This window comes from Anabrus simplex, chromosome 5 (genome assembly GCF_040414725.1).
Source record: "Anabrus simplex isolate iqAnaSimp1 chromosome 5, ASM4041472v1, whole genome shotgun sequence".
NCBI classification, from domain to species: Eukaryota; Metazoa; Arthropoda; class Insecta; order Orthoptera; family Tettigoniidae; genus Anabrus; species Anabrus simplex.
Genome location: NC_090269.1, coordinates 350,607,493 through 350,727,722, shown reverse-complemented (window position 1 = coordinate 350,727,722; position 120,230 = coordinate 350,607,493). Strand labels below are relative to the sequence as shown.

At 41.1% G+C, this 120,230-nt stretch overlaps 1 protein-coding gene and 1 long non-coding RNA gene across 10 annotated transcripts; one reads left to right on the top strand and one right to left on the bottom strand.

Moving 5' to 3' along the window:
* Positions 1-14,943: 14,943 nt before the first annotated feature.
* LOC136874101 (uncharacterized) lies at positions 14,944-96,634 on the bottom strand. 9 transcript variants are annotated; one of them, XR_011018279.1, is made up of 6 exons: positions 94,225-94,500; positions 76,387-76,698; positions 71,958-72,229; positions 43,443-43,682; positions 28,581-28,794; positions 14,944-15,432 (listed from the first exon to the last, which is right to left on the bottom strand). XR_011018279.1 is itself a non-coding variant. In XM_068227658.1 (3 exons), the coding sequence occupies exons 1-3, from the start codon at positions 71,964-71,966 to the stop codon at positions 15,209-15,211; spliced, it is 447 nt and encodes a 148-aa protein (XP_068083759.1). In that variant the 5' UTR covers positions 71,967-71,981; the 3' UTR covers positions 14,944-15,208. The 9 variants fall into 9 exon arrangements, 1 of the variants encoding a protein (XP_068083759.1); XR_011018281.1 differs by lacking the exon at positions 71,958-72,229; XR_011018280.1 differs by lacking the exons at positions 71,958-72,229; positions 76,387-76,698; positions 94,225-94,500 and adding an exon at positions 96,566-96,634.
* A 5,247-nt stretch (positions 96,635-101,881) lies between these two features.
* On the top strand, positions 101,882-119,802 carry LOC136874100 (uncharacterized). Its single transcript, XR_010860222.2, has 3 exons — positions 101,882-102,038; positions 112,008-112,227; positions 118,930-119,802. It is a non-coding gene; the product is annotated as an uncharacterized lncRNA (long non-coding RNA).
* Positions 119,803-120,230: the final 428 nt, after the last annotated feature.

Genomic DNA, 120,230 nt, shown 5'->3' with positions numbered 1-120,230 from the left:
ATTATTATTCCGCTTGTGTGCTGTAGTGGTTAGTGTGATTATCTGCCATCCCCGGAGGCTCGGGTTAGATTCCCGCCCTGCCACGAAATTTGAAATGTGGTAAGATGTCTGGAACGCGGTTCACTTAGCCTCGGGAGGTCAACTGAGGAAAGGCGGTTCCATTCCCACCTCAGTTAGCCATCCCTGAAGTTGTTTTCCGGGGAGTTACCATTTCTTCTCCAGGCAAATGCCGGGATGGTAACCAACTTCAGGCGACGGCCGCTTCCTTCCCTCATCCTTACCTGTCCCTTCCATTCTTCCCATTCTCCACAAGGCATCTATGGGGATGTACGGGTCCTTCTTCCCAGTTGTACATTCATGCATACATTATCATTATAGACTGTTATGCCTTTCAGCGTTCAGTCTGCAAACCTCTGTGAATTTACTAAACGTCGCCACAATCCTCGATTTGCAACTAGTGTTGTGGCCTCATTTAGTTCTATACCTCTTATCCTTAAATCGTTAGAAACTGAGTCTAACCATCGTCGTCTCGGTCTACCTCTAATTCTCTTACCCTCCATAAAAGAGTCCATTATTCTCCTAGGTAACCTATCCTCCTCCATTCGCCTCTCACGACCCCAACACCGAAGCCGGTTTATGCGTACAGCTTCATCCTTCGAGTTCATTCCTAAATTAGCTTTCATTTCCTCATTCCGAGTACCGCTGCCATTGTTCCCACCTCCTTGTACCAGCAATCATTCTTGCCACTTTCATGTCTGTTAATTCTAACTTATGAATAAGGTATCCTGAGTCCACCCAGCATTCGCTCCCGTAAAGCAAAGTCGGTCTGAAAACAGACCTATGTAAAGTTAGTTTCGTCTGGGAGCTAATTTCCTTCCTACAGAATACTGTTGATCACAACTGCGAGCTCACTGCATTAGCTTTACTACACCTTGATTCAATCTTACCTACTATATTACCAGCCTGGGAGAACACACAACCTAAACACTTGAAATTATCGACCTGTTCTAGCTTTGCATCACCAATATGACATTCAATTCTGTTGAATTTCTTACCTACTGACATCAATTTAGTCTTCGAGGGGCTAATTTTCATACCATGCTCATTGCACCTATTTTCTAGTTCCCAGATATTAGACTGCCGGCTTTCGGCACAATCTGCCATTAAGACCAAGTCGTCAGTATAGGCCAGACTGCTTACTACATTTCCACCTAACTGAATCCCTCCCTGCCATTTTATACCTTTCAGCAGATGATCCATGTAAACTACGAACAGGAAAGATGAAAGATTACAGCCTTGTCTAACCCCTGTAAGTAATCTGTACCAAGAACTCATTCTACCATCAATTCTTACTGAAGCCCAATTGTCAACATAAATGCCTTTGATTGATTTTAATAATCTACCTTTAATTCCATTGCCCCCCCCCCTCCCCCAATATAGCGAACATCTTTTCCCTCGGTACCCTGTCAGCTTTCTCTAGATCTACGAAACATAAACACAACTGCCTATTCCTCTCGAAGTATTTTTCAATTACCTGGCGCATACTGAAAATCTGACCCTGACAGCCTCTCTGCGGTCTGAAACCACACTGGTTTTCATCCAACTTCCTCTCAACGACTGATCGCACCCTCCTTTCCAAGATGCCAGTGAATACTTTGCCTGGTATACTAATCAATGAGATACCTCGATAGTTGTTGCAATCCTTCCTATTCCCTTGCTTATAGATAGGTGCAATTACTGCTTTTATCCAGTCTGAAGGTACCTTACCAACACTCCATGCTGATCTTACTACTCTATGAAGCCATTTCATTCCTGCCTTCCCACTATACACCGTTTCAGGTCTAATTTCACCTATTCCCGCTACTTTATAACAATGGAGTTTATTTACCATCCTTTCCACTTCCTCAAGCGTAATTTCACCAACATCAGTTTCCTCCTCCCCATGAGCTTGGCTGTTCGCAACACCACCAGGATGATTTCCTTTTACATTGAGAAGATGTTAAAAATATTCCCTCCACCTCTCCAGTGATTCACTGGGATCTATTATGAGTTCACCTGAATTACTCAAAACAATGTTCATTTCCTTTTACCCTCCATTCCTAAGATTCTTTATTACTGTCCAGAAAGGTTTCCCTGCTGCTTGACCTAGCCTTTCCAGGTTATTACCAAAATCTTCCCACCACTTCTTTTTGGATTCAACAACTATTTGTTTCGCACTGTTTCTTTCATCTACCGAGATCGATAGCTGTAGTCGCTTAAGTGAGGCCAGTATCCAGTATTCGGGAGATAGGAGGTTCGAACCCCACTGTCGGCAGCCCTGAAAATGGTTTTCCGTGGTTTCCCATTTTCACACCAGGCAAATGCTGGGGCTGTACCTTAATTAAGGCGACGGCCGCTTCCTTCCCACTACTAGCCCTACCCTGTCCCATCGTCGCCATAAGACCTATCTGTGTCGGTGCGACGTAAAGCAACTAGCAAAAAATTTCTTTCATCTACGTACAAATACCTGTTTGCCTCGGCCCTTGTTTTGGGACCATTTCTGATAAGCCTTCTTTTTACGTTTACAAGCTGCTATCACTTCATCATTCCACCAAGATGTTCGCCTTTTCCTATCTTTACACACAGTTGTTCCTAGGCATTCCCTTGCTGTTTCTACTACAGCATCCCTGTATGCCACCCATTCACTTTCTATATCCTGAACCTGCTTACTGTCTACTGTTCGAAACTTCTCACTAATCATATCCATGTACTTCTGTCTAATTTCCTCGTCCTGGAGATTTTCTACCCTTATTCTTTTGTAGACAGATTTCACTTTCTCTACCCTAGGCCTAGAGATACTTAGTTCACTAAAGATCAGATAGTGGTCTGTATCATCGAAAAATCCGCGAAAAACTCGTACATTCCTAACAAATTTCCTGAATACAGAGTCGGTTATATGTAGTAAACCCTTTTGGTCCACTATGAAGGATACCTACCTTCCTTACCTATCAGCAAAATTTCACGAGATCTGTCTCTTGGGTCGTATCGGGTTCTTCTTAACTTGCTGAGGTAAAGGTAGGGTTCAGTAATTCTAATCTATCTACTCAAATGAAAGGTATGTTTAAAAACATTCATATTTATTCAAGTAATCTCTGAAGAGTTAATCATTTATCATCGGTATCATTGGGATCAAATCGTGTCCACTGGACACCACAATAATTTTACACAGAAGGTCAGAACACTGGTGTGAGCCTTTGACATAACTGCCTGATGGGCATCCTTACTAGAAACCATTGTCTCAATTATTAATTAAAGAACGGAAGATCTGGAAGTCCTTAAATTCAGCTTCCATGTGAGACTCCGTGTACCATCATAGTGATTCTTTATGGTCCAGTCCTCGTAAAACGAACTCTGGACTCTGGGTATAATTAAGGCAGTCCAATCGGTGTGTGCCACACAGTGGTTGTACGGCATGGACCCTTAATTGAATCGATGTGACCTGTGACTATGTCATGGACCGACATCTAAACTTCTAAGTTACTTTAAAGTCATTGTGGTTGTTGACCGCAAGGAAAATGATGCTACGGTGGCATATGGCCCTACTCTAAGTCACTGAGGTTGATGACCCCATGACCATCCAAGTTTCTAAGCTGAAGGCTAAAAACAATTAAGTTACATCGGTTGATGACCAAAGTTTCCACTTTACTAACCCCAGCACATTTACTGCTCCATCAATCAAAGTCAAATAATGCAACAACAACAACAATGCTCACAATACTTTGTGGCAGTAAAATCCATTACCTTCGGATATGTCCCCTTAATCGTTACGTTAACATTTACTTATTCCCCTGAAAAATAAACTAAGATTTCCAGAATGCTCTTCAAGCCATTCGCTTGATTTAAAGTTATTTCAAAATACGTTTCCACTGAATTTTATAATTAAATAAATTTAAATGATTTAGTGAAATCTTAAGGAACAACACATTCTATCTCCGCGGACGAATGGTTTCTTTCACAAGCCCCTGCGCAAGTCTTGACGTAATTCATTTTTTGATCATGTTGGATGTATATCGTCGGTAGCTGGAAAAAATCTACATCACTTATTTCCAGTATTTATCCTGTTTCGTGACATCACACTTTAATTTAATCTAATAATAACCATTATTACTACTTGGGTAACCCTGATAATTAAGTACAAAACCATAAGTAACTCGCCGTACAATGTAAACCGATTACGATGTCATATCTTGTCATAACATTTCCGTGAAGCTTTGTGCGCCCCTCACAAACAAAACAATCATCATTACCATCGCTCTATATTTTGGACAACCCTGAAATTGGCTAACCATACTCATTATACTCTACGTTCGTGGTCTCAAATGTACATTACAATCTCATATAAACAAATTTACAGTATCTAATAACATACACGTTATTCCCGGATGAAAATTTCAACTAGATCCAACAGTTAACGTTATCCCCTGCCAAGAAATGCAATCTCGTCTCAATGCGTAACACACTCTGCACGTTCCGTTATTCGAGCTGCGAACTCCTATCAGCTGACGGCATTGAGACACGACCCTCACTCTGCTGTGATATGAAACATCCGTTTCGTCTTGCTTGACTGGCCTCTCAGAATGAAACCTTTAACTTCGCCGACATTATTAAAGAAATACGAACTTTCTGACCAGCAAAATGCACATAGATTATACTTCAAAATGCCTTACAATAATTGTTACACGTCGCAAATTAATACCGGCATGGATTCTTTAGTTCAGCACATAAGGTACGGCCGCCCCTGCCTACTAATAGTGAAATTGATTCAGTAAATGCAGATCAGTTCCAACAAAACAAGTTCAGCCTGCGTGCAAACCGTTTTGTAGAAGGAAATGTTCAGAAAACATTACTTCGGAAGACATGCAGTCTATGGAAAGAGGAAAATAACAATCATTACACGTAATTGCTAAAAGAAGTGAGGTAAAAGGTAGTACAAGAGAGGGAGTTTAAGCGTAACGTGACACTTCAGTACTTCTTTGAAGTTCGTGGCTAAATACGTAGTGTTTCAGTGGGATGTCCCACTTTTTAAATTAGCTAGAACTCCGCGTCCTTACATGACTTTTAAATTGTACGTACATTACAATGATGCACGAAGTCAGGAGTTTGAGTGCATGCTGGCAGATGGAAGATTGCATTCCATATATCGATATCGATACATATCGCGACGTCGTTGCGGCCGTGGAGGAATATCGATATATCCTGTTGTCACATAAATCTTTAAAATGGAGAACACAATTTAATAGTGTGTATTTATTGTGAAGAATTATTGGCTCACCGATTCCGTTACCACCACACAAGGGGCTTGCCGACATGGGTACCACGCTCGTGATGTTCCTGATCGAAAGACAGAAGATTAATGGAGAAGCTGGAACGAACCGATTCATTAGTCAATGAAAAAGGGAAGCATAATCCGCCGACGGTAGTGCCACCGCGCTCTGTAGATGTTCATGAGCGATTGCTTCGCTCACCACAAAAGCCTTTACGCTATCTGTCACAAGAGACCGGATAATAGGTAACGATGTGCCAAAGAGCAGCGAAACATGCAAATCTCTGGCCATACAAAGAGACAGCAATACAGGAGCAGAAAGAACCCGACAAAATGAAGCGTGTGCGATGCTGCAGTTCGTTCCTCAACTTTGTGGAAAGAAACCAAGATATATTGAAAACGACAGGGTTTACTAATGAAGCATGGTTTCATCTCTCAGGATACGTCGATGCTCAAAACACAAAGATATAGCAGCAGAAAATCCTCATGTGTTCCACGAGACATCACTTCACCCGGAAAAAGTTGGAGTGTGATGTGAAATATTCGGTCACAGGGTCATTTGACCAATTTTCTTTGACGGATCTGTTAATACGGATGTGTATAAGATCATTTTCACGAAATTCGTGGAGCAGCTAGGTGACATCGAACTTACGCAGAGATATTTCCAACAGGATGGCACCACATGACACACTTTCAATGAATCCATAGCACACATCAACAGCTTCTTCGAGAACTGTGTTACCTCTCAAGATTTGTGGCCTCCAATATCACCAGACTTGACGTCAGCAGGTTATTTTCTGTGGGGCCATCATAAGGAAATAATTTACAAAAACAAACTACGACCATCTCCGGAGAAATATCACAACCGAAATAATGAATATCAATGTCTACATGCTGAGACATGTATCTGAAAACATGGTGAAGCGGGCAAGAATGTGTCTCCGGGAGGAATGGGAGCGCCACTTCCAACACGTCTTGTAAGCGTCATTATTTCCTCCAGAGATGACCTCTCATTTCACTTTGGGTTGTTTATGTTCTCTTATTCAGACAAAGAATCCCACTGAAACACCCTGTACTTCAAGTGTGCAAAACATTTTGCTTGAGCACATTGAGTATTTCTGAAATATTCGTCCAGACGGCCTTCACCAAGAAAACTACTGGTGGAATTGCTGAACCAGATAAGAGAAGAAAGAAGGTGCCACCAAATAATGTGGGTGAAGAAATAAGGGTAAGCTCATAAAACACATGAGAATATTATCCAAAAATGAGTGTCACTACAGCCGAGAGAAATCAGGTAGGCTGTATTCCTGAAAGCCGTTTCAATATATCAAAAATGAATTCTTTGTACTTAGAGCACTGCAAGAAAAACCATGTGGAGCGAGAGTTAATAGCAAAGCAGTGGTTTTACCGTGACATTTCTAATACTGGGTTTAATTTGGTTTCAAGGAATCTGCTGATACCTGTGATGAAACTAAATAATAATAATAATAATAATAATAATAATAATAATAATAATAATAATAATAATAATAATAATAATATAACAGACGAAGAAAGAATCATAATTAAATGAGACTACGAAGCCCACTTGGCAGATATGAGATATAAAAACAAGACCTTTGATAAAAACCACAGTTCTAGCCGTTCACGCAAGGAACTCAATGTTGAAAACATCCTAGGAATATGAGCTACGAATTTTGGGTAAATAAAATATAATAAAGTATGAGAATATATTCTTTATTTAATCCTAAAAATTACAATCCTTCTCTAAATCATCGTTATTTGGTCGATTAGATTAGCAGTTTGCCTTTTTTCTACCACTACGAACGCGAATGTGAGTGAATGCACTGCTTCACTTAAAGACCACTATGAGCGCTAATGTGAGTCAATGCAGAGTTTCACTTAAGCCCTTACAATTACATTCGGTGCGGACTTTTTTTTTCGTCCGCCTCTGTGGTGTAGTGGTTAGTGTGATTAGCTGCCGTTCCCCGGAGACCCAAGTTCGATTCCCGGCTCTGCCCCAGAAATTTGAAAATTGGTACGAGGGCTCGAACGGGGTTCACTCAGCTCGCGAGGTCAACTGAGTAGACGTGGGTTCGATTCCCACCTCAGCCATTTTGGAAGTGGTTTTTCCGTGTTTTCTCACTTCACCACCAGGCAAATGCCGGATGGTACCTAACTTAAAGCCAGGGCCGCTTCCTTCCCTCTTCCTTGTCTATTCCTTCCAATCTTCTCATCTATCCCGCAAGGCCCCTGTTCAGCATAGCAGGTGAGGCCGCCTGGGCGAGGTACTGGTCATCCTCCCCAGTTGTATCCCCAGACCCAGAGTCTGAAACTCCAGGTCACTGCCCTTGAGGCGTTAGAGGTGGGATCCCTCGCCGAGTCCGAGGGAAAAATCGACCCTGGAGGTAAACATATAAAGAAGAAGTGGCGTGCGGTCAGGAGCGCGCGGTTGTGAGGTTGCATCCGGGAGATAGTGGATTCGAATCCCACTTTCGGCAGCCCTGAAGATGGTTTTCCGTGGTTTCCATTTTCACACTAGGCAAATGCTGGGCTGTACCTTAATTAAGGCCAAGGCCGCTTCCTTCCTACTCCTAGGCCTTTCCTATCCCACCGTCGCCATAAGACGTATCTGTGTCGGTGCGACGTAAAGCAACTAGCAAAAAAAGAAGAAGTGGACATTTTTTCTAAACATCAGAAAACGCCTAATAGTATTGTTCCAAGGAACACATTAGTGAAAAAATTATGTAAATATGTTAATTGGCTAGGGTTTGAATAAATAAAGAAAACAAGTAGAGAAACAAGCAATTTTAGGCTGTTTTTCTGGAACTATATATGGGCCGGATGTGATTTCAAATTATTTTTTATTATAGTTTGATGGTGCCATCCAAGACTCACAATTTGAAACCTTTCCGGCACTTTTAGTATTTCACCTTTTGGCACAATTGAGAAAATTACTTAATTTTACGTTTTTCGTAGTATTGTCTGTGAAGAAATGTTTCCAACATTAAAGGTCAAAAGAACCTGGATTGAAAATCCATCGACGTCGGTAAAGAAGATTGTCCTGGGCGCGGAAACTCCATAATATGGCAACTCTGAAGCACGAAACACAAAATAGGAAAACCTTATTCCATGGTGGTCACCAACCTTCTGTGAGGAGACGGCATCAGAATACGAAGAAGGAGAAGAAGAAGAAGAAGAAGAAGAAGAAGGGAATTTTCATAATCTGACGTGCAAATATTGCATTTAGGATAAAGTGAGTGAGCTTAATTGTTGTTAGAGTCATATGTTTGATTTTGGAGGTTTAACGTTATAACTTGTCATTGCTTTCACCTCTGATAAGGCTGTGGCTTTACTTCCCGTGGTTTACCACAATCAGATGTCCTTCCTGTTTTTCCTTCTACTGATTACATTGCATTTCTTCGCTGCACTCTGAAGAGATGCACATTATAGTGAACGCTGGACTAAGATAATTATGGGTCTGAATTCCTCGTCTGAATCGAAGTACGTGGGAAAATATAATCATACAACGAGGACAGTAAAATCCTTACTTCTAATACATGACGTAGGCCCTATATACTCAAGGAATAGCAAAAATACCACCCCATGAAATGAAATGTCGTATGGCTTTTACTGCCGGGATATCCCAGGACGGTTTCGGCTCGCCAGTTGCAGGTCTTTCTATTTGACTCCCGTAGGCGACCTGCGCGTCGTGATGCGAATGAAATGATGATGAAGACAACACATACACTCAGCCCCCGTGCCGTAGGAATTAACCAATTAAGGTTAAAATCCCCGACCCGGCCGGGAATCGAACTCGGTACCCTCTGAACCGAAGGCCAGTACGCTGACCGTTCAACGAGTCGGACTACCACCCGATAATAATGGATCATGATAAAGAGAAGTAGGCTAGGAACCAACTATCTAATTAGCAGTTTCATGCCGATTCATTTTGCAGCAAATAACGTAGTACTTCCATGGCTCAGGGAGCAGCGCACCGGCCTCTCACCGCTGAGTTCCGTGGTTCATGTTCCGGTCACTCCATGCGGGATTTGTGCTGGATAAAGCGGAGGCGGGACAGGTTTTCCTCCGAATACTCCGGTTTTCTCTGTCATCTTTCATTCCAGCGACACTCTCCACTGTCATTTTATTTCATCTGTCAGTCATTAATCATTGTCCCAGAGGACTGCGACAGGTTTCGGCAGCCGGCACATTTCCTATACTCGCCGCTAGATAGGGCTTCATTCCATTCTTGACCCGGTTGAAACTGGAAACCGGCTGTGGATTTTCATTTTCAACTTAATGCCATTTTAGTCGAGTACTAAGGTCTACAGTAAATGTCTCGAAGGAAATACCCACAACATGTTTTGAACCTCACTTCTTCGTCGTTTACTCAAATGATGAAAAAGAATGATTAGGAGAGGTGTTCCGCAAGGCAGTAATATAGGACCTTCATATTTTCTTATATACCGGTATTTATATGAGTAAGTAACTGGAATAAGAAATAAGACTTTTCTGATTATAATAGTAATAATGTAATAAAAATAACAATAAAGCTATTGGCTTCACGTTCCACTAACTACTTTTTCGATTTTCGGAGACGCTGAGGTGCCGGAATTTTGTCCCTCAGGATTTCTTCTACCGACACGAGCCTGACGTATTTGAGCACCTTCAAATACCACCAGACTGAGCCAAAATCGAACCTGCCAAGTAGGAGTCAGAAGGTTTTTCTGATGATGCTGTATTTTATAGGATGAGTAATAAGTTATAGAGGATTGTGAGTAACTGCAAAAAAGACCTCAAACGTTGTGAGATGAAATGAAATGTCGTATGGCTTTTAGTGCCGGGATATCCCAGGACGGGTTCGGCTCGCCAGGTGCAGGTCTTTCTATTTGACGCTCGTAGGTGACCTGCGTGTCGTGATGAAGATGAAATGATGATGAAGACAACACATACACCCAGCCACCGTGCCATTGGAATTAACTAATTAAGGTTAAAATCCCGGCCTGGCCGGGAATCGAACCCGAGACCCTCTGAACCGAAGGCCAGTACGCTGACCGTTCAGCCAACGAGTCGGACAACGTTGTGAGATGAACAGCAGACAGTGGTATGATAATGTATGGGGTGAAAAGTCAAGTTGTAATTTTCACCAAGAGACCCCCACAATATTTACAGGTTTCATTCAGTGCGTAAATGATATTAATTAGAAACAAAAGTGGAATGAAGTATGGTCCACCAAGGCACCTCAACAGTGGCACGCCATCAAAAATCTGAACGCTAGAGACCTGAAAAGGATGAGAACCGTTCATGGACGTTGTGTTGCGTCGGCTATGAAGTGGGGCTTAAAACGGGCAGCTACCTGTGACTGTGAAAATGGCAACCAGGCCATCAGCCATATCACATTTCACTATCTTATGCAAGCAAAGGAGAAGGCTTCACTGAAGTCACCATTAAGGTAGTTGAATGGCTGAAGAATCTTCATAATCGGCTGTGAGGGCTACTACACCACAACTCATTGAATTCTCTCCTTTTCATTTGTTAAACATCTTTATCTTTCTCTATATGCTTTGCATATCGTACACTAAATTAAAAAAGCAACAAGAATAGTTCTTTCAGTTTTAATTACTATGTTGACGGAGTGAAAATACCTCATGTGGATCACTGTAACTACCTAAAAGTAAATAAAAGGAAAGATCTTCATTGGTTTTATCAAACTGAAAATCCACAGCCTGTTTCCAGTCATTCGAGCAGGTCAAGAATGGAATAAATGAAGCCCCAATCCAGCGGCGAGGATAGGAAATGTGCCGGCTGCCGAAGCCTGTCGCACTCCTCTGGGACAATGATAAATGACTGACAGATGAAATAAAATTATATTGGAGAGTCTTGCTGGAATGAGATATGACAGGGAAAACCGGAGTACCCGGAGAAAAACCTCTCCCTCCTCCGATTTGTCTAGCACAAATCTCACATGGAGTGACCGGGATTTGAACCAGCGGTGAGAGGCCGGCGCGCTGCCGCCTGAGCCATGGAGGCTCTCGCTTAATCAAATTACGAGGTTGTAAATAAAGAACTATTAAACAATTTGCTCAACGATAAATGTAAACTTAAAATAAATAATAAAACAATGAAATGTACCACAGTAGTATAATGGGAGAGTTCTGCGGCACCTCCGCCGCCGCCTCCGCCTCCGCCGCCGCCGCCCGCGGGAAATTTGAATTTTGGCGGGAAATTTGAATTTTGGCGCGAGATTTGAATTTGTAAACAAAGCCACGTGCTTTTTGACAGCTGTCATCGACAACAACGCATCGCTAACCTCACTGCTGCCATCTTGACGGGCCTAAACCTCACTAGTACCAACTTAACCTAACTAGCGTGAGGTAAACAAAGCCACGTGTTTTTTGACAGCCACGTGCTTTTTGACAGACAACAACGCATCGCTAACCTCAGTACTGCCATCTTGACGGGCCTAAACCTCAGTAGTGCCAACTTAACCTAACTAGCGCGAGGTAAACAAAGCCACGTGCTTTTTGACAGCCACGTGCTTTTTGACAGATTTGTAAACAAAGCCACGTGCTTTTTGACAGACAACAACGCATCGCTAACCTCAGTACTGCCATCTTGACGGGCCTAAACCTTAGTGGTACCAACTTAACCTAACTAGCGCGTGGTAAACAAAGCCACGTGTTTTTTGACAGCCACGTGCTTTTTTGACAGCTGTCATCCGCCATTTTTGAGCACTGTGCTGCCCTCTATATCGCAGTAGCTGCAAAATTCGTCACCTGTCATCGGCAGTGCTGCCATCTTGACGGGTATAAACCTTAGTGCTACCAACTTAACCTAACTAGCGCGAGGTAAACAAAGCCACGTGCAGCTGTCATCCGCCATCTTTAATCTATAGAGCACAGTGCTGCCCTCTTTGTGGTGGCGGATAATTTGAAAAATGCTTTTTTGACAGCAGCCATCTTACATCGCAAACCTCAGTGCTGCCCTCTTTAGCTAGATACCTGTGGTGGCAGACAATTCCACGTGACAGCAGCCATCTTTAATCAAGAGAGCACCGTGCTGCCCTCTATGTGGTGGCGGCAAATTTCACGTGCTCTTGTTTGGAAACAAACTCACGTGCTTTTTTGACAGCTACTACCCACCATCTTTAATCAACAGAGTATAGTGCTGCCCTCTATGTGGTGGCGGTAAATTCCACGTGCTCTTGTTTGGTAGACAAAGCCACGTGCTTTTTTGACAGCTGTCATCCGCCATCTTTGAGCACCGTGCTGCGGGCAATTTCATCACCTATCACCCGCCTTTTTGACAGCCGTCATCCACCATCTTTAATCAACAGAGCACAGTGCTGCACTCTATGTGGTGGCGGCAATTTGAAAAAATCTATGTGCTCTTGTTGGGAAACAAAGCCACGTGCTTTTTTGACAGCTGTCATTCGCCATCTTTGAGCACTGTGCTGCGGGCAATTTCGTCAGCTGTCATCCGCCATCTTTGAGAACAGTGCTGCTCTCTATGTGGTGGAGGTAAATTCCACGTGCTTTACAAACCTATGCGCTTTTCTGACAGCTGTCATCCGCCATCTTTGAGAACAGTGCTGCCCTCTATGTAGCGGTGGCAAATTCCACGTGCAACATTCTGATGGCCTAAATGTTTTCGACCAACGGGACACGAGCCGGCTAACCTCGGTGTCAGACCATATCGAGTTAACATTTTAACGATCATGGCCACCAGGTGGGCACCAATAACTGAGGAACGTGTTCACAAATGTGTTTCTTGGCATCCCACGAGGGCGTTCTGCATGTATTTTGCCATCAAGTATTTCAGTGATTATACCGCCATGCCACAATATGTGCCCCAGCCATGTTGATCTTCCGATGATGTTATTGAATAGCTGTCGTTTCTCGTTAACTCGCTCGGGTACATCCATATTGGTTATCTTCTCCACCCAGCTTATTTCTCCAAACGTCGCCAGCACCAAATCTCAAAGGTTTCTAGTCTTTTTATGTCACCTTTTTCCCAATGTCTAAGTTTCATCTACAGTATATTGCAACTGGACACACGTAGGTCATTACAAACTTTTCCTTTAACTGAGGGACATGTTGCGTCGACATTCAGAGCCTGTTTTTCACAAAATGTCCATTTAATAATAATAATAATAATAATAATAATAATAATAATAGAGGTCCCATGCTGCTCCGCACCATTCGTTATAAATAGGTCGGATAACTCGTCCTGATATGCCTGTCGTAGTCATGTTGTTTTGCCTACCCTCTTCATTGTTTCCATGAATATTTAATAACTAGCGCATTATGGTACGCCGCAGCTCGTACTCAAAATTAATCCATTCTGACGTCATTATGCCGTCTGCTTGTTAAACATCTATCCATATATTCGCTTTGTTATCCTGCAGTTCTTGATGTAATGCAGGGCCTCTCAAACGCCCAAAATCTCACGCGTGCAAATCGAGGTGCAAGAGCTCCGTGCACTGTGCATCGGTGCCGCTCGGCTTGGTTCAGACCAACGCTTCGTCTCTGGGCTACTCGGCTAAGCTCGGCTCTACTCGGTGCAATTCAGCTCGGATTTGGAGCGCTACGAAGCAAGTGCGGAAGAGGAAGACAGGGGGAGCGAGCGAGACAGGCGTGAGGAAAGAGAGAGTAAGCGCTATTGCTCCAAATAGAGGAGTGGGGGGTCTGCACTCTGGTCAACCAAGCGACGTCGTCTTTTGCACCGTGTACAGTGCATGCACCCTGAGAGGCCCTGATGTAAAGCTTGAGATTGTGTCGTAGAAGACAATCGCAATTCTTATATACAGTATAGAACGGTTGTCTTGCGAGCTCATAGCTTAGTATCGAAGGATTGTTGTTTCTTTCTCAGGCAGAAAACATTTTTAGGATACATGGCCTTAACTCTTTCTAGTGTAGCTAGGTTATCTTTCGATAGGTGTTCCCAGATAATGTCTTAAGGCGTATTTCATGATGGGGTCTGCTTGTATGTAGATGCTTTGTCTGTAAGTTATTGGAAATGCTCTGCCATCTGTTGAATATATTTGGAAGCTGGGAAAGGTTAGAGAATCAAAGAGTACCTAGCAGGGAATAGCATTCTTCCGTTATCTGAGGAAGTATATACTCTCTGGCTTGACAAGTACTAATCAAACATGGTTGCATGCAATGACATTACTAAGGATGATAATCAATACATCAGAATATTAATGAAAGTGTTAGTCGCTTAGCAACCTGCTAAATGCAGAGTGTATCAGCTGCAATATTGGAGTGATCCTTTAATGATTTCATTTTATGATTAATCGAAGTTGGCTGAACTTAGAGACCTATCACTCTCTCATGATTCATTGCCAGGTTATTCAGGAGGGAATACAACTAAAATGAATAAATCGTTCCAGCAGAACGGACGGACGGATTTGCCAAAGCTGTTTTAGCAAACTGTTTTAATATATAGATTTTTGTCAACCAATGAGTACTAATTTCTCCCAAGAACCTTTCAAGCAAAATGCCAAAATTCCTACAGAAGGAAATAAATAAATAAATAAATAAAATAAGGAAGGAAGGAAGGAAGGAAGGAAGGAAGGAAGGAAGGAAGGAAGGAAGGAAGGAAGGAAGGAAGGAAGGAAGGAAGGAAGGAGTCAATATTAAAATTAATGCATATTATTATTTCATTGAGAAAGGTTTGCTTATTTACATGGTGTATTTGTTATATTTTGAAATAATATTACCCGTAGGTCTACAACTATTAATTGTCTCTTGCTCTAACAGTTAGTATTTTACTGTAGCATCGTAGGCGATGGAGCTCTGAGGAACTCTTCTGTGAAAGGAAGAGGGCGGAGAACATTTCTCCAGATCGTGAAGCTGTTGCAACATTGTTCAGTAGTTTAGGACACTAACGTGCAATTTGTCACGAGGGAACTCCAGTCTTGGTTTTCAGAGGTGGATGCTGGCGGTAGATGGTTTTTGGGTGGTGGTGCTTATAATACAGGGAACCATGATGGGCGTTGTATGTTCGATGTCGCCTGGGATAGTACTCACAACTTGCGACACAGATGTTACGAGTGCTGCATCGATATGGATATTTACATTTCGGGACTGGAAATCCTCCATTGTCGCAAGATTCTCCTAAACCTGAAAAAAGAGACCAAAAATAAAGATATTTTAAAACAGCCTTCTTTGGAAAAATGCAGGGTGTATCTGGCAAATGAATCTATTTGAGTTAAGGAACCATACTCCGGAAACGATCGAGTCAAAAATTAAGCAAAATTCTACTCATTTAAGTCCGTTTACCTGCGCAAGTTTCACAAGTCGTTCCATTTAAAACAAATCTTCGAAATGGCGGCCCCCTGCGTCAATGCAGGCATGGCATCGCCACACAAAGTTATGTCGTACCCGTTCGAGTATCCCCGGTGTCGTTTGAACAGCGTCGCAGGCAGCGAGAATTCTTGCCAAAAGATCCTCTTCAGTCTCGACAGATGTCTCATACACAAGGCTTTTCACATGGTCTCACAAGAAGAAATCAAGTGGAGTGAGATCAGGTGAACGAAATTCCGACACCCCGGCGTCTGTTAAGAACGGACAGACGTTAAACAACTTGGATTATTAATAACTTTTGACTCGAGCGTTTCTGAACTACGGTTCCGTATCCCAAATATATCCATTTGCCATCCTCCTTAATTCCTGATACACGCAGTATAATTAAATGTTACACCGTAGTTCTTATACATACTACCTTCAATTATTCGGGTTATCACATCAAACTCATCTCGTTTTTTTTTTTTTTTTGTTTGAAAATATTGCTTAACAGTTAACAAAACACTGTCTCAAGGGCGGAATCCCATTCGTATGATATTTGTGCTGTGGTTCAGTACTTTTCCGACAACATCGTCATCTAGCCGTTTTTGCAGACTCAGCGACCACATATTATGCAGTATGGAGCGAGTTGGCTGTGCGTTTAAGGGCGCGCAGCTGTGAGCTTGCATTCGGGAGATAGTGGGTTGCAACCACACTGTCGGCAGCCCTGAAGACGGTTATCCGTGGTTTCCAATTTTCACATAAGGCAAGTGCTGGGGCTGTATCTTAATTAAGGTCACAGCTGCTTCTTTCCAACTCCTAGCCCTTTCCTGTCCCATCGTCGCCATGGTCGGTGCAACGTAAAGCCAATTTAAAAAAATGTATATTATGCATTCACCACGGTAACGAGTTAACAGGTAGTAGTGGGTGTTGTTTTGAGTGTTTTTATAACGTACAAAATTGCGTCGTCATCAGCGAGATCTACGCAAATGGTATTAACTTACATCTTTTTTCTGGTTTAACGGTCGCACTAACCCACCGAAAGCTTTCAGCGACGCAAGGATGAGAAATGGCTAAGATTGGGAAATTAGGAGGCTTGGCCTTAAAATTAAGGTACATCCCAGTATCTACCTGGTCTGAAAATGGAAAACCACGGAAAATCATCTTCAGGTTGCCGACGATGGGACTCGAACCCACCATCTCCAGAATGTAAGATCACGGCTACATGACCCTAACCGCACACACGTAATCGGTTTCTCATGCTAATCCTATTGTAGGTTATTCAGTAACACCTCAGCCACAGGTAATCCAGCTAGCAGTATATTCTGCGGATATCCGCGAAGTTAATGTCTTGACGGATGTAAACTGTGTGGCAGTGCGGATAATTTTGCAGATGATATTTAATGATGCATATTAATTTTCACTAACGTGTACTCCAGAAATCTCCACAAGCAAGTCTTTCACGTATTTCAAGCAGTTAATTTTGCTTGTGGTGAGGCGACCCTTGACATTGGTATGGAAGAATGTTGGTCTTCGCCCTTTTAGCATTCTATATATAGCCTCACAAGACAGAAATATATTAAATTCTCGGGCACTGGTCGTTCAAACGTAACTGGTGTAATGCCCTAAAGGTGAAGTACCTCTTCTGGCCAAGTGTTCAATGGAACATTGATTTTGAAGTGTTCTTGACTTCCTATGTGTCAGATGAAGACAATGTAGTGAGCATTGTTTCATTACCCGTATTTCTTGGCAGAGACATCACCGATGGAGGAAATGCTTCCATTATTCATTTGAACCATAGACTGAGTAGACCAAGAGCTAATCGTTCCTCTTGAGTTCACAAATATTTTTTTAAAATATATGAAGACTTTCTTTGCAAGCCTCGATGTATGTTAAAGGCGCCCGCATTAATAAAATATATCTCAGAATGTTGTTCTTAAGTTCTGTAACAATGTTTAACGTTATAATACCATGGTTTGTTTAGGTTTTGAACTACTTTGTTCGTTGCTAGCCTATTGTATTGTGTTAACAGATCTATCCGTTTCAGTACCTTGGCTGTAATATAGTTAAATAGTTGCAATATACGCGGATAACTATTCGCGGATGCAGATACGGATGAAGGAAGTACTGAACCCATGACCTTTGTGCCCTACGAATTTTAAGTAGAAATATTGCAGGAGGTCCATGTCAATTGTAATAGGAAGCTCGAATGTTTATGTATCTCAGAGGCGACACGTGGCAAAGAGGGGTGGCTACCTTCAGTCCCACGCTATGATATGTGCCGTTATCCGCACGTGTCGACAGTGGAGGGATACAGAAGAAAGTTTAGGTTAAATAAATATATTTAAATAAAAGAATTAGTGGTGAACGCAGTATAATGAGGGTCCTGTATTTATCTATAAGACACTTGGTCTTTAGTAAGACGGATTTGAGACTGCCAAGCCGGTTCTGTGGATTATTTCAGAGGGACGCGCGTGCCTAGCTTACCCACGCTAAGTCGACAGAAAAGAGCGCCTATCAAATGAGGTCATTTATCCGGTTAATTTAATTAGAATAATTAACACTACCGCTAGCAATGTAGCAAGTATGTGGTTACATCAAAAACTCTTTTAATTACAGTTCATTGAAGTCGAAAAAGTTACGCAAATTTTCTTGGCGGCAAGGGGAAAATTCCTGGAGAGAGGGGGTAGTGTCTATAAATAAGAAGGGACGCCACATTGAAACCCCGACATTTGTATCGTTGAAGCGTAAGAGAGAGGGTTGAACTGTGCAAGTAAATCGTTCGTCAAAAGAAGACTAAGTACTATAAACCTAGATTCTGCCGATGTGGCTAGGGCTTGACTCCATGTGGAGATAGTTGTTTGAGCTTAAGTAATTTGATAAAAAGGAGGTCAAGATACCGAAGTAGTTTTGGTAAAATTTGTAACATTGTGAATAAAAGTGATTCGTGTGCGGGTAATAAATACAATTAGTCAAGTGCGATCAACGAAGACGCCGAGTGAAGGGCATTTTCTTTTCTTATGCTTTATTTCCAGGAAACATGAAGGAAATTCTATGTACAGCCAGAAATGTAAAAATGGCTAAATAAATGACATAGGGTCAGAGGTGAGCTCAAAGATGGAAGCTGACGTAAAATAAGGTAGGTGACATGCCATCTTACCGCCTACTATATCTTCTTTATGATGTCAAACTTATATGTATTTGAAATGGGTATTTATGACGCAGTTGGTCACCATATGATTTGGCGAATGTCAGAAATATGACGAAACGTCATTTGTTTTAGTTTCTGTTTGGATAAATTTTTAAAGTATTGCGAGTGCCGTGTAATGTTGTAAAAAGTTATTAATGAGGGTTTCGAAGTGATATCACGTCCAGAGTAGATCGTCATTTCCGTGAATTTATTGCCTATATTTTGTGATGTCAAATTAAGATGTTTATTCGACGTAAAAATTATTCTATTGGAATTGGTGCAAAAAGATCCGTGGTTACCCATTTTCAATCGCGTGGAAGAGTTGTATGTAGTGTTGAATAATGTAGATCGATGAACTTTGTCACGAAGTGTAACGTTATTTATGTCCGTTAAACTGGGTCTATATGGCAATAAATAACAGTAAAATTTGTCAGTCATTTTTGTGAAATTCCAAGTTTTAAAATACGAGATCATTTTTTGCGAAGTTGTTCATTATTAAATTATTGTGCATTATAAGGCGCCGTGGATTCTAGTAAGGATTTTTATTCCAGTTCTTTTGTCAGTGAGAGTCGTCGAGTTGAAGGCAAGTGTTAGATTTGCCGTATGAGTTGAGATATGATTTGTGAATCCGGTGACTGGAAGCCTGTAGTGAACCCGGGACTTTGGTGTGAGCCCGAGGAAGATTTTATAATGTTTGGGATGGAAAGTAGAGTGCGGGAATCCACGCCGGTATTAGACTAATTTGCGACGTGTACAATTATTGTAGGACATTTAAAAGTAAGTCTGTGTGCATATTTGTTTGGTCAGAATATCGTATTTTGTTCTATTTTGTGAAGTCAAAGGGGTTCCTTCTTAGGAGCCAGTCAAGCGTGGCATAGACATGTGTTTCATATTAAAACTGACAGGGAGAGCGAGGGTTGTTTGTGTCCAATGCCGCCAGCTGATCGGAGTTCGCCGCGCGAAGGTAACGGGGATGTGCGCTTGCTACGTGTTAAAAGTGAAACGGCATTCTTGGCAACGGAGATCATTATTTGCGAGAACTAGTTGAAAATAGATCCGGAAATAACGTGTAGGTTATTAGATACTGTGAATTTGTTTAAATGAGATCGTAATGTATATCTGAAACCCTAAAGTTAGAGTACAATAAGCGAGGTCAGCCAAGTTCAGGGTTGTCCAAAATATAGAGTGGTGGTGGTAGTGATGATTGTGTGTGAGGGGTGTGCAAAGCTTTATGGAATGTTCTGACAAGATACGACATCGTAATCGGCTTACATTATACGGTGAATTATTTATGGTTTTGTACTTAATTATTAGGGTTATCCAAGTATTAATAATGGTTAGTATTAGATTAGATTAAAGTGTGATGTCATGAAACAAGATATAATACTGGAATAAATGATGTACATTTTTCCAGCTGCGCGATAACAATAGACGATAAACATACAGCAAATTAAAATTAATTTCGTCTAACGTTGAGTAGGGACTTGTGAAAGAAACCATTCGTCCGTAAAGATATTATTTGTTGTTCATTAAGATTTCATTAAATCATTTAAATTTGTTTAATTATTAAATTCAGTAGAAACCGTATTTATGAAATAACTTCAAACTAAGCGAATAACTTGAAGACGCATTCTGGAAATCTTAGTTTATTTTTCAGGGAATATTTAAATGTTAACGTAACGATTAAGGGGACAGATCCGAAGGTAATGGATTTTACTGCCACAAAATATTGTGAGCGTTGATGTTGTTGCATGATTTGACTTTGATTGATTGAGCAGTAAATGTGCTGGGGTTAGTAAAGTGGAAACTTTGGTCATCGACCGATATAACTTAATTGTTTTTATTCTTCAGCTTAGAAACTTGGATGGTCATGGGGTCATCAAACTCATGGACTTAGATTAGGGCCATATGCCACTGTAGCATCATTTTCCTTGCGATCATCATCCACAATGACCTTAAAGTAACTTAGAAGTTTAGAGGTCGGCCCGTAACATAATCGCAGGTCACATCGATTCAATTAAGGGTCCATGCTGTACAACCACTGTGTGGCACACACCGATTGGACTGCTTTAATTATACCCAGAGTCCAGAGTTCGTGTTACGAGGTCTGTACCATCAAGAATCATTATGATGGTACGTGTAGCCTCACATGGAAGCCGAATTTAAGGATTTCCAGACTTTCCTTTCTTTATTTAATAATTTAGTCAATGGTTTCTAGTAAGGATGCCCATCAGCCAGTTAAGTCAAAGGCTCAAACCAGCGTTCGGCCCCTCTGTGTAAAAATGATTGTGGTGTTAAGTGGGAAAGATAGAGTCCGAATTATACATGGATTACAAATTATTAGTTTCTTCCGTAAATTTTTTCAAAATAAAATACACATATTTTATCAATAGTCCTTTCATTTGAGTAGATAGATTAGGATTACTGAACCCTACCCTACGAAGAACCCGAAACGACCCAAGAGACAGATCTCATGAAAATTGCTGATAGGTAAGGAAGGTAGGTATAATTCATAGTGAACCAAATGGTTAAGTACGGATGCGGAACGTATGCGGATACTATTTTATGTATCCATAGGCACAATTACGAGGGTTGGAACTTAAATAATGGCAACACTGCTGTGGAGACGCTATGAAACGGAATCTAATATTGTCGCTGATAGCACATGTTGGTTACATACCTACCTTACCTCAGAGCAGATGGACTCGCCCTTCCCACATCACCTGCGTGCGCACAAGCGAGAGAAACACAGTCACGTGTGAGCTAGCGGTCTAACGTAACGTTATCACTATGTTTTCCAAACAGGAACAACGGAGTTGGATCAATACTGAATGTGCTAGAGGTCGTACAGCACGACAGTGTCATCAAGGTCTTCAAGAGGTTTGCGAGGAATCTGCATTGCCTTACAGAACAGTGGCACGTTGGGTAAAAGCCTCAAGGATGGTCGGCAAACTGTGGCGGACATTAATCGGGCAGGTCGTCCTACGAGTGAAGAAGAAATGCATGTTCTTGTCGCGTTACTGGACAGTGATCAAAACCAGACGATTCGTGAGCATTCGCTTCAGAACTGTTGCAGAGTTTCGACAGTCAGTAGACCGCTCCATTAGCACCATCAAGATAACAGGCTCTGCTAAAGGTATACTAAAACTTCCACATCACTGGCAACTGGTTATATACAACGCTGGTGACTACATTGAAGGACAGTAATGGTTGCTAACATGTAACTCTTTTGTATCTGTTGTAAATAAATAGTTGCCACTATTTAAGTTCCAACCTTCGTATAACATAGCCTGTCCGAAAAAAAACAAAAAAGCCAGAAGGAAGAACAATAGTTAAGCACTTGAAATAACTACAGAATACGGTACACCGTACAAGTAATATTTAAAATTACTCAGTACTCGAGTACCGTACTCAGAATATGACAACTTTTAAACTCACCTATTATAAATTGTCTTACATTGCAAACTAGTCGATCAAATCTTCATAGTTTTCAATCAGGCGTTTGGCTTCATTGGCGCAAATTTTTATTATTGATGAGTTTATTTTCATTTCATAATGACCAACATATGATATCGATCATTATCATGCAATATTTTTATTACCCATAGGCTTATTCAATAACATTATTCATATGACTGTAGAAGTAATTTTTAACATTTATATTATACATAGATATTGTATAGGTATTGAGAGTGATGTGCTGTAGTAAGGAGATTGTAAGCGTGTGTAAGATAGCTTCACTTCGTAAAACTGTTGTTGTACTGTGCTAGGTTTGGGTTGCATTTGCTAGTACGGAGTGCTAGTGGGTCGTGATATCGTCAAAAGGGTGTTAGCGGGTCATCCTTCTCCAAGTGACTTGCGGTCTTGTGTTCACCAGTCTCAGTAAGTCGTCATCCTCTCAAGGTTCGTCTTCTGGTGTGGCGACATACTTCAGAACCGCTTGTTGCATTTTGTTTAAAGGGGCATAACATCTAGGTCATCGGCCCCACTTCAGAACCAAATAGCAACATCAGCTGCTGGGAAGTGACCTACTGTACTTTCTCATTATTTGGGAAAACCTGAGTAAGTTATTCAGCAAAGGACACGTTCGAGTTGGGCCCACGGTCAAAATATCTCCCTGCGGAATACAGTCGATCCTCAAAGGGTCGAGGACTAGATGCGCTCCTGTTCATTGGGGTAGGTTTCTACATTTGTTAATGTTCGGCCGCTCGTTTGTATTTGAATGACCTTAACATTAAAACGTATCAAGGCTACATTTTAATATCAATTAAAGACAGTTATTGAAATTATTACATCCCCATTTAATGATTACGATTACCATAATAACGTTTTAATTAGAACGAACAAACATAAAATAAAGTTAAACATTTAATTTATGATTAAATCATTACCTACTTAATCACTAAACCTAACCTAACCTAGTTTTGAGTACGGTACGGTATCTACACCGACTTTAAAACTTAATTTAGCTGTGTTTCAGGGGATACCACTTTCATGTGCTGACTTTAATGATTTACAAACCTTATTTTAACTGTATATTGTAACCATACACAAGTATGATCCCCGATTGTAAGTTATGAAATGTTTGTAAATGATGATCTCCCTATTTTAGGTTAGGCCTTTTTCGTAAAATAATTTGTTATATAAAGTAGTGAATATCATGTGATTGTGTTAAGTTAAGCTGTAAGAACATAATCTTACAAGAAGAATTTGTAGTTAGGGAATATTGAACATGTATATGCTTATATTTGTATAACTTTTAATGTGGGTAAGTATCTCTACATATGACCTGGCAGCCAAGATTGTGCAACATGGAAAACAGTGATACATCGGTAAAGACGGTTGAATTCGGTTGAAAGTGTTGCAACAAGTGGCTTGGAAACCCGGGATACAGCTGAGAAGTATAGGTTGAAGTTCGTTATTCGGCAATATGGTTGAACACGAGTGTTCACTCATTTGTGTATGGGCCTTTCAGTAACCAATCTGAAAGCTCCCAGTTTGAACGAGCTTGCGTTGACCAAGTGACGTTTGAAGATGTTTCAGTGGTAGCGTTACTACCAGAAGATTTTGGCAGACGCTACGCCACGTGGAGCAATCCTATGTACAGTATACATGTGCGCGCGTACGACGAGTTGGCTATTATCTATGGAGTGATTACTGTACGTATCCATTACGGAGTTAGTAGTGTTGAAGGACCTTGATTGTGGAGCCATTACTGTACCTATACAGAGCAGACTACGAAGGCATTACGGAGTCATTACGAGTGTTTTACGAGGTTATGATAAGTCATTCCCGGTTTGTGTTCTGCGGAAGACGCTACATAGTGTTCATTTGTAAGTCAAAATCTGGTTTATTACTCTCCGAGATAATGCACAGTGCATGAGCTGGTTTACATGGGTAATATGAATGTTGTTGTGCAAAAAAACTTATTATGGCTAGATGAAACCGCAGACCAAGTGTTTATGACGTGTTCATTCTTTGACCAATACGGCATGGTTGTAGTTATTTATTAATTCCACTGTAGCCATTTTACATTGTGAAGGTGTATGGCTTAATTAACAGCGTTTAGTAAGGTGACTGATATTCTATTCTGTACACTTATAACACGTGGTGAATGGATTCCACGGTGCTGATGCTATTGTGTTCATGTAAATGAGGTTAAGAATGGACAGTCGTCTTATGCGTATGATATCTTCAATCTGAAGCATGCTTGTGGATGTTTATTTTTGTAAGCAGCAAATCGAGTTGGTATTATCGCGTGATGATTATTGTCGGTGTTCGTTTCGTTTTATTTTGTTCTGTTTTGTTTTGTTTCGGGAGTAAATTCACGTGGTGAAACTTATGTTAAATATTTTATTGGTGGAGTAAGAAAAAACCTGGCATGCTCCTAAAACTTTTTTTTTCAGAGTTAAGTAGTAGCAGGTAAGGTAACGAAGCAAGTTGGTGCCTCGTCAGCCTGATGACCGTCGCCTTGCGAGTAGGAGCTCTAGAGAGTCAATTATTCCTGTCAATCTTTTGCAGGTGGCGCCCAATTTCGTTATTTATATTTAGTTCCTCATTTATATTTTATTCTAGTTACCATTTACCCATGTCGTGTTTCAATTTCGCCAGGAAGTTACAATATTTTGACTGATTTCCAAAAATTGAGACTACTTGGGGCAGTTCTATGGGGGCAATTCGACCCTCACTCCGAACTAACCATGGACACAACTCACCGTCGTTTTTATCGACATCACTGACCGTGGGCACAATTCAATATTCTCCTCAACAAGATCTTTAAAGGTCAGAATAACAAGTGGCTAGTATTGCACGAGGAAATAATTATAAAAAAGTGGTTGTTGAAAATTACAAAGGCGCTTAGTTTCAAAGTAATATGTGTGCTGCTAATTGCATGTTGAACCTTCAATTCGTCATTACGAATAACGAGATCCAAGTTGAGGAACGGCAATTATAGCGACCAGTGAGTAATGATCCTCAATGGTAACTTTATTATAATTATTTTGTGTTGGTAGGTTATATGATTGTATTTTGTTGTGTTTTTATAGTGGCAGATTTCACATTTCAATCTCTTGAGTCGCATAGTTATCATACTCACGTTTCTAGGTGTGGTTGATATAAATTCTGCCATCGTAATTCGACTCCCGAAACATCGCGCACAACCTTCGAACTCATAACCTCATTATTTGTGATTGACTGATTTTATTTGTATCTACTTGTACTTGACAATCTAACTTTCTGGCGCCCAACGTATATTATTTTTATCTTATATTTTGAACGTTCAAAATGTTTAAAAGCGGTCGTATTCTACGTAATACCTTGGCTTTATGTACGTTTAAATACATTGTACGACGTGCCATATACTGCAGTTATTTTAAGTTTTTGACCTTTGCTCTTTCTTTCATGGCACCTAAGCGCAAATGTGTTACAACACAACACCGCATAGTTACCACCATTATACGTGGATCTGTAAACATCCTGAGATCCCACTTGTTCGAACCTCTTTATTTTGAGAACCATACTACCGCTATATTTCTGTACGGTAAAAAAAATCTTCTGATACTCCATACTTTGCCAAATGTGGCAGTACGTAATTGCGGGAAGTCGTTGATTCGTTCTATATATGCATACCCATACCTCTAACGACAAGCAGTGGAAGATTAACCAAATTAATTCTAAATGAAACTATTGAAAAAAGGTCAGGCGACTACAGAATTATCAATATAAAAATCAAATAGGGGAAATGCAGGAATTGGTTTAATAATGAAAAAGAAAATAGGGCAGTGGGTAAGCTACTAGAACCAGCATAGTGAAAGGAATATTGTTACCAAGATAGACACCAAGCCAATGCCCACCACAATAGTGCAGGTCTATATTCCTACTACTTCAGCGAAACGTAGCCTATCACTAGCCATAATTTGACTCCCTCTAATGCTGCGCCCTTAAGCACATGCCTAATGGGCCCTATATCATAAATCCGACTCTGTCTTTATTCAGCGTTTATAGCACGACAAACTGAAGTAAGAACCTGGAAGCCAAACGATATAACGCTAGTTCCGTCAACTGGTGTGGCAGAGAGAGCAGGGCGAGTATGAGAGAGTAGACAGTGACGCGTTGTTGCTATCTCTCTCCCTTCTCTATCAACAACTTTGTTTTTTAGGCTTTGTCATAACTTAACATGCGGAAATAATATAATCTGATATGATAAAAATATCATATTGCAACAAAGACGACAACGGAAATCTCAGTCTCAGTACAGTGCAACGTTCAGCGTACGAAAGCAAGCAACACTGGCTATTTAGGTCTCGGTGTTGCCAAGCCGTGTGCAGAGACAGACAATGAATGGAGCTGTGTCATTATTCGGCAACAATGGGCTATATCACTTCGATTAGCTCGTGACGGGACACTCCCCTGTACAGATTAGAAAGCTGTTGAGCTTGCGTGACTAGGGACAGAAGGGCAGGAGGGAGTTATTTGAAGTTCGCATCACTTCCGGTGTTTTACTTAGAGTTTCTGAGCTCGTCTCTGTTTCTGTTATAAACTGTGTTTGTTCGACTGGATTGCCTTTCCATATTCTCACTCTGAGCAGGTCTACGCTGAAAGGCATGACTTTTAACCAGTCAACTCCTAGTGCTCTGGAAACGAAGTGAAGACCAAACTTTAATCATCTCGGGTGTGATTTAGGGTAGTGTGATAGGTCCGCTTCTATACAGCATTTTTACGCTGGATCTATCGGGTCGTGTATCGTCTACTATGGCACAGTACGCTAATGTCATAATCGTTTCCAGAGATATTCGCCACGAGAACGACGTAAATAGGTTACAGTTAGTTCTTGATTATGTGACTGTGTGGTGCAAAATAAACAGTGCCTATAAATGTGCAATGTGTAAATATATCCGCTTAACTAGAACAAGATCACCGTGGTAAAAACTTGGTGCCTTTTGCCTCAATAAAGTTGCTTGGCATTCATGTTTGCAGTAATTTAAAACGCAACAAGCATCTTGAGAAAATAAAGTGCAAAGCATACAGAGTCTCGGAATTTATCCGCAGAACTCTGCTGAGAGCTAGAAAAAAAAAGCAGTTCAAATGGCCTATTTGACATTAGTACGACCAATACTGTTGTATGGGCTTCCTTCCTGGCACCCCTCTACAGTAGAGAACATGACGAAACTAGAGGGAGCTCAACGCCGAACAGAACGACTAGTTCTACTACTACTAAAACGCTTTCCCCTTCAGGGACGGCGGGTCTCCTACACGGTAACGCCGCCTCTCAGGCCAAAGAGATGTGATACGGTGAAGGAAATGTTCGGAGAAGCTGACGGGTAGTGGCCATGGCCTATACTAGGAACTGTCCGACATTCGCCTTAGTGCAGGAGAATGGAAAACCATGGAAACCCATTCTCAGGACAGCCGACGTGGGGACTAGCCCCTCACCGTCTCCCGAATACAGAGGCGTAGGGACACGGTTGAGCCGAGACTCACTCTGCATCCACCGACCCGACTAATTGTTCAACACGGTCATTTAAATACAGCCAGGACACTGCCACCATCCCCCCCCCCTCCCATAAAAGTTCTCTGTAAACAAACTGATATTGCTTTACTGAGAAAATCCCTCACAAGTATCATTCACATCTACCCTCTCAACCGCTTACAGTTGAACTACTGTTCCGCTCAAAGAGGTCGAGGTGTGTCCCTTTTCCCTCTGCTTGCAAGAACATCACATGCAAGTGTCTTCCTTATTCGTTCTGCTCGGCTATGGAATGAACTCTGACCACAGACAAAAGAATTAACTACTGAAAACTTTTGTACAGAGGTAAAAAATAATGTATATATATCGAAACCTTCTGAACATAACATACCTACTGTGTGAATGTTCAGTATGCATGGGAGGAGGGATGAAAGTTTATATGATCCCGAGTAAGCGAGACTGTATGTGGGTCTGAATGAACCGGCCAAACTGAAGTATATGTTGAGGAGATTCAAGTGTGTGTGTGTGTGAGTAGAATTACTTGTATGTTGACAGGTCCTGTGAATATTTTGTAATTAATACACCTATGTAAATACGGTAATTGTATATAAGCACATTATGTAGTCTAATAATCGTAATTATTTAATTTTGTAAATTTTAGTGGGAATGGAAGCACCTTCGTGTATGTGTGGTTGTGCCCTTTTTCCGTTCCCAATCCCTTAATTGTATCTACAATTTGTGGAAAATAAATGAATAAATAAATAAATAAATAAATAAATAAATAAATAAATAAATAAATAAATAAATAAATAAATAAATAATAAGACGTACCGACAAGTTTGACACAAATATCACACTGACGACAGGTGCCTCCTCGATGAAGGAACAGACCATGCGCTGCTTTACACTGTTCCTTGGTCACTGAATCACACTTCATTCTGATAAGCGAACATTGACATCGTGACAATGGCCGAGGACAATAATGGGCCTGGGACACTGCAATGACTACAACTATGAGACAATATAGCTGGAAGGTGGACGCCATCTGAAACAAAGCAAGATCGTACATGCGTGGCAGAAGTTGACTGGTTTCATTCAATAATTCTTTATTGTTGAATTTTTCGAAATACATAGTGCCCTTCTTTCAAGAATTTACGCCTTAATTAGAGTAGGCCTGGCTAGAGAGCTGGCGGGAAGCGCGTGCAAAGTTGCCCATAAACAAATAGCACCATTCCGTCCCAAGGACAGTTGAGGTGGTGGTGGTGATTATTTATTTAAGAAAAAATACAACTAGGAACTGGACACTATATAACACTAATTAGACAGAAAAAAAATGGGAGGGATCCTACATTTCGAAAAATGAAAGTATCGGCCAAAGAAAGATAAGGGCCACGAAGGGCGTGAAAATAAAAGACTCCCTAGCCCTCGGAAACCTAATAGCGTCGGGGTCGGAAAAGAACAAGAGCTGACCAAGGGAGGTCGGATAGGATAGATGAAAGTGAGGAGCCTGGCACAAGTAAGGGGTAGCATTGTCAGGACTCAACTGAGGTCCCCCCCCGTTTTCGTCAACCCACGCTCCACAAGTTAAGAGATCCTGAGGCCCGTTTTAGTCGCCTCTTACGACAGACACGGAATACCGTGGGTGTTATTCTACCGCCCCCACCCGCAGGGGGACGACAGTTGTAGTAAAGTAAACTCGTATCCTTATCTCGAGGTGGTGCAGCTCTCTTCAGGCACATCCCCTATGGAGGTGAGCTGCGTGTACACTTTTAACCATATACCAGCCCTCCTGCCATTCTTAAATTCCTGGAACTACCGGGAACTACCTGGAACTCCGAGGACGGCAGCTACGCTTCGGAGGCGGACGGCGTGTTGTGGTGGCAAGTCGAAACTCAAATTATTGGAAGAAGAACGAGAAAACAGTTCTTTAAAAGAACCTCCTTTATCCGTATTCCGATAAGCTTGACATTGCTTAACCCATACACATGAAAAAAACATGAGAAAAACGAATTCTCTTACAAAACACAGAATACAAAATTTTAACACGTCAGTACACGCGTCCTTTTTTATACGTCGTTACACGCCTGACGGCAATTAGCTCACCTGCAAAGGTTTATGATATTTTTTTCTTTTATTCACATATTCTTTAAAACCTTCTAGCGCCAGCACTCCCACCTCCCTTACTAAAACTCGATTTTCAATACCACATTCATTATTTGGTAATTATTCAATAATTATTAATTTACTATTATTTAAAATAATGCTATTTTACATATATCATTTTACGTCCCAATCACCACTTTTAAGGTTTTCGGAGACGCCGATGTACCGGAATTTAGTCCCACAGAAGTTCTTTTACGTGCCAGTAGAACTACCGTCACGAGGCTGACGTATTTGAGCACCTTCATATACCGCCGGACTGAGTCAGGATCGAACCTGCCAAGTTGCGGTCAGAAGGCCAGCCACTCAGTCCGGCGATGATAATAATAATAATAATAATAATAATAATAATAATAATAATAATAATAATAATAATGGCTGTCTGCTCGTCAATTTTTTATCTGAAGAATACTCGGTTTTGGACGTCTGCTGGTGTAATTCCTGCCTGTTTCAGATCATTTTTGATTTCGTCAATCCATTTCATTGTGTCCGTTTTTGCGTTACTCCTATTTTAGTAGAATTCGACTATTTGTTTTGTAAGTCTGTCTGTGTTCATATAATCTTAACCTGCGTTTGCTGATGTAAATTTCAAACTTGCAATTTTCATTTCTGTTTGTGCTTAGTAGTGACATACGGTACCGGTATTGTAATTAGAGTGCGTCTGAACGTAGTTTAAAATTATTGTAGTGTACTGTACAGTAGTATACGAGTAATATCCTATTATAATTTAGTGTGCTTAATTTATTATTGTAAAATATGTCTGTAGGGGCTGCCTGGCCGAGGCGGTAAAGGCATGCTCGTTTCACCCGGAAGGACGTGGGTTCGAATCCCCGTCAGGAAGTCGTAAAATTTAAGAAACGAGATATCCACTTCCGGAGGTGCACATGGCCCTGACGTTCACTCAGCCTACACCAAAAATGAGTACCAGATTAATTCCTGGGGGCAAAGGCGGTCGGACGTAGAGCTAACCACTCTACCCCATCATGTGCCGCGGTTAACAATGGTGGAAGCCTTTACCTTCCACTCCTCCAAGGGCCTTCATGGCCTGTACGGAGGTGTCTTTGTCTTTGTAAAATAGTTGTGTAGTACTGGTGTAGTAGAGGTATCAGTAGAAACTCTTACTAAAATTCTGTTGTTGTAATTAGGATCGGCTTAATTGCAGTTTGGAATTGTGTAGTTCTTGTGTATTCCTTTCGATATTCACTAATTAACAGCAGTTTTTATCCTGTTAGGGGTTGTAGGATAAAAATAGAGTACGACTAAGTAGTATTGTAGTGTAGTCGTTTATTAATTATCTTATTGTCGTGTGATCTTTGAGTACTATCCCAGACAACATATTCCTCCGTGATTTTTTTTTGCACGTAAGTTATTTTATTTTTCCTTTTATTTTCATTTTTTCCGTAAAGAATGGCTAAGGAGTGCAAGTGTACAAACTGTGGGTGTGGCGAGGCATTGAGGGGTATGAGGGAGGAGTTGGAGAGTTTGAGGAAGTTAATTAGGATTCTCACAGAAGACAGGACTCCCTTAAACAATGTACATGTTACAGTAGGTGTACAAGAGGGACGGGAAGGAAAGGGGGGAGTTGTAGAAGATAGGTGGTCTAATGTTCTAAGTGGAAGGAGATTGCAGGCTAAGGGCTCTATTCGGGATCAGGATTCAGGACAGCTGTCCGTGCGAAATCGGTAAGAGTCACTCCAGGTAGAACAACAGAGGGAAGATGAAGGACAGGGAACTGTTGCTGAGATGTGTGGAAGTAGGAGGAAGGGAAATGGTAGGAAAGGGAAATGTAGAGTAGATGATAGGAAAAGACAGGTGGTACAGGGTCATGGGAAGGAGAAAAGGGAGGAGAAAGTAGCTTCTGCAGCTATCAGGAAAGATAGGGCTGACCAGGAGGGGGAGGGGATCAAACGAGGTGGGTAGGGTTGAGTCTCTGGTCATGGGGGATTCCATCGTTAGACACGTGGGTAAAGTGTGTGGAGGAAAGCGAACCAGGGTAGAGTGTTATCCAGGAATTAGGTTGAGGCAGATGTTGAGGAAAGTAGAAGAGAGGGAGGAGGGGAAGGAGAAGGTGGTAGTGTTTCACGTTGGTACCAACAACGTAAGGCAAGCTGATATAAGTACCAACATAGTTGGAGATGTGTGGGATCTGGTAAATGCAGCAAGGTTGAAGTTTAAGAAAGCGGAGATTGTTATCAGTGGAATACTGTGTAGGAGGGATACTGACTGGAGGGTTATTGGGGATTTAAATGAGACTATGGAGTGGGTATGTGGATAAGTGGGAGTGAAATTTCTAGATCTTAATGGGTGGGTAGGAGATATGGATCTGCGCTCAGATGGCCTTCACTTAAACCGCAGTGGTACGTATAAGTTAGGAAATTTGTGTGGCAGGGTAATAAGGAGGTACATCCAGGGAAACGGGGTGGCCTAGAGAGCGGTGATAAGGGAAGAGGGAACTGGAAATAAAGTAGGGATGACATAAAAATGTTAGTGTTGAACTGTAGAAATACTGTAAAGAAAGGAATAGAATTGAATATACATATATTTACCAGATATTGTAATAGGAGTTGAACCATGGCTGAGAAATGATATAATGGATGCAGAAAGTTTCTCATGGAACTGGAGTGTGCATCGTAGAGATAGGATAGGAATGGTGGGAGGGGGAGTATTCATTCTGGTGAAAGACGAATTTGTAAGCTACGAAAAAGTTAAAGATGAGAAACATGAAATTCTAAGTGTAAGGCTCATTTCTAAAGATAATAGGCAACTTGATATATTTGGAGTGTACAGACCGGAAAAGGGTAGCGCTGACACGGATTCAGAATTATTTGATAAGATAATCAGCTATGTGGGAAACGAGTTGGAAAGGAATGTAATTGTAGCGGGGGATCTGAATTTACCAGATGTCAATTGGGAAGGAAATGCGAACGACAGGAAGCATTACCAACAAATGGCAAATAAATTAATATGGGAAGGACAGCTGATTCAGAAAGTGATGGAACCAACGAGATGGAAAAATATCCTGGATGTAGTGCAGGTAAAACCAGATGAGCTCTATAGAGAAATCGAAGTAATAGATGGTATCAGTGATCACGAAGCGGTTTTTGTCGTAGTTAAAAATAAATGTGATAGAAAGGAAGGTCTTAAAAGTGGAACTATTAGGCAGTACCATATTGGTGATAAAAGCAGGCATGAGGCATGCCTGAAAAGTAACTATGATAGATGGAAAACGGTAAATAAAAATGTAAACAGACTCTGGGATGGGTTTAAAGCAATTGTTGAGGAATGTGAAAACAGGCTTTTACCTTTAAGGATGGTAAGGAATAGTAAAGACCCACCTTATTATAATAGAGAAATAAAGAGACTAAGAAGGAGGTGCAGACTAGAAAGAAATTGAGTTAGAAATGGCTGTGAAAGTAAGGAGAAATTGAAGGAACTTACTGGAAAATTGAATCTAGCAAAGAAGGCAGCTAAGGATAACATGATGGCAAGCATAATTGGCCGTCATACAAATCTTAGTGAAAAATGGAAGGGTATGTATAGGTATTTTAAGGCAGAAACAGGTTCCAAGAAGGATATTCCAGGAATAATAAATGAACAAGGGGAGTGTGTATGCGAGGATCTTCAAAAGGCAGAAGTATTCAGTCAGCAGTATGTAAAGATTGTTGGTTACAAGGATAATGTCGAGATAGAGAAGGAGACTAATGCTAAAGAGGTATTGAAATTCACATATGATAACAATGACATTTACAATAAGATACAAAAGTTGAAACCTAGAAAAGCAGCTGGAAATGATAAGAATTCTGGGGATATACTAAAGACAATGGGTTGGGATATAGTACCATATCTGAAGTACTTATTTGAATATTGTTTGGTCGAAGGAGCTATACCAGATGAAGGAGAGTTGCTATAATAGCCCCTGTGTATAAAGAAAAGGGTGATAGACATAAAGCTGAAAATTACAAGGCCAGTAAGTTTAACGTGCATTGTATGTAAGCTTTGGGAAGGCATTCTTTCTGATTATATTAGACGTGTTTGCGAAATTATTAACTGGTTCGATAGAAGGCAATTCGGTATTAGGAAAGGTTATTCCACTGAAGCTCAACTTGTAGGATTCCAGCAAGATATCTTGGATTCAGGAGGTCAAATGGACTGTATCGCGATTGACCTGTCTAAAGCATTTGATAGGGCGGATCATGGGAGACTACTGGCAAAAATGTGTGTAATTGGACTAGACAAAAGAGTGACTGAATGAGTTGCTATATTTCTAGAAAATAGATCTCAGAGAATTAGACTAGGCGAAGTTTTATCTGACCCTGTAATAATTAAGAGGGGAATTCCTCAAGGCAGTATTTTTGGACCTTTATATTTTCTTATATATATGAATGATATGAGTAAAGGAGTGGAATCAGAGGTAAGGCTTTTTGCGGATGATGTTATTCTCTACACACTAGAGTAATAAATAAGTTACAAGATTGTGAGCAACTGCAACGTGACCTCGAAAATGTTGTGAAATGGACAGCAGGCAATGGTATGTTGATAAACGGGGTTAAAAGTCAGGTTGTGAGTTTCACAATTAGGAAAAGTCCCCTGAGTTTTAATTACTGCGTTGATGGGGTGAAAGTTCCTTTTGGGGATCATTGTAAGTATCTAGGTGTTAATATAAGGAAAAGTCTTCATTGGGGTAGTCACATAAATGGGATTGTAAATAAAGGGTGCAGATCTCTGCACAGGGTTATGAGGGTGTTTAGGGATTGTAGTAAGGATGTAAAGGAGTGGGCATATTAGTCTCTGGTAAGACCCTAACTAGAGTATGGTTCCAGTGTATGGGACCCTCACCAGGATTACCTGATTCAAGAACTGGAAAAAATCCAAAGAAAAGCAGCCCGGTTTGTTCTGTGTGGTTTCCGACAAAAGAGTAGCGTTACAAAAATGTTGCAAAGTTTGGGCTGGGAAGAATTGGCAGAAAGAAGACGAGCTACTCGACTAAGTGTTATGTTCCGAGCTGTCATCGGAGAGATGACGTGGAATGATATTAACAGACGAATAATTTTGAGTGGCGTTTATAAAAGTAGGAAAGATCACAATATGAAGATAAATTTGGAATTCAAGTGGTCAAACTGGGGCAAATATTCATTAATAAGAAGGGGAGTTAGGGATTGGAATAACTTACCAAGGGAGATGTTCAAAAAATTTCCAATTTCTTTGAAATAATTTAGGAAAATTCTAGGAAAACAACAGGTAGGGAATCTGCCACCTGGGCGACTGCCCTAAATGCGGATCAGTATTGATTGATTGATTGATTGATTGATTGATTGATTGATCGATTGATTGATTGATTGATTGATTGATTGATTGATTGATTGATTGATTGATTGATTGATTGATTGATTGATTGATTGATTGATTGATTGATTGATTGATTGATTGATTGATTGATTGATTGATTGATTGAATATTTGTGTATTGCTTGATTTCCAGTTTGCCTCTGAGTTGGTACTGTCCGTCTGCGAGTTTTAGCCTGCGTTCTCATTTCGGTATATTTCCAAAGTCTGCCTTTCTATTCAAAATTTGTGTTTCTGATCCATAAAAACATTCTGGTTTAATCACTGTATTGTAATTTTTTAGTTTTGTGTACTTGGAGTTACATTTTTTTGGGTTCTAGATGTTTTGGGTATTAGTAAGTAGTTTCCATCTTTTAGCATTTAATTTCCTTGGATTGTGTTTCGAATCCATTTCCCTTAATTGATATTTAAACTGTAATACTCGTTTATTATTATTATTATTAATAAAATGACATTTGTTGCACAAGTCAATAGAAATCACAGCCTTATAATATGCCAAGTTTAATTTTGAAAACACTCAGGTTACATTACATGCACGTTTTTTAAATGCTATTTATTCGGGGCATCGACATAAGGAGATCTTTTGCCGCTACTTTGCACCATAAGTTTTGAGCCTGCGTTTATTCGGAAATGTCGGAAGTGTAAAGTGTTGAATGTGAGGAAAGGAACAATAAGTACGACACAAACACCAGTCCCCAGACCAGCGATATTAATCATTTAGAAGTAAATCCCCTTACGCTGCCAGGAATCGAACCCGGGGCCGCCGGGTGACAAGGGGACGCTTTGCCCCTACACCGCGGGGCCGGACAACCTCAAAGTACGTTAAAATGTATTTTGCTTGTTGTTTTAAGGGGCCTACCATCGAAGGAAGTTATTTTGAATTTGTAAATGTGAAAAGGTCCGCCTCTGTGGTGTAGTGGTTAGCGTGATTAGCTGCCACTCCCGGAGGTCCGGGTTCGATTCCCGGCTCTGCCACGAAAATTTGAAAAGTGGTACGAGGGCTGGAACGGGGTCCACTCAGCCTCGGAAGGTCAAGTGAGTAGAGGTGGGTTCGATTCCCACCTCAGCCATCCTGGAAGTGGTTTTCCGTGGTTTCCCAATTCTCCTCCAGGCAAATGCCGGGATGGTACCTAACTTAAGGCCACGGCCGCTTCCTTCCCTCTTCCTTACCTATCCCATCCAATCTTCCCATCCCCCCACAAGGCCCCTGTTTAGCATAGCAGGTGAGGGCCCCTGGGCGAGGTACTTGTCATTCTCCCCAGTTGTATCCCCCGACCCAAAGTCTGAAGCTCCAGGACACCGTCCTTGAGGCGGTAGAGGTGGGATCCCTCGCTGAGTCCGAGGGGAAAACCGTCCCTCTAGGGTAAACAGATTAAGAAGAAGAACAAAACGTGAAAAGGGTAATCACACTTCATGAACGAGTTTCACAACAAATAGTCTAATACACGACTTTTGCTTCTCGATTAGGGCCATTACAGAGCACGTCAAATAACTATAAGGCATTTCTGGAAGCCTTTTAATATCCCCAAAACGTTGCATTCTTTCTCTGGCCGACTGTATTCTCTCTTCTGTTCACCCGCTGTTCTGCTTTTGCTTCTCGTGGAAGCCCTTAAAGCTGATCTGTATTTTGATCGGTTAGAGACGTCCTCCTGCTGCAGTCCAATGCTATTGAGGTCCTTCGTTACTTCCTTGTTCGGCTCCATGGCTAAATGGTTAGCGTGCTGGCCTTTGGACACAGGGGTCCCGGATTCGATTCCCGGCAAGGTTTGGAATTTTAACCATCATTGGTTAATTTCCCTGGCACGGAGGCTGGGTATATGTGTTGTCTTCATCATCATTTCATCCTCATCGTGACGCGCAGGTCGCCTACGCGAATCAAATCAAAAGACCTGCACCTGGTGAGCCGAACCCGTCCTGGGATCTCCCGGCACAAAAAGCCATACGCCATTTCATTTCATTACTTCCTTGAGCCATTTATCCAAGACGTTAGCTCTGTTGTCCAACACATTAAAAATCTGCTTCATTAGTCGGATCCTGAACAGATGTCCGTAGAACTTCAGGCGTCATTTCCTTATGGACTCATTATCCCCGTATAACTCTTCTCTTCCTCGGAGTCTATACTGTCCACCTGTTATCTTACCCCTCCCCCCCGCCTCCCACGGCACTTAACGCCCTTGAAAGGGCTTTGGCCTGCCCAGCGACCGCTCCTCAGCCCGAAGGCCTGCAGATTACGAGGGGCCGTGTGGTCAGCACGACGCATCCTCTCGGCCGTTATTCTGGGCTTTCGAGACCAGGGCCGCCATCTCACCGTCAGATAGCTTCCCAGTTCTAATCACGTAGGCTGAGTGGACCTCGAACCAGCCCTCAGGTCGAGAGAAAAGTCCCTGACCTGGCCGGGAATCGAACCGGGGCCTTCGGGTGAGAGGCAACCTGTTACCTTAGGTCCCATTATTTTGCGAAGGATGTTGCGTTCTCACTTCTCTGCTTCTCTCAATCCAGCCTGATTCTGAGATATTCTCTTGCGTACAGACACTCAGGTTTGATCACTGTGTTTTATAGTGCCTAAGCTAGCTTTTCTTGAGTTTGCCTTTTTCTTGTATAGGGCATGCGTCCTACGAAACACTGCGTCCATCTTCTCTCGCTTGATATTTTAATGAGGGAATTCTTAAATTATTTTGTGAAATGCCGACCCCCTGGTGTGGGTGTAGCGTGCCTGCCTCTTACCTGGAGGCCCCGCGTTCGATTCCCGGCCAGGTCAGGGATTTTTACCTGGACCTGAGGGCTGGTTCGAGGTCCACTCAGGCTACGTGATTAGAATTTGAGGAGCTATCTGACAGTGAGATAGCGGCCCCGGTCTAGAAAGCCAAGAATAACGACCGAGAGGATTCGTCGTGCTGACCACATAGCACCTCGTAATCTGCAGGCCTTCGGGCTGAGCAGCGGTCGCTTGGTAGGCCAAGGCCCTTCAAGGGCTGTAGTGCCATGGGATTTGGTTTGGTTTGGCTTATTTTGTGAAATGGAAATCTATTAATTGTCATTATACAGTATTTGACCTTCCGTGCTCTAATTATCTTTAATAAAGGCATAACTAATGTTAACGTCTGTAAGTAATGCTATGTTTAGGTACATACATGATGAGTTTGCACTGACAGAAATGTGCTAACATTGTTTGTCTTGAGCTCAGTTGTATATCAAGGCTAAAAGTTGACGTAAACTCTGCTGTTACCTGTACATTATCGTGGTTCAATGCACAATGTCTCCATCTCAACCTACTTGTTCTACTGATACATTTGCTTAATGCGGAAAACATTTATTAGCAGACAAAGTGCGGGTCCCCATAGGCCTACGGCGAAAAAACGCAAAATTAAGCAATTTCCTCAACTGTGCCGAAAGTTGAAGGGCTCAAAGTTCCGAAAAGGTTTAAAATTATGAGTTTCGGATAGCTATATGAAACTAAAAAGCAAATATCGAAAAGTCTAAATGCAGTTCCAAAAAATAGCCTAAAAACGCTTGTTCTTTACTTGTTTTTTTTTTATTAAAATCCTAGCCAAATTAACTTATTTACATAATTTTTTCTTGATTTTCGGTTCAATATCCTCAAGAGATTTTTGAGTTATTGAAAAAATGTCCACACCGACTATAGTTATAAGGAAACTCTAAATAGACTCACATTAGCGCTCGTAGTGGTAGAAAAAAGGCAAACTGCTAATCTAATCGCCCGGGTAGCTACGACCAAGGAAAGGATTGTAAATTTAGGAATAAATAAAGAATATATTCTGATAATTTATTATATTTCATTTACCTACATTTCGTAGCTCATATCCCTACGATGCTTTCTACATTGAGTTGCTTGCCTGAAGAGCTAGAACTGTGGGTTTTTATCTAGCTGTTTCATGTAGCCCTTGGACATTCAGGTTATCGACTATGATGCGACAAGAAAAGGCTAGAATTTGGAAAGTAATCGGCCGGGGCCTTAAATAAGGTAGAACCCCTGCATTTTCGTGGCGTGAAAATGGAAGATAACGGTAAACCATGTTCAGGGATGCCAACTTACCATCCCCCAAATACAAGTTTACAGCTTCATGCCTCGTACCGTGCAGCTAGCTCGCTCGATTCGAATTCCTTAAGGACGATAAAAATCCTTCTCAGTCGACAGGCAAAGTTTGTTTACTTTGTTGGATTATTTTAATCTATCTAAATAAAGTTGTAGGAGGTACGCTGTCTGTAATTTCGTTTGTATTTTTCCAATTTTTCAAATATTCATCCGATTTGGTTCAACTCAAGACCGTATCAGTGGTTTTTAGCTTTCGTGTCTGTTTGTACATCTGTTCCACCACCACGGCGAAATGGCTGGATAGATCTCGACCAATATTCATACAGTATATAGAGTACACGCATCTAGGGGAAGGTTTAGAAACATTCGACCGGGTTAGGAATGGAATGAATGAAGCCTCCATCTAGTGGCGAGGATAGAATTGTGCTGGCTGCCGAAGTCTGTCGCACTCCTCTGCGGCAATGATTAATGACTGACAGATGAAATGAAAAATGATATTGGAGAGTGTTGCTCGAATGAAAGATGACAGGTAAAACGTGAGTAATCGGAGAAAAACCTGTCGGGCCTCCGCTTTGTCCAGCACAAATCTCATATGGAGTGACCGGGATTTGAACCACGGAACCCAGCGGTGAAAGGACGGCTCATTATCATTACTTACAAAAATTAATTATTTTATGTCTACCCCCCCCCCGCCCCCCCCCTTAGAAGCCCCTGTGCCCCAGGCGGCTTTTCCTATCATCATTCATTACAGCAGCACTCTCCAAAAATATTTCATTTCACCTGTCAGTCATTAATCATCGCTTCAGAGGAGTGCGACAGGCATCGGCAGCCGGCACAGTTCCTAACCTTGCCGTTCTATTCTTGACCCGGTCGAATGAATGGAAAGTGGCTGTGATTCTTTTTTCATGTCTATCACTTAGTCCTGTTTCCTCATACCGGATCGGGGAAGAGGCGACGTGAAATGTTTTTAATGCTGGCTGCCCTTCGTGTCACCAGTCGCAGTTGAGGAGAGGGGCTAATGAAGACGGAATGAATGATAGTGAAAGAAATTGGGAAAGGAGGCGGAAGGAATCGACTGTAGGCTATGGATAGGAACTGTCCCAGTATTTGCCTGGAAGTGAAAATGGAAAACCTTAGAAAACCATTCTCAGGACAGCCGACGGTGGGGTTCGAACCCACACGTCTCCCAAATGCTGCAGAAAGAGAAAAAAACCATAGCCGCAGCGCATTAACACATTCAAGACCAAACCCGTATGTATACATTTATATGCAGTGTATACTTCACCGATCTCATATGTGAACGGGATATAGTGTCTTCTTCTTCTTCTTCTTCTCCTTTATCTGTTTACCCTCCAGGGTTGGTTTTCCCCTCGGACTCAGCGAGAGATCCCAACTCTACCGCCTCAAGGGCAGTGTCCTGGAGCTTCATACTCTGGGTCGCGGGATACAACTGGGGAGGATGACCAGTACCTTACCCTGGCGGCTTCACCTGGAGCCTCGTTTGGGGATGGGAAGATTGGAAGGGATGGACAAGAAAGAGGGAAGGAAGTGGCCGTGGCCTTAAATTAGGTACCATCTCGGCATTTGCTTGGAGGAGAATTGGGAAACCGGGGAAAACCACTTCCAGGATGGCTGAGGTGGGAATCGAACCCACCTATGTTCAGTTGACCTCCCGAGGATGAGTGAACCCCGTTCCAGCTCTCGTACCACTTTTCAAATTTCGTGGCAGAGACGGGAATCGAACCTGGATCTCCTGGGGTGGCAGCTAATCACACTAACCACTACACCACAGAGGCGGACGGATATAGTGTCATGCTCTGAAATTCCCTGGAAATGCTCAAAGAAGTTCTGTACGGCAGATATACCACTCCATTTAGCTTGTTTTGGAAGCTATCTGATGTTATTTCAGCTTCGCTGGAGTGGAACATCTTCGACGCTAACGTGTGGCGATTGTGGTGTCTTGAAGTATACATTCAACTCTTGTTGACGAAGAAATTGAATGTTTGCTCATAAATAGTGATACTGGAGAGCTGTATTTTGATAATGAAGATGGAGTAGATACAGGGGCGATATTGAACTGTTAGAAATTGTGAGACAAATTAGTAATGATAAATCTCATGCAGATTTGTCAACCCCTTCTGAGTATTCTAAATTATTTTCCCCCAAACGTCAATGATTTTGATAACAACAGTTCATGGATCTACAATTTTATATTATATTTCAGTAATAATATCACTGAGCGGAGTGGTCATGCATGTTAGCATTCTACGGCTATGGAGCCAAGCTCTGTACTTGGCAGGCAAGTGGGTTCGAACCCCACCATCAGCTGTGTTGAGATTTATTCGTTGTTTCCCTTTTTGCACTCCCAAGCAAATGCTGGGACAGTACCTATTCATAGGGCACAGCCGATTCCTTTCACTTCCTTATGCAGTTCATTCACCCTCATTCATTTCATATTCATTTCTCAACTGAAGTTGGCACCAAAAGGGCATCCAGCCTTAAAAAAGCATGCAGCAAGATATAATCTCACTTCATCCCTGGCCCCGTATTGGGCCATTAATAGTGTCAGTAAAAATTGATCTCTAAAGTGATTCTTCCTTAAAAAAAGAAAACGGCCCAGAGAGTTCGTCTGTTTATCAAAACTCGGCAGTGAAAAGGTTAATACGCGCGTCTATTTCGCTCGGTTCAAAAAGAAGAATGTATTTGTCGAAATTAAACCTTTTGTTACACACACGAATGTCTCACTGGACTCTACTGAGTTATGAAATGCAAACAGACGTTACAAACACTGAACGTTCTTACCTTCACGTGAAGTACGATGCTAACAAACAATAGAGCGATTGTCATCCTTGTATTTATGGAAAGCATTAATCTTACACGTACCTATGATTAAGCAAGTTGGTGATACCTCACGAATATTATATGACGCAACTGTGTGTCCTTTGTTGTTTGATAACTATGCAGTGGACATTTCATATCTTCTGTGAATGGTCCAGAATGTATACACCAGTGTTGCCAATTTAGCCATTTTATAGCTAGTTCTGGCTATTTTGAGAAGTCATTTGCTACAAAATTTTGACTTTAGCTATAAATTTTAGTTACGTGAGGCAGTTTGTCTATCTCCCTTTTTAATGCTTGTCTTTAGTAATGAATGGAATTTTGTAAATATTCATGGCGAATGACACAGGAGTCGTACTGCATGTTTCACTTATAGGCTACCTTTGACGAAATGGCGCAACGGTTATTAATTACATCACTCATTACACTCTAGTTTCGGGACTACATTGCATCATTACAGGCTATCCACCAGTGCATCACTCGGTAAATCCCTGACTTCCATCGGTTAGAATCCTGGTTGGCTGAGAGTCTCATATTCAGATTGAGACAACGTTTATACCAGCGCAGCTGTTAAATTAGTGAAATATACGACTGAAAGCGATAGTGTAACATGACACAGTCATATTGTATAGTATACATATAGTTACGGTTAACATCAGTGAGTAGTGTAATTTTAATACGCAGTGAAAATGCCTCCTAAGTACACCCAACAGTATAGAAAATGTGGGAATCTTTGGTGGAATTTAAAGGGTGGCTGCAACCTGTTTCTAATGATAAAACTAAAACATGTTCCAGATACTGTAAATATGAAATAAAATATAAGTTTTTGATTTAAGATCACCTGCACAACGCGATAAACGTAACAGAGAGGCCGATCGCTTCACCTGTCAGCGCCAGTGAGCGATAGACTTCGACACTACAAGCTCATTAGGCATGCATGATGCAGAGGGTAAAATACCATTGTTTGTGTCTGAACATTGTACTCGACTTGCTAGTGACCACTTGTCGGTTATCGGTGAGTTTATTTAGCCATTTTTAAAGCTATGTTAATCGGTAATTTTAGCCATTTTTAGCCACACCCTAATACAGTTTAGCTAAATTTTGTGTTCATGAGTTGGCAACACTGGATAAGACAGTCAACGGAAGTGTTATTCCTGCCTTACTGTTCATTCCTGAATAATGACGTTCTCCAACTCTACGAAACACAGATAAAAGACATTGCTTCATGACCAGTAGGGTCTAAGCCGGGTCAACTCCCGTCTCTGACTGGTTTGATATTCTGCAATGGGATTTACTTACCGTTTGGAAACACAATGCAATCGGCCATTTGTAAAACCATATTCGTCAACATTTCCAGTCAAAACAGCATGAGTCCGATCATTACTAAACATTCTCTAAAATCCTCCATATTTAATTCCTTTCAAAACCATATCAGTAGCGGACTCATGCAATTCTTATCCTGGCTGTCATGATGCGCCCGTGATCCTTTGGATTAGAGACATTTATTTAATCGCTGAAAGGCAATCAAGATATCAGCACCTGGAAAAAAAGAAAAAAACATTTTCACTGATGCCCATTCCTTTCAGGAAATGGGGGGTGGGTATAAGGAAGATCCCACATCGACATGCTGATGTTGTAACAAGTTATTACCGTGGCCACTCAATCAATCAATCAATCAATCAAGCAAGCAAGCAAGCAAGCAAGCAAGCAAGCAAGCAAGCAAGCAATACTGATCCACATTTAGGGCTGTCTCCCAAGTGGCAGATTTCCTCTCAGTGATGTACCTTGTCTTTTTCTTAAATGACTTCAAAGAGGTTGGAAATTTATCAATATTGTTAAATTATTCGTCCGCCTCTGTGGTGTAGTGGTTAGTGTGATTAGCTGGCCACCCCCGGAGGCCTCCAGTCAAATGCCGGGATGGTACCTAACTTAAGGCCACGGCCACTTCCTTCCCTCTTCCTTGTCTATCCCTTTCAATCTTCCCATACTTCCGCAAGGTCTCTGTTCAGCTTAGCAGGTGAGGCCGCCTGGGTGAGGTACTGGTCATCCTCCCCAGTTGTATCCCCAACTCAGCGTCTGAAGCGACAAGACACTGCCTTTGAGGCGGTAGAGGTGGGATCCCACGCTGAGTCTGAGGGAAAACCCGACCCTGGAGGGTAAACAGATAAAGGAGAAGAAGAAGAAGAAGAAGAAGTAAAATTATTCCAACTCCTCATTCCTCTTCCTATAACGATTATTTTCCCCAATTTGTCCCCTTGAATTCCTACATGATCATCATATTTGATTTTTTCCACTTTTGAAAACTTTCCTCAAGCTCATTCGTCTACTAATGATATTCCAAGCTATCTATCTCTCCACTTACAGCTTGAAACATTCTACTTTGTCGAGCTGTTCGTCTTTTTACTCCCAAGTCTTCCCATCCCAAAGTTTGCAATGTTATTGTAACATTAGTCTTTTATCAGAAATCAGCCAGAATAAATCGTGCTGCCTTCCTTTGAATCTTTTCCAGTTATCGAATCAAGTCATCTCATGCACTGGAACCGTACTCTAATTGGGCTCTGAACAGTGACTTATATGCCATCAGTACAACCACTAATATTAATTATATTCTGTATATGTTATGTATTTTTTTGTAAGAAATCATGCGACAAATTGGTTTGTAAATAAATACTGTAAAATAATTGTTTTTAAGTCGGCTGTGATATTTTGACAATAACTTGTGAATGACATGAACCATTTGAATATGATATAAAAGTAACAATGCAAATAATTAGAAAACGGTTTCAAACTGCAACAAACAATACATTACATAGATCTATTGTATTAGCATACTACAGTTGTTATCTTGGTTACTTGTTCAAATAACAATAGTCCAAGAACTAAAATAATATGATATGAAATGAGATAGTTAAGATGAAATGCTTTTGAATTAAAATATACTAATTTATGTCCCTCGGTAAAAAAATCACTGAGCTAATATAAAATTAATTAACTAGAGTTTTTCTTCTCAGAATTTATTTTCTGTGACTCGTATGGTCTTACAAATGTTCGATTCAGTAGTGAAGGGAAGTGGTCATCTCAGCAGTGGTCTGTGGTGTCCTATTTACTACTTCAACTTCAGGCGGATGATTGGATGGTTACTACAGGCAGAGCTGGGAATTTAATATGACAATTCGAGCAGGAAGTTCCTATGCTAACCTCTTACCACAACGGTGAACTAAAATCTCGTATGTATGTGTGTGTATGTATGTATTGAACCCATGACCTTTTTGTCCCAAGAATTTTGAGTCTTAAAGTTACCACATAAGGCCCCATGTCAATCGTAATGAGAAGCTTGAATATATATTTATATCCCAGAGGCGACACGAGGCAGGAAGATGGCCGTTTTCTTTCCCACGCTATGAGATCTGATGTCATCCGCACGTGTCAAAGGTGGATGGATACAGAAGAAAGTTATTTCCGGATGAAAATTTAAACTAGTTCACGCACATTTAATGATCTATTCTAAATAATAATTGCATTTCAATACGTAACAAGCAGCAAACTCCCATTATCTTCGAGCGACGAACTCCTGATCAGCTGGCGGTATCAGACCCTACACAACCCTCGCTTGACAGCTCTTTGAAACGAAACATCTGTCCTATGTCAAAGCTCAACTGGTATAATGAGGTCCTATAATTATTTGTAAGACAATTGGTCTTTAGTAAGACTGATTTGAGACTGATAAGACATTTCTGTGGATTTTTCAGGAAGGACGCGCGTGTCTATTTTACCCACGCTGAGTCGTCAGAATATAGTACCTATCTAATGATGTCAATTAGCCAGTTAATTTGGTATGAGATAATTTTAAATGTTCGTGAACTCTGTCGCTAGCAAGTTAGCAAGTACTTGGTTATAGCAAAAACTCTTTTAAATACAGTTCCACTAAGTCGGAAAAATTACGCAAATTTTCTTGGCGACAAGGAAAAATGCCTGAAGAGATGGGATAGAATCTATAAAATAAGAGGGAACGCCATCTCGAAACCCCTGCATTTGTATCATTGAAGGTCGAGAGAGAGGGTTGAACTGTTCAGTAAATCGATCGTCAAGAAGTAGACTAAGTCCAGCATACATAGATTTTGGCCGATGTGGCCGGGGTCTTGACTCCAAGAGGAGATAGTTGTTCACTGCAGAAGTAATCTGATAAAAGACGGTCAAGATACCGAAGTACTATTTTGTGAAGTTGTGAATATTGTGTTGTAAAGAAATTCGTGTGCGAGTAACAAATACAATCAGTCGAGTGCGATCAGCGAAGACACCGAGTGATGGGCATTTCTTTTTTATGCTTTATATTTCAGGAAAACATGAATAAAACCAAGTGTGAAGCCAGAAGTATTAAAATGGCTAAATAAAAATCTGAGGGTTGCTAGTGAGCCCAAAAATGGAAGCTGACGTGCAGTTAATGTAGGTGGGATGCCATCTCAACGCCTTTTTGTATCTGTTTTATGATATCACACTTATATGTATCTGTAATGGGTATTTATGACTCAGTTGGTCACCCATATGTTTCGTGAAGGTCAGAAATATGACGAAAGGTTATTTGTTATGAAGGCATCTGCATAAGTTAAGTCGACTACGTCTTATCTATATCTGTTCTATGTAGCTCTTTATTTCTACTCTTATCTTTCCTTTCCTTTTTTTTCTAAATATCCAGTAAATTTATTTCACTACTTTCACTGTTTGTTTTTCTAGAGGTAAGATAGGACATGCTGCTTACTTTTCATACTTGCTTGATTTATGACCACGTGTTAACGAGCTTGACGACGATGGTTCAGTTAAAATGATCCATGTGTTATCGAAACCATCCTTTCTTATTGTACGAATTTCATTATGCTAGTGAGCTAATATGTGTTTGACGAATTTATTGAGGTGATATTTTGCTGATATTTTTCACATTTTCATGGAATTAGGACTTTTACTTGTACCTTACATTTATGATAGCGTGTCATCAGGATAGTAATTCCGAATCGTGTGGAAGAATTCATTTAGAGTACGTGCATAATTGTATGCGATAATTGATGGATTAGTTAATCATCGGGACGAATTTCAGGAGGATATTACGTATTTTTAGGACGATGATAGGTCCTTATGATTTTCATGGCAACACGTGAGTGATAATGGATTACGACGAGTTAGGGTCGTCGTTATGATACACTGTGCGTGTAATTTATGAGGATTTTGTACGTACGATATGAATCTTCGTGAAACTGAGTTTTTCACATGTTAATGTTGTAATATTGTTATGCCTGATGTTGATCAGGATATGAGAAAAATATGGAATCTTCGAGACGTTATGGGGTTTAGTTAAGATTATAGTGTTTTCTGATGATAAAGACAAGTCCATGTTAATCGATGTACTCCATAATTCGAGATAATATCCTAATAGTGTTCGTGAAAGTCAATAATTCCGAGTTAAGGTACGTGGAAATTTATTGGAAGACCTTAGGTCTTGTGAACAGATCCTCAGTTAAATATTCTAATAATATTCAGTTCGAAACCAGGCATGCTCATTCTTCAAGGTATTATTTCGTACTCACGTGGTGACTTTATCTTCTGAACACAATGGAACGTGTTATAGGAGAGTGGCAAGTTTGATTGACACTTTATGATGTGTAAATATTGTAGATATTTTCTTCTTTGATACTTTCAGTAGCTAGTAGTAGATGTAGAGATTTCCTAGTTGTAAGACACTTATTTTCTATGTACTTATTGTGTGCTGATATGCGACACTTTGATAGTGTTAATTGGTCCACGTCGAGGATATTTTCTCCATTTGTCGATTTTCGTAGGTCATGATGTTAATTATTTTTGTACAGTTAATGACCAAGTGATGATAAGTTTATTATTAGTTCTCACGAGGAGATATGTGGGAAGACGCGAACAGATATATCCGACGTCTCGAGTTAACTTGTAGAAAATAAAGGCAAATTCAACTCTTCATTTTTTATGTCAACAAAATTTTTGATAGACAGAATTTCATTCTTATTGTCATGGTGTAAAATTAATTAATCTTGAATATTTCTTTATCATACACTTTATTAAAATCAATTCAATTTTTCAGATTGTTCGTGGAATGATCGTGAAGACCTCATTTTTTATTTTCATTAAAAAAATTAATTCTATTTTAAATTACTAAATTAATAATTTTAAAACGAAGAAATACAATGTTGTGTAAAACACTCTGTTAGAATGGTAAGCAAGATAAGTTACGTGTACCATCCCATTTGTTTGTATTTTCTTTGTTACATCAAGAGCCACAGTAATTACGTAAAGTAGCGATCATTTCCATTATCGTAGCTGTCAGGATGGCTAATAATTCATTTTTATCAATAAATGTGAAATATTTGTTCTACATTTTGAACATGATTATTTCTGAACCCTACATAATCGTGCCACTTTTCATATATTTTTTGAGCCTAGGGCCATTGAACTGAGCACCCTTGGGGTGTCTCTAGATCGCTGGCAGACCTAGTCGGGGGCAGTATGTATGTATGTATGTATGTATGTATGTATGTATGTATGTATGTATGTATGTATGTATGTATGTATGTTTGTATGTATGTATGTATGTATGTATGTATGTATGTATGTATGTATGTATGTATGTATGCATGTATGTATGTATGTATGTATGTGTGTATGTATGCATGTATGTATGTATGTATGTATGTATGTATGTATGTATGCATTTTTAAATCTTTTAACAGCATGCTCCATTGCAGAAAGTCATACTACATGCTTGTATATACGTAATGACACTACTAATTAACACCGTACATATAATTATTTACATATGACTTGTGTCAATATTACACATAACTGCTGTTTCGTTGTAAGAAGTCAAGATGTATTTTATTTACACATTTATAAAAATCCCTTAGGTGTTTGTCTATGAGTTCGTATTTCTCCACTGGCCAGTGGCCCACGGACTTTATAACACTCCTACAAAGTTCATCTCTCTCAGATATGAGTAATTTACACTCCAAAGGATATGGTCAACTGTCTGATGTTTTGTTTCACCACACATACATGTAGGGTCATTTGTTATTTTGAATCTACAGAAGTATTCACCAAATGTATGTATGTATGTATGTATGTATGTATGTATGTATGTATGTATGTATGCATGTATGTATGTATGTATGTATGTATGTATGTATGTATGTATGTATCGGAATCTTTCTGGCCGGGGGTTCAATGCCGCCTCGTCTGGAAGCCACACGGAAACTTTCCTATGGGGGTGGCAAATGACCCACTGGGAGTGCAAGATTCGAACGCACGCATCTCCAATCCACGATATAGTCTTCCGGCATCCCGGGTCGCATTCATTTTGGGTCTAAGAAAAAATAAATCTTACAGGCTTACAAGAGTGAAGGATATTTAGAGATGCTCAATTCTTCTGCAAATGAAAGTCTACAAACCTGCTAAAAATAAATTTAATAATCTACTTAAAAATACCAAAAAATATTACATGAATCTGTACATTTGATCAATGGACATTACTGTACTGCTGCGGCGAATCTCCGAACAAATATTAGTAAAGCCTTTCGTCGAGAAGATTTTTTATTGATTAAGACGCGTACACCTTGTATTTTTGTGAATTAAATTGAATATAGCAATCATGAATGCGGCGAGTAATTATCAAGTCTCCCTGCGACATTGGAGAAATAATACACAAGAAAAAATGAAGCTAACTTTGAGTGGTTATACCTAATTTAACGTTTAACCTACCAAGGATAATAACAATGCAAAATCAACCAAACAAAAATTGGGTCGGGAATCAAACCCATGACACATAAACAAATATAGCAAGACAGAACCTGCGCTAAAACACGGCGAAAGGGATTTAAAAGAAAGCACAGACACATAAAACGTTGGTTGAAAAGAAAAACATAGGTGTTCCGCAGGAAAACTTAGTGTAACAATGTCCTGGATTGCCTTGGACTCGAACAGACAGCCTTCTGCAAATAACAAACGAGTTTGTGTACCTTGTGGTGCGAAGTGATGGCATTGATAAGAGTGTGTCAGTTTTTGATCGTGTTCCAAAACCGTGATTGGTTGACAGGTTATAATATTTGCCATTATACTAGCCCCTTGAAAGCGCAGTTGTCCGTGATGTGTTGTGAGTGTAATAGTGCGAGGGATTGAGAGTGCATCAGAGAAAAGTATCGGTTAACTTTGTTTGTACACTTTTTCTTCTTTATCCGTTTTACCCTCAGGCAGGTGTAACATGGTCATAATAACGTGGTCACGTAATTATTTAGTTGTAGTTTGTCGTTAAGAGAAGTAGTCAGGTCGTTGTACACAACGTCACAGTTAGAGAAATGAGGCAATACCAGAGTGCAAACGCGGCGTTACTCTAATACTCGAGAAAATATCTTGCGGATTTTTTTTGTTAGTGGCTTTACGTCGCACCGGCACAGATAGGTCTTATGGCGACGATGGGATAGGAAAGGCCTAGGAGTTGGAAGGAATCGGCCATGGCCTTAATTAAGGTACAGCCCCAGCATTTGCCTGGTGTGAGAATGGGAAACCACGGAAAACCATCCTCAGGGCCGCCGACGGTGGGATTCCAACCCACTGATATCCCGGATGCAAGCTCGCAGCCGCGCGCCCCTAACCGCATGGTCAACTCGCCCGGTGCGGAATTTTCTAGTGAGTTAATATCGTAAATACTTTTCTGGAAAACGCTGCTAATCTGCTGCTTCCATGAAAGATGAAGGGTTCTGTTAAAGAGAAGTTGCTTTTGATTTTTGAACGAAGTCTTGGGTGAGAATTTATTATAGCTTGAGATTTTACGGTATCTAATCTAAGTCCATGCGTGTCAGTCCACATACACATTTGTTGTAAGTCTCTATTTAAATTATTTTCATGAGTTAATTTTTCCGGTTCACAGAGCAAGTACCTAAATACTTCTCTCTCCATTTCCTGTTTTATCCATATTCTCCCACCTTTCAAGTGCCGCGTGCTGTCCAAGATCTTCTTCTCCATTATGGTTGAAACAAGCCTCACTCTCACTGGAAACTATATCGGCTCCTCTGCTGCTTATCTTCAGACTTCCATTTATTAGATCTAGTACTTTATCTACTAGATTTTCTTTGGCATCTTCCAGTAACCCGTCTATAAAGATGTTTTTCATACGGGTTTCCTGCTGGAGCTTTTTCTCATGCCATCTCAATTATTTTATCTCTTCTTCACCTTGTCCTTCGTCCGACTCATTGGCTGAATGGTCAGCGTACTGGCCTTCGGTTCAGAAGGTCCCGGGTTCGATTCCCGGTCGGGTCGGGGATTTTAACCTCCATTGGTTAATTCCAATGGCCCAGGGGCTGGGTGTTTGTGCTGTCCCCAACATCCCTGCAACTCACATACCACACATAACACTACCTACACATGTCAGGCTCCATGGCTAAGTGGTTAGCGTGCTGGCCGTTGGTCACAGGAGTCCCGGGTTCGATTCCCGGCAGGGTCGGAAATTTTAACCTTCATTGGTTAATTTCGCTGGCACGGGGACTGGGTGTATGTGTCGTCATCATCATCATTTCATCCTCATCACGACGCGCAGGTCACGCCATTTCATACCTACACATGGCAGATGCCGCCCACCCTTATCTGAGGGTCTGCCTTACAAGGGCTGCACTCGGCTGGAAACAGCCACACGGAATTTATTTACCTTGTCCTTTAAACTTGCTATTTCCACCAGTTTTGTTACTTTTTTTTTTAGCTTCTCTTTCATACAGTCCTTTATTACTCTCAGTTCACTGGCTTGTTCCCTCTTGTTTGTTCCGCTTGGCTCTTGGCAATCTCTCTTATCTTCTCCATCTCTTCCCGTACAACCTTACCAGCAGGACCGGGTACAGGGTTCATCTCCACCCCTCCAATGGTCATCACTGAAGCTGCCTTCAGAATTGAAATAAGTCCCATATTGCATATTACACCTCGCTGGCCTGCCTCTACCGTGCCAACGACCTATCGCCGCCCGGTACTGTTCAGTCGAAATCCCCATGTCAGCAGTCACTCAGGGCACAGCCTTCCTCTTCGCTTAAACGATTACAACTGCAGAGCAAGTATAACTGTATATCGACAGCGATCTAGATAGTCACTGCTTGCCTAGCACAGAGGCGGGGCAGAAACTATGAAATCGTTTATTACGAGGGTTGGGGCATAACTCATGACAACTATATTTTTCCTCACATTTGCGCGGTGCTGGGAAGCATGACACTCATATTACATGGACACAGCACGAGTTGGTGGTGTGTTGGACAGGTATCATCCACTAGGCGATGAGACTGCAGTAGTGAGTCAGGCTCCGTGCAGAATGGATGTTACGAGCCAAGGACAGCGTGCGCACATCAAACTGGCCGTTCTCCGGGGTCGTAATGTCGGAGAATGTCACAGAGAGCTTGCAGAAGCTGTGGGGGTTATTGCCCTTTCGTATAGATCCGTTGCGAGATGGGCAGCAGCGTTTTTGCATGGACGTGAAACAAGCAGCTATGTGCGTCATAAATAGACGTAACGAATGACCGGACTGTCCTCTTGTTTATGGCGAAGCCATATGATTTCATGTTAATTTCGTATTGGAATGAATCACGTGAAGGATACCATAATAATCCTAACATCCTGATGCGTTCAGATTTCTCAATCTTACAGGGAAGATGTCACGTGCAGTAATTAACAAGTGCATGGGCGTGGACATAAGTTGGACGCTACTTGAGATACAAGCCGAAACAGCCATTGAGAAACCATCCACAGAATTTTACTCTAGGATCTTCATGTGCGCAAAATTGCATCATGGTGGATGCCACGTGCACTCACTGACGTGCAAAAGTGGGCACTGTATGCCATATGCACTGACCACTTTGTTCGCTACCGCCAGGAACGTGAGAAAATGCTGGAGATAATGCTGACGATCTTTACTCAATAGTCCATATATTCAGAACGCATGCTTATGCCAAGACCGCTGACATCTCACATATAGACTGACTGACAGAGCAAATGCAACACCAAGAAGGAGTGGTCAGAACTTTATGCCAATTGCAGCGTACACTGACGTCACTGAGGTATGCTCATGATGTGAAATGCGCCGCTGTGCTGCGCACGTAGCGAACGATAAATGGGACACGGCGTTGGCGAATGGCCCACTTCGTACCGTGATTTCTCAGCCGACAGTCATTGTAGAACGTGTTGTCGTGTGCCACAGGACACGTGTATAGCTAAGAATGCCAGGCCGCCGTCAACGGAGGCATTTCCAGCAGACAGACGACTTTACGAGGGGTATGGTGATCGGGCTGAGAAGGGCAGGTTGGTCGCTTCGTCAAATCGCAGCCGATACCCATAGGGATGTGTCCACGGTGCAGCGCCTGTGGCGAAGATGTTTGGCGCAGGGACATGTGGCACGTGCGAGGGGTCCAGGCGCAGCCCGAGTGACGTCAGCACGCGAGGATCGGCGCATCCGCCGCCAAGCGGCGGCAGCCCCGCACGCCACGTCAACCGCCATTCTTCAGCATGTGCAAGACACCCTGGCTGTTCCAATATCAATATCGACCAGAACAATTTCCCGTCGATTGGTTGAAGGAGGCCTGCACTCCCGGCGTCCGCTCAGAAGACTACCATTGACTCCACAGCATAGACGTGCACGCCTGGCATGGTGCCGGGCTAGAGCGACTTGGATGAATGAATGGCGGAACGTCGTGTTCTCCGATGAGTCACGCTTCTGTTCTGTCAGTGATAGTCACCGCAGACGAGTGTGGCGTCGGCGTGGAGAAAGGTCAAATCCGGCAGTAACTGTGGAGTGCCCTACCGCTAGACAACGTGGCATCATGGTTTGGGGCGCTATTGCGTATGATTCCACGTCACCTCTAGTGCGTATTTTTTTTCCAGGCACGTTAAATGCCCACCGCTACGTGCAGCATGTGCTGCGGCCGGTGGCACTCCCGTACCTTCAGGGGCTGCCCAATGCTCTGTTTCAGCAGGATAATGCCCGCCCACACACTGCTCGCATCTCCCAACAAGCTCTACGAGGTGTACAGATGCTTCCGTGGCCAGCGTACTCTCCGGATCTCTCACCAATGGAACACGTGTGGGATCTCATTGGACGCCGTTTGCAAACTCTGCCCCAGCCTCGTACGGACGACCAACTGTGGCAAATGGTTGACAGAGAATGGAGAACCATCCCTCAGGACACCATCCGCACTCTTATTGACTCTGTACCTCGACGCGTTTCTGCGTGCATCGCCGCTCGCGGTGGTCCTGCATCCTACTGAGTCGATGCCGTGCTCATTGTGTAACCTGCATATCGGTTTGAAATAAACATCAATTATTCGTCCGTGCCGTCTCTGTTTTTTCCCCAACTTTCATCCCTTTCGAACCACTCCTTCTTGGTGTTGCATTTGCTCTGTCAGTCAGTGTATAACAGGTCCGTCATGATAACCCAGCATTCGACAAAAAGTACCCCAACCCAAGGATGTTTCTCGTAGAAATAGATATTTATGACGTACAACGTATTCTTTGGCCTGCCTTAACCGACGAGTCCTTACGTTTCTAACAGTTAACCACGATATCATGTGGAGTTACCCCAGTACCCTTCCTGGCCCTGTAAGTTTTTCAGCGACTTCACTGCACTCTTCTTTCACTATTTTGTATTCTTATTGCTATGCGAGTCGTCCAATGGGTAATAAATTCCCGCATGAAATGCTTCCGACTCAATGCTGTCGCTTTACGTCAACAAATGGGACAGCTCCCAAATTCCGGGCTACGTCGCTCTCCTCACCTTTATTAACTGTGGTGTTGATTATACTGTCTCATGCAAAATTAATTCAGAAAATGTTCGAAAGAAAGTTAATTAAATTACCACCACCATTGTTCTAACAAATCTTCAAACTGTACCTCTGTCATTCTTAATAGATTTTTGAAATCTTCGTGATAATGTTTGATCTCTCCTTCAGTAAATGTGGTAGCCCCATAAGCCTGGCGTTGCAATGTCCACTGCCTTACTCACCATCTCATTCTTCTGTTTTTTTCTTCGTTGCAAGATACGAACGACTTCATTCACTAAAATTGAATACATAATCACATATCCTTCAGCAAGTAATTCGTCCATGGCCACGGTTCGACTTGCCAAGCGTGTGAATGGATCAGGTTTCCTGGCAAGGACGAACAGGTGTTGACCAAATACGAAAGTGTAATCGACTCAAGCGTGTCACGGTAGAGACAATACGCGACACTCAGCGAGATATCGAGGGACAGCTATTAGAGCTCTCTTGCGGATTGACCTGAAAACTACTGATTCTGTCGAACAAGTGTACTTGTGTGTGAAGTTTTTGGTGTTATTTATGTGTTTTCAGTGAGTTGACATAATTAAGTAGTAGCGTGTGTCATTCCTTGATATCTCCTCTCAACATTAGTCGAAAGGTATGAACTGTGTTTGGCTGTAGTAACTATGAAGTAGAGAAGAATGCGCGGTCTTTCTTCCGTTTCCCTCTTGACAAGAAAATGTAAGTAAATACTGTGTTTGCATATATATTCTTCCAGTTACAAATATATTTGTATAGTACTTCATAATCTTCTGGTCTGCTCGACCCATATTTTAACTGGCTTAAAATATAATACGCATATTTTATTGTACGTATAGTGCAGCAGTTAACCTTCAATACCGATGTCTTGTTGTAGGTGTGATCTGTGGGTTTGATTTAATTCAGGAAAATACATATGCATATGAGTGTGGCTGGTTGTGTTCCAAGTTACCCCATTTGGAATGCAGTAATGCGTTGTCAAGCACTGAAGAAAATATGGGTGATTTAAGAAATGTACATATTTTGTTGAAACAATATGATGATGCAAATTTGCTTTACCCTAATGTAATGGCATTATGGCAAGTATTTCTTATAGGGAAAGTTTGAATGTTTTGGGAGCTAGATTTTCTTTCTGTTAGTAGGCTTCAAGTTAAAAGGAAAATTGTCCAGCTCTTAAATGTAAATTCATTCAATCATGTGTGTAAGAAATGTTCCGATATTTTTGTTGACAAGTGTTTTAATATGATGGTACAATGCTTTTAAATTTTTAAAAAAGGAAAAATCTAGTCGTGAACGTTCAGGAAGGAATTCTAAAGCTAAAAATGTAATGCATAAATGAAAGATCAAGCCCATTCACGGAAGTACATTTCACATCTTGATTATATGTCTAATTTCAGTCTTTAAATAATAACCTGTTAATTAATCCTTCATTCATTTATCCAGAATTGCTTTAGCAACTTTGAAGTTAATATCTTAGCAACACTTTCTTTCTAGACGTAATTTATTTTTCCATTTCCGTATATACATTTCCACTGATATTTGAATTTAGCGCGAATTTTCAGGTCAAGCCACTAGGAGTGCCACTTGCGACTCGTCTCCCATTTTAACAAGGCTAAATCCGGAAGTGTCGCGTATTGTCTCCACTGTATTTGCTTGGCCACAAAGCCTATCCACATCAAACTTGTCGGTGACATGACCACACATGCCTTTTTATCTTGCCTCTGTAGATTCGTTTCTAGACGGTAGCAAACATGTATAGCGACAACGGAACTAAATCCAACGGTGCTAATAATACACCCACTTCCCTTAAAAATGGTTAAATGATAAAGATTCTCAAAACCTGTAGACAATTTTCTCTACTTCTTGTGACTCGTCTCACTTTGGTGGATTGTGGGAGGGTGGCGTGAAATCAATAAAATTTCATCTTTGACGTCTCGTGGGAGTTCGATGGTTAACTTTTGTAGAAATGAATGCCATATTGCTGCAAATGGAAGCCTGCCTACACTCTCGCCCGCCATGCCAGTTATCTTCTTACCCTGATGAGACTCGAGTCCTTACTCCCAGCCATTTCCTTGTTTGCGGTCCGCTTGTACCCTTACTTGACTTTGATTAAAATGGTGTTCCCAATAATATACTGTTAAGGTGATAACTAGCCCATAAACAGGTCCAGCAAGTTTGGAAAAAATGTTCCATGTATTATTTTCGTCACGTTCAGGAGCGTTGCAAGTGATCTTTAGAGATCTACCATATCCAGGCAGGAGTTGTAGTGGTAGTGAAAAACGACCACACCAACCACTACAGTATTCCCTGGTGAAAACGTATGAGCCATCTATCTCCGGAGGGATAGATGGTAAGTGAGATACTGATACCGGTGCGCTTTAGCGCTCCTCTGTCGGTCATTATATGAGGTAATTAATTTTGTGGGTTTAATATAATAGTGGTGAGTTGATTAATAGATTAAGAATAGTTTGCGGTGAATGCGTTTGAGGAGTGTTTTATTATAATCAGTTGATGTGTGTGAGGCGGTCACCCATCCAGTGGGTGACCACGCCCGATGTTGCTTAACTATGTGAGTTAATTTTGCGAGTTTAATATAATAATTTTGTGAGTTTAATATAATAAGAGTGAGTTGATTTGTGTTAATTGTTACTTTTGCGGTGTAAAAACGTTATTTTATGAATAATTTCCAGTGAAATATACTTTATTCTCCCGGGTTTGGTGACACAGGTATTTTATTGTGATACGTCATATGGCTAGATTTAGCCGTGCCCGGTTTGCTTTCGGAATTGCAAAGGCTATGCCGTGTATGTTTCGCTAATTTATCCGAGATAAATTTAGTAGCAGATGTTAAGTAATTTGGCGAAAGCATCGTTATTGGCAGCATATGTATGTGCACCGCCTCGTCTCCTGCGACCAGTGATTCATCTTGTGCTAAGAAGTTTTGTGATGTTATTGCCAGTATTGGCGCAAAAGGAAGTGAGGACTTGGTGGTTCTTGGAGGGTAGGAGTTGTATCTTGGTGGAGTGGTGATTGATACTTGGATGGGGGGTTACAGGGACCTCAGCTACTCAATCCACCGAGGGAGCCCTGTAGTGGGTTAACTTGGCTATTGAGGAGGGCAATGAGTAGGTGTAATAGGGTGTTTTGAGCTTGGTTATTTAGGGGTGGGGTAGGTGCGTGAGATCTTGGCTGGGGATTAGAGTTGGGACTCTTTCTGAGCAAGTTATTCTGTTGTGCCTTGGTTTTTGCTATAACTGCCTTTTTAAAGTATGGGCATCCAGGGAACGAGGCCGCGTGTCCGCCCTGGCAGTTGGCGCACTTCGCCTGGTGCTTTGGTACCTTGCATTCGGTGTGGCGGTGGGGGCCGCCGCACCTATTACAGCGGGTAGAATTACAACTTGCAGCGTAGTGGTTTAATTTAAGGCAGTTATAGCAGAGGATTGTTAGGGAAAGGTGTGGGGCTGGTTGATTTCTTCTTGACGTAGCTCGTTGAGAATTGTTGGGAGTTGTAGTTTCCTGCTTTTCTGGCGGAGTTTCTTCTTGTGGCACCAACAACTACAGTAGAAACTGCAGTCGGAGGTATCCACACGGGGACCGCCGTCTTAGTTCGGGTGGTGAATATTAAAATACCTGTTGGAAAATTTCATTGTGCAGTGCACAATCTATACACTCTTCCTATTACTGTTTAACTTTGTGTTCCATCGTGCTTGCTAGTTTCATGTGCTCTCTTTTTTTTAAGTAAAAAACCAATAAGAAATAAGGTCTAATTGATTGAGTGACTCTACCTTTACAACACAATGTATTTATTTCTTATTGAGGCCGACAATGCGGATTGACTATGAAATTTATTTCTTGCGGTAGTACAAAACCACCTGTAGTCAGGGGTACCTACATGGGAGCCGATGACTTAGCAGGGGTCGTGGATGGCGGGATGTCAAGATATCTGCTACCGGGCGAGTTGGCCGTGCGCGTAGAGGTGCGCGGCTGTGAGCTTGCATCCGGGAGATAGTAGGTTCGAATCCCACTATCGGCAGCCCTGAAAATGGTTTTCCGTGTTTTCCCATTTTCACACCAGGCAAATGCTGGGGCTGTACCTTAATTAAGGACACAGCCGCTTCCTTCCAACTCCTAGGCCTTTCCTATCCCATCGTCGCCATAAGACCTATCTGTGTCGGCGCGACGTAAAGCCCCTAGCAAACAAAAAAGATATCTGCTTGAAGATTTCGTTGAAAAGTGCAACATCTTTGCCCTTTTCCTATTACTGTTTACCTTTGTGTTCCCCAGTGTTTGTTTTTCTTGTGTTCTCCTTTTCAGGTACATTGTAATGAATGTTGTTCGAGTTTTTTTACTGTTATCCACATTGACTGGTTTAATGACTTTCAGTGTTGTGTGTTCATATCGTAGCTTAGATGATTTTTAATTTGTTCACTGTTTTAAATCTAACTGATATAAGCTGGGTGGTATGATCATTACTTATTCCTCTGGTGTTCATAGGTTGGCACTCAAATGTTCCCAACTGCGCCAGCGTGCGCTAACTCGTCATGTTCTGCCCGCGCGATATGCTATCTTTCTGAACGTGCACATGCCTCATGTGTAATCACGATTCATCCAACACGGAATGTGTACATTTATCGTACCTGTTTTTGTAAATACTGTTTATACTGTTCTATGATAACAGGTGCACCTTTCGATGCCGTTGCTTTTCCGATACAGAGACTTCCTTCCATTGCTTGATCATCGCACTCGAGAAGAAGGGTCTCAACTTTGGAGAATGACACAAAGACATAAAGAACACTTTTACACTTCGCATCAATCAGACCTGTCAACAATACCTTGATTCTCCAAATGCAACGCTAACAGAAGCTGTGGCGTATGCCAGAATGAAGACGTGGGCTACCACTAGACTTAGGTTACCCCTTTTTGATAGTGGGTTTAGTGAACGCTAAACCTTAAGCGCTTTGAGCTGCAGTCAGTAGCCTGCTGTGTTGTCAAGGCTCTTTCACAAGCTACTACCCTGGCCTCTGCTACTGTCAATAACCAGCACCTGATCAGTGAAGATGGTAGCCTAAGGTTTAGCAAATTAAAGTCCGGCTTTTTGACTAAATGGTCCCCGTTCGATTCTCAGAATCAAACTCCTCGTATTTTCAATTCCCTTGACTTGGGGACTGGTTGTTTATGACGTCTTCGCCATTCATTTCATTCTCATTAGGTCACCACCAAGTCTATACTGATTTCATGTACTATTATTATAATTAATCAATTGAAATTTTACCGGGCGAGTTGGCTGTGCGCGTAGAGGCGCGCGGCTGTGAGCTTGCATCCGGGAGATAGTAGGTTCGAATCCCACTATCGGCAGCCCTGAAAATGGTTTTCCGTGCTTTCCCATTTTCACACCAGGAAAATGCTGGGGCTGTACCTTAATTAAGGCCACGGCCGCTTCCTTCCAACTCCTAGGCCTTTCCTATCCCATCGTCGCCATAAGACCTATCTGTGTCGGTGCGACGTAAAGCCCCTAGCAAAAAAAAAAAAAAATTGAAATTTTGAACTGTACCTCATCAGCGGTTGTACCCATCGTTCACTGGTTTATTGTCCGACTCGTTGGCGGAATGGTCAGCGTACTGGCCTTCGGTTCAGAGCGTCCCGGGTTCGATTCCCGGCCGGGTCGGGGATTTTAACCTTAATTGGTTAATTCCAATGGCTCGGGGGCTGGGTGTTTGTGCTGTCCCCAACAACCCTGCAACTCACACACCACACATAACACTCCTCCACCACAATGACACGCAGTTACCTACACATGGCAGATGCCGTCCACCCTCATCGGAGGGTCTGCCTTACAAGGGCTGCACTCGACTAGAAATAGCCACAAGAAATGAATTATTTAACTGGTTTATTAGCTTCCTCAAGAGATCAGTGGTCGTTTCCGACCTATGATCACGGGTTCTATTCCAATCAACAAAAGAGAACACTAAACCCGAAAGATTGGATTTCATTTTAGCAGATCTACCTATAAGGAGAAAAACGTATTACTCCTAAAACAGCAGCCTTGCAGTGTCTTCCTTAGGATGTAGTAGTAAACGGTAGTGAAATGCCAGCACTCTATTATCTCTATAATTAACTCAGAAGTATGAGGTGAGGAAGTATATACGAGGAGTAATGCATGGTTGTTATTATCCGCACACTTTATGTTGGTGCATTTACACGCTAGTGCTGAATCGGTCGACCTCGGCGATCTTCGAGATTCGTACTGGCAACCTTTGAAACACAAACTATGAATCGCGTAAGCATCGTTGTGCGACATCTGGCGTACACTTTACGTACTAGTACTGTTGTTGTTTACACAAAAAAAGCCAAAGTATAGAATTCATGCTAGGAACAATATTCACATCGAGAAATGTTTTATAATGTTATATAATGTGTATGTGACATAGTTGTTGGCTTAAGATGATAACGGTTTAGAAACTTCGTATCGATCGATCATATTCTCGATTCAATTCAGATTTCATTTCCCTTCGGTTGGCAGCACTATCGATACCGGGACACCTCCCTCCTTACTCCTCACCACCGAACACAAATGCACCAACATAAAGTGTGCGGACTATAGTTTACGGTGGCGATCAGACGGAGCGGAGCCTAGCACACCTATCTATCCGGTGTGCATACAGCAGCATGCCACGCGAGGTTATAAGGCAGTACCAAATGGCTGATACAACAGGCATGAAGGAGTTTTTAAAAATTAACTATGATTTGTGGAGAACGGTAAATAAAAATGTAAACTGACTCTGGCATGGGTTTAAAGCAATTATCGAGGAATGGGAAAATAGGCTTGTACCTTTGAAGGTGGTAAGGAATGGTAAGGATCCACTATATTACAACAGAGAAGTAAAGAAACTAAGAAGGAGATGCAGGATGGAAAGAAATGGAGTTAGAAATGGCTGTTGAAGTAAGGAGAAATTGAAGGAACTTACTAGAAACTTGAATCTAGCAAAGAATTCACCTAAGGATAACATGATGGCAAGCACAATGGGCGGTAATACAAATGTTAGTGAAAAATGGAAGAGTATGTATAGGTAGTTTAAGGCAGAAACAGGTTCCAAGGAAGACATTCGAGGAATCATCAATGAACAAGGGGAATTTGTATGCGAGGATCTTCAAAAGGCAGAAGTATTCAGTCAGCATTATCTAAAGATTATTGGCTGCAAGGATAATGTCCAGATAGAGGAGGTGATTAATACTAAAGAAGTATTAAAATTTATCTATGATAACAGTGACATGTAAGGCAAGATACAAAAGTTGAAAACTAGAAAATCAGCTGGAATTGATAAGATTTCTGGGGATATACTAAAGACAATGGGTTGTGATATAATACCATATCTGAAGTACTTATTTGATTATTGTTTACATGAAGGAACTTTACCAAATTAATGGAGAGTTGCTATAGTAACCCCTGTGTATAAAGGATTTATTTATTTATCGTATGGCATATACATGAACAATATATATAAAGGAAAGGGTAATAGACATAATGATGAAAATTACAGGCCAGTCAGTTTGACATGCATTGCATGTAACCCTTTGGAAAGCATTCTTTCTGGTTATGTTAGACATGTTTGCGAAATTAATAACTAGTTTGATAGAAGACAGTTAGGAGAGCTTATTCGACTGTAGCTCAACTTATAGGATTCCAGCAAGATATAGCAGACATCCTAGATTCAGGAGGTCAAATGGACTGTATCGCGATTGACTTATCTAAAGCATTTGACAGGGTAGATCATGGGAGACTACTGGCAAAAATGAGTGCAATTAGACCAGACAAAAGAGTGACTGAATGGATGGCTGTATTTCTAGAAAATAGAAATCAGGAAATTAGAGCAGGTGAAGCATTATCTGTCCCTGTAATATATGAATGATATGAGTAAAGGAGTGGAAACAGAGGTAAGGCTTTTTGCGGATGATGTCATTCTGTATAGAGTTATAAATAAGTTACAAGATTGTGAGCAACTGCAACGTGACCTCGATAATGTTGTGAGATGGACAGCAGGCAATGGTATGATGATAAACGGGGTTAGAAGTCAGGCTGTGAGTTTCACAAATAGGAAAAGTCCTCTCAGTTTCAATTACTACGTTGATGGGGTTAAAATTCCTTTCGGGGATCATTATAATTACCTAGGTGTTAATATAAGGAAAAATTGCATTGGGATAATCACATAAATATGATTGTAAATAATGGGTACAGATCTCTGCACATGGTTATGAGGGTGTTTAGGGGTTGTAGTAAGGATGTAAAGGAGAGGGTATATAAGTCTCTGGTAAAACCCCAACTAGAGTATGGTTCCAGCGTATGGGACCATTACCAGGGTTACTTGATTCAAGAACTGGAAAAAATTCAAAGAAAATGAGCTCGATTTGTTCTGGGAGATTTCCGACAAAAGAGTAGCGTTAAAAAATGTTGCAAAGTTTGTGCTGGGAAGGCTTGGGATAAAGGAGAAGAGCTGCTCGACTAACTGGTCTGTTCCGAGCTGTCAGTGGCGAGATGGCGTGGAATGATATCAGTAGACGAATAAATTTGATTGGAGTCTTTAAAAGTAGGAAAGATCACAATATGAAGGTAAATCTGGAATTCAAGAGGAAAAATTGGGGCAAATATTCGTTTATAAGAAGGGGAGTAAGGGATTGGAATAACCTACCAAGGGAAATGTTCAATAAATTTCCTATTTCTTTGCAATCATTTAAGAAAAAGATAGGAAAACAGAAAGGGGACCTGCTACATGGGCGACTGCCCTAAATGCAGATTAGTATTGATTGATTGATTGATTGATTGATTGATTGATTGATTGATTGATTGATTGATTGATTGATTGATTGATTGATTGATTGATTGATTGATTGATTGATTGATTGATTGATTGATTGATTGATTGATTGATTGATTGATTGATTGATTGATTGATTGATTGATTGATTGATTGATTGAGCTTTGACAAGGGGAGGGAGACGCAGCGCTTGGACTGCAATACCAGTCTCCGATGCCTTGCTCTCAGAAATACGTACAATATTCTTACTCATTGCTTTCACGTTTTGTAAATGGAACAATGTGCGAGATGCTTACATTATAATGTGCTTTAGATATCCATGGTTTTCATTTGAAGTTTAGGTTTCACCAATAGCCTTGGTAGCCCTCAGGATACGCCACTCCACAGAAGATACATAGCATCTATCGTACATATTCGACTCAAACATGGAAGCATTGGAAGCCACTTATGCGCGTTAGAGTTATCGACTCATCCTACTGTTCATGCAAAAATCGATCAATTAGGGACTTAAATCGCATTTTCCTTGCGTGCGACCTCCATCGAGAACAACGGAGATCGTTTTTTAATAGTTTGGGTGTGCTGGGATTCCATTTCCCAGTTGACATTCAGTGTTTTACTTTCCTCAAACCGAGCTCGATAGCTGCAGTCGCTTAAGTGCGGCCAGTGTCCAGTATTCGGGAGATAGTAGGTTCGAACCCCACTGTCGGCAGCCCTGAAAATGGTTTTCCGTGGTTTCCCATTTTGACACCAGGCAAATGCTGGGGCTGTACCTTAATTAAGGCCACGGCCGCTTCCTTCCCAGTCCTCGCCCTTCCCTGTCCCATCGTCGCCATAAGACCTATCTGTGTCGGTGCGACGTAAAACAACTAGCAAAAAAAAAAAACTTTCCTCAAACAACCTTCAAGTTCGTAATAGCATTGCTGTAAAATAAATTTTGTTCAGTATTGTTATGTCTACCATAGTGTATAATTATATACGATTGTACTCTACTCCACAGTTGTAAATCAACTCTGTGCGAAATTTTTATTTACACTGACTGACAGAGCAAATGCAACACCAAGAAGGAGTGGTCAGAACTTTATGCCAATTGCAGGGTAGACTGACGTCACTGAGGTATGCTCATGATGTGAAATGCGCCGCTGTGCTGCGCACGTAGCGAACGGAAATGGGACACGGCGTTGGCGAATGGCCCACTTCGTACCGTGATTTCTCAGCCGACAGTCATTGTAGAACGTGTTGTCGTGTGCCACAGGACACGTGTATAGCTAAGAATGCCAGGCCGCCGTCAACGGAGGCATTTCCAGCAGACAGACGACTTTACGAGGGGTATGGTGATCGGGCTGAGAAGGGCAGGTTGGTCGCTTCGTCAAATCGCAGCCGATACCCATAGGGATGTGTCCACGGTGCAGCGCCTGTGGCGAAGATAGTTGGCGCAGGGACATGTGGCACGTGCGAGGGGTACAGGCGCAGCCCGAGTGACGTGAGCACGCGAGGATCGGCGCATCCGCCGCCAAGCGGTGGCAGCCCCGCACGATACGTCAACCGTCATTCTTCAGCATGTGCAAGACACCCTGGCTGTTCCAATATCGACCAGAACAATTTCCCGTCGATTGGTTGAAGGAGGCCTGCACTCCCGGCGTCCGCTCAGAAGACTACCATTGACTCCACAGCATAGACGTGCACGCCTGGCATGGTGCCGGGCTAGAGCGACTTGGATGAGGGAATGGCGGAACGTCGTGTTCTCCGATGAGTCACGCTTCTGTTCTGTCAGTGATAGTCACCTCAGACGAGTGTGGCGTCGGCGTGGAGAAAGTCCAAATCCGGCAGTAACTGTGGAGCGCCCTACCGCTAGACAACGCGGCATCATGGTTTGGGGCGCTATTGCGTATGATTCCACGTTACCTCTAGTGCGTATTCAAGGCACGTTAAATGCCCACCGCTACGTGCAGCATGTGCCGCGGCCGGTGGCACTCCCTACCTTCAGGTGCTGCCCAATGCTCTGTTTCAGCAGGATAATGCCCGCCCACACACTGCTCGCATCTCCCAACGGGCTCTACGAGGTGTACAGATGCTTCCGTGGCCAGCGTACTCTCCGGATCTCTCACCAATCGAACACGTGTGGGATCTCATTGGACGCCGTTTGCAAACTCTGCCCCAGCCTCGTACGGACGACCAACTGTGGCAAATGGTTGACAGAGAATGGAGAACCATCCCTCAGGACACCATCCGCACTCTTATTGACTCTGTACCTCGACGTGTTTCTGCGTGCATCGCCGCTCGCGGTGGTCCTACATCCTACTGAGTCGATGCCGTGCGCATTGTGTAACCTGCATATCGGTTTGAAATAAACATCAATTATTCGTCCGTGCCGTCTCTGTTTTACCCCCAACTTTCATTCCTTTCGAACCACTCCTTCTTGGTGTTGCATTTGCTCTGTCAGTCAGTGTAATATAGCCAGAACTTTGCGAGGACTATTTTTTACAGAATACTTTTATTTTACCAGTGGATCACAAGTTGTTTGTCCAAATGTATTTTCTTACTTTGTGTGTGTTTAAGTGTATTACAATTTTGTCATATATGTCATTGTGTAATTGTATGTGATTGTGAGTCATTGGCTGTATGGTTCTTTGCAACCTCAGAAACAGCTTCCATCAGAAAAGGGTGTCCGCCAGGGTCGTGTATTATCACCTCTTTCGTTTAAAATATATTCTCAGGTAATTTTTAAGGGAACGCCAACAGAATATGGTGTAATATTTTTTTTTTACAATTTGTTTTACATCGCACCGACACAGATAGGTCTTATGGTGACGATGGGAGAGGAAAGGCTTAGTTAGGAATGAGAAAGAAGCGGCCGTGGCCTTAATTAAGGTACATCCCCAGCATTTGCCTGGTGTGAAAATGAGAAACCACGAAAAGCATTTTCAGGGCTGCTGACGATTGGGCTCGAACCCACTATCTCCCAGATGAAAGCTTACAGCTTTGCGGCCCCAACCGCACGGCCAACTCGCCCGGTGATTATGGTGGGATCAAGATAAATGGGGAAGTTTTCAACATCAGGTATGATGATTTACCCACCCTTCAGAGCATGATAAATCACTTAGTTCAACATAGTGAAAAATTCGGCTATATTTTAACCCTTCCAAAACAAAAAAGATGGTGTTTTTTAAACAGTCAATACGAACAAATCTCACAATGAGAGGTTATTCAGCAGAGCAAGTGTCCTCCTTCAAATACTGGGGCACCATGCTGAATGACCAATGCGATTCCAAACGAGAAATAAAATCTAAAATTTAGCAGGCCAGGAAACAATTCATTACCATGGAGACATTCTTTGTAAGGTCAGATCTCAGTCTGCAGCTACGAATCCGCATGATCCGCTACTATATATTTCATATTCTCCTATATAGATATAAAAGCTGGACCCTGGATACAAGCACTAAAAACGTATAGAAGTCTCTGAAATGTATTTGTGTCGCCGTCTCTTGCGCATACCTTGGATATTGTACATTTCAATATCGAGGTCCTTCATCGGACGAAAAAGCAAAAAGAAAAGAACTGTTATTTAGTATAAAACAGAGGAAAACACAATACTTAGGTCATGTTATGAGAGGCGAGCGGTATTAATTATTACAGCTAATTATTGAAGGAAAGACAAAAGGGAAACGTTCTGTTGGTAGACGGAGAAATTAATGGCTAAAACACATTCGAAGATGGCACAGATGTACAGGAGAAAAGCTTTTCATTTTGCACTGTCTGGATGAGAAGAGAAAAAGAAGAAGAAGTACTATGATATGTGTTTTCTCAACACAGTCTAGTTATAACTACTACTGAGTTTAAAATTAATTATGTGCATTTTGCCACACCTCGTCGTTTCATTACTGGTCCTCTTATTCGAAAATTTGGTCCCCGACCTATTCAAATCCAATTACACAGATCAACTTGGTTTTTCCATTTTATTTGTGTCTCTTGTCTTATCACATACCGGTCTTTTATAATTTCAGTAATACTGATTAACAAGATATTATAAAGTTACACAATATCTCTAATGAAATAAGAACACAATTATTTATATGGAAGTAAACAATCACTGTAAGTTGGTTCATTTGCATAATTTTGTTGTAGCAGACGACCTTATATGATCAGATGGAAGCACGTTCCACTGTTGTAATGGCGGATATAGGGTGGAAGTTATACCAAACAGTGCCGAGCAAGATAATGTTACGTGCTCACGCGATCGTCAGTCTCGTCGCAGCCCCTTCGATTACTGAAAGGGGGTGACTAAGCTACATCGGGAAACCTCTCAACCCGCCCGAGGGCATGTCGCAGTTGCTCCTGTATTGTTCCCTTCAACTAGTTTCTCCACGTGATTTCTGGAAGATACGACAGGAAAGTTCCATCTCCATCCGAACGCTGAATGTTCTAGTGGCCCAACAGTGAAGTATAAATACAAGGCCGTTGCAAGCGACTTGTTGTGGTGCCGGAGAATTCAATTGATTAATTGGATTGGAGACGATGGAATGGAGGTGTACTACCTGAGAGTACCGTGTGTTTGTGTATATCTGTGGAGTGAGGATCGCCGTGAGTCAGCAAGAGAACCCACTATCGTGAATGTAAGGGTAAATGGACCTGTGTTAATGTTCGCTGTTGTGAGTATCGTCCTGCTGTCGAATACTGTTGAGTTGTTTAGTTGTTCATTGCATGCGACTGTGTGAAATACTGGACCAACTGCGGAGTCGAACCAACGAACAGTCATGGTGTGTCGAGCGGCCCGTAGTCCTGTGTTCAGATCCAGCCGCTGTATGAGGGGACTGGACTTGGGAAAGTGAAAGTAAAGATTATATGCGTCCCCAGGTATAGCAATGGGCCGGACTGCCTGCTGTGCCGTAGCGAAGAGAGAGACAGGCTTGTAAATAGACTTGTAATTAGTAGTTGTGGCCATTCACAGCTGATTAGAATAGTGTACATACTGTATGTGTGTGTGTGTGTGTGTGTGTGTTTATATTGGGTCATTCTGAAATAAATTAAAGTAATAAAACAGACGGAGTTTTACTAGAAACAATATACTAATGCATGTCTAGAAGAGTGTTTCAGTGGACTGTTTCGTCTGTTTAGTATATTTGTTGTGCTATAATCATGCAAAGAAGGAAGTGGTTGAACGAGCCAAATATACTTTGTTATATTTGTGGGCGTTTTGTAATCACAACGCAGGGACAGAACATAACCCCATTATTTAAAAGGGTTTATTTAGATTATTTTGGATTGAAGCCGGGAGATCAGTATAAAACGTGGGACCCTCATAAAGAGTGCAGTGCTTGTGATACAGAGCTAAGAAACTGATCAAAGAGAAATACGAAGGCATTTCTTCCGGGATTCCATTGGTATGGCGTAAGCCAAGGAACCATCTGGACGATCGTTATATTTGTATAGGCAAACTAAAAGAATAGAAAGAATAAAGGAATGATTTATTCTGATCTGAAGTCTGATAGATGGCGCTGATATTCCTTATGTAAACGTCCGACGAACCTTGAGATATTGCATTCTGAAGCAAGTCCTATGCCGGTCGAGTCATTTGAAGATTCTGATTGGCCAGGAAGTTGTTTTAAGTACTTTACCAACATGTTTCCTGCACTCTCATAGGGAAAAGCCAAAGAAGGAATTTTTGTAGAGCCGTAGATCAGGGAACTATTTAAAGAACATTTTGAAGAACGTGTAACTCCTGAAGAAAGGGAAGCTTGGATTGGCTTCAATGGAGTTGTTCATAAATTCTTATGAAATCGTAAAGACTTAAACTATGTGCAACATGTAAACAATATGCTAGAAAAATATGAAGCCTTACAATGTAACTTGAGTTTTAAAGTACATTTTCTTCATTCACATTTAGATCACTTTCCAGAAAGCCTCGGAGCAGTGAGTGAAGAACAGGGTGAGAGGTTTCACCAAGACATTATGGACACTGAAAGGCGCAATCAGAGGCGATGGAATACATCCATGGCGGCCGACTACTGTTGGCTGCTAGAACGTGATCCTGCTGGAATGCACTAGAGAAAAAATGGTATAAAAGGCTTTTCATGCAAGTGACAACGGTTCTATTGACTGATCATACACGTGAACAGAAACATGTGTTAATTCCGCTTTCCTTTAAAATGTATGTATTAAAATATGTCTTGAGTTAATGTAGTTAATGTGTTTATTATTTTCATGTATTAAACTGTTTCTGATATAAGGAAACAATACAATGCAATGCAATGTATATTTCGTTACTGAATATTATATTACGTTGGGCATATGGTTGACCAGTGGCGGCGCGTGACCCTTATCGAAGTATTAACACACTAGTTTGTAGAAACATGGATAAAAACAATTTACGGGTATTAAAGCTTAAATAGAAGGATACATTTTGAACTCACACACAAATCAATCCTCCCAGTTCATCAGCAGATATTACATATTGTAACATAGCTCTATCAGGCGACTTTTGCAAGCAAAAATGTCCATAACGGAATCATGGAATGCCGGATTTTTCTTACAGTTTTTCAGGACATTCTCCTCTATTGAAATTTATGACAATTTTGATCATTTTTCTTGTGTTTGCGTACTTCTTAAATAAGATTTTATCCGCATCATAGCCGGGAAAGATCGTTAGACAGAGTCACTAGTAGCAGGAAAAATCAAAATTAAAGAACAGAATTTGGTTACGTCAGATTTAATCCTGAACATGTTAACTATTTTTAGCACCAATAAAAGCAGCAAAGATTTCCAAATGGTTCCGTAATATTTCATTATAAGTGGCTCTATAATGGAGCAATTCAACAAAATTTCCTCTATTATCAGAGTCGCGATTTTCAGTATGGCCTCTAAAAGGCAACTCTTCCTCTGGCAGGAAACAAACAGTATCTATTAGGCAACTAACTATATAGCTGTTTGCTTTAGCTTTTTCATTATGTTTCTCCTGATTAATTCTGAAGGCAAGACTTGAGGATGCCTCTATTCTAAAGCTACCAAACTTCAGTAAAGCTATTTTGGAATTAACATGGTCTACGGACTTTTAATGTCGTTTCCTTAATAATAATTGTTAACATTACAAATTCTCCTTGTTGTTTAAACATTTGTGTCTGTTGAAAATGGAATAAAAGGCGAGGCCAACAATACAAGGAACACGACTTCCTACAGCCACACAGCCATGTATCATTTGTGTACCAGGCAGTAGCGTAGCCAGGATCGGCCCTTGGCGGGGGGGGGTTATAGTTAAGACATTATGGTAAAACACAATGAAGGTGCATAAATGACTTGTCATTACAAGGACACTGATACAAGTGAATTACAGAACTGTTGATTCTACAATTATGTCTCTGAATGTTTATTTAGTTTATTGTTTATTGTGTCTGGCTCCATAGTTAAATGTTTAACGTGCTGGCCCTTGGTCACAGGGGTCCCGGCGTCGATTCCTAGCCGGGTTGGAGATTTTAACATTAAATGTTTAATTCCCTTGGCTCGGTGACTGGGTGTTTGTGCTGTCTCCAACATCCCTGCAACTCACACACCACACATAACACTATCCTCCACCACAATAACACGCAATTACCTACACATGGCAGATGTCGCCCACCCTCATCGGAGGGTCTGCCTTACAAGGGCTGCACTCGGCTAGAAATAGCCACACGAAATTATTATTTATTTTATTTTATTGTCAGTTTCTAATTATTTCCTTTTTGTAAAATTTCCATGGGGTTTCCTAACCCCCCAGTAGCCCCCCCCCCCTGGCTATGCCACTGGTATCAGGAATCATTAAAATGACGCACTTTCCCTCTTCTTTCTGTAACCATAGCTGATATATTAGGAGTGGGTTTCCCATTGTTTACGATTTGTTTCTTAGGAGAGAAAGCGCGCCTAGAGAATGAATGTTTTAACAAGTCCTCAATAACACAGCCGCATTCATCCTCCATCAAAACTGAATTTCCCTTTAACAACAACAAAGCCGTTGCAGGGACAAGACAGGTTCATAACAATCACCACTGAACACTGCAAGCGATTACTGGTAAGTAGAGCCCGGATATATATGCACTAAAAACTCCCAAAATATGCATGCACATATGCACTAAAAATGTTGTAAATATGGACAAAAATATGCAAAAAATATGCACAAAAACATGCACTAAAATAAAACAAAATACACTCACCAGAAGCATTATTTAATTTTAACTCACTGTTAAATTGATAAACATGAAATAATTCCTTGCAAAATGATGCATGGCAGTAGGTTTCAACAGTTTTTCAATGTTTTCAGAAGTCAATGACTCTCTGTTGTCGGCCATAATTAATTTATACGCTGAAAATGATCGTTCTACGTCGACGGACGTAACTGGGTAATACTTCTACACTGGCACTGACTGCTCATAACATTCTTCTGATAAAGACTTTAGGCACTTTCACAGTTTACTCTGGTGAAACACTGCAATAGACGAAGAGCAAGTTAAGAGATGAACGCACTTGTTTAAGCAAACCTTGGGAAGCTACTCTAAGGAGAAGGAGGAAGGAATGTCAGAGAGAAGGAAATAGCTGTTGTCTACCTGCTTGTATTGTGAGAATGAAATCTTTTTCCCTGATCAGAGAATGCTTCTTATGTTGCCAAGGGATATTCAACATACAGAGTTCATTAGAATTTTAATTTCTTTCACAAGTCTTAATAATTGATCACACATAAGAGAAAAAATATGTCTGTATATGCACTAACAATGCCTTTGCTGGCAGGACCTAGTGTTTACAGTGCACTATGTCTTCTGGTATGGGCTAGAGCAATTTTGTTACTTTCATAGATCTGTCTCTGTCTCATCCTTGGCTTTGACAATATGAAAGTGACTGAGGTATGAGCGATGCTAGTAATGCCATTCCTTGTGCAGCCAGTCCCTGCTATGAATGGTGTGAAAATGTTGCTCATAGGGTCGGTTGGTGCATGCATTTCAGTGGGCTTGGCAGACTGGTGTGTAATAGCAACTTCTGGCTCTGTGAGGAAAGCAACGGGAAACTACCTCACTCCTCATTTCCCTAGTACGCCTCATCAGTGATGCCTAGGCCATCTATGACAGCTGATGGCAGAGCTGTTGAGGATCCAACCAGCCTTAGGGCTGAAGACTGAACATACATACATGCACTAACGCTCAAAATATGCACTAAGGTTCAAAATACGCATTTGCATATGCGCATATGCATTTGAAAATATTCCTTTAAAAATAAGCCTCTCGCCTGCGACAAACATGCGACAAACATGTGTTACTTATGCGGAAGATAATCAGTCTTTATGGTTATTATAATGTAGTATGCGATAATAAATAAGCAATCTATATGCCGTAATATTATGTAGTCACATTCGTTGATATTTCGTTTTAGATTGTGTTATCCCAGCTAACACAGCACACATAGACCTACCGCGCCTGTGGTTGACGTGTATTGTATTTTTTTTTTTTTGTTAAAGCATGTTGTTAAGATTTCTTTTATATGTAGTTTTAAAAAAAACTAGATGTGATACAGGAAAAATTAAGCCATTTCTGTACTTCATACACTTTGAATATACAAAATCAGTCACTGAATCTAAAAAAATGGTCTCAAGAATTATCTTGCTTGTAGACCTGTGTTATCGATCACTAGCACGAAAGTCATCTTTATCTCTAATTTATCTGTAGAAGAACTTAGATTTTTGTTGAGAATGTCTTCCTTAATTGCTGCGTTCCTGAAGAAACCATACATAAATTGCTTCACCAAATACTGGGTGTACACTTATCTTCTTACTTTGTCACAATCAATCAATCAATCAATCAATCAATCAATCAATCAATCAATCAATCAATCAATCAATCAATCAATCAATCAATCAATCAATCTTGATTAGCACATATTGCTGTCGCCCAGGTGTCAGATTCCCTATCAATTGTTACCTAACCTTCTTAACTGATTTCAAAGAAGTTGGAAATTTATCGAAGATATCTCTTCGTAAATTATTCCAATCCCTGACTTCTATTCCTATAAAGGAATATTCGCCCTAGTTTGTCTTCTTGAATACCATCTTTATCTTCATACCGTATTATTATCTTTTCTACTATTAAATCCCCATTCCACCTTATTCGTTTAATGATGCCATTGCACGTCATCCCTCTACTGATAATTCTACTACCACCACTACTACTACTACTACTACTACTACTATAACACAAGTTTTCATTGCGTCCCTGAAGGCAACAGAGGGCCTCCTAGACGGTAACGCCGTCTCTCAGGCCAGAGAGATTTGATTCGGTGAAGGAGACGTTCGGAGAAGGTAACGGGGTTGGCGGCCATGACCTATACTAGAACTGTCTCGACATTCGCATTAGTGCAGAAGAATGGCAAACCACGGAAAACCATCCTTAGGACACCGGACGGTGTGGATCAGCCTCTCTCCGTTTCCCGAATGCAGAAATGTAGAGCCGCGGTAGACCCGTTGCCACCGGTCCTCCGCTCGGTTGGTCGGTCGGAGTGCATAGTTGTGACCACTTGTAAGCCGAACCTACTCTACATCCACCGACTCTCCACTGACAGCTCGGAATTTACTACTTACTCTAGTGAAGCACCTCTCTTTCTTGCTCACAAGTCTTCCCAGCAGAAAGTTTACAACACTTCCATAGCACTACTCGTTTGTTGGTAGTCCTGTTGAGGGCCTCATTCTAATTGGAGTCTCACCATTCTCTTATACACCCTCTCGTTTACATTCTTACTAAAACCCCTGAATACTTCCATAATCATATGAAGAGATCTGTAATCTTTATTTGTAACCTTGTTAATGGAATTATCCCAACGAAAATGTTTACGTATATTAAGACCTAAGTGCTTAGGCTACAGTGATCCCCATAACGTACTTTCCCCCCATTAATACAGTAATTAAAATCAAGAGAACTTTCCCTTTTGGAGAAACTTACAACGTGCCTTTTCATCCCATTTCCCATCATACCGTTCTCCACTGTCCATCTCACAACACTATAGAAGCATTATTGCACCCGCTGACAATCGCCTACATTTTGACTGCTCTGTTATACAGTATAAAAAGCATAATCTGTGATTCCTGTTCTTTACTCATATAATTTATACCCTGTGGGTGAGGGCGGTAGAATCCATCAACGGTATCCCCTTTCCGTCGTAAAAGGCGATAAAAAGGGGCCGAAAAAGCTCGCAACTTGGTAATTTAGGTGGCAACCACTGGGCCCTAGCATTGTTACCATTTACTTGTTCCAGTCTCCTCGGTTTAATGTTTCCTATCCGGCGTTTCTTATTCAAATTCTACTCCTTTCCTACTACGACGGTATTAGGTTTGCGAGGCCTTCGGTGCTTTTTATTTTCATGGCCCTTTTCTTTTCCTTGGCGGTACCTTTATTCATGGAAATGTCGGACCTGATCCATGTTTCTTCTGATTAGTATTAATAGAAGATGGTTGCCCAGTTATAATTCCTCTTAACACAATAATAACGACCACTGCCACTCAAATCATTTATGTGTAGAAGAAAATATAAAGGTTCAATAATACTACCTTGCGGAACCCCCTTTTAAACATTACGGGTTCAGATAACGCTTCATCTACTTTAACTCTCTGATTTCTGCTTACTAGAAATTTAGTCATCCGTTCAACCACACTTTTGTCTGGCCCAGAGGTGCTCAGCTGGGCGCCCGTTGATGCTAGCCCAGTGTGGCAGGGCAGCTTCGTAGCAAGCAAACGTCACAGTGAAGCGAGAGAGCGAACACACTTTGCATGGAAGTGAGGGAGCATTGACGTTCGATTGTGATTACGAAGCTCTCCTATACTACTGAGCGAAGTGCTGATTGGGATACATGATTTAAAATAAAACTCTATAATCGCCGCAACAAAACTGACCTTTTCAAGATATTCCAGTTTAATTTATACTGCGCTATATATAAAAAGTCAGTTTTATTTATATTTATTCATTCAAAGAAAACTGACACGTTATCATTTTTGTATTACAGTCTACAAAGGTACAGGGTTTAAGCATACAAGCTACGATTTACGATTCCTTGGATGAGAATGGCAGTATTTTCGTTTAAAGGAAAAGAAATTTCCTATTATTCATTAAGCACAAATTAATATAAATGGATACTGAAACAATGATATTGCACAGTGTTGAGTGTTGTGTGACTTTCCCTGATCACTGAATGTATGAAAATAGTATTTAAAATTTAATAGCTAGCCTCATAATTCTGAGAGGGAGTTTCATCACGAGTGAGGACAAAGATATTTCATATCCAAGACTAAAGTACAACAACATTGTAAATGTATCTACCAGACAGATGCACAATATCCTTCAAATAAATAACCTAACTGATGTTATTCCTGGTAAGCATGATTGGATTGTTGGTGAGTTGATCAGATAATTTAAACCCAAACAACCACAAGTCACAGCTTATCCACCTTAACTCCGTATTATATACGAACTGATTCTAAAGCACCTCTTAAAATGTAGTAGTAAATATTGAAATTCATTACGTACATAATAAAATATTTGAGGTTGTAGGCTGAACTCTTTATTGTGTCCGGTCAAAATGCATGAACTGTAATGAAAATAAATAACTTACCTTTTACGACGTAAATTGAAAATGTCGTGGATTTCTGTCCTCTTTCTTTAATTATTTTCTACTTCCATTTCGAACTCAGTTATCGCAGCACTGATCGACAGTGACTGGGAGAACTTCACCCATCCTTCAAGGCCTGTGACGTAACCACAACGTCACTGTGGTTGAATAGCATATGCTGCGCTCATCGCCTGCCAGTCCACCCACTTACAGTGTTGAGCGCCCGCGGAGCGGGATGCCCAGTGTCAGTACCTCTGGTCTAGACGATAGTCTTCATTTTCGTCAGCAGTCTTCCATAATATACCGTATCAAAACCTAGGATAGATCAATAAAGATACAGTCTATTTGACCTCCCGAATATCAAATATCAGAAATAATGTTTTCCCAAACCCTACGTACAACACATGTCAAGTTGACTGGCGCTTTACATTCATCACACCTTCCTTTGTATGCCGGGGCTACTAAAGTGAATCTCCATTCATTTTGTACAGCTCCTTCGTGCAAAAAGTAATCAAATAAGTACTTCGTGTAAGGTACAATATCCCAACCGATTACCTGTATAATATCTCCAGAAATCATATCAATTCCAGCTGCTTTTCCGCTTTCAAATTTTGTATCGTTTTGCAAACCTTTATCATCATAGGTACATTTCAGTTCATCGCTAGTATTAGTCACCTTCTTTACCTAGTTATTCTCCTTACGTACTACTCTCTTTACATAGTGTTGACTACATAATTCTGCCTTCTGTAAGTCCTCACGCATGCACGCCCATTGTTCATTAATGATTCCTGGAAAGTACTTTCTAGAAATCGTTTATTCCTTGAAGTACCTATACATGCCCTTCCACTGTTTCACTAGCATGCCACTTATTATGTTTACCGTCATCTTATTCTTAGCTGATTTTTTTTCTAAATTCAGTTTCCTAGTAAGTTCTTTTAGTCTCTCCTTTCTTTCCACAACCATTCATAACTCTATTTCTTCTTAACCTGCACCTCAATACATGGTTTGTCAAATATATATATATTTTTGCTATTTGCTTTACGTCGCACCGACACAGGTAGGTCTAATGGCGGCGATGGGACACGAAAGGCCTAGGAGTGGGCAGGAAGCGGCCGTGCCCTTAATTAAGGTACAGCCCCAGCATTTGTCTAGTGTGAAAATGGGAAACCACGGAGAACCATCTGCAGGGTTGCGGACAGTGGGGTTCAAACCCCCTATCTCCTGGATGCAAGCTCACAGCTGCGCGACCCTAACCGCAAGGCCAACTCGTTCGGTGTCTCAAAGAATAGAAGGACTTGAAGGATCGATATGATTGCCTACAAAGACAATAATGTAGGGCATGTAATTGATCGAAGCGTCTCCGCGAGTGAACCTGATGATATTGATTGTGAAAAATAATGTGCGAGTCCTCGATTTCTTTCAACTAGCTAGTGTAAAATCTAAAAATGATCTAAGTAATTGTCCTTACGATCCGATCGGGAGTAGGGGGACAGTACCGAGAAAGTCATTGACTTCTGGTAGACATTCCACCAACCAACATCTTTGATGAGTCACATAGCGCTATTTGTCTTAAAAACGCCAATGAGTATTTTAAGAACCGTCTTCGTTGATTTTGTTTATAGCCCACAAGCCCGCACCGGAATTGGCAGTAGGTTTCATGATTCCTTCATGAATGTGTACGAAATTATATCCCTGTAAACGTTCAATACGGCATGTTAAACTGATATTATTCTACAAAATAAGTGACAGTAGTCTAACGTGAAGTACGATACAACTTAACAAATGCGAAATAGAATGGGAATGATCACACAGTTACTGGTCTGTCGTTTTGCGTAATCCTCCCTACTTCCCGCTTACATATTGTGGCTCATCTGAAACTGGGAGTGGCTCTGTGGCTCAAGACTCATGAAACCAATCGTTGACGATAACCTCTCTTATTATCTGTTCTATTGAAAAGAGTAAAATGGCCCTTTACTTAAACCCTGTAACCCTCCTTGAAACAGCATGATAGCATGTAGATTTCCATTTTGATTGTGTAAAATCACGTTTTCGGTTTCGTATAAACCCCCAGTAAATTCAGGAATTTATAAACAATGTTGGCCCTAAGACCTACCCAAGGACAGGTCGATTCTAAACATGAAGTTTGGTAGAAATATGTCCAGTATTTTTCAAGTTATAAGAACTCAGACAAACAGACACATACCAACGCTAAAAATATGCATATGGTCATCATTACACTTGAAACGGTTAACTGAACGAAAATTTCTCCAAAATAGTCAATGCACAGACACACGGTCGTTACGATTTTATTTACATATATTAGGTTGCATTGCTTCATGTTTCCATTACTCATTAAAGAAACTTCATTCCATTCTCTTTAAAATCCAATATATTGTTTTCTTCACTGTTCCATTATGCACTTTTAGCTGGTACAAGGTATATCTTGTCTTTCTGGCAGTCTCTAAGTGGAGGAATTGTAGCAATGTAATATACATCAGGTGGCCCTCAAGCCCCGTACTTTGTACTTACAAGTGACCCGCATACACTAGTGAGGAATGGGATGCCTATTCGCTGATTTATAAAGGAGCGCAACAACGTGCTGTATATTTCGGATGTGAAATAAATAGCAGTCATTTTACCACCCACGTTCTGTAACAGGATGCATTTTTAAATACGCCAAAAATGCAGAAAATAAAGTTTAATAACTAATTAATAATTATACACATACAGACATTCCATTGTACTAAAAAGTTGCTTGTTTGTGGTATGAGCCTTGAACGATCCATAAACTCTTAATTACAACTCTGCTTGGAATGAATTGAAGGCAGGCGGCTATTTGGAATCTCCTGAGCATATCGCCAGGGAGCTTCGACTGCATTACGACCACATTCTTCATATCTGTGTATTTCTCGTTGCTGAACGCACCAGCCATTGTCGATATGTTGACGGCAAATGCAGTGCTGCTGTTCCAAATACCAGCCTACTACTATGCGTTCGAAAACGAAGCTTATTAACGTAAGGCTGTAAATTAGAAGTGTATCACTGGGGAACATGCTGCGAGCGGCCGTCCGGTTGTTATCTCTTCGAATTCTGACAAAACCTGCCTGCAGGCACTAGTACCTTTGTGAAAATCAGTTATTAGACATCCCATTCATCGTTAATGCAGGCGGGACACTTACAAGTAGAAAGTACGGTGCTGGCGAACCACCTGGTATGTATATCGGTTATAATATAATGGGTCTTTGGCAGTCCTTACCACCTTTAGGTAAAGTATTTTGCCACTCCTGAACAATTGTTTTAAGCCCATCACATGGGCTGTTTACATTTTTTTGCCTTCTTCTACCGATCATAAATACCAAACCCCATGGCAATACAGCCCTTGAAGGGCCATGGCCTACGAAGTGACCGCTGCTCAGCCTGAAAGCCTACAGATTACGAGGTGTCATGCTGTCAGCACGATGAATCCTCTCGGCCGTTATTCTTCGCTTTCTAGATCGGGGTCGCTATCTCACCGTCAGATAGCTCCTCATTTCTAATCACGTAGACTGAGTAGACCTCAAACCAGCCCTCTGGTCCAGGTAAAAATCCCTCATCTGGCCAGGAATCGAACCCGGGGCCTCCGGGTAAGAGGCAGGCATTCTACTTCTACACCACGGGACCGGCACCGATCATAAATACGTCTTCAAAACTCCCTAATGCCTATCTTATCAACCAAATAGTACTACTTGATAGCCCCACATTTACAATCTTCCTTTCTATGACATGTATTTTTAAGTACGATTAAATCATCTTCATGATCACTTTTACGAACTATTACTTAAGTTTCTCTGTAGATGTAATCTGGTTTAATCAGCACCACGTCTAGGATATTCTTCCCTGTAGTCGGTTCCATCACTTTCTGATACATCTGTCCTTCCCACATTAACTTATTTACTATTTTTTGGTCATGTTTTCTGTAATTCGCATTACTTTCCCAGTATTCATGAGGTAAATTGAGATTAATCGCTACAATTATATTCCTTTCTGTGTTGCTCCCCCACATAAATGATTAGATTACAGTAAAGCCTTGGATTGCGAACATGATTAGTTCTTTAACCGTGGTTGTAATGTAAAGCGCTCGTATATCAAACCGAATTTTCCCGCAAGAAATACTTGAAACGCAGATGATTCGTCCCACAACCCAAAAATATGTATTGATATAAATTGATCGACAGTAGAAGCAACTTCCCTACATCTCCAAGAACACGCGGCCGTTGCCTTGATATTGTGATGACTATGCCTCGGATTTGTAGGTGGTAATAGGTTAGAATGCAAAGTAATTTGGTTTGCAGGAAGTGTCAAGCAACCCGTTGTACCATAATGTAGGAGGAGTAGCATAAATTAAAGGAATTCTACATGCTGTACCCCTAATATCTATGCAAATCTCATAGCATAACCGCTGTACAGTGTAGGGTATATTTGTTACTGGCTTAAGTAAGTTTGCATTCTAACCTATCAGCACCTAATATTCCGGACTCTAGTGATGACTCTTTATGCTGCATCTAGACCCTTTAGTTATCCTTCCTTCTTTAGTTTTGTGCAATTAGTTGATGTAGACTTTGTGTAAAATCTCGTGATATCCGGCACACGCACATCTTGTACGTACTTCTCGATTATTTACTTCTTAACTTTCAACGTAATCGTATCCTTCCTCTTAATGCCTTCCTCTTCAACTTTTTGACATAAATATGTCTTATGGTTGGGGGTTAGCTGAAATTAGTGATACAAAAATGTGTAACGCGATGTTACGTAGCAACCGTTGATGAATGGCCATGGCCGAGAGACGTATTTATGATCATGAATTTTCCCAAAAGGGAAGTTTGACACCATTTTTGCTATAGTAAAGTTAAGCTACTAAATAACAGTCACTCCACCTGGACAGAAAATAACTTTATGCACGCCGTGATTAGAGTACTATAGTACACAGTAGAATACGAATACGCTGGCATGGATGTAAAACACTCGGAGAACAACTTGCTCGCCATCCAAGGTTTTACTGTATCTTATTTTTTAACAATCCGTTTAAGTATCATCCCTTCCAGGTATGTTCACCCCACAAATATAAAGTTGCCTATTATCTTTAGAGATGTACCTCACATATAGGATTTCATGTTTCTCGATTCAATGTTTCCATAGCTTACGAATTAATCTTTCACCACTATGAATACTCCCCATTCCTCCCATCTCTATAACTATAGACATAGGCCTACCTACCACGGTGTGCATGAAGTTATTTGTGTCCAGGTGTAGTGACTGTTATTTAGCAGCTTAACTTTACTATAGCAATTCGCCCCGTGAAGAAAAATGGTGTCAAATTTCTCTTTTTGGAAAACTTAAGTGATCATAAACATGTCTCTCGGTCATGGCCATTAGCAGAGCCTGCCTGATGATGACGATCTTTAAGATATCAAGTCTATATGGTCTGACATCATAGTTAGCCGGTTCGAGTCCCGGTGGCAGAAATATAATTAACCGGCAGATTGCGTGCCAGAAGTGTGGATTCAATTCCAAACCTGTCCGTAGTGTAATATGGAGTGAGGGAATATGATGTAGTTGATGGTGACTCGTCCAACGGAAGGCAATGTTAACCCTTGAACAGACCCCTTGGTGTTATTCGAGAAGAGCAGGCTAAGGGCCGACACCGGGTTTCACCCTCTCCTCACCTCATTATCAGCATCAGCATCCCACATCCGGACGTGTAGGTTGCTCAAAGCCGTCAATTAGAGACACCTCCACCAAGTGAGCCAAACGTGCCCTTGGACACTCCCGGCACTAAAAGTCGTGCGATAAATAATAAATATAATTTGTAATGAATCTAGTTTCGATTACTGTATGCCTAATTCGAGAGTGAAATCAGACAAACAAAATATTAATTTTATTTTGGTCTATACAGATTAAGTCAATTTTTGTCAGGCACTTTGCGAATGTTCCTTGTAAGCCTGTAACTGATATAACAATAATAATAATTACACCACTTTATTTATCGGGAAGATAACTTGCGACGTGCGTGTAAACAGGAAACCACAGATTAGCGCTCCTCCAAAACAGATAACACGTACCAGGTTGTAAGCTTGGAATATAAAACTCGTTTGATATCGATGCTCGGTCATTTAGCAATGGAAACGCCTAGGTTGGGTTCCTCAAGCCACTGGTTGAAGTTAGCCGCAATCTAAAAAGTACCCCTTGTGAACCATATGTGATATCGGAACCTTGCGCTCTATTTGCCCTGTTGAGCCGCGTCTTTCCGACTAAACAAACTAAACTAGACAAGGCACCGTGGTGAATTTTGCCAGGCATATCAAAGAGGATGGAAAATTGGGAGTACGCGAGACATGTGGTCTAGGGCAGAGGTATTCAAAGTGTGGTACTCAAATTTATCGCAGTTTCTGTTTCCGTTGAGCATTTGAGGAAAGAGTTGAGCCTCCTCATTTTCAATAAAATCTCGTTTTGATTTAGTATTTTGTCCACCACTACACAGAATTCCCTTTCCGAATTCTTCTTCTTCTTTTCTTACCGCTATTTCCACACCCGTGAGGTCGCGGGTGGGAACTGTGCCGCACATGTGGATTTTGCCCTGTTTCACGGCCCGATGCCCTTCTTGAAGCCAACCCCATTCGGAGGGAAGTAATCACTATTGCGTGCTTCTGTGGTGGTTGGTAGTGTAGTCTGTTGTGTGAATATGAAGAAGAAAGTGTTGGAAAAACACAAACACCCGGTCTCCGGGTCAGAAGAATTAATCAGAGGGGATTAAAATCCCCGACCCGGCCGGGAATCGAACCCGGGACCCTCTGAACCGAAGGCCTCAACGCTGACCATTCGGCCAATGATTCGGACGGTCCCCTTTACGAATTATTCATTCTCAAATCTGTGCCAGTTTGTACCTCCTATTGACTAGGTATGTATAAGTACTTTGCTGCATTGCTCTTTTTTACATTTTTGTATCGAAATTCACTCATCCGCTTCCATTTTTTCAGTACCAGTGTACGCGAACCTTTCCTTGATACCTGAGCTCCATAGTGCCGAATCGGTAGACCTCGGTTATCTTCGAGATTTGTATCGGCAACCTTTGAAACACAAACCATGAATCGGTTATGCATCGCCGTGAGATATCTGGCGTACACTTTACATACTAGAACTGTTGTTGTTTACACAGCGAAGCCAAACTATAGAATTCATGCTAGGAGCAACATTCGCATCAAGAAATGTTATGTAATGTTATATAATGTGTGTGTGACACAGTTGTTGGCTTAAGATAATAAAAGTTTAGAAAATCGATCATATTATCGATTCATTCAGATTTTTATAGCCATTCAGTTGGCAGTACAACTGGAACCCGGGAGAGCTCCCTCCTTACTCCTCAACCCGGTAACACCGAAACGTTTCGCGTATAGTATATGGTAACATAGAAATTGTTGCACTAACACATGGTTCATGTTTGTGGGTTACTGTAGTCACGTCCTAGTTCGTGAACCATGGGCAACGGCTGAGTGGCCTAGTAAGTGGTCCTGAGAGTCGGGATACCAGTTGCTATGGAATGGGAGTGGGCATCTCGGACATATTCTGAGTCATGGCCCTCCTTGTGCTCAGGCGGCTAGGGCTATACAATTCACCGGTGGTCCACAACCCGTTAGAGGAGAGATCCTCACTTGGACTATGTGCAAGTAGGGCAGCATCCTGCTTCATGAATTTACCGAGCTCAGAACACTTTAAGCAAGCCTCGGACCTATGGGAGTAATGGAATCCCACTCCCATTTGACAGGCGAGGGACTCCTTGGAAACAACTTGGCGAACGAAATGGAATTCGATGGAGAGCTATCAATATTAATGGGGCTTATGGAAGAAAGAAGGTAGAACTAGCTGAGTCAGCAAAGAGAATGCATCTGGATGTGCTAGGAGTAAGTGATATTCGGGTAAGGGGAGATAATGAGGAAGAGATAGGAGATTATAAAATGTACTTGACGGGTGTTAGAAAGGGAAGGGCAGAGTCTGGGGTAGGGCTGTTTATCAGGAGCACCATTGCACGCAACATAGTTTCTGTTAGGCACATAAATGAGCGAATGATGTGGGTAGATTTGTCAATTGGAGGAATTAGGACAAGAATTGTGTCCGTGTATTCACCATGTGAGGGGGCAGATGAGGATGAAGTTGACAAGTTTTATGAAGCATTGAGTGACATCGTGGTCAGGGTCAATAGCAAGGATAGAATAGTGCTAATGGGCGATTTCAATGCGAGAGTTGGGAATAGAACTGAAGGATACGAAAGGGTGATTGGTAAATGTGGAGAAGATATGGAAGCTAATGGGAATGGGAAGCGTTTGCTGGACTTCTGTGCTAGTATGTGTTTAGCTGTTACGAATACATTCTTCAAGCATAAGGCTATTCACCGCTACACATGGGAGGCTAGGGGTACCAGATCCATAATAGACTATATCTTAACAAACTTTGAATTCAGGAAATCTGTTAGGAATGTACGAGTTTTTCGCGGATTTTTCGATGATACAGACCACTATCTGATCTGTAGTGAACTGTAGTATCTATAGGCCTAGGGTAGAGAAAGTGAAATCTGTCTGCAAACGAATAAGGGTAGAAAATCTCCAGGACGAGGAAATTAAACAGAAGTACATGGATATGATTAGTGAGAAGTTTCGAACAGTAGACAGTAAGCAGGTTCAGGATATAGAAAGTGAATGGGTGGCATACAGGGATGCTGTAGTAGAAACAGCAAGGGAATGCCTAGGAACAACTGTGTGTAAAGATGAGAAAAGGCGAACATCTTGGTGGAATGATGAAGTGAGAGCAGCCTGTAAACGTAAAAAGAATGCTTATCAGAAATGGCTCAAAACAAGGACCGAGGCAGACAGGGATTTGTACGTAGATGAAAGAAACAGAGAAAAACAAATAGTTATTGAATCCAAAAAGAAGTCATGGGAAGATTTTGGTAATAACCTGGAAAGGCTAGGTCAAGCAGCAGGGAAACCTTTCTGGACAGTAATAAAGAATCTTGGGAATGGAGGGAAAAAGGAAATGAACAGTGTTTTGAGTAATTCAGGTGAACTCATAATAGATCCCAGGGAATCACTGGAGAGGTGGAGGGAATATTTTGAACATCTTCTCAATGTAAAAGGAAATTATCCTGGTGGTGTTGCAAACAGCCAAACTCATGGGGAGGAGGAAAATGATGTTGGTGAAATTATGCTTGAGGAAGTGGAAAGTATGGTGAGAAAACTCCATTGTCATAAGGCAGCAGGAATAGATGAAATTAGACCTGAAATGGTGAAGTATAGTGGGAAGGCGGGGATGAAATGGCTTCATAGAGTAGTAAAATTAGCATGGAGTGTTGGTAAGGTACCTTCAGATTGGACAAAAGCAGTAATTCCACCTATCTATAAGCAAGGGAACAGGAAGGATTGCAACAATTATCGAGGTATTTCATTGATTAGTATACCAGGCAAAGCATTCAGTGGCATCTTGGAAGGGAGGGTGCGATCAGTCTTTGAGAGGAAGTTGGATGAAATCCAGTGTGGTTTCAGACCGCAGAGAGGCTGTCGGGATCAGCTTTTCAGTATGTGCCAGGTAATTGAAAAATGCTACGAGAGGAATAGGCAGTTGTGTTTATGTTTCGTAGATGTAGAGAAAGCATACGACAGGGTACCGAGGGAAAAGATGTTCACTATACTGGGGGACTACGGAATTAAATGTAGATTATTAAAATCAATCAAAGGCATTTATGTTGACAATTGGGCTTCAGTGAGAATCGATGGTAGAATGAGTTCTTGGTTCAGGGTACTTACAGGGGTTAGACAAGGCTGTAATCTTTCACCTTTGCTGTTCGTAGTTTACATGGATCATCTGCTGAAAGGTATAAAATGGCAAGGAGGGATTCAGTTAGGTGGAAATGTAGTAAGCAGTTTGGCCTATGCTGACGACTTGGTCTTAATGGCAGACTGTGCCGAAAGCCTGCAGTCTAATATCTTGGAACTTGAAAATAGGTGCAATGAGTATGGTATGAAAATTAGCCTCTCGAAGGCTAAATTGATGTCAGTAGGTAAGAAATTCAACAGAATTGAATGTCATATTGGTGATACAAAGCTAGAACAGGTCGATAATTTCAAGTATTTAGGTTGTTTGTTCTCCCAGGATGGTAATATAGTAAGTGAGATTGAATCAAGGTGTCGTAAAGCTAATGCAGTGAGCTCGCAGTTGCGATCAACAGTATTCTGTAAGAAGGAAGTGAGCTCCCAGACGAAACTATTTTTACATCGGTCTGTTTTCAGACCAACATTGCTTTACGGGAGTGAAAGCTGGGTGGACTCATGATATCTTATTCATAAGTTAGAAGTAACAGACATGAAAGTAGCAAGAATCATTGCTGGTACAAACAGGTGGGAGCAATGGCAGGAGGGCACTCGGAATGAGGAGATAAAGGCTAATTTAGGAATGAACTCGATGGATGAATCTGTACGCATAAACCGCCTTCGGTGGTGGGGTCATGTGGGGCGAGTGGAGGAGGATAGGTTACCTAGGAGAATAATGGACTCTGTTATGGAGAGTAAGAGAAGTAGAGGTAGACCAAGACGAAGATGGTTAGACTCGGTTTCTAACGATTTAAAGATAAGAGGTATGGAACTAAATGAGGCCACAACACTAGTTGCAAATCGAGGATTGTGGCGACGTTTAGTAAATTCTCAGAGGCTTGCAGACTGAACGCTGAAAGGCATAACGGTCTATAATGATAATGTATGTATGTATTTATGTATGTAACACATATTACTCGAATACATATCGTTGCTAGGCAATGAAAACCTCAAAATTGCACTACGAGAAAACCACATTTCTCCATCCTTCTTGCGAAGGCTTACCGCGTTTCCTGGGAAGGGAACGAAAGACTCCAATGATCGAATAATTGGGCTATCATTAAGCAATGAAAATGCCAGGAACAGATCTCCACTCAGTTCGGGTCTTTTCCCGTAAACTTTACTCCGAAGGAGTTACGAGGTTCCCTTTGTTCAACGACGATTGTATACAATACATAATTGTTATTATTGGGTAACAGGGTGGTGTAGCGGCTTAGCTGCTTGCCAGTTATCCCGACGACTATGGTTTCATTCCTGGTGTTTCTGGAGCCACAACTCTTTCATGCCTTAGAGCATGCAGGGACCCTGAGCAAGCGCGATAAGCCGTGGAAGATGACATAGGATCTTTCTCGGGAGGGGAGGGGGTTCACATTAAAAATTATTGAATATAAAAACCAATATAACGTCAGCAACATTAAATTCTTTACATACATTTCAGGTTATAACAGATGCTAGATGACTGTCAGTAAGTTCAGTTTATGAAATAATCTGGTATGATATTAAACAATTGAACATCAACCTTTTTAGAATTCTTGCTCTGTGCTAAGAATAAGCGGCTACAACACGTCATTCATAGTCTCCTCAAGCCGTACCTGGAATTCCTATCAGCTGAAATTAGGACATCAAGAATCAATGCAGAAAGTCGATCAATCAATCAATCAATCAATCAATCAATCAATCAATCAATCAATCAATCAATCAATCAATCAATCAATCAATCAATCAATCAATCAATCAATCAATCAATCAATCAATCCATCAATCAATCAATCAATCAATCAATCAATCAATCAGTCAGTCAATCAATCAATCAATCAATCAAGAAAGAAAGAAAGAAAGAAAGTAAGCAAACAAACAAACAAACAAACAAACAAACAAACAAACAAACAAACAAACAAACAAACTGAATTTAGAGCTGTCGACCAGGTAGGAGATTCCCTATCAATAGTTTACCTAGTCTTATCTTAAACGATATCAAAGAACTTTGAAATTTGTCGAAAATTTCCCTTGATTTTTTTTTCCTACTTGTTTAACTAACACGTCGAAGATTTTCGGCGACGGAGGGAAAGGTGTAGGATTGAGAAAGTAGTGGCCGTGACCTTAATTAATAAAAATGAGAAACCACGGAAAATCGTCTTCAGGGCTGCGGACGGTGGGATTCGAACCCACTATCTCCCGAATGCAAACTCACGGCTGCGCACCCCTTGATCATTTTTTCAATCCCTAAATCTTCTTCCTGTAAATTAATATTTGCCCCAATTTTCCTCTTGAATTCCAACTTTATCTTCACATTGTGATCTTTGCTACTTTTCAAAGCTCTACTCAAGTTTATTCGTCTACTGATGTCATTCCACGCCATCTCTCGACTGACAGCTCGGAACATACCACTCAATGGAGCAGCTCGTCTCCTTACTTCCAGGTCTTCATCTCTCAAATCCCCCTATGGGTGGAGGAGGTAGAATAACACCCACGGTATTCCCTGCCTTTCGTAAGAGGCGACTGAAAGGGCCCCATGGGAGTCCTGTCGTTGCTCCCACTGACTTGTGTCAGGCTCCTGACTTTCATCTATCCTATCCGATCTCCCTTGGTCAACTCTTGTTCTTTTCCGACCACGACGGTATTAGAACATCTGAGTCTTTCATTTCCACGCCCTTCGTGACTCTTGTCTTTCTTTGGCTGATACATTCATTTTTTGAAGTGTCGGATCCCTTCCCTTCCTTCTCTCTGATTAGTGTTATATAGAGGATGGTTGCATAGTTGTACTTCCTCTTAAAACAATAATCAAACAATAAATAAAACAATAAAAATAAAGACAATAAAACAATAAATGTATGATGAAATAAAATTAATGGAACGAAATAAAAAAATTTTAGGCGTGTTCACGCATTTAACTGACACTGTCTCCCTCAACGAGCTAGAATAACATAGAGGGGCTGTATACCTGAGATCAGCGCTCCCTGCTTGAAGCAAGTTGATACGGGGCAGCCATGTTAACGGTTGTCAAAACAAAGCGAATTGGCGCGAGAGCATATGTTGAGGTGACAGGGAGATCGTGCATGCCAATTTAATTCCCTAAGTTTTAAGAAGTGAAAAGATAGATTCTCGCTTTCAAGAATGCCAGCCGTAAGCTCAGCGTATGGTTGTACTAATCGGAGTAATAAAACCAAGGATATATCGTACTTAAAGTATTACTGAATTATAGCCGAGATTCCTTTTTGTAATTTCTGTTTGTAATTAAATCCATTTTATTGTTTACTTAGCGAAAGTACGGATAGCCACGATAATTATTGGTCGAATTTTGTTTCAGATTTCGTTTAAAGAACAAGGAATTAACTGAACAATGCGCTGTGAGGGCGAAAAGAGATAAATGGTATCCCACTCAATTCAGTTGCTTATGTTCTGTACATTTCCAGCCTTATTTAATTTTCATTCATATTTACAAATAAAGGAAATGGAACGCCCACCACCAAGAAAACGTAACCACAAAAAAAATCACTTATTTCGTTCAAACGTACACCAAGTATGATAAATACATCATTTTACTGCTATTTTTGAAATGTATACAGCCTTTATTTTAGATGTCTGTTGCCTTGGTTTTTAAAACTACGCCACACTTCATAATGGACAACTTTCAAGCTAGTAATCCCAGTATGATATGGTAATGGGAGAAACATGACATCCCCCCTATATTATAATAAATAATTTCACTAAACGATTATTGTGGTAAAGTATTCATGGGCCGCCTCTGTGGTGCACTGGTTAGCGTGAGCAGCTGCCACCCCTGGAAGCCCGGGTTCGATTCCCAGCTCCGCCACGAAATTTGAAAAGGGGCACGAGGGCTGTAACGGGATTCTATCAGCCTGGGGAGGTCAACTGAGTAGAAGTGGGTTCGACTCCCACCTCAGCCATCCTCGAAGTGATTTTCCGTGGTTTCCCACTTCTCCTCCAGGCAAATGCCGGGATGGTACCTAACTTAAGGCCACGGCCGCTTCCTTCTCCCCCCCCCCCTCACAAGGCCCCTGTTCAGCATATCGGGTGCAGCCCTCCCTCACAGTTGTATCCCCCGACCCCATGTCTCACGCTCCAGAACACTGTCATTGAGGTGGTAGAGGTGGGATCCGTCGCTGAGTCCGTGGGAAAAACCAACCCGGGAGGGTAAACAGAGAACACAGTACTCATGAGGATGCAATAATTTTAAAAATATTAACAGAATGAGGTTGTAACCTATTATAGGTCCCTATGATTTTAAGGTTTCCTGTCATAAATATTTATGTCCATCGTTTTTATTCTAATTTACGCTTAACCACAACAGCCAAGCAGGGTAACGCTCTTGTTCCGATTTCGAGGCCTATTCGTATGTCAGTGTGCGATGATTTCGAACTACCCTACAATCAACTGATCGTGATGTTGGCCTCGTGCTGCAATATGATGAAGTGGCGGTATTCGCTTTCATGCTTCAAGCTTTTGGCAACGGACTTTAATTCTCCCCCAGCGATTCTAAAATGCGCATTTTCTACACTTTTCGTCATTTAAAGGCCATGCCTACTTGCTTGTGTGACAACAGGAAACATGGCGGACGTTCGTTCTATTAGGTTCACCCAGGCAGCGCTTCCGCCTCTCTATGTTATTCTAGCTCGTTGGTCTCCCTCAATGTTTTCACTCCAAGAACTCTGAAAGTGTTGTCGGTGGTGACTAAGAGGAAGTACAGCTAAGCAGTTATCCTCTGTTAACACTAATTACACCGGCCCAGTTGGCCGTGCGGTTAGAGGCGCGCGGCTGTGAGCTTGCATCCGGGAGATAGTGGGTTTGAATCTCACTGTCGGCAGCCCTGAAGATGGTTTACCGTCGTGGTTTTCTATTTTTTTCTATTTGCTTTACGTCGCACCGACACAGTAAGGTCTTATGGCGACGATGGGATAGGAAAGGCCTAGGAATTGGAAGGAAGCGGCCGTGGCCTTAATTAAGGTACAGCCCTGGCATTTGCCTGGTGTGAAAATGGGAAACCACGGAAAACCATCTTCAGGGCTGCCGACAGTGGGATTCGAACCCACTATCTCCCGATTACTGGACACTGGCCGTACTTAAGCGACTGCAGCTATCGAGCTCGGTAGTTTTTCTATTTTCACACCAGGCGAATGCTGAGGCTGTACATTAATTAAGGCCACGGCCGCTTCCTTTTGACTCCTAGGCCTTTCCTATCCCATCGTCGCCATGCGACCTATCTGTGTCGCTGCGACGTAAAACCACTAGCAAACAAAAACTAATCAGAAGTGGGGGGAGGGGGGGGGAAGGAAGAAGTCAGAACCTCCGAAGGATGAAGGCACCAGGAAAAGAAAGGGAAAGGCCACCAAGGGCTTGAAAATGAAAACAGCCCAACGTCTCACAAACTTCGTACCTTTGGGTTCGGAAAAGAGCAAGCGTTGACCAAGGAAGATCAGTCAGAAAAGATGAAAGTGAGGAAACTTTGTAGAAGAAATTCTAGGGAACCGTGTTCTACAACAGATGATCCAATTTGAGAGGCATTTTACCGACTCTTATGACAGACAAAGAATACCGTGGAAGTATTTTACCAGCCCCAGGGGGGTCCTAAATGCGTTTTCTGGGATTCGACCCGAAGCCGACTTCGTGAGACTCCATGAGAATGAGGTTATCTGGAGGGATAAAGGAAGATTGATAAGAGATGTTAACCCAATTCCTAAGACAGCAGATGCTTGAGAAGAACTAGAGGTAACCACATGCCAGATAATAAAGATGAAAGAGAGGAGCTTAATGCAAATACGAGGAATCATTTCGAGAAACTGTGACATCCCCCCCGCGTCCCAGCGGTTCATTCATGGCGATATTTAAATAATACCATTGTCTGAATTTGAGCATGTTTTTGTGTGTGTTAACAACTAGCCCCGTGGTGTACGCGTAGCATGTCTGCCACATATCCGGAAGTGGTGGTTATTGTTTTAAGATAAAGTATAACTGGCAACCATCCTCTATGTAACACTAATCAGAGAGAAAGAATGGAAGGGATCTAACACTTCAAAAAATGAAGATATCGGCCAAAGAAAGGCAAGGGCCACGAAGGGCGTGAAAATGAAAGACTCCCTAGGATTCGCAAACCTAAAGCCGTCGGGGTCGTAAATGGACAAGAGCTGACCATGGGAGGGCGGATATGATAGATGAAAGTGAGGAGCCTGGCACCAGTGAGGACTCAACTAAGGGCCCCGTGGTCGCCAACCCACGCTGCGAAGTTGAGTGCCCCTGGAGCTCCTTCTAGTCGCCTCTTACGACAGGCAGGGGATACCGTGGCTGTTATTCTACCGTCCCCACCCACAGGGGGGATATCCGGAGGTCCTGAATTTGATTCCTGGACAGTACAAGGATTCAAATTCTGTACTGAAACGGGGTTCACTCAGCCCCTTGACATCAACCGAAGAACTGTCTGATACGAGAGGCAGAGGACCCGGTCAAGAAAGGCAATCTGTACGGTTGAGAATGTGGTCACTCTGAACACCGAGTGATCCAATATCTACAAGCCATTTTGGCTGGCCAGCAATCACCTTGGCAGGCCAAGGATGTTAAATGGGGTCTATGTCCCCCGGTTTTATTCACCTTGCACGGCTTTAAAAGTCGGTAGGCCTACTTCACCATCTAAGCCAAACGAAACGAAACTACTTGAACCAATTAGGTGAAGTCCACTTAATTTTAAAGGTCGATAACTCTATTCGCCGTAATGAAAATTTCTCCAATTTTACACATGATAATTAGTAGAATGTATAAAATGATTTGATAAATGTTCATATTATTTTTAGGATTTGTTTAAAAGTAATATTTATTCTAAAATTAGTTATCGTGTAATTTGGAATGGTAAATATAAACACTTACATGTTATTTAATGTGATTATTATTCAATCTTAAGCGATAAAATACGACACGATGAATTGTCGTCATCACTTTTGGAATTTTTTATTCGTGTCAAAAGCATCACATTATACAGTATACAGTATATAATACATAATAATACTTATATACAATTAATCCCGCCCGTGTGGGGGGCCACCAAGTTAGATGTAAGATTAGAGGGTTGTAGGGTTGGCCCTTACATGTGGTCTGGTCATCCGCCCGTGTAAGGGGCCGCTTAGTAATTTAATTGGTGTCTTTTTATTTCTGTCTTAGTTCTATATACAATTAAGACAGAGGAGATAAAAGACAAAGTTGACAACCTAAATAACCTTAGCCCAATATTTAGCAATCACTATGGCTTCAGAGCTTGCGGACATCAGGTCATCAATGTTAAGCTACATCTTGCAGGATATAGTCTACATTGGAATGTAACACACTGATAGAAAGTGATAAAAAATTCATCCTGATTTTTGGCGCAGTTTTCCTGACCCCTCTTTTTGCAACTATTGCACTGAATCCAATAATCATCATAATACTTGTCATATAAAATACAAACTGTTTTCGATTTTTCTTGCGTCTGTAGTGAACAGTTTCTTGACCGTTGCTCAGCCCGAAGGTCTACAGATTACGAGATGTGTGTGGTCAGCGCGACGAATCCTCTCAGCGGTTATTCTTGGCTTTCTAGACTGCGTCCGCCATTTCACCGTCAGATTACTCCTCAAATTGTAATCACGTAGGCTGTGCAGACCTCGAACCAGCCCTCAGAACCAGGTAAAAATCCATAACCTGGCCCAGAATCAAACCCGGGGCCTCTGGGTAAGAGGCAGGCACGCTAGCCTACCCCGCGTTGACGGCCTCAAATTATAAATCAAGTTCTTTTAGAATCACTAGTACAAGTACGAAGAAACGTAACTATTACAATTGTTACAACGGCCCAAATGACACACTCTCAAGCAGTCCAAATTACACGACATGCAAGGATTTAATCAGAAACGAAATAATATGCAAAGTACTTAAAATGTATAGGCCTAAATAAAACTATGTTAAAACTTACCTAGATATTTCATCAGTATTTGTAAAAGCTAAACACCACCTTTGTTGAAATAACTACTTTACAGTATACGTACTTGTCACCGTATAGGCTTGCACGGAATGTGAGTATTGTTTCCCTCTTCTAACTGTAAAAAATGTCATGTAGATCGAATCGTTCTCAAAAAGTGGAGCATATATATAGTAATATGATTTTATGAACAATAAATGTTTAACTAAAATATTGTATTTCCTAGAAAGTTCGCTGCTTACTGCTGAGGAAATACTTGAAAACATTCATGAATTTACCACGCGATGATGTTTCAGCGATGCGTCGTTCAGAGCAGTATCTCCTTGCTTTGTAGCAGATGTGACCTTCCTTATTTGTTCAGTAGTAATCATGTTATGACACTTCACATCTGTGCCGTAAGGTAGCGAGTCTTACTAAGAAACCTGCACACGCACTAGTATACAAAAGGAAATTACGACATTCTCACAAACAAGATCAAGTGTGGTAAACAAGGAAAATCGAGATAGCCTCATTTAAATTACAACGTATATACGCCTAATTGTTGTTTCTAGGAGATAATTAAGGTCAGGCTCCTTGGAAGGCAGAGAAGACAGTTCTATCATAATCCTTCAAGCCTAAGATAAGTCCTTGATATCTTGTCGATCGGTTTCTGAGCATCACTGAAATCAGAATCGATGAGCAAAATATCCACATAATCCTTATACGTGGTTTTTTTAATATCTGGCTTTGCGTCGCACCGACACAAAGTGGTTTTATGGAGACGATGGAATAGAAAAGGCCTGGGAGTGGGAAGAGCGGCCGTGGCCGTGGGAAACCACGGAAAACCATCTTCAGCGCTGCTGACAGTGTGGTTCGAACCCACTATCTCCCGAATGTAAGCTCACAGCTGCACACCCCTAACCGCACGGCCAACTAGCTCGGTACGTGCTTTGTTATGAGACGGTTGTTGATTCTGGCCAGCATTCATTAAATTACTATATATAGAGTCACATACTAGGAAACTTGAGTAGATATTTATCTAATGTCGAAACTCCTGTATGAACGTCCCATTTTCTCAGTATCTGTTGTATGTTGTTCACTTGTTCATAAGCCTTGAGGCACTGAAGTGTCATAAAGATATTCTGGGAAGCATCTCAGAAAAAGAAAATTTACACTGAAAATCTAATCGGCAAATGAAGGGAATCCTTAAGCTTGGTGGTATCGACCACAACCGTGCCTCCAGATTGAACATTTCTAATAGTTAATTCATAGATCAATTCCTCCTTGCGCAAGTAGCCGGGATGGAGGACATCGCGAGGGGCGGACATGATGAGAGAAACTTTCACAATTTTATAAAATAGGAAAGAAGATTCCGGCGACTGAGAAAATTGTTAGAGTAGAAGTCATATTGAATGTTTAGCCGTCAAAGGGGGCTTAATTGAGACCCATTCAACCACGCTCTGCTACCACTTGTTCTGGGGTTTCTGTGGAACAGCAGAGGTGAAAGAAAGTGCCGGGATGAATGGGTCTAACTACAGAATCAAAGTTAATTTAAAATTTCAAATAAAGGTTATATTTTTGAATTTTAACAATCAATCAACGACAAGACCTTAACAACATTTCACTTTGTGAAATAACAATTTGGAAACAAGACTAGAAAGATCCAAGATTCCAGAACTTTAACACTCTCGGGCTACACACCCCTAGTTTTACAAAACACAATTTGTTCAAAGGGGCAGAAAACCCCTACCACATGGAGCACTTGCTCCCAACTTTTAACCTCAAGCCTCCCAGAGGCAATCTTACAACACCAGAAAAGAGCAGACGCGCTCTCAGTTTTTCAAGCCTATTTAAGGCAATGTCCGACTTTACAATTAATTGCCATCAAGGCACAACTTACAACAATGACACGGGGGTATCTAGTACCCAACCTACTGGGCCTTAGCAGAAAAAGAACAGGTTAAGAAACTGGCCCGAAAAACCAAAAGGAAGGGAGGCGTGTATTTGCACTCCTACACATACATTCTTAAAACCTAAGAGGCACTAGGCCGATGAAACAGGCGCTATTCCCAAACTATGGAGGTGACTTCGTATAAGGAAGAAATTTAAAACATTAAGGAAAAGAAGAAAATCAGTTACCAAAACGTAGTCACCTCAAACCAAAATGAATGGGAGCTCGAGAGGGTAAATCAACCTCTATCGCCGAATTACAGTTACAGATTTAAGTAAGATTTTACATAAGCCTGCAGAAAATTACGTATTTAGGAAATGAGGTTACATTGTAAAAGGTTTCGGACTTTTCCCGCGGGTTAAACTGCCGAGCTAGCAAGAAATAGACATGTTAAATGGCCATTACCTTATTGAAGACCTGCTTCCAGATGAAAGAGGCACTCCCCACCTCCTGCTTTACGTCCACACACTTAGATGTTGATCGAGTGGCCAAGAGACGTGAAAATCCGCAGTTTATAAACCCTCGGGGAAAGTTCGAGACCATTCATGAATAATAAAGCCACACCCTCCCACTTTTATTGGTTAGTTTAAAGTTACACACCAAAACGAAGAAGAAGCCAGTGATTGGTTAGAAATTAATTACAGAAATTCTGGATTGGCTAAATTCAAAACTGGTGGAAAGAAAGATAAATATTGCCAACCCACAACTGAATGAACGAAATTTAGTAAAGAACAAACTTATGAATACAAAATTTCTTCAAATAAAGTTCCATCACTTCGCACCAGGGTGCATGATCAAAGTTTTTTCGTCAGTGACATCTATGAGAGAATGTCCAAACTTCTTGATAAATGGTAAACAAAAACATGTCGAAATTCACACAGTGATATCTTCAGAGGAAAAATTTAAGTTGGTCCACTTTCAAGTTCATTGTTTATCCTGTAGAGGAGTATTTTAAGGCGGAAGATTTAAACGTTCGGCGTAGAGGTGTACCACCCGGTACAATTATTATTATTATTATTATTATTATTATTATTATTATTATTATTATTATTATTATTATTATTATTATTATTATTATTATTATTATTATTCATAGGTCTACGTAGATAATCAAGAAACATTAACAAAGGCAATATATCTGTAACAACGAACTGCTGGTGATCATAACCTATGAATAAGTGTAATGAAAATAATTTTCTAATAATTTTAATGAGTCTGGGCATTACAAGTTTAATAGATAAATGCCATTCTACTGTACTGGATTTGGTAAGGTGAATCGTAATGTACTTCATTTTTTAATTTTTTAATGATTTGCTTTACGTCGCACCGACACTGATAGCTTTTATGGCAACGATGGATAAGAAGGGGCTAGGAGCGAGAAGGAAGCGACTGTAGTCTTGAGGGTATACGGAACGGTTAAAGTTGTTAAAATCATCATAATTTATGTTATTAAATTTCATGTATCCCTGAATACTGCCCTTTAGAATGATAACTTAAGCATTAGTCATCATCATCATCATCATCATCATCATCTGTTTACCCTCCAGGGCCGGCTTTTCCCTCGGACACAGCGAGGGATCCCACCTCTACCGCCTCAAGGGCAGTGTCCTGGAGCTTCAGACTCTTGGTCGGGGATACAATTGGGGAGAATGACCAGTACCTCGCCCAGGCAGCCTCACCTGCTATGCTGAACAGGGGCCTTGTGGAGGGATGGGAAGATTGGAAGGGATAGGCAAGGAAGAGGGAAGGAAGCGGCCGTGGCCTTATGTTAGGTACCATCCCGGCATTCGCCTGGAGGAGAAGTGGGAAACCACGGAAAACCACTTCCAGGATGGCTGAGGTGGGAATCGAACCCACCTCTACTCAGTTGACCTCCCGAGGCTGAGTGGACCCCGTTCCAGCCCTCATACCACTTTTCAAATTTCGTGGCAGAGCCGGGAATCGAACCCGGGCCTCTGGGGGTGGCAGCTAATCACGTTAACCACTACACCACAGAGGCGGACTTAAGCATTAGTAATTGCCATATATTTAATTTAAACATGCGCTAGCAATAAGAAAACTGCTAGCAATGCCAGCGAAAAGAGATGTATTACATTGCCATAACTGGTGCAAATATTTAAAAGCAAAAGAAGAAAGAATTTCCTATGTCCTTTCCAAACACACACATCTTCTTCTTCCCTGTTTGTAGGAAATGAAGTCCAATTTTTGGAGATCTGTCCAGTCCCCAACTGTTGGAGAAGTGTCTTCATGGCAAAAGTCAAAAGCCCAATGAATCGGTAAACGATGTTTTATATGGTCTTGCATTTCTCAAGGCACCTTTGTGGGCATAAAAACATCGAGATTTGTAGTTCTGGTTGCGGAGCCCAATTTTAATAAAGGTAACATTGCCAAATGTCATGTATTACTGGAGTTGGGACTAAAAGTAGGAAGGAATTGTGTCAATGCCATGAAGGAGTTGGACCTAAAGAGACTACGACAAGCTGAAAGAATGGCTAAGGAAATGAAAAAAAAAAATGCTAGGGAATTCAGAGACTAGATTAAACGAAACCTAGAAGACTTGCATGAATCACAGGAAGATCCAGATTTTCCTTCGTATGCACTGAGATATGAACACACGTAAGAAAAGTTTTAACTGAATTTTTCTCAGTTTCTTATTTTTAAAAATGTACGTGCCTTTTTCTATGTGACTACTAATGACAGAGGTGTGTAATTTTCATCATCAAACTGTCTTATATTGATTCACATTTTAACGGAGGGATTTCTTTATTTAAGCAATATTCTGAGATTTAGCTGCTTATTTTTACGAAAAAGTAGTTGAAATTTTAGCACTTTGAAAAAAAATTCTGACGTACCTGAAGCCCAATTAAATAACGGCTATGATAAAATGTTAAATTAGTTATGAAGAATATGTGGCAGAAATTTCATTATCTTAACTTTGTTAGATCCTGTGAAAAAGAAACATGAACTTAACAAATTTAACATTGGCGAGATGGGCGGTTCCACACCCCCGTAATTAAGGTGCAGCCCCAGCATTTGCCTGGTGTGGAAATGGGAAAGTACGGAAAACCAGTTTTTTTAAATTTTGTTTTACATCGCTCTGACACAAATAGGTGTTGTAGCGACGATGGTAGAGGAAAGGGCTAGGAGTGGAAAGAAAATGGCCATGGACTTATTTAAGGTACAACCCCAGAATTTGCTTGGTGTTAAAGTGAGAAACCACTTAAAACTATCTTCAGGGCTGCCGGCAGTGGGGTTCGAACGCATTATCTCCCGAATGCAAGCTGATAGCTCCGTGACCAAAACCGCAATGCCACTTGCTCGGGTAATTTATTTATCGTGTGACTTTTAGTGCCAGGAGTGTCCGAGGACGTGGGAAATGTTGTTGATGAAGTACGGATAGTGTGAAACCTGGTGTTGGCACATAACGTACTCCTGTCGAATAAAGCCCAGGGGTCTGTTGGAGGCTTAACATCGCCTTCCGACAGACAAATCGCCATCAACGTCATATGCCCTCACTCCATATGAAGACTGCGGAGAGGTTTGGAATTTAACCCAGGCTTTCTGATTCAGGCCAACATTCTGATGGTGAAAATTTCCTTCACCAATAGGGACTCGAACCGGTTTACCACGGTGTCAGGCTTTCTGATTCAGGCCAACATTCTGATGGTGAAAATTTCCTTCACCAATAGGGACTCGAACCGGTTTACCACGGTGTCAGGCTTTCTGATTCAGGCCAACATTCTGATGATGAAAATTTCCTTCACCAATAGGGACTCGAACCGGTTTACCACGGTGTCAGGCTTTCTGATTCAGGCCAACATTCTGATGGTGAAAATTTCCTTCACTAATGGGGACTCGAACAGGTTTACCACGATGTCAGGCTTTCTGGTTCAGGCCAACATTCTGATGGTGAAAATTTCCTTCAGCAATGGGGACTCGAACCGGTTTACCACGATGTCAGGCTTTCTCATTCAGGCCAACATTCTGATGGTGAAAATTTCCTTCACTAATGGGGACTCGAACCGGTTTACCACGGTGTCAGGCTTTCTGATTCAGGCCAACATTCTGATGGTGAAAATTTCCTTCACTAATGGGGATTCGAACCGGTTTACCACGGTGTCAGGCTTTCTGATACAGGCCAACATTCTGATGGTGAAAATTTCCTTCACTAATGGGGACTCGAACCGGTTTACCACGGTGTCAGGCTTTCTGATTCAGGCCAACATTCTGATGGTGAAACTTTCCTTTACCAATGGGGACTCGAACCGATTTACCACGGTGTCAGGCTTTCTGATTCAGGCCAACATTCTGATGGTGAAAATTTCCTTCACTAATGGGGATTCGAACCGGTTTACCACGATGTCAGGCTTTCTGATTCAGGCCAACATTCTGATGGTGAAAATTTCCTTCACCAATGGGGACTCGAACCGTTTTACCACGGTGTTAGGCTTTCTGATTCAGGCCAACATTCTGATGGTGAAAATTTCCTTCACCAATGGGGACTCGAACCGGTTTACCATGGTGTCAGGCTTTCTAATTCAGGCCAACATTCTGATGGTGAAATTTTCCTTCACCAATTGGGACTCGAACCGGTTTACCACGGTGTCAGGCTTTCTGATTCAGGCCAACATTCTGATGGTGAAAATTTCCTTCACCAATGGGGACTCGAACCGTTTTACCACGGCGTCAGGCTTTCTGATTCAGGCCAACATTCTGGTGGTGAAAATTTCCTTCATCAATGGGGACGCGAACCAATTTACCATGGTGTCAAACCATATATACAGTACTTGATGCCTCAAAGATCACAGCCACCATGTGGGCTTGTACTGTACCATGTTCGAGCATTCGAGGATCATTATGTACTTCATTTATTTCAAGTGTTTTTTCTTTCTTTTTTGCTCTCTTCTAGGCCCTTTCTATCATTCTATTTATGTATTTTAGCTTACTGTCTAATTGTTTTTCTCTTTTCTGTAACATTTTGTTACTTATATGTAACCGAGCGAGTTGGCTGTTCGGTTGGGGCGCTCAGTTGTGAGCTTGTATTCGGGAGGTAGTGGGTTCGAACTCCCCTGTCGAACAGCCCTGAAGGTGGTTAACCGTGGCTTCCCATTTTCACACCAGGCAAATGCTGGGACTGTACCTTAATTAAGGCCATGGCCTATCTGTGCCGGTGCGACGTAAAGCAAGTTGTAAAAAAGAAAACACTTTGTACGTTGTTGGTGGCCGAATGTCCAAAGGACGAAGGTCATAAATAAATGAAAGTAAAAATAATGTTGTTACTGAGCAAGTGGCCGCGTGGTTTTGGTCACGTATCTATCAGCTCGCAATCGGGAGATAGTGGGTTCGAACTCACTGCCTGCTGCCCTGTAGACGGTTTCCCACGATTTTCCCATTTTCACACCCTTTCCTATCCAATCGTGGCCACAAGAACTATCAGTGTCGGTGCGACGTAAAGCCAATTATACAATAAATAAATAAATAAATAAATAAATAAATAAATAAATAAATAAATAAATAAATAAATAAATAAATAATGCATTTCGTTCAGTTTTGAAGTACGGTATGTTTACTTTGTATGGTTGGAGAGCTACTGGATGTATACGTCAGAGGCAATTCCTGGTACGTAGCCCGTTTGTTCCAGCTGTATTGTGCATCTGCAGCTCGGTGAATTCCCTACGCTAGCAGGCTTCTAAGAACGAGATCAACGAGTCATTTCCTTGTAACCTGGTCTTCTCGGGGACTTTGACCGTGAGGCTGTGCCTGGAGGGGGATAAGCCAGACTGCCATTCGAGATAAGTATATAAAGGCTAGACTCTGGCCTGCTTCAACTTGTATTTCAAGATCGCATCTAGAGAACAGAACAACAGCATATTTAAAGGTGAGTACCATTTCAGTTATGTTTAGGTATGTGGAGTTTCATTTCAGGAGCCTCAAGGGTGTAGTCAATTAGTTATAGTAGCCAGGCCCCAGTTTTTACGACATGTACCTTTTTCAAAAATTATTTCTTTACAAGTTGCTTTATGTCGCACCGGCACAGATAGGTCTCATGGCGACGATGGGACAGGAAAGGGATAGAAAGGCCAGGAGTGGAAAGGAAGCGGGCGTGGCTTAAATTAAAGTACAACCTCAGAATTTACCTTTACGTCACAGCGACAAAGGTAGGTATTATGGCGACGATGGCACATAAAAGGGCTAGGAGTGGGAACGAAGCGGCCGTGGCCTTAACTAAGGTACAGCTCAAGCATTAGCTTTGTACGAAAATCGGAAACCACGGACAGCCATCTTCAGGTCTGCGGACAGTGGGGTTCGAACCCATTATCTCCCGAATTCTGGATAACGGCCGCACTTAAACGATTGCAGCTATATAGTGCGGTTAATTAAGATACAGCCCCAGCTGTCATCTTTTAATTAGTGCATCATACATATTGATAACGTATACATAAATCCTGATAATGGCCCCCTGAATACAGAAGGCATTTTTCGTCATTTTTTCCCAATTTTTAGTTTTAGAATTTTTTTTTCTATTTCACCTCATTATTTTGTCATTTTAGCGAACCTCCATGGTTCAGGCGGCAACGTGCCTGCCTCTCACGCTGGATTCTGTGGCTCAAATCCCAGTCACTCCATGTGAGATTTGTCCTGGAAAAATCGGGGGTGGGACACGTTTTTCTCCGGGAACTTCGGGTATCCCTGTCATCTTTCATTCCAGTAACACTCTCCAATATCATTTAATTTCATCTGCCAGTCATTAATAATTGCTCCAGTGAGCGTAACAGGCAGATGGGAGCTTCATTCATTTCATTCCTGACCCAGTCGAATGTCATTTTCAGCAGTTAGTTACTTCTCATTCTTTTGGTTATTTTTCTTTGTTTTGCTTTATTTAGTAATTTTTATGTATTTACGTCAACATATCTAAATATCATTCGAACTTTGAATAAACGAGAATATTCGAATATTAAACAGTTCAGTACTCAGTTCGTAAATGGTGGATTAACAACCGTTATGCGCACTGTTTGGAAATCCACATCTCTTAGAGATTGACTAAACAGTGCTTTATGTAATGTGGCTGGGTTTGCGATGGGAAGGAGAGGTATAATCGCTGTAATAGGAACAACTTCATATTTCAGTAAGTTGAGGACGGTTACCTAGTTGAACTTCCTCTTTAAAAGAAATACAACTCCTGTTGAACTGCCCGAGTAGTCTACTAACGTATAGGAGCTTGTTAGTTTCGGTCTATACAGTGCGAGTTTTCTTTATTTGTGTATTATTCAGTTCCAAGTGTTAGAATGCCAAAGACAAAGCCATCTAAAGCTGTCCACTGAAAGAATGTAATTTCAGAATTTGGCGAGAATACTTTTTCTGCGGATGGTCAGATACTTTTCTGAGAAATATGCGAAGTGAAAAGGACAGCAGATAAAAGATTTCAAAATCAAATCAAATCAATCAATACTGATCTGCATTTAGGGCAGTCGTCCAGGTGGCAGATTCCCTATCTGTTGTTTTTCCTAGCCTTTTCTTAAATAATTGCAAAGAAACTGGACATTTATTGAACATCTCCCTTGGTAAGTTATTCCAATCCCTAACTCCCCTTCCTATCAATGAATATTTTCCCCAATTTGTCCCCTTGAATTCCAACTTTATCTTCATATTGTGATCTTTCCTACTTTTAAAGACGCCACTCAAACTTATTCGTTTACTAATATCGTTCCACGCCATCTCTCCGCTGACAGCTCGGAACATACCACTTAGTCGAGCAGCTCGTCTTCTTTCTCCCAAGTCTTCCCAGCCCAAACTTTGCAACTTTACCATTCAACAGCATGTAGGTCGTGACAAACACGTGATATCCAGAATATCAGTGGATTGCGTAATATTTCAATATTGACGACGTATAGGTGCTCAGTTATTTTGCTTCTAAGTGCAGCATTTAGAAGGACTGAAATGTTATTCTCTCAGGTGTTTCCGTATCTTTATTATTATTATTATCATTATTATTATTATTATTATTATTATTATTATTATTATTATTATTGATATTCATCGATAGGGCCACTAAGGATCGCGAAATCTTCCTTGAATCAGAATGGACATGCTCAGACGAGTTATTTATTTATTTATTTATTTATTTATTTATTTATTTATTTATTTATTTATTTATTTATTTATTTATTTATTCACCTTTCTCGATTTTGCCAACATAGGACCACATAAAACAGCCTACTGAATTCGTTCGTATCTGTGTGTTTTCTGTTTCCTTTCTTGCTTTATAATCGTTCTTCTTTATTTCACTGAGGTTTCTCCTCCTCTCTTCTGCCCACATGTTATTCCGTCCCTTCTTTTCTTTCTCCTGGAAACCATTGAAATGTTCTACCAATTTCCTAAAATTTGCACGCCTTTCCAGTTTTCAGCTTCGGCTTTGGTCGGAAACTCTGATATTCTTGGAGTTTTTTCTTAAGAGGGTCACGCTCCTGGATATTTTCAAATTATTATTATTATTATTATTATTATTATTATTATTATTATTATTATTATTATTATTATTATTATTATTATTATTATTTATGACACTTATTAATTGTATTACTCCTTTATGAGTCAAAGTTAACGTGGACAATGCATTCTATTTTTCCTTGATATTTTAGGGTGGTAATCTCGTACATCTTAAATCAATTTTTGGTCATTTTATAAATCACTTTTCGGCACGCATTAGGTCATCAAAATCTGGGCCGTGATTATAGACCTCCGGTTTCCAGGGTAGAGATTTCTATCCCGGCTGAGACCGGTGGCATTCAACGATGAGTCATTGCGAACAACTCCCTGTCGTTGGCATCCGGTATTATTATGGGACAATAAATAAATAACAATTTGGGCGTAAAACAAGAACTTTCTCAATCATTATGTCCAACTGACGAGAACAATTGAGCTTATTCAACTGATGTGTTTTCTTTCCTTCTTTCTTTCTTTCTTTCTTTCTTTCTTTCTTTCTTTCTTTCTTTCTTTCTTTCTTCATCCTTTTACCCTCCAGAGTTGGTTCTTTCCTCGGACTCAGCGAGGGATCCCACTTCTACCGCCTCAAGGGTAGTGTCCTGGAGCGCGAGACTTTGGGTCGGGGGATACAACTGGGAAAGGAGGACCAGTATCTATATAGCCCGGGTGGCCTCACCAGCTATTCTGAACAGAGGCCATTTTGGGAGGATGAGAAGACTCGAAGGGATAGACAAAGAAGAGGGAAGGAAGCGGCCGTGGCTTTAAGTTAGGTACCACCCCGGCATTTTCCTGGAGGTGAAGTGGGAATCACCCTAACAATATATCTACATCATACTAGCTCCCATTCACTCTAAAATTCCTACAAGCTATGGCCGAGGTGGGAATCGAACCCTCTCTAATCAGTTGACCCCATTCCAGTCCTCATACCATGTTTCAAATTCCGTGGCAGAGCCGGGAATCGAACCCGGGCCTCAGGGGGTGGCAGCTAATCACACTAACCACTACACCACGGAGGCAAACTGTTTATTTTCTTCTATTCCCAAAATCTCTCCTCCTCACTGAACTGTTTCATACGTTCTTCTGTCCAGGATTTATTTATTTATTTATTTATTTATTTATTTATTTATTTATTTATTTATTTATTTATTTATTTATTTATTTATTTACCGAACTCGATAGCCGCAGTCGCTCAATTGCGGCCAGTATCCAGTATTCGGGAGATAGTGGGTTCGAACCCCACTGTCGGCAGCCCTGAAGATGGTTTTCCGTGGTTTCCCATTCTCACACCAGGCAAATGCTGAGGCTGTACCTTAATTAAGGCCACGGCCGCTTCCTTACCAGTCCTAGCCTTTTCCTGTCCCATCGTCGCCGTAAGACCTATCTGTGTCGGTGCGACGTAAAGCCAATAGAAAAAGAAAAGAAAAAATATTTATTTATTTATTTATTTATTTATTTATTTATTTATTTATTTATTTATTTATTTATTTATTTATTTATTTATTTATTTATTTATTTATTTATATTATGCCTTTGTAAGTGGTGAAGTTAGGGTTCACGGCCATTTAACTAGTGACATATTTTGAAAATTATTATGCAAGGATGTATACAGTAAATACAAGAACAGTGTTGTAATACGGTAGTTATTTTAGAAATTACTGATATTCTCCATTTACATATTACCCTAACAATATATCTACATCATACTAGCTCCCATTCACTCTAAAATTCCTACAAGCTATTCACGTAGTTACGAGGTAAGACTTCCAACTCCACTCAGGTTGTTGAACTGCCCGAGTACTAAAATACATAAAGGAGATTGTTAGTTTCGTTTTACACAGTGTGATTGTTATTTATTCGCGTGTGATTCATCTCAAAGTATTACTGCGTTGGTGAGGTGAAAGTTCCCGTAATAATGTTATTTGCTTTACGTCCCACTAACTACTTTTACGGTTTTCGGAGACGCCGAGGTGCCAGAATTTACTCCCGCAGGAGTTCTTGTACGTGCCAGTAAGTCTACCGACACGAGGCTGACGTATTTGAGCACCTTCAAATACCACAGGACTGAGCCAGGAAGGAACCTGCCAAGTTGGGGTCAGAAGGCCAGCGTCTCAGCAGTCTGAGCCACTCAGCCCGGCGAAAGTTCCTTACGGGGATCACTGTAAGTACATAGGTGTTTAATATAAGGAAAGATCTCCATTGGGGTAATCACATGAACGGGTTTGTAAATAATGGGTACGGATCTCTGCATCGTTATGAGGGTATTTAGGAGTTAGTAAGGATGTAGAGGAGAGGGCATGTAAGTCTCTGGTAAGACCCCAACTAGAGTATGGCTCCAGTGTATCGGATGCTCACGGGGATTACTTCATTCAGGCAAGCAGCTCAGTGTTTAAAACATCCTAGGGAAATTTAAGGAAGTAAAATATAATAAAGTATGAGAATATATTCTTTATTTATTTCTAAAAATTACAATCCGTTTCTTAATCATCGTTATCTGATCAATTCGATTAGCAGTTTGCCTTTTTCTACCACTACAAGTGCTAATGTGAGTCAATGCATTGTTTCACTTATGCCCTTGTAACTAACTTCGGTGTCGACATCTTTCAGAGTAAAAAAACCCTGAGGGTATTGAACTAAGGAACACGTTACATGTCCGCCTCTGTGGTGTAGTGGTTAGTGTAATTAGCTGCCATTCCCGGAGGCCCGGGTTCGATTTCCGGCTCTGCCACAAATTTGAAAAGGGGCACGATGACTGGAACGGGGTCCGCTCAGCCTCGAGAGTTCAACTGAGTAGAGGTAGGTTCGATTCCCACCTCAGCCATTATGGAAGTGGTTTTCCGTGGTTTACCACTTCTTCTCCAGGCAAATGCCTGGCCACGGCCGCTTCCTTCCCTCTTCCTTGTCTATCCCTTCCAATCTTCCCATCCCCCGCAAGGCCCCTGTTCAGCATAGCAGGTGAGGCCACCTGGGCGAGGTACTGGCCATCCTCCCCAGTTGTATCCCCAGAAGCTCCAGGACACTGCTCTTGAGGCGGTAGAGGTGGGAAAAACCGACCCTGGAGGGTAAACAGATAAAGAATAAGAAGAACACCTTACAGAAAGAATTATGTAGGCCTAATCAAGTTAATTTGTCTAGGATTTGAATCAAGAAGGAAAGGAGTAAAGAGGCAAGCGATTTTAGACACTTCTTCCGAAACTTGATTTAGGCCGGAAGTGGTTTTCGTAATTTGGTTTTTTTTTAGTTTTTTTTAAGTTTGATAGAACTATCCAGGAATCACAATTTGAAACCTTTCTGGGCCTTATAGCCCTTCAACTTTCGGCACTATTGAACAAATTGCTTAATTTTACGTTTTGTTGCATGGGAACCCCTACTTTGACTGCTAAGAAATGTTTTTTTTTTAATCCAAAGAACAGCAGCTTTGATTTGTTCTGGATGATTTCCAACAAAAGAGTAGCGTTTACAAAGTGTAGTCTCGGAAGATTTTGTGGAAGGAGACGTGCTGCTCGAATAAGGGGTAGCCTATGTTCCGAGCTGTCAGTGGATAGATGGCGTGGAATGATATTAGTAGACGAATAAGTTTGATGATGATAATGCTTGTTATTTTAAGGGGCCTAACGTCGAAGGTCATCGACCCCTGAATAAGTCTGAGTGGTATTTTTTGAATGAGGGAAGATCACAATATAACATAGGACTTTTGTCTGTACATTGCTCAAAATTTAAAAAATAATGGTGGTATTTCTGTATCGGTCGTGACCACAGTGGCAGGGAAATGCACTTTTTAATTTTCCGTCATCTCCGTCTGTCTATCTGTCTGCCTGTCTGTCTGTCTGTCTGTACGGGCACAGAACAAAATGGCTGAAGAGAATTTAATGAAAATCGGTATGTTTATTCGCACGGAGTAAAATGGTAGTATAGGGGAAGGCATAAAAATTAAATTCTCAAAAATCAATGCTCTTCGTGGTCCTATCGGTAAATACTACATAACAAAAGTTATATAGAATTAAATTTACGGTCATTTATGTCTTAAACATTTTGACCGTACCGGCTGTATAAACAGAGATATTCATAAATTTCGACTTTCTGAAGGTAACATTGGAATTCAAGAGGAAACATTAGGGCAAATATTGATTATAATGATGATGCTTCTTGTTTTTTGGGGCTTAACATCTAAGGTCATCGGCCCGAGGCAAATATTCGTTTATGGGAAGAGGAGTTAGGGATTGGAATAATTTACCCAGGGAGATGTTCACTAAATTTCCAAATTATTTGCAATTATTTAAGAATTGACTAGGTAAGCAACAGATAAGGAATCTGCCACCTAGGCGACTGCCGTAAATTCAAATCAGTGGTAACTGTATGATTGATTAGAATGTCAAAGATAAAGCCGTCTAAAGCTCGCCATTGAAGGACAATTATTTTAAAATTCTTCAAGGATACTTATTCTTCGGATGTTCATATACCTTTTTGAGAAATATGCAAAATGAAAAGGGCAGCAGTTAAAAAATTTTACCATTCAACAGTATGCATGTCGCGACAAACACGTACTTAAATGAGGTTATTGAAATGCTATTTTGTATATTGACAGAGAGAGAATCCAATAGCCTTTCCCAGACACTTGGAAGGAACGGCTGTATACTGATGAGTAATTTCAGGGTTTTGTAAAGGTAGAAATTGATCTGGTGTTATGCCCGTGGACAGAGGAGACAAAGTTAAAATTTAAGAAACGAGATTTCAACTTCCGGAGGAAGTGCCAGGTTAATTCCTGGGGGCAAAGGCGGCTGGGCGTAGAGCTAACCACTCTATCCCATCAAGTGCCGAGGTTACGGATAGTGGATGCCTTACCTTCCACCCCTCCAAGGGCCTTTATGGCATGTACGGAGATGACTGATTCAGATGTGGATTCTTTCAGAAATCGAAATGTTAGTGTAGCGGTGTGTTTGTTAGTTTATCAGTTTTCAGCCAGGACAGCTTCCCATCTTTGTTCATAGTTCTAGTTTTGGTATTTGTCTGTACATTGGTGATAGCCCACTAGTGTTCTGAATGTACGTCCGTTCTGCACAGGGTAGTCTCTTTCAATTTCAATTAGCCTGTTGTTTTCGAATTTCGGTGAAAGGGCAAGATTAAGAATTCGTCTGGTCAGTCCATCATTGCCCATTCTGAAAATGTGACTGTAGGACTTCAATCTCGCCTTTTCCTGAAAGTATCTGAGATTTTTCAGAATGCCGGTGTAGGTGATGGGATTTCCCATTCTTCTTCTTCTTTCCTGGGACCGCCACCTTACATGGATTCAGTACAATAATAATAATAATAATAATAATAATAATAATAATAATTTCGTGTGGCTATTTGTAGCCTACTGCAGCCCTTGTAAGGCAGACCCTCGGACGAGGGTGGGTGGCATCTGCCTTGTATGGGAACTGCATTCTTTTGTAGTGAAGGATAGTATTGAGTGAGTTGCAGGTATAGTGGGGACAATACAAACACCCAGTTCCCGAGCCAGGGGAAATAAACATTTAAGGTAAAATCTCCAACCTAGCCGAGAATCGAACCCGGAGCCCTCTGAACCGAAGGCCAAGGGGCCGGACTTCGGCCTAGTTTTACGACCGGATGCCTTCCCTGCCGCCAACTCTATGTGGAGGAATGTATTCACTGTTGCGTGTTGCTGTGGTGGGTTGTACAGTAATGTGTGTTGTATGTCAATGAAGATGTGTAAGACGAACACAAATACCCAAGTTTTTGTCACCACAGAAGCTTAACCCTGCAACGCCAATGGATGCAGCAAGATAGAGACAGTGATGGTGATTGGTAAATTCAAGTGGGGGGAGGGGTTTGCATAAAAGTTTAGAGACGGGCTATACATCAAAACTGAAAAGGATAGCTGCAAAATGGTAAGATTTTAATACTCTCTGAGAGAATTTCAATAGAGAGGTAAAGGTTGACAGTCTATCAACTTAAGTGCAGTAATAATAGCTTTTGAGATTTAATAAAATAACAGTGTTATTTACTTTACGTCCCATTAACTACCTTTCGGTTTTCGGAGACACCGAGGTGCCGCAGTTATTTTACGTGCCAGTAAATCTACCGATACGAGGCTGATGTGTTTGAGCATCCACAATTTAATTTCATGTGGCTATTTCTAGCCCTTGTAAGGCAGACCCTTTGATGAGGGTGGGCGGCATCTGCCATGTGTAGGTAACTGCGTATTATTGTGGTGGAGGATAGTGTTATGTAGCATCTACAAATACGACCGGACTGAGCCAGAATCGAACTTGGCAAGTTGGGCTCAGAAGGCGAGAGCCTCAACCGTCTGAGTCACTCAGCCCGGCTTTTTCATGTTTTGATTCAACACTAAACAATAAAACCTTCCCAGAAAAATAGTTACACATGTATTACAATTAAATATAATTACGGCGTGATTACAGAATTAAAATTCTACGCACTAACAAACTAACAGACACTAAAGAGACTGCCAGACTGATGAATGCGCGCGGCAAGCGGGTGAATCATACCTCAGTGTCCCTGAACTTGGCAACAATATACCCCTGCTACAGCACATGTCGTGACGAACAATATTTTGTGCGTATTTCTGCTAAGATTTGGTTTAATATTTATACATTTTTTTACAGTTGTCTTTACATCGCACCGGCAAAGACAGTGGGCTCGACACCTACTGACCGTAGCCTTGAATACGGATTCCCGTTGTTTCCCACTTTCACAGCAAGCAAATGCTGGGGGGTGTACCATAATATTCAGGCCACGCCCACTTCTCTCCCACCCCTAGCCCTTTTCTATCCCACCGCGCCATAAAACCTATATGTGTCGGTGCGACGTAAAACAAATTGTAAAACTTGAATGGGAGTGTTTATCAGGACAATCACAAACAAACACCTACTCCCCAAGCTAGAGGAATTAACCAAATGCGGCTAAAATCCTAAGTTCAGCCGGGAATCGAACCTGGATTCTTTTCAACCGAAAACCATTACACTGCAGGAGCTGGAATTGTGACGAAAATGAAAATCAACAGCCTGTTTTCAGTTTCAACTGAACCGGGTGCCGAAGCCTGTCGCACTCCTCTGGGGCAATGATTAATGACTGACAGATGAAATGAAATGATAGTGGAGAGTTTTGCTGGGATGAAAGGTGACAGGGAAAACCGGAGTACTAGAAGCTGTTCCGCTTCTGCTTTGTCGAGCACAAAATCTCACATAGAATGACCGGAATTTGAACCACGGAACCCAGCTGGCGGCTGCCGCCTGAGCCACAGAAGCACTTGCAACTCTGAAAAATGTTATTATTTAGAATTATAATTCGAATGCTACGTTCTTCCTGTCTTGTTGGCTAATGCATGGTGCTTGTGTTCTTCCAGATGGTTTCAGCTCTACGTGTAGCCTTCACAGCTCTGGCTGTAGTAGTCTGTGTGTCTGAGGCGAAGGAATATTGTCTGAGGCACAAGATTCACAGCCAGTGCACTCCCGCAGAGATCAAGGAATACTGTGTGCCTGTAACTAGCAGTACGTGTAAGGAAGGCGAAACATTCGTGGCTCGTGGAGGAATGTGCAGCTGTGATGTCTGCATAAGATACGTCGGTAAGTTTGTGATCAAACGAAGTTTATATTTGTTAATGAACTTTTTGTGATTTTAGATGAAGAAGCTAATTATTGGAGCGTTCAAAAATGGTTGACACTTTCAATGCTTTTTTCCTTGACAGTAGCCATTTATTGAAAAAGAATAAATAAAAGTCTGTGGTGTAGTGGTTAGTGTGATTAGCTGCCACACCCGGAGCCCGGGTTAGATTCTAGGCTCTGCCACGAAATTGGAAAAGTGGAACGAGGACTGGAACAGGGTCCACTCAGTCTTGGGCGGGTCAAAGGAGTAAAGGGGAGTTCGATTCCCACCTTAGCCATCCTCGAAGTGGTTTTCCGTGGTTTCCCACTTCTGGAGGAAAATGCCGGGATGGTACCTACCTTAAGGCCACGGCCGCTTCCTTCCCTCTTCATTGTCTATCCCTTCCCATCTTCCCATCCCCTTCCCCTCAAGTTCAATCTTCCCATCAACCCCCCCCCCTCCCACAAGACCTGCGCCAGGGGCTCTCAACTTGGGAGCGTTGGTTGGCTACCACGGGGACCTGAGCTGAGTCCTGGCATTGTTTCAACGTACTTGTACCAGGCTCCTCACTTTCATCTATCCTATCCGACCTTCCTTGGTCAACTCTTGTCCTTTTCCGACCGCGGCGGTATTAGAGCATTCGAGGCCTAGAGAGTCTTTCATTTACACGCCCTTCGTAGCCCTTGTGTTTATTTGGCAGATTTCTTAATATTTCATCCAATTTTTTTCTCTGGTTAGTGATAATAGAGGATGGTTGCCTAGTTGCACCACCACCACAACCACCACGACCACCACCCCACAAGCCCCTGTTCAGCATAGCAGGTGATGACGCCCGGGCTAGGTACTGATTCTTCTCCCTAGTTGTATCCTCGGACCCAAAGTCTCACCTGTCAGGACACTGTCCCTTGAGGCGGTAGAGATGGGACCCCGCGCTGAGTCCAAGGGGTAAACCAATTAATTTATTGAGAGAAGAAGGAAAGAAAGACGAACGAAATGGCTATGTACCTTTGCCATCGTTCCAGCTGTTTCCGTATTTGCACAGCAAACCACTCTTTGGGGGTAGCCCGGCTCCATTTCCGGACAATCACCTGAAACTCGCCGTTATAGGAAAACTTCCTACCTCTCATAGCTTATTTCAGTGCGTAGTCGCTAGCTGCAAGATCCAGCGAGTATGGCGGATAAGGCAGCACGGTGAACGCTAGAGTACCCAGGGTGGCAGTAGTATGCTGACTGCATGTGTCCGCTTATTGTAGCAGTGCTGCTTCCCAGCACATGGATGGTAATCTAGTGCGAATATGTGAAGCAACTATTTATTTCCTCTCACAGTCCGCCGTTGCCCATGAATCTCTGTTTCATTGTTGTCTGAGCGCTATCCAGCGATGCAGCTGCACACCGGCATGAATGACGCAGCACTGTTCTAGCTCCGTGCAGTAGGCTACATTAGGGCTCTCTAAAGACTAGGTATGCTCGCCCGCCATTATGGTTCATTCCTGCACTACGTTGGTAAGGCGGTTGACCGACCCAGCCTTGTATATCCCTCCTTTTGACTGTTCTTCACGCTAGAAAATAATGCTAAACTAACATACTGTAAAAATACTCATTCTCAGCATTACTCGAACGGTTACTCAACATAATTATTAGTATATTTCGTACATGATTGTGTATTTTCACTCGAGACGGTGATTGTAAAAGCAAGGTCGTTGATAATTTGCCTTTTAAACAAACAAACTAGGCATGTACTCTCACTGGAGAAATATTAGAAAAAATAGCTTACTAATAATTCAGTTTTATTATTATTATTATTATTATTATTATTATTATATTATTATTATTATTGATGTCCGAGCCCGTAGCGTAACGGTTAGTGCTATTAGCTGCCGTCCTTGGAGGCCCGGGTCCGATTCCTGGTACTGTCAGAAATTTAAGAATGGCAGGAGGGCTGTTATGTTGTTAAAATTGTACATGCAGCTCACCTCCAACGGGGGTGTGCGTGGAAAGAGCTGCACTGCCTCAGGAGGGGGACACGAATTTACTTACTTTTATCATTGATAAGTAGAAAAGGTTGTTCGCAAGCTATGAGCCGCAGTACCGTCAAATGAAATTAGGGACACCGTGGTATTGATATAGGCTACTGTCATTCTTAAATAGCGAAATTTGACGTGGTAATCGGTCAGTGTCGAAGATATATAAATTGTGATAGAAGATTTTAATGCCAAATGATCTCAGTCGGTATTTCATACTTGCTTTAAATTGATTCAGAGCTATTTCCAATGTTGTCGAAATAATAAAAATATTCTTCGAACAAAAATAACGTTGAAATGTAATGTATAAAGACGAACACACCCAAGTAACCTTAATTCTCTAAGGTTGTGGTGGTGGTGATTACTGTTTTAAGAGGAAGTACAGCTAGGCAACCATCCTCTATATAACACTAATCAGAGAGAAAGACTGGAATGGATCCGACACTTCGAAAAATGAAAGTATCGACCAAAGAAAGGCAAGGGCCACGAAGGATGTGAAAATGAAAGACTCCCTGGTCCTCGATACCTAATAGCGTTGGGATCGGAAAAGAACAAGACTTGACCAAGGGAGGTCGGATAGGATAGATGAAAGTGAGGAGCCTGGCATAAGTAAGTAGAAGCAATGCCAGGACTCAGCTAAAGGCCCCGTGGTCACCAATCCACGCCACAAATTTCACAGCCCCTGGGACCCCCTTTAGTCGCCTCTTACGACAGGCATGGGATACCGTGGATGTTATTCTACCGCCCCCACCCACAGGAGGAGGGATTCTTTAAGTGTATTTCTTTCTTCTAAAATATAGTCCCTTTTTATTTACCAGTGTTTTTAAAAAAACATTTATGTGCAAAATAAACTTAATTTTTGGTGAGTTTTATAAATCTCATCTGCTTATGCAGTTGTAATGAACAGAGGGTTTTTATTTATTCAACCGAACATTCATAAAACAAATGTTATGTTATTATAAATTACATTCGGGAAGAAAATAGGAATAGAGTAACTACTTCTATAGCTGAATCTTCTCTCCCAACCAGAAATATTGCACTGATAATCAGTTACCAGTGACTTGTAAGGGAAGCGACCCAAATATTGAACATTTTTGACTTTGGCAAAGTTAACAGTACAGATTCCTCTGGTTTGAGGAGAAGTAGGATTATTTCTCAACACGACTCACCTTATTAAACTTCAAAGGGTTACAATATTGCTCAGGCAGCACATAAAAAAAATATGATGTTTAAGTAATACTTTACAAACTTACTGTCTCCTTTTATTACAGTATTTACAAAACAATAACATTCACATTCCATTCCTTGTTTACGTTTTTATCTTCTTTTCCGAAGTAGTCCCATACATTTTACCTCGTCTCCGTACATTCTTGTTAAAGTCAGCATAGGACTGAATTTTGAAGAAGTGTCTAACAATTTTTTCTCTTAAATTGGAAAACATGTACTGGTACATTTATCATTAAAAATTTTCTCCGTTACAATATTTGTATCACTTTGCATCATATAATGCTTATAGTCTCTATAGAAGACCTCACAGTTACAAATTAATTTCATAACTTCACAGTTTGGTTTCTTTAGACCACCTTTATTATTCAGCCTGCATATCAATGATATTTCATCCCCACTTGTCCACTGTAAATACCATCTGTATGCTGATGACCTACAGGTATATTACCATACCAGTGTAGATAGTATATGCGAAGCTTCCAGCATATGAATACAGACCTACAACTACTCACAACGTATGCCAGGAACAACGCCTTACTCATCAACCCACGAAAGACCCAAAGCATAATAATTGGACACAAGAAATTACTATGCGCTCTAAATAGTAATCACAATCCTCCTCCAATTACCATTGATGATACCGAAGTGCCATACTCCAAGATTGTTACAAACCTTGGGGTCACCTTAAATGAGATTCTGACCTGGAATGAGCATATAACCAATGTGTGCAGAAAAGTACACGCATCTATTTATCCTTTGAAGCGTCATAAAAATGTTCTCCCACTGGACCTTAAATTAAAACTCATACAAACACTTCTACTTCCAATCTTTCACTACTGTGACAGTTTATTGACTGATACAACCTGTGAACAAGCAACAAAGCTACAACGTGTACAGAACTCTTGCATTCGATATGCCTTCCAGCTCCGACATGATGCTCATATAACACCATACTACAAAAAGTTGGGATGGCTACGTTTAAATGACCGTAGAAAAACGCACCAAATGACCCTCATCTATCAGCTGCTTTCTTCAAACAGCCCCACCTACCTATCGTCCAATTTTAGGCTCCTTTCTTCGTTCCACGAAATTAACACTCGTTCCGGATCACTACTTGAAATAGCACCGCATCGAACGAATACCTACAGCCATTCATTTCTGGTCTCTGCTACGAGGTTATGGAATACGATCCCGGATGATATTAAAAAGTCTTGCTCGTCTAGGACATTTAAAACAGCCTACCGTAAATTCCTCCAGAGCACATACAGTTGACTCGAATGAATGTAAGAGTGAATGACGTGTGAATGAAACCAAAAATGACGTACTAGATCTAAGTTCTTAGGCTATCCCACTTACGTTCTTACTACTCTCATTTAAGGCTATAGACTGTTCATAGAAATAGACTACATAGTAACATCGATTTTAGTACACTCAGATCGTAACATACTAGTTAATTTTTTTAGCCTTATATTTGAATAAGTTTTTCTTTAAGCTAGTTGTAGATATATTCTTTAGGTTATAAGTTGATATTTTTTTGTTATTATCCACTCTCAATTAATCCTATAATTTTTCATCAGTAGTAATCTTAATTAATTGTATTATTGTAATTCCTTATCTGACATATCTCAATAACAGTAATTGATTACAATGATACTTTAGATTAATATTGTAAAAATAAAAAATAAAATGTATGTGGTTTAGTGTAAGAGAGGGCCAAGAGCCCTAACTTCACCACTTAATAAAGACACAAATAAATAGATAAATAAATTAAACAAATACGAATGTTTCAGAGCCTGAGTCAGAAAGCTCATAGTTTAAAACCTGTCAGCATATAGGCCTACCACAGATCTTCGTTTTCAATAAGGCGTTGTACTACCACCAACCTTAAACAAATTATTTGTCATACGAAGTTAGTTTTGACAAATATTGAAATTGTGATGTTTGGATGTTGAACTCCTGTTGCCCGACTTTGGAAACGAAGAAAGTTGTTGTTGCTATTTTGCTTTACGTCGCACCGACACAGATAGGTCTTATGGCGACGATGGGACAGGAAAGGCCTAGCAATGGGAAGGAAGCGGCTGTGGTGTTAATTAAGGTACAGCCCCAGCATTTGCCTGGTGTAAAAATGGGAAACCACGGAAGAAAGAACAAAGTTAAATGGAAAGAAAAGTAACCATAGTTGATTTATCGTACCCTCAAAGGGGTTATTCGGATAATAATAATAATAATAATAATAATAATAATAATAATAATAATAATAATAATAATAATATAGATTTTCGTCCCTTTTAACTAATGCAGTTTGGACCAAAGGACATCGCGCTAACCTTTTAGCCATGGAGCTGGTTATAATAATAATAATAATAATAATAATAATAATAATAATAATAATAATAATAATAATAATAATAATAATAATAATAAATGTTGGAATGTGTAGTTCAAACGTAAAATAGCCAACAAACTTAGCTATTTTAAAAAATAAAATGCTGTATTTACCCTACCTCTACTCGTCGTCCTCGTCATTGTCTTCTAGGAGAATCATAAATGTATCTTGGTTGTTGTCCGTGTCGTGCTTCATGTACTTATCTTCTGTCTAAGAGGAGCATTGGTTACAGAGCTGTAAGGATTTCTGTTGGGAAATGAGAAGTTCATTTGAAAGCCCACTACCGTCATAAATCACACCCTGCTGGGTTAGCCAGGAAATCAAACGTGTACCGTTTTCTTTGGTGCCGGCTGAGGATCGGTTGATCGTCTCAACTATACCTCTACTTGTATAAATACTCCGTTTCTGCATTGCAGTACAAAGAAAGCTTGCAGCCGACAGCATCTAAAGTGTGGTAATCGATCTGATGAGCCCACTGCCACAATAGGGCGAAACATTGGTAATTTCACTATTGAAAAGGCTTAAAGAACTAGAATATTTTAATATTTGCAATCACCGAGCTCGATAGCTGCAGTCGCTTAAGTACGGCCAGTATCCAGTATTCGGGAGATATTGGGTTCGAACCCCAATGTCGGCAGCCCTGAAGATGATTTTTCGTTGGTTTCCCCATTTTCACACCAGGCAAATGCTGGGATTGTACTTTACTTAAGGCCATGGCCGCTTCCTTCCCACTCCTAGCCCCTTCCTATCGAGTCGTCGCCATTAGACTTATCTGTGTCGGTGTGACGTAAAGTAACTTGTAAAAAGAAAAAGAGAGAAATGCAATCGATGAAATGATCATATGGTTTCGTTCTGGGAAATTATTTTTGACATACATTGTTTGTTGACTAGAAATTTCTTTATAACTACTGGTCGTGCTTACATTTTTCTTCAACCGTCTGTATACTCTGGTATATAAACCAGTGTCACGTTACCTGTATTATACTGCAGAGTACAATGTTGTAACAGTGTAAGATAGTATTCTGAAGCAAGTTTGTTTTCTTTTTCAGGAGAGGGAGAATCTTGTATTATTGGAGGAACGTCATACCCATTCTGCCGCTACCCCTACAGCTGTAACACCAGCCATAAGTGTGTCAGGCAGTGCTCTTACAGCTAAATCATCACACTTAACCAGCAATTTATATTTCCTTATTTAAGTGATCCGGATTGATTAAATTCTGCAAACAAGACTTGATAAAAATGCAAACAGGGAAGGAACGTCTTTCTCTATTTATTCTAATTTCTTTCTTTCTTTTGCTATAAAGAAAAAATATTAACAAATAAATAATTATATAAATGAAAAACTAAATTACGAATAAAGGAAATGAAGCAACCGGAGGGAAAAAGAAGCGAAGAAACAAATAAAGAAAGAAAGAAAGAAAGAAAGAAAGAAAGAAAGAAAGAAAGAAAGAAAGAAAGAAAGAAAGAAATATTTTCTGACACCATATTTTTAATATGTACACGATTTCAAAAAGAGTGTTTTTGACTGGTAAATGTATTTTATACTTGAAGAGATATTTTAGGTAAAACAACATTTTTGGAACTCTTTAGAGGATTATATACTCGAGGGTATTTTCTGAAAATATGATCAATTCATTCTACAAAGACTGAAAAGGAAATATGTTCAGTATTATCTTTTGTGATTTTGGTACAACAATTGTAATTCATTGAATAGGTATGTTGTTCAGGAGGTCAAACATACGAGTAATTTAGAAAGCACATGTCATGAAGGTGTATCTTGTAATCATACTGTTACCATACATGATGTTGTCACGACTCACTTTTATTTATTGGTATATTTATTTAACTTCACACTCTATTAGATAGAAGTGAAAATAAAGTATTACTCATATTTGTAGTAATAAATTAATTACAGAAACTTTGCTGTGTGTTCTTCATTCTTAAATAATGTACACCAGATCGTCGAGCGAACTAAAACCCATTTTAAGAGAAGAGCAAGGAACCTACACTGAGTGAAATGGTCCAGAGCCACAGTGACTTGAATGTTGTCTTCGAAATTCTCCATTTAGGCAGATGTTCGCTGTTCAGAGCAACTAACCAGATTCTGGACACAAAGAGTTCCAGTTTAACACGCTGCTGCCGACAGCAAATTAATCTAGAACATACATAAAGTACATTTCCATTATAAACTGTTTTGCCTTTAAGTGCTCACTCTGCAAGCCTGTGTGAATTAACTAACGAGGGAAGTATTTGTATTCGAAAGCTCTGAACTGCATGAAAATTGGTAGCAACAAATTTGATTGATGTAAACGGCTATAGATATTTTTTCTTTTTTCTTTCTTAATCCGTT

What these genes read in the sequence shown, in the direction of transcription:
- LOC136874101 (XM_068227658.1), bottom strand. An exon ending in TATTTGTGTCAAACTTGTCG is followed by an intron (nt 15,433 to 28,580) that starts GTACGTCTTATT and finishes CTCTTTTTTCAG; the next exon opens with GTTTAGGAGAATCTTGCGAC.